Source organism: Sitophilus oryzae, unplaced genomic scaffold (genome assembly GCF_002938485.1).
Source record: "Sitophilus oryzae breed Bouriz unplaced genomic scaffold, Soryzae_2.0 scaffold_484_pilon_pilon, whole genome shotgun sequence".
Lineage (NCBI taxonomy): Eukaryota > Metazoa > Arthropoda > Insecta > Coleoptera > Curculionidae > Sitophilus > Sitophilus oryzae.
The window spans coordinates 543,873-688,051 of record NW_022147067.1 but is presented as its reverse complement, the minus strand read 5'-3'; the positions used below and the strand labels follow the sequence as shown (position 1 = coordinate 688,051).

Here is a 144,179-nt window from a genome sequence, read left to right as displayed (position 1 = left end):
TTATATGTAAATTTATATAGCAAATACCATCGATTTTCATTTCCAAGCCAACTGGACGCCGTTTTTATTTGATCATACGATGTGTATAATATTCATTTAATGGTGCCCTTCTTGCTTGTTGCTGTTGTTGCAATTCAGAATTTAAATTAACCTGAGGCAGTAGGTAGAGCTTCATCCTCCAATATTTTCCTATATAAATACTGAAGTGGACAGTATTTCTGATGACAATTTTATCACAAACTTTAACATCTTGTTCTTTAAAATGAAACTGCCATATCTTATCTGTAGATTTCAAAGCAATATCTAAATGCTTTTGACCATCACTGTAATCTAATTCTTGTCTGAAAATCAATACCTAATATTATCCTGATGATTTTGATTTTTGATAGATTATTAAAATACAGCACTTACAGTTAACTATATTTCTTGAAAGTACCTACAATTTTATGTACTTCCTACTTTTACTTGTTTAACAAAATGCCAACAATTTGTGCATGTCTGTCAAACTTTAAAATCATTAAAAATAAATTTTATTTAGGTTGTAACTTTATAAAAGGATTGTAAAATATACTTTGTAACATGTATGTCAATAATCTTACGAAAAATGTTTACTACACTTTTGATTGACTCTAATTTTTACATATAATACAAATAATACAATACTGAATTATATTATGTATTTTACATACCGTAGGCTTTGCCTTTGGTCTTTATTTTTCCATCAGCTATTCAATCAACTTCGTACCACACACACTTTAACCATTGTTAAATAATAAATAAAGCACAAAATATTGATGAACAATAATTATTTTATATTCAAAAACTCTGTCTGAAAAATAAAAACAAAATTTTTTTGGGTAATGTTTGGTTATATTTATTTTTATTCTCTTATCTATGGTTACTTATCATTTTTTAGAATCATGCGTTTTTAGCGCCACTGTGGTTATTTGGCGAACCCTTATTCTTCCCATTTTGTGACCACTTTTTCAATAAAAGTCCCGTAAGAGTTATTTCTCCTTACCTCTACACTCCATAGTAAAATGTTTCGAAACAAAAAGCGATTTATGTTACAAAACGTATGTATCGAATATTTCTCAGCAGCAGAGATTTTGTTTCGATTTTATGTCTAAAAATGCTACTTGGGTAAACTTTAGTACCTCAGATATCGGAGATGGAGAACTAACCTCTGTAAAACCGTCTCAGATGCTGGTTTTTGTCAAAGCCCAGGGACTGTATGATAGTTGAGTTATAACTCAAGAAAGTGGGACACAATAAGATCGCGGTGATGCCGGTGATTAAACTCACCCCTTCCATACAATCCACAATTTAGGTTAGAATTAAAAGATAGACAACAAAAATAAAACGATGATTGTGTGAATTATTCAAAGACATTCATTTAAGAAGAAACTATTCCGGAATAACTGTTCTACAACACCCTTAACGCTGAATTATTTCCTTTTCCTTATTCTCGTTTGTTTTAATTAGTTTAAACTCCGACTTAGTACACAAAGACGGCGCTAATTAGGAAAAATCCGATTTAATTAAAAAAAACACAAGAAAAATTAGCTCTGTGGGCGATTGTTATTTTTTTCTCGTCTTAGCTTTTATTTGACGGCAGAGTATAGTAGCTCTTCGGGTTTTTGGACACAATTAGGATATTTTATTTAATTAACGTTTTCTTAGATTTAATCCTAATTTATAATGGGTGGGAATCTTTTGAATACAAAAATTAAGAGTCCATTTCATTGGTCCAAAAAGGTAGCAAAGTTCGGCATGTAATGTTTTATGTAAAACTGGCTAGGTATTTTTACCTCAAATGAAGAAGGAAATTAAAGATAACGGATTATACCGTATGATCGAATAAAAACGGCGTCAGCGATGGCTATGAAATGAAGATCGCTGTCATTTTATATGTAAATTATATGGGAAATGTCATCGATCGTCATTTCCAAGCCAACTGGACGCCGTTTTTTTTCGATCATACGGTACTATATCCGTATTGTAGATATAGATATTTGAAGATATTTATATAAATATGCATTTTATAATAAAAAAGTTTGTCAACACCCTGTACTATATTTTTTAGAGTTAATTCTTGTGCTGACCTTGAGCCAGAGAAATAAAATTTACTAAAAAATTGTATTGCTTCATTAAATGTATAAAATGTATACAGGTGTGTCAAAAATTGATGGTCTATTTGAAATATTTTTTTTACATAAAAACTTCGTTATTTCAAATACAAGACTATATATTTTTTATAATAAGTCGAAGCAGATTTAAATGCTCTTTCAAACTATATTAGGGTTTCCTATACCTATCTGGCTCAGATTTTGAATAAAAAACGATTTTTCAATTAAATGGCGATCAAGATGGCTAGTGTCGCCATGGCAATTTGCTAGTGACAGTTAATAGCTATTTTCAAAATCGACATTAGTTTATGGACTTTATTTAAATTAATAACAATTTATTTTATTTTATTTATTATTTTATCAAGAAATATGAAGAAGTAGTTCTTTTTGATTTATATTATGATGACTTGTAGATATATTGGATTTTCTATAAAAGAACCAATTAAGGCAAATTCATTTTCTTCACTTCCAACAACAGGTTTCTGTCTAATAGGTTTTTCATATACCACACTATCAGCTCTGCGAAATAGGAAAGGTAGTTTTTCAAAGAAACGCTTGTCAAAAAAATTCCTATTTGGATATCTATGAGCATAAACCCTTCAGGCCAACAAGCCTGAAGCATATACTGCTTCATTTTTCTTGATAAAATAATAAATAACTTATTAACCTTATTGTAGGTAAACTGAATAAAAATAAATATTAGTTATAGTTATAAATTTAAATAAAGTCCGTAAACTAATGTCGATTTTGAAAATAGCTACAAAGGTCGGTACGTCACTAAAAAATTACCATCATTGTGACATCAGCCATATTGATTACAGTTTTATTGAAAAATCGCTTTTTATTTAAAATCTGAGCCAGATAGGTACTTGTATTCATTTAAAACTTCCCAATATGGCGGACTTCAGTATGGGAGGTTTAAAAAACGAAAATCTCTAGACTGGAATCGACTGTAGTTCAAATCGTTCAAATTGAATCTGTGGTAAATCCAATTGAACTCTGACACTTGGCTGACATTGACGTTTACGGTTCCTTTTTCTAAATATTTTCATTATTTTTTGTGTTTTTATTCACAAATTCTGCTATTATTTAACCTGCAGCCTGCAGTACTAATTATATACTTATAAATAATCTTTTCACCGATCAAGAACTGAGGAATAGGCTGGAAGCTATTAAAAAATGTGTAAAACGCTTAAAAACGTATTAGAAAACATTGACTCGTCCACAAATTCGTGAAAATAAATTAGTCCAGATGTTTGTAAAAAGGTCTCTAATTATTATGAAGTTTCCTCGTATCAGTAATTTTCAGGTTTGTAATATGTATATGATAATAAATAGATTAAAACTTATATTAATTTCAGAAAACAGCGCGGGCATCACAGATTGTTGTAAATTAGTTTTAAAATATAAAGAAGGTTTAAAACAGGTTTAAAAGTTAAGTTAGTAGAGACCTAAATAAGGTAATGTTGGTAATGGGACCAAAGATCAAATAACACTTGAAATATATATGTACAATTGTAAGTAGTTTTTATGAATCTGTTTGATATCTATTGCATTGTTTTTATATTTCTTGAAATATATATTTTTTTACTTTACAGGATACACAAACAATAATAAAAAAGACAGTTACTCACTAAAAGCACTTAAGGTTTGTAATAGATGTAGTTAGAATATCAAACACCAAACCAAACCAAAAATTATGTTTTATTTTACTGGTATTCCTCATATTTGAAAGGAAAGTCATTTCATAAATAAGCAGAAGGACATCGTATAGTATATTCTATATTAATAATTCTTTTTTATCCTATACTTGTTAGTTGACGCACCACTAGGTATAAAATTTAGTACTGATTTCAGACCTATAGTTGTGGTTGTGACATATTCTGAGGTGTTTCTGGCAATTTAAAATAAGTTAATATTTAAACAAACATTTCTGGCTTTCCTGACAGGAGTGTGAACACAAATTTAACAAAGGTATAATGTGGATAATGTTCTGATTATTACAGTTTACATGGATGACTGTTTTTGTATGTTGTTATTTTTAATAAAGTATATTTAATGAGTTCTTGAGTATTTATTTTTCCCTCAGAGGATTGTGTTCTAATCTTTATATATAAATTTTCATAAATTATATCTACAAAATTTATTACCGTATAACTTTTTGCTAAAGACTTTGTAGTTGATACAGTTTAACAGTATATAAAAGAACTATTTAAATAAGATGTTTGACAATATATAGCTGTTTTTGCACACATCAATTCAATTTGTGATTAACTGTACTGAAATAAAAACAAATTAAGAGAAATGGGGTGATCTATCAACTATAACATGAAACGCATCATCCTATTTCCAAGTCTTCTATTAATTTCACTTATTAAACAACTATTTTTATTCAATAATCTTGATAATTCTAGGAACTCTCAGATATCGTCAAAACATGAAAACAAAAATTCACTTCCTATAGTTCTTACGTCCGTTTAACTAAAATATAAGAAACAGGGGGGTTAATATTCTGACTGAGAAAGTTTATAAAATACCTTTAAGTAAAATCTCTTCGGGTCTGCGGTAAAATACCTTTATTCTTATTAAAGAATTTCAATAATCTATGTTTTTATTTATGATTTATGACAACCACCTAATAACCTAACTTTAACGTCAACTTGACAATCCTGAAAAATGTTATTGTTAACCAAAGAGTAAATCAATTTCTGAATTCGCTAACGCCAACTTATTTTTCATTAAAAAAAAAATACCAATTTTCGTAACTAGGTCGGCCATATTGAGGAACTTTTAAAAGAATTGTACTATATATGGCTTAAATCGAAACGATAAACAATTTTTAGTAATGCTTATAATAATAATAATAAAATACCTCTTTATTGTACAAAAAGCTTCAACGACAAAGCATTTACAATACAAACAAAAGCACAAAAAATATACAAATAATAAAAATATCATACAATACAAATCATACGTTTCAAAATTACACATAGATACATTACACATACATAGTCATTGCAGAACACAAAAAAGGGCAACTATCAATAAAATCTTACAATAGAAAAATTGTAAATGGATATAATAATTTAAGAGTTATAAAATATTATATACTAGACTTTTAACCAGTGTGTGAGATAATCAAAATTTTAAAATTCAAACTAGTTCATGATTAAACATCAACAAAAAAGTCATTTACCGCATATAGGGATCTCTCCAGTAAGCATGATTTTAGAGCTTTGCGAAATTCGGGAAAGAATGAAAGCGACTTGATATTAAAAGGCAGATGATTGTACATTTTTTTGGCATTTTACAGTATTGGCCTTTAATTAGTTCTGAGCTCGGTGTTGGCAGGTAAAGATACTGCTTCGCGTTCCTAAGTGGATAGTTGTGAGATGGCCTTTCGGGAATAGCAGATAGCTGCTTGCGGATTAAGCAATCGGATTCAAAAATGAATAAAGAAGAGTCAGTATTTTGAAATTTTTAAAGAAATTCTGGCAGTGCTGTTCAGTCCCAATAAATATCGAACTGCTCTCTTTTGAAGTTTGAAAATATGATCAAATTTTGTCGCGCAGCAAGTACCCCAGAATGGAAGGGCATAACGAAGATTCGACTCAAAAAGGGCATAATAGACTATTCTAGAGGTTGATAAGTTGAGTTCCTTAGAAACTGATCTTGAGCGCAAAACAGGCAACGCTTAGTTTCTTTGATAAGGCTTCGACGCGCAAATCCCATTAACAAGTTGTAGCTTTCAAAATGGTTGACATTTTACATTTAAAGTTATGATAATAATAATAAATTGTCTTTATTTATTAAATGGGCAAAGCCTAGTCAAAGTTTATTTACTAAATGAGCACTCAGCATAACCAATATACCGTGTGTTTTTCAGATATAAAACGATATTTCGTACGTTAGTATAGGACATAAATTAGGATTGAATTTACTACTTTTACTTTTATTATTACTTTTCAATTACTTTCGGACACTTTCTATTTCATCGAAAGTGACTACAATTTTTGATTTTTAAGTGTTACCGTTGGTATTTTTTTACTTTATGTGATAGAAAATGATATTTTAAATAGAATGACACATAACACGTCAACTTTTGACATGTTGTGTGCTTAAAAATCATATCAATTCAACCGTCCAAAAAACACACGAAAAAGATTAGACGATCAAATCTATTTTTCCAATGCTCTATCATTAAATATTAGTGCTTTTACCACATGGAATGTTTTTTAATCGAAGATGTCAAAACATATATATCATTCAGTAAAATAGTCAATAAATTCAATAAAATAGTCACAAATAAGTAATTTCCTTTAAAACAGAAATTGACCAATAAAGAAATTAAATTATATATCAAATCTCCTTTATTTTTATGTGGAAAAAACTAAAAGTTGTAGGGGTGAACTTTTGAGAATCACCTGGTATAAATTACAATTAATGATACAGTTATAATTATTGATACAATTAAAGAGTAATCTACAGTATGTCCCCGGATTGTTTTTACAAGAGAAAGAAAATATTATTGACATTTTGAGAAAAATACGTTCTTCATAAAAATGTTCCTCTTTCTAAAATGTTTAATCTCGTTTATGCTTTTCCAAGTTTCCATACCGTTTTCCAAGCCCTAATTTCGATTTCATTCTTTGATAGATGGTTATTATTAATTCTCCTTGACATTATAGGTATTTTTTGTTGTTAAATTATCGCATTTTCCGATAACTATATCATCCTCTTCATAGCACTGAACTGAATAAATTTTGTGCTTCTTTAACATTTCAAAACAGCAAAAAATATGATGTTAATTAAAATTCTATCAATTACAATGTATCGAAGAATGAAAACGAAATTATATTACCATAAAAACGCGTTTTGATATGTTTTCTAATTTCTTCTAAAACAATATGGAGATTTTGAAAGTATAAACAGTGTCAACCATTATACAACACGCCACCATTTTTATGAAGAATGCATTTTTCTCAAATTGTCAATGATATAAATGTTTTTCCTCTTGTAAACACAATCCGGGGACATAAGTAAATTACTTGAATATTTTGAAATATAATTAGCGGAAAAAGATAAAAGATTGTTAACTTTCTCTACTATTTGAAAATTACTATTGTGAATACTTACAACTGTATGTTAGAGCTAAGTGTGTTAGTTTTACCGACGAATGCATACTAGAAATAAAGCCAAAAAACAAATAATTTGTCAAATTATCCAATATCGATTTTAATTATTAGAAATGCTTATTAAAACTTAAATATGACAATTATGTCCTTGTAATAATGTAATGTTGTGCTTAATTTGAAATGTCGTAAATTAACTTAAACTTTTCTTCTAGTCTCTAAGATACATTTATCTCAATATTTTTTAAAACAGCTACATTTACAAATATTTATTGGGAGTTTTTATTTATTGCGCTACAGATCAAAAGAGATTGCTTACCTAGACAAGACGTCAGAAAAACATCTGAATATTTGCAGTTGGCTTTGCTTGCAGCGAAAACCGATTTCCATTACTACGCCGCCAATTCAATAGATGTTTGTTTCTTTTTCCTTTTTGGGTTCTTTGAAATATGCGTTTAGTTTGTCCCATTCCGAGTCAACACAAGTATTTAGAAATAAAATGCTTAAAGCAATTTAAATGCCTTTGGAGATTCTTTTTTAAAAATAATGAGAATATTAATTATAGTTACCGTTCTTTTTTATTAAGTCTATTTAAACTTGCAATGCTTCTAATTAAGATCAAAGAGCATAGTTATGTTATAAGCTTCCTTCGCATCCCCGAAATTATTGGAACAAATTAATGGTGTCAATTACACTTCATACTAAAAAGTTTGCGATTATTCACAATATCCAAAAAATACAATATTAAAATTAAGAGAATGTCCTAGCAACAGCTTGCGGTAGTCAGGTCCATCCATAAAGAAAGCCTAATAATTAGATTACAAAACAAGAAACTTCTTACTTCAAACCACAATTTTTCTTGACGGATAATACCCAAAGGGCAAAAGTAAATTACTTGAATATTTTTAGATATAATTAGTGGAAAAAGATAAAAGATTGTTAACTTTCTCTACTATTTGAAAATTACTATTGTGAATACTTACATTGAAATCAGAGGAACTAGCTACCACTCTATATAATAATAATAATAGCTCCCATATATAGCTACAGCTTTCCATGCTAGGCCCGTTCGGTATACAAGGAAGGTAATGTGGCTAGCACTACGCTTCAACCGCCTATTATTACCTTAGGACTGTGAATCCCAAGTACTCATTTGGCTGAGTCGACCTAGGCACTCAAACTATTTTTGTTTTAATAAAAATAGTTAGCTGATGAAATGCGGGTGTAGGATTCGAACCCACAACCTTGAGATTGGTAGACGAGAGCTGTACCTCTACGCCACCGGGCATCACTACTACTCTATATAAAACCACTAATTTCAAAGTTCTGAATGAAGCTGCTTTAATTTAACGAGATAATTTTGTATAGGCAACTTTTTTAATTTTTGATATAGGTAATGCATTTTATAAAAATTAACTTTTCTAAGCAAAAACAAGAAGAAAATACAAAAGATACTACAGTGTGGCTATGAAATAAAGATCGCTGTCATTTTATATGTAAAATTATATGGGGAATGTCGTTGATGCAATTTTTTTTCGATCATACGGCATTTAAAATGTAAGTTAAAATAATAACTTTTTATTTTTTATATTTCCATTTCAGTGGTGAAAATTCCAGATTTTTGATAAAGTATCGTTCTTTTGTTTTACGTTATAAACAATTAGCTTTTAAGGGGAAAGATAAAACTCTAAAATAGTTATTTGTGTACCAAGGCCGTAAAGTTGATATTTTTTGGCCGAATCTAAAATTTGCGGCCGAGGCCTAGCCGATGCTAAGCAAATTTCAGGTGAGGACAAAAAAGATCATTCGGCCGAGGTGCACACACATTTTTTTAAGCGAGTGTCTTTTGAAGTAGGTAACATTTTTTTTGCAAATTTGTTTCCAAATACAGACGAAACTAGAAGATTAGATTCAAATTTTGTAGCAGCCTAAAATAATTTCTTATTTTTGCGCTACATCTCTAGCAGAATTTAAGCAAATAATGCCCATCCCTAGTCGGTACCGCTGCAATTTTGGTAGTACCGTGAATGCCGTTCGATGTGGTGGCGCAGGGTTGCCATTTATATTATTATTTAATTTTTTCTTTAAATGTTATTCATAACTTTCCTGAAGTTTCCCTATTTCGAGCACAGTTTGGTGTTGATTTTTTTTCTTCAAAAAATAATCTCTGGCAGAATTTTAACATTTTATTCGGATTTTTCGACACATCCATTTCAACCACTGGTGAAGTCCCAAGGTGGTTCTCGTCTTCTTTGAAAAGTTTTTTTGGTATCATCGTATGTGGCGGAGAATAGCCCTGCGAGTAAGTTATAGTTTTTTCTTTTACTTTCTTTCATATACTTAGAGAAAAAATAATTTATTATAGGTATGTCCCTTACCAACTTAAGGGGAAGATTTGACATTTTGGGAGTTTTTTTGGAGTAATTTTTTGGACGAGTTTTTTAAGAAGATTGAGCAGTAGTTTTTTTTTTGAGCCGAAGATTTTGAGCAGTTATGGGTTTTTCTGAATGGTTCTGTGAAGGTTCCCTGTTGGAGGCTGGTGTGAAATTGACGAGTTTTCACCTTTTCCGCAAATTTACAAGTTTTCTGATGGTTTGAAGCAGTTACGTAATGGATATGGGCCCCAGTACGACACCAAATCAACACTGATTGACTACAGCTTCAGAGCAAAAGCTAAGTACTCATTTACGTTTTGCTTTAGAATCTTTTTGCCTTTTTCTTAACTTTCTACTGAAACTTACCTTATCTTGAAACCTCTTTTTTAATGAAACTTAAACAAACGATTACGTGTGATGATTTATATTTTGTAATATTTAATTTAAGTTTCGCTATATTAATATAATATTAATTTATTGTTTTTTTAATGACCTTTTAATTCACTTTCAAATTGGAGTTATTTAATTATTAATAAATGTACATAGTTTTTTATTAAATTTTGTCGTTTTAATTTGAGATATATCATTACTGACATCTTTAGCTTGTGGTAATTTTCTTAATTTTTTAAATATCACCTTAACTTGGCTTAAATTAAGTGGTGCCCAACAATATGCAAAAATAATTAAATGAACCTACACCTATTGTTCATCAGACGAAGAGCAGCCGTACGCTGCGGTTTTCTTTTTAATTTTTACCATCTTCTTTTATAATTTTTCTTAACCTTTTAAAAAGTCGCCGCAATTTTTATTAACCAAATGGAAGGTGTATTATTAAGTAAGAAAGATGTGTACAGAATTAATTACAGTATTATAAACAAAAGTTGGGTTATAAAGAAGTTAATAAATTAGGACATTATTTGCTAGTAATTATTATGTTAAATGTACATTTATTACATTTTGAAAAAGTAATACCACTTTTAGGCATGACATTGTCAACAAACATTTCATTTTCTTGATTTTCAGTAATAACAATGGTTCTTGTTGTAAATCTGTCTAGTAGGCTGCCCTCATAATGACTTTGTTTGCAAAAGCGGCCAAGAAAGATACGCTTGAGGGACGTTAATAGATCCGTAAAATTTGATTTTATGTGACACTTGCTTAAAAAAATATTATCCGAAGTCAGTTGCCTTTGGCAAGAACTTTAACGGCGTATTATAGTCTATCCATTCCATCAACAAATAGATAATACAATTATAAAAAATTATATAAATAAGGAAAATAAAAAAATATCAGCTGTCAGCTAAAAATAAGTAAAAAAGTTCGTATAAATTTATGTCCTAAAATGTTTCGTTTCGGAGATACAGAGTGTAGAAGTTTCATTTTTATTTTTATTTTTTCCAAATAATTTCTGAAGTAATGTAAATATTTGGATGAAAATTAGTGTCTAGGAATTTTCTGACATGTTAAATTTAATTTTGATGACTCCTAATTGTAGAGGGCACCATCTACATATTTTTAACTGGTTGAATATCTTTTCGTCCGTACCTGTATAAACTACTGTGTCAAACAATATACATTTCCGACGATTTTTACTTAGAAATAATCTCTTGTTAAAATCCCTACGACTAATGATTCTCGAGATATTAGAAGTCCAATTTATCAATACCTGTGTCGTCATTTACATTAATACCTCTGTTGTCATTGTCGTATTGTCATAAATTAAACATGTTCCAGTCACCAATTTACATCTAAATATTGACGTTACTTCAGAAATTATTTGAAAAAAATCGAAATAAATATGAAACTTCTACACACTGTATCTCCGAAACTAAGCATTTTAGGACATACATTTAAACAAACTTTTTTACTTATTTTTATCTGCAGAATATGCTGCCGAACGTTACGGAATACAGTTCGGACCAGCCTGTATATTTAATTATTAAGATTAGGAATAATATTTGCAACAAAATTTGTAATGTGTTCTTTTTTTATAAATTGGATTAGGATCGAAAGAAATCAACAGAAGTCCAAAATTTATTTGCATCTTCAGGACACTACAAAGTTAAGAGAGCAAATATTACAATCAAATAAAAGTTTTTTCAAAAATTTAACAAACAACTTAAAATACATATCAGTGGAATTCCACACATATACAATTGGTAAAACTACCCTAATGTTAACAATTAAATAAAATATATGTATATGTTACTCACATTTAAATCTGGACTTTCTTAGTCATATCCATTAATACACGGATGGTATAGAGGGAGTGGTATATATCCCTTTTTCCTTTTTTAAAACACATAACACACTTACATAAAAAAAAACATATAACACAATTATGTATAGAGAAATATCACGAAAATCTTTTCCTTTCACAGACAAGCAGTGCAGATGTACCTACGTTGACCGTATACAGAGAGCAACTAATTCTAGTTGATAAAATACTAATATAATTTTTACCTGGAGATAAAGAACAGTTGAAAAAAGAAACATATAAAAATATTATTTGGATTTAAACCATTATTTTGAAGTTATATTATTTAATTTTTGAAAGAATATTAAAATATGCTGTACTCAGGTTTTCTACGTCTGTTCTTTTATTAACGCAATTTTTGTTTTTTTGGATTTCTATCATCTCTGCAAATAATCTTTTCTTATAATTAGATTGTGTTTGTAAAATAGTGGTATTGTCAAAATCGAAGTTATGGCCTGTCTCTATTTTGTGTTCTACTAATGCGGTAGGATTAGATTTCAAAAGAAAGTTCCTTTGATCATTTTTATGTTCATTCAATCTTTGTTTTAAATATCTACCGGTCTGCCCAACATAGCTTTTAGGACATTGAGTACAAGGAATGTTATATATTATGCCGGTTTCAGTTCTTTTTTATTCTTTGATTTTGTTTTTGAAAAGAACCGTCTCTTTATGGTGTTATGACTCCTTGTTGTAATTTTTATTTTTTCCTGTTTTTTTGTAGTATGACCCTTAAATGTGTTTTTAATTTGTTCTGACAGACAGTCGATATAAGGTATTTTACAATAAACTTCTCTATCATTTTGGTTAGTAGATTTTACAACGGTTTTCTTGTTAAGAATTTTTTTAATCATAGATATTGGATAATTATTTTTAATCAGGAAAAGATTTTCGTGATATTTCTCTATACATAATTGTGTTATATGTTTTTTTTATGTAAGTGTGTTATGTGTTTTAAAAGGAAAAAAGGGATATATACCGCTCCCCTCTATACCATCCGTGTATTAATGGATATGACTAAGAAAGTCCAGATTTAAATGTGAGTAACATATACATATATTTTATTTAATTGTTAACATTAGGGTAGTTTTACCAATTGTATATGTGTGGAATTCCACTGATATGTATTTTAAGTTGTTTGTTAAATTTTTGAAAAAACTTTTATTTGATTGTAATTTTTGCTCTCTTAACTTTGTAGTGTCCTGAAGATGCAAATAAATTTTGCGAAACGTCGACAAATTTAAAACAAAGGACTTCTGTTGATTTCTTTCGATCCTAATCCAATTTATAAAAAAGAACACATTATATATTATTGGATCGACAACAATAAAAATTATATTTAAAATTTGTAATAACATCAAAATCAGTCAAAGTCGCAGTTTTCGAGATATTAACATATTTTAGTATGGGCGGCTATACGTGCCTCCCGGCGCCAATTTTTTATCATCTTTTCAAATTTTTCTTTATCTTTTTTCAAAATTTTTTCAGAGAAAGCAATTTTTAGTAGTACAAGTAGCAACAGAAAAAAAAGCAGAAAAAATTCCGAAAATAATTTAACCACATATAGGTACCATATGTGGTTAAATTATTTTCGGATTTTTTTTGAGCTCATGAATATTTTTATCCCTTTCACCTTCTCGATTAGTTAGTTATAAGATGCTAAACTAAGAGAGATAGGACAAGTCTGTGTGCAACATCTTTAGTTTCATGAAAAAGCAGCAAAGAAATATGAAAATCGAATCTTTATACGTCTACTCATAGAAGAGAAACCCTGTAAAATACACGAAAATTTAACAACCTGTTACTGAATTACTGAATTACTGAATTACTGAAAAACTGAAGCGAAACGGCGCGTATCGGCGTTACGACCTTGAATCAATTTCCAGCAATTCTATTGGCTGAAATTTTTGACAGATGAATTTTGAAAAAAATTCAGCCAGTAGGATTGCTGGAAATCGATTCAAGGTCGTTACACCCATACGCCGGCGCTGTTCCGCTTTTTTAGAATGGTATGAATGTACCCTGAGTTTTTCGGATTCAGTTCTTTTAGAAGATATTTCATCATTTATTGTATTATTAAACCAATAGCAAAATGTTTTAATTATTTTAGTTATTTTTTTAATTTCCGCTGCACATACACGGCGTTAATTAAATGTCGCATCACAGCCGAGGCATTAGGACCGGCAAACTGTTATTTCTAATGTCCGATGCGATTCTGCCCTTTAGCGTAGCCACCGCAGATTATTCCTGTTACGAGGATTAGCTGCTAGACGAACCTATGCGTATAAAGGTTAATAACGTACTTTACGTAGCTAGTACTAGATGGCGGCGCCCTCCTAGTATAGATAATTGGCATTACGGGCCAACGACTAACTCATAATCTTCTCAAATGGTTTATGTTTCCGGCAGTGGAGCTTTAATTCTGATGGTCACGATGAAGCTTTAATTTTTTTACGAGTGCACTAATTATTATTGAAGAGGTATTGTATGTATTTGTAGTACAAATGTAACTAAATTTAAAGAACATTTAGCTCAGATAAGATATGGTAGACCGGATAAATCTTGCGTTCCGAACATATTGTTGATAAAGAACATTGTATAGATCTTAATAATTTAAAATTAATTAAACCAGTCTCAAATTACAGGCAATTAGATGCTTATGAAAGCATCAGAATTAATAAATGTAAAGATAGTATGAACAGAGAGAACGGTCCAATTCCTTCAAATTCTTTGGTCCTACTACTCTAGTGGCGGAAATCTAACTGTTACGCTCAGTCTCTGACTCGGTTGGCTAGATTTTGCCACGCCCACTCGGTGCCCACTGAGCGAGTATATAAACGCTCAACTTGTAGATTGTACTTTAGTTTATAATCATCTGCTGATGATGCTAACATGGTTAGCGAAACGCGCGTCCAGTATAAAAGTAAAAGTGTTTTGATGTATTGTGGTGATTTAGTGTAATTTTATTTTGCTGTGTAACACCAAAGGTTCCAACCCTCAACTGTAATCTTTAAAGACTTAGAATTTTTAAAGTCGGTGGATGTCGTCTACTTTTATATATTTTTCTTAAATAACACGTTTTTATTTTTCTTCTTAAAGTTTTTATAATATATATTTGTGATATTTCTTGGGATAAAAAAGTATATTTTGTGCTAGTTTTTGTTGTCAGTTTTTGTGATTTTTTTAATAAATGTTTCAAATAAGTTTGGTAATTTTTTGATTATTAATAAAGGTATTTTCATTTAACATTTAATTAAAGGGGCTAGTAATAAAAGAACAAATTAATGAACTAAATACAGCCAGCAATCAAGTGGGCCTCAAAATGAATTTAGCAGAAACTAAAGTAATTACAACGAACCAGTGGAAAGAAAAGACACTCTAATAAATTAGACAACACTGGAAATAGTGGAAGAATATATATATTTGGGCCAACTAATATATAGCTCGGGCTCTCTTCTATCAGAATTCAACAGAAGAATTAAGTTAGCAGCATGTAGTACTTATGAAAGAAACTCAATCATATTCAAATCTAGAATGCCACTATATCTAAAGAAGAAGAGATTCGACCAATGCTGGATACTTAAAACGAACAATATAGAAAACTGCAGGTCGCACAACGCTCAATAGAACTAAATATGCTGGGAATAACCAAGAGAGACCGTACAGGTAAAATATGTCATCCACAGAGTCAAATCCCTTAAATGGTAATGGGTAGGACACCTGGCAAGAAGAACGGACAACACATGACCACGAAACTTACAATATGGTACCCACGAGTAATTAAGGGACCTAGGGGAAGACCGAACCTGAAATGGGACCATGATATTTGGAAATTAGCAAGGATAACTTGGGCCCGCATAGCCAATAATAGACAACAATGGGCCCAAATACAACAAGAGTATGTGAAAGAGGCTACACCATAATTGGAAATGGTTGAATAAGCTCAGAATGATGATGACGATTGCTAATAAATGAAAAAAATAATTTTTATGTTAAATTCTTCGCGCTGATTAAACCCCCTCCTAAACATTCTACATGATCAAATATTAATAGTTACCAGAAAAAAAAACAATAAGATATATTCAACAAGTCTTATTATTGAGAGCAAACCCATTCATACAAACAGAGTGCAGTTAGCAGAACTATTATAATCATTTTAGTTTAAATATAAAAAAACAATGGTAAACTGATTCCTCTAATTAATAGACTAAACAAAAAGGAAATGATCTAGCTAGGAAAGGAGCGAACACTCCACTAACTGGACCAGAATCGTTCTGTTTTCCAAACGGGAACCAACTGAAAGTGGAACTGAAGAATCTGGAAGACTCCATCCGTAACTTGGAATGGGTGTCCTCCAACGGTCCAAGACACTCGAAAAAGTTCCTCAGAACCATTCCCATTGAAACCCAATTAAAATTATTGCTAAATGATGTATGTTACGAGGAAACCGATATAAATTAATTTTTTTCTCTACTTTCGATTTTTCGAAATTAGAAAAAATACACAGCTAAAGGCAAGAAAATATTATTTATTAATATACACTAAAGCTGTAAGAATTTTGTTGATTTCATATATATTTGAGCGGGCCGAAAAACGCTCTTTACCATCTTTTGACGGGAGATCCATTAATATCTCACCGACACTTTACGACATCGTCTGTTGATATAGAAGAAGTTTTGCTTGCCGTATCGGTGAGAACCAGCCCCTGGACAGCCCACCTGATGAAGGGTAGGCTCAGAAATTGGTTGTGGGAGTGGAGCTTGGTTCCCCCCTTTACGACAAGCAAAACAATTTCCTTTTTTATTTTTTTTTCTCTACTTTCGATTTTTCGAAATTAGAAAAAATACACAGCTAAAGGCAAGAAAATATTATTTATTAATAAATCAATTCCTATAGTATGAAGAAGTGATAGGGCATATTCCGTAAGCAATAACATGATACATACTAATCAAACACTGTTATAGTCGAGGAATGGGAAAAGTAGTGTACCTTTGGCGTAATTATATTATCTTTGTAGATACGATAATATTTTCTCTATGTAGATACTTTAGTTTAAAATAAAGGCGTAATTTTAATACCGGTAGCTAAAACCTCTGTTATTTTAATAAAATATAATTTCTATTATAAAATTTCAGTACAGAAAAGTAAACAAGTGAATTTATTTTCATTTTCATAGAAGCGAATATTCGTTTTAAAAAGTGATGCAATATGTTGATTAATGCATTTTGCTTGATATTTATTGGCATCTATAATATAAAATTATTTATGATTTTCGACTCTTAACATTTATTTGTTTTATTTTCGAAACATTAGTAAATATTAATAATTCTTCTCGAAAAAACAATATATTCAAATCTGGAGCAAAAATAATTAATTGATTTATTAAAAATATGCATTCATAGTCACATACATCCATATATATTTAGACCAATCAAATTAGATGAGTTACTTTGAAATCGAAAAAAATTGTTGGAAAGCTAATTATTGATTTGAATGGTTCATTTAACGTGAACTAGAAGTTTCCTAGATTTGTTCGACCGCCGCTCGACTCAGGAGGCCCAAAAGATGGTAAAATTCGTGAACTTCTTTCAGATATAGTCCAATATAGAAAAAAACTCAAAATTTAAGTGAGGATGCAGTCAATAATCACCACATAGGCTAATAAAACTACTTTTTAAAATTTATCAAGCTTTCGAGAATTTTATTCCCATCATCGGGACAGTTTGACTGAGTCAATTAGCAAAAAAACATCCTCTGCACAAAAGAGCCTTACAACTAGCATCATATGACAATGGAATACAAGGAATACAATATCTTATGATGCTAGTTTTAAGGCCCTTTTGTGCAGAGGATGTTTTTTTGATAATTGACTCAGTCAAACTCTCCTGATGATGGGAATAAAATTCTCGAAAGCTTGACAAATTTGAAAAAGCAGTTTTATTAGTCTATGTGGTGATTATTGACTGCATCCTCATTTAAATTTTGAGTTTTTTTCTTAACGTCAGTCAGGACTAACCTACTATTTGTTGATAATATCATATAGTAGTACTAACTACATATAGTAGTATAGATATGGTATAGTTTTTTGAAAAGGGAATTTTTGTGCCATCCAAGTTTATAATAAAAAGTGTTTACGGACTATAAACCCAAGAAACAATCTTCAAAGATATATGTAGTATATGTCAAAGTCAAATTGTATTTACTATAAGCTAGGCTTCTGCCTATTTAGAACAAATTTTTAAATACAAAATGCTCTTTGTGGCAATTTTTTGAAAAAATTTTGGACAGTAAAAATATATACAGGGTGTCCCAGAAATAAGTGCAAATATTATAACTGGTAGTATAGTTCAACCCCAGAAACACGTCTATGAGGTTTTTTTCGCGAAAAAAAATTTTGAAAATTAGAAATTTTTAAAAAAAAAATTGGAATTGTTTTTAGTTTATAGTTAAAAATCATAATTTCTTGATAATATGGCAACATAGGTATTAGATTAAATTTACAAGAAAGAAAATCAAGAAAATATCCAGTGGTTCTCAAAATTTTAGCTAAAAATCATTTTTTTGGAAATTTTCAAAGTAAAATAACTCCGTTATTTTGGACTTATTTGAAAAACGATAAAATGTTTCTTTCATCGAGATCTACCGCCTCTTAAAATATTTGCACTTATTTCTGGGACATCCTGTATAACGTATACGTATTAGGGGCATAAACATAATAGATATTTTTATAAATTTCTTAGTTTAACTTAGAACAGCGATTATATTCACAAAAGCACTATTGAACATTTACAATAAATTCTGATAAATTGTAAATGGATGTGCAGTCACTGAATTATCCAATATTCTCGGAACAGTTACTGAAATACTGATAAAATCAACGGTGCATGTTCCTCAAATGTAGATAGTCGAATTGTATGGACAATAATAAAATCTATATAGCCGAAGTCTGTAACTGAAACACGAACTAAATACACAAAACAAAGTTATGACCGTCGACGATATGTTTACTGTATACATACATACCCATAGACAATTGTGGTAGGAACGAGAGTTGAGAGAAATGTTGTTGGTAAATACAGGGTGATCGAGTGTTCAAAAAAAATATATGCCGTTGCAAATTATGATATTTAAAATTTTTTGGAAAGAGAATTTGTGCTAAATCTATTGAGAAAAAACTACAACTATCCGTTTACCATAACTTTGGATCTACATCACAGGTGTCAAGAGAACATGCCCAACAATAACAATGGAGGTCATTCTAGACCTAAAACCACTGCATATTGTCTTGACAATGATTAGAATGATTATTGACGGAAACAATACTCAGGGACTTGGAACACCATCAAAAAGAAAATTCTAGACCTCCAACTCCCAGTGGATGACATACCAAGAATGTACAACTTTGAGACACACCTCACTGTAGTATTGAATAATAAAAAGGATTGGAAGAGGGAACCGTTTTCTCAGCATATAAAAGACCATACCATAACGTACTGATGCTTCTAAAACCAAAGTAGAGACACGGATAGGAGTATTTGGACGGAAAACTAAATACTCCAAACCAATGGACACCTACCCCAGCATCCTTCTGGCAAAAATCGACGCTACTTTGAAAGATGCGTACGATTTATCTTATATACAGGGTTGTTCACCACATACGACACGGAGTATTGTAGCTAAACGATTAGATTTTTACAAATTGTTTTGGGTTCGTTGAAGGACTATTAGAGCTACAATTTAAAAATATTTTTACAAGATACAGAGTGTCCCAAATAAATAAAAAATATCAAACTTTTATTTTTTTAAATGGAACACCCTGTATATTATTACATTTTTAGTTTCTACGATTAAAATAAAGGTAAATTTAATAAAGGTTTATTACACTTAAACCTTACCGTTTTTGAAATATTTTCAATTTTGTGAAATAGTAGTCAAAATTTTAAGGCTTCATTTCTCTAAGGATATCAAAGTTTTTAATACTAAATATTTACTGAAGTTTATTTATTGATCAGTTATTGTGTTGCAATAATAAAAATTATACTACCTTATACAGAGTGTCTAAAATTTTATTTTATATAATTACTAGCTTTAAACGGCAATAACTTGTTTAATTTAAATGGAACACCCTGTATATTTTATGAGAATCAGGTGCACAATTTAATTGTCTATCAAATTGTATTATACCATTTTTTACCGATAGCTTCAAATTTCAGTAGAAAATGCATTTTCTTTTAATTTTAAATTCATTTATCAATATATCCATGGAAGACTGACATTTTAGATTATTTTTAAAGATGTACCAAATTTTTAAAGAGTACAGATACTAATATTCTCGATATACTTTGTTTATTTCATGAAAAAATAAAAAAAAACTGTTTAAATATTTGTTAAAAAGGACCAATTAAAATGATTCCAGTATTCAAACTACATTAATTGACTGTTTGCGTTGATTAATAATAATTGCTCCAAAAACTAAAAAACTGAATTTTTTATGTGTATTAGACAGTGTGATAAAAAGTAACACCTTAAAAATGATATTTAATTTTTTGACAAATGCTTATTTGTAACAACAGAGACATTCATTTTTATAACTTATTATTATATTGATTTCTGATTCAAATCCACATTTATTTTGAATAATTTATTCACGAAAATAATTAAGTATGTAATTAATTAGTATTTGGGCGGAAATAATGGTGGTATATTTAATTAATGGTATACTCTTTTATGAAGATTTAAATAGTTTTCTTTTTGCATACAAATGGGCTAGTAATATTATCATTTTGTTAAAAACAATAATATTACTAGCCTGTACATTTTGTACATTTGTTGCTTTAAAAACAATCTAAAATGTCAATATTCCATGGGGATATTGATAAATGAGATCTAAATTATAAGAAAATGCATTTTCTACGAAAACTTGAAGGGATATGTAAAAAGTGGCATAATACAATTTGATAAACAATTAAATTATGCATCTGATTCTCCTAAAATATACAGGGCGTTCTATTTAAATTAAACAAGTTATTGCCGTTTAAAACTAGTAATTATTTAAAATAAAATTTTAGACACTCTGTATAAGGTAGTATAATTTTTATTATTGCAACACAATAACTGATCAATAAATAAACTTCAGTAAATATTTAGTATTAAAAACTTTAATACCCTTGGAGAAATGAAGCCTTAAAATTTTTACTGCAATTTCACAAAATTGAAAATATTTCAAAAACGGTAAGGTTTAAGTGTGATAAACCTTAATAAAATTTACCTTTATTTCAATCGTAGAATCTAAAAATGTAATAATATACAGGGTGTTCCATTTAAAAAAATACAACTGTAGCATTTTTTACTTATTTGGGACACTCTGTATCTTGTAAAATTATTTCTAAATTGTAGCTCTAATAGTCCTTCAACGAACCCAAAACTTAAAATTTGTAAAAATCTAATCGTTTAGCTATAATACTCCGTGTCGTATGTGGTGAACAACCCTGTATAAACTATCGAAAACAGGAAATAGCCATCTTATCCGATAGCCAAGCACCACCAAAAACGATCAACTCAATAACAATCAATTTGAAGTTGGTCAAATGTATTGTGGGTATAGCTTTAATTTTTGACAAGTTTTATGTCAATTTTTAGCAAATGACGTCTAGAGACTGATCTCGCCAAAATTATTATCGATTGTCATTCCACAGCCGCTTTGGACGCCATTTTTTTTATCATACAGTATTTAGGTTGTGTATTTAGTGTGTATATTGGGTATCCCGGATCCAAAATTAGAAAAAAATTTGGATTTTTTTTCGACCATCCAACTATTTATGGCAACAGACTAAAACTTAATATATAACACAATCTTTTGGCCTCATTTTAATTATTGCAGCTCTATTAATAGCTTAATGCTAGTGGTGAGCAAAACCGTTATTTCTAAATAACAGTTGAAACTGTTACTATCATTTATATATAACAGTTTAAAATAACAGGTTTCTGTTATTTTTGACTTCAATGTTAAACACCTAAAATATCATACGCATTGTTCAAATTGTAGTAAAATCATAAAAATCTTCATATTTATTTCTTAATAAAAAATAATGTACTTAAAATATAAAATTTATAAGCAAATTAAACTCTGTTTTAATTTTTAGAAAGAAATGTTTATTATATTATTAATAATTTAGGAAATAATTATTAAAAAAAATCAATATTACTAATTAAAAAAAAATGATGAGCTTAGACAGTCTTTATTTATTTAATAAGTAGTTGAAAAGCACTTAATATTTCTAATCACCAAAATTCTAATTCATTTAATAACTAAATTTCTAATCATCATTCACAATTTCTCGATATCATTATTGGTGACAGGCAAGTAAAATTGTCTTTGAAAAGTTTTTAAAACGTAGCAAAAACAATGAAAGTAGGTACATATTTAAAAATATTAATAAAAATAACTAAGTACATAGCTGAAATATAATAACTAAGTTCTGAAACCTCGACTGAAACTTACAAAACAAAAACTTTCAAATGTAAATAAATATATAAAAATAAATTTGCAGAAAGCAAAATAGTAAAATAAACTTGCTCAAAACGATTCTAATAACACAAGATTAATGAAGACAATTTTCTTTAATTCAGTTATAATTAATAATTATTTTTATTAATCATGCATTATTAATGCCAAAAAATACCCAGAAATCCGCCAAAATAAAACTACTTTCAACCTATTTTACGCTAAAAAATATGTATTAAAAATTAAATAATTCAATTCTAACGCCACCGTACACCACGGTCGACCCACATAGGCGAAAAAGATATTATTTTCCAACTCCGCTTATCTCGACCGCCGGCCGCGGCCGCCCGTTATGCTCGTAACAGGTTAAAAAACAATGTATCTAAAACAACTGCTTATTTTCTATACGTTATTCTCCAACCTGTTGCGGGCCCAGCATCGACAATCGACCGATGCAGCAGCGTTACTTTCCCACTCCGGTTATCTCGACCGCCAGGCGTTATGCCCGCAACAGTTGCAACTGTTTTAAAAAAGCTGCTTCTTTTATATACTGTTATTTTTAAGCTATTGCAAGCCCATCGTTGCAAGACCGATGCAGCAACGTTCGCCGTGGCGCATCGCCCGTTATCGATGGTTGGCGAAATAACATATTTTTCATACTAGTTGATTTTTAGAATTGCTTCGAGCCGCATAGAATTTCGAGCGCAAACTTCGTTTTACGAGCGGTCGATCTCTACGTTTCGTTATTTTATATCTGTTATTTTTTAGAAGTAGCAACCGTTCCGTTATGTTATTTCCAAATAAATGTTGTAAAAAAACAGATAGTTAAATAACAACCCATCTCTACTTAATGCCAAACTTATATAAGAAGATGTCTATAAATTTAGTAATGGAATGACTATACAAAGAGTCACTTCTCTGTGCGACAAAATGAATTATCACAACTCGAGAAGTTCGACTATACAGGACGAGTCTTAAATATGTGCAAATATTTTTAGGGGTAGTATATTTCGACCCCAAAAACACGTCTAGAAGACTTTTTTCGCCCAAAAAATCGAAATTCATGAATTTTTAATGAAGATTTTTTTTGAAAATATTAATATAAAAGAAATATAAATAAATATTAATTAATTTTAAGTTAAAAATCATAATATCTTGATGATACAGCGCCATAGGTAGTAGATTAAATTTATAAGAAAGAAAATCCAGAAAAGATCCAGTGGTTCTTAAAATTTAACAAAAAAAAATATTATATATAACTCCAAAATAACCGAGTAAAATAACTCGGTTATTTTGGAGTTATTAAAAAAACGGTAAACAGAGAAGAAGTTTCTTTTGTGGAGATCTACTAGCCCTGAAAATATTTGCACTTATTTAAGACTCACCCTGTATAATATCCTTCCCGATTATAAAAAATATTCGTAATGTAACAATATTTGGTATTTTTGGAATATTATTGTTTGCACTCAAATGGTAAAACAACTCTCAAATAGTAAATCTCATACTCTCTCTTCCAGAACATTTGGCCACCCTATTTTTTAATCTACAATAACGATCACACGAAAATTAGACTAAAAATATAAATAAAACAGTTAAAAAATACTTACTCAGGGAACTGCCAACAACCAATAAACTATCCACAACGTTCTATCTGAAAAAACATACAAAATAAAACAAATTATTTTGGGTATGAATCTTCTCGAAGCTTCAAACTAAATCAGATTAAAATATTATTCTATCGAATTTCCTTGACGATTATATTCCGTTGGCGCTCCCTTTATTGCAAACGATCTTGTCAAGCCAAATTAATTATTTCGCAAACTACTGCCTCTCCAGTTTTGTTGTTTTTACCAGAATTGACGGCCATTAATCTCGAATAAAATATAGATAGAGCCGGAGCAAGGAAGCAACTGGATCTGACGAAAAGTGTTCTAGGTTAGAATTTAATTTATTTCCCAACGAAAATTCAATTACAAGAAAAACAATGCTACGTCTCTTGTAGAAAAATAAATGCCTTCGACGTTTACTGCTAACGACATCAATGTTAAGCTATTTTTTTAATGATAAAAAATTAGGATTTAAAATATAGGACATATTATAACGTGCGGTCTATGAGAGCTCGGTAACTATATTTTATCTTACAGCGCATCGTGACCACGCAGGATAAATGCCTAGTGGGAAGCAAATTACCTCTGGGAGATGTGACGACAAAGATTCTTAAGGCGGCATCCCACGGCGTGTGTATCGGCGATCCCGGCTCGTGGCTTGAGTTCGTCTAGGCTCGCCTAGGCTTGGCTCGTTAATCTGGGCTTGGCAAGTGGATGCGATTCCACGACGCGTGAAAGGTTGTGAAGAAGGCTCGTGTTGGTTTAGCAAATTTAGTTTTTAGTCGTGCCAGTGGTGTTGCAACATGAACATGAATAAACGACGAGGACGAAATGCAGCTTGTGTTGTAGCCGCTTATTACATCATGTTGGGTAATTTTTTGAACCAGCAACAACGGCAAAAAAAGGCGTTGATGGAGAGTGTCTTTGTATAAAAGCCGCAATATTCCCCTTTAAATTCAATACCATTTGATATAGCATACTGGGGGAGGGGGGTGAAAACTAGTCCGATTTATTTTTTTGTATCTTCTGTATGTAAAAAAGTAAAGAATTTTTAGAATTTTACGGCTGCAAAATTTAAACAGTTCTTATTAACTTGTAGTTACAAATTACCTATTTGGATGGTATGTTTTCAAAAGTTAAACGGTTTTATTGAAAATACAGATAATATGGCTGTAGATTGTACGAAATCACTTTATATTGATATTATAGCGATTGACTTATTTATTGTCTATGTATCTTTTTAATATTTTTTATTATTTTAACTTGCAATGTATGTACAGCGTGTAGACGACACTGATACTGAACCGAACCTCCGTACTCGTTTCGAGGATCGTTGGATCGGGTTGAACACAACACGAACCGAGCTCGAAGAGGCTCGCCTTTTAGTATCTTCAAGTTTACCGACAGAAAGCGGGTACATCCAAGCCGCGCCAAAAATGACGAGCTGCCCCATAGCTGCCCGGTCCCATGGCTCGTGTATCTGCGAGTCTTGCTCGTGGCTTGCCGATAAACGCGCCGTGGGATGCCGCCTTTAGAGAGTTGACAACAGCACTTTGCAAAATGTAATGTGGTAGTAATGGCTTGGTGCATTCTCGGCTGGTGCTGCCACCATCGAAGAATATCGTAAACAACCGGCATATAAAAATACACGTGTTTAAATAGCGAATATACGAAAAATCTAGTATATAATTATTATTTATTATTCTAAAAGTAGCTCTCCACCGGACGATTCTACATAGAAAATAATCTAAAAATACGAACAATCTGCTATAAATATCCACCAAGGATATGAAGAGGGGCTCATTCTGGATATATGTTGTACAAAAGTGGTTACTCCATCGAGGAATAAAACATAACTTTTTACATACATACCGTATGGTGCATGGGTACAAGGGACAGAGGGAATTCCATGTTAATTTTGAGAAGGTCAAATATTAATAATTAATAATTATAAATTTCGCAACTTTTGAAAAAGTGGCTATGGTTAAACGGAATTTTCCTGGAAATAGTATGCCCGCTGTGTCAGATTTCACAGCTCAGTATCCAGAAAGCCAACACCGAATAAGTCAACAATTAAAGAATAAACCGGAGGTTTGAAACTAAAATCACTAAGGTATTAAGCACAGGAAGTGTGAAGACAAAAATAATTGAACAGGAACAAAATAACAATGACTTGAATATTCTTCATGATGCAGAAAAGAAAAACATTGACTCCAGTGTATTAGGGATACAGTAGGAAAAGACCACAGGATCTTTCGCCGAACGACTTCTTCCTGTGGAGCACACTCAAAAACTGTCTTTATGCATATTAGATACAAAAATTTAGATGAAATGAAAACGACACCTCTGTGGAATGCTAAAGATTATCCCCTTAATAGTTTTGTGTTATGAGGTGTGAATTTCACAATCATTTGGGATATTGTTTGGCTGTGAATTGGGAATTATGTAGACATTTTATTAATTAGTATAATTTAATAAAGTGCCTTTATTATAAATATTTCTTTTATTTGTTAAATTATATTATTGTGGATGTATGTGGTATAAGCAAGGCTTGCGAGTGATCGAGTAATGACCAACAAACATGTCATACACCGATAATACTATATTCTCAGTTCAACTAATTCCTTTGTAGATAATGATTCAAATTCAGAAAAAAAATTAACCACCATTTTCAAACCACAGAAATTCTTGTAAACAAAAAAATGTGTCATCGAATTTGACAATGACAAAATAATATTTTTGCTGGTATTTTAATTGTAGCTTTCTCTAAGCCGTATTATAAATTTTTAGTAATTGAAGGTAGATTTTTGCAAATAACTTCTATATGACTATTCCAAATAAAACAAAATTCTAGACGACAGTACAACTTTAACGGCTCTAATACAATTTTTGCATAAAATCATCAGGTGAGATAATATTTGGCCGTTTTAAAATTTACATGGGATTTCCTATGTCCGCGTTCCGATGCATCACACGGTATATATTTATTATTGAAAGGCAGTGCTTATAAGTAAAATAAAAATTCTGTTAGATTGTTGATTGCAGGGGAGGGGGGAAGTTAATCACCGCGATGTTATAGATCCATTGTGTCAACATTTCTTGAGTTATAACTCATCATACAGTCTCAAGACTTTGACAAATGAATGTATCTGATCTTCGATACCAGTCGTACCAAAGTGTATAGTACGAATGCTTGTCGCACGATCGGCGCACTCAGTAATGCAGTGTTCTGGTGTTTCGCCATTTTCCCATAAGAATCTGCATTTGCTCTTGATTTTTAGCTTCAATCTACTGAGATATTTATTGGGGAGAAAATAATGTCCTGTAAAAACTCCACGGTAATCCGAAGATTATTATTATCCTAGGAAATTCTGTTAACGCAACGAATTATTTTTTGGGCTTTTTAGTTTTGTTATTAGATTTCTTAATCTTTATGCATTTCATAATTTTATTTTTAATCCTATTATGTCTCATTAAATAAACGAAACTTTTGATGTCCCAATTTCCTTCTTCGTAAATATTACAGCTAGATGACATGTAACAAAACTATTTGAACGAATTTATAGTCGTACCTCGTTTAGTTATAATAAATTAGAATTTTACGGCTTCGGAATAATAATTAGGCAGCTGGTACGTGTTATCGAAGAGAAGTTTTAAAATTCCTCTAATTTCTTTTACACAAAACTAACTTTACTACCGTTCTATCGGGATATTTTTTATTCTTTTTTCTTGTCCTAGACCGGATTTACGACCTGATACATGTAGGAATAGTTAAAACCTAAATGTTCCCCAAGGACCGATGTTTTACAGAAAAGTTTGAAGCTTCTTCATAACTACATAGCTTTTAGACGAAGATTTGGCTAATAGAATTTAGATCCTGGTGTAATAAAAATGGATATAGAGTTTGTCCAGAAAAAAATTACTGTATATTAATAAAAATTAGTATAAATTATTAAGAAATTTATTTTTTCGTAGAAGTATAGAGCAAAAATACCAAATCGATTTTTTTTATAGTGCATGCATTCATTGGCGTAACTACAGGGGTGCCCGGGGATGCCGCCCCCCCCCCCAGGTACTGCTGGGCACCCCCCAGAGAAATACTGAATTATGACTCTTGGCTACATGCTAATTTTTATTAGCTTGTGATGCAGTAAAAATTACGTTTTCTAGTTTTGTTTAGTTAATATTATTTTGTGGTGTTCAAATAATGTGTTAAGTTATATTAAGTCTATGAAATTCATTGATAGAGAAATTCATGTGAACGTTTTATTCAAAAAATGTGTTTTTTAAAATTATTTTTCATTTAAAAAAAACAAAAGCCCTAGGCCCCCCGCTGGGCTCAAACCCAGGCCCACCCCAGAATAAATTGCTAGTTACGCTAATGCATGCATTGATAAAACAACAATATGGAAATTGAGTATTTTATTTACAACCACATATGTAATACTGACATTACTGACTTTTAAAAAATTTGAAAGTGTCAAATTATCTACATTTCTTCCCTCTTCCATTTCCCTCACCCATTTCCCTCACCCGGTTTTTCTTATTTCTCGCCTCATTTAATTAATCAAAATATTCTTGTAATATCTTTATTAAATACTTATCTAACATCAACAAAAATAAACAAGAAGATTAACAATAATAATTAAAGATTTAAATACATTTATTTGTTGAAGGTAAAAATGATAGACTTTGACTTAAAACCTACATTCTGGCGTTTTAAAAAAGCGACGAGTTTGTGATATTTTGATATTTATGTCAGTATTTTCCCTTAATTCTAGCATTGTCCGTATCATGCTGTTCGTAGCCCAAAGAGTAGATGGCTTCTGTCTGCCTTGCCATGTCGCTAAAATATGCCATCAAGACTGTCTCCGAAGCAATATTCTTAGCATTTCTTCCGGCACACCATTTTCCGTATACTTTCAATGCAATTTCATATCGCCCCCTACTTTTCTCTGGAAGTAAACTGGCTTCTGCTCTTTATGCAACTTCTGTAAGTTCTGGTGGTGTACCAATATTGACGTAGTCTTCATTATCAGAACTTTCCGACAACATTCTGGCTTTCTATGTTAATAAATTCGAAAAAGCGAACGAGAAATTCAAAACTATCACTTAGTTGTTTGTTTTTTACCTTGAATCCTTTACGTGGTATAGGAAATAAATCAGTTTAAGTGAACATTTTCAGTTCGTTCAGAACGAAAGAATACTATTATTATGTAGGTGTAATAGGGGGCCCGGTAAAATTTTTGCACACAGGCCCGTGAGTCTATTGTTACGCCACTGGCCAAAACATAAAACGACAAATTTTCACATATATATTTATTTTTTCAAAATAAAATAATGTCCCTATTTTTTGATATATATATATATATATATATATATATATATATATATATATATATATATATATATATATATATATATATATATATATATATATATATATATAAACGGGATTTGGTATAAGTATTTGATACTTTTTTTCCAACTACAGCCTATTGCTGCCTTCCCGTTACCCTACGCCATTAGTGCGTCATCAGCTTCTAGGTTACGAGCTTCCATTGCTTCCTTAACCGTTCCGTTCCAGGATTTTCTAGGTCTGCCTCTCTTTCTTCTACCCTGGGGAGTCCATTGAAAAACTTTTCTTGGCCACCTGTTCTCCGGCATACGTAGAACATGTCCAAACCACTTTAAGCTGGATTTTTCAATTCGATCTAGCACTGTCTCCTCCGATGCATTCATGATACGCCTGACCTCGATGTTAGTCTTTTTTTCCATCCTAGATATACCTGCGCTCCTTCTAAGATAGTCCATTTCAACAACTTGGATTTTGCGCTTCGTATCTGCACTCAAAGTCCATAGCTCTGAACCATAGCAAAGAACTGACTCCACCAATGTTCGTCCAAGTCTCTTTTTAGTTGTTGCAGACAAGTTTCGGTCCCACCAGAGGCTATTAAGACAACCAATATCTTGTTTGCTCTTCTGAATTCGGGTTTGTATTTCTTCTTTGCCCAAACCCTCGTTGTTGATAGTAGCACCCAGGTATTTAAATTTATCTACTTGTTGAATCTGAACGTTATCATCTATGAAGACTTCAAAACAAGCGTTGGAATTGACAGCTAAGTATCTGTCTTTTTTAGACTAACCTGAAGTCCCCATTTGTTATATTCTTGGTAAAGCCTCTTAGTCATGAACTCCAGATCGAAAGAGTCCTGCGCAATCACGACCTGATCGTCTGCAAAGCTCAGAGTAAACAGTGTATCTTCCCCAATGGGTATTCCCATGCCTTGGCATCTCCTCTTCCATTCCCTAAGGGCTACTTCAACGTAACGCTGCTGCTTCATATCTCAAAGTCCATTGGAAAGCTGACGCGTTGGTAATAATTGCACATCCAGCACCAGTTTGTGTTTTGGAGCCATCAGTATAAATAACAATTTTTTCGTTGTATTGCTCCAGTATTTTCTGAAACGTTCGTTGGTATATTTCAGGCGATGTGTCTTGACAGTGTTATTAGTAATAATTATAATATCTAAAATAAATAATATTGAACATGTACTCTTGAGTGAGATTCCGAGATTTTCCATCACTGCAATTTTTTATAAACTGAAATATAATTTATCCATTTCATTCAAATATACAGAATGAATTTGCATATTTATATATTTTATTATCTAAACTACAATTGCCATTTTTCAATTTTAAAATTTGACGTATTTTAAGCTAAATTTAAATGATCGAAACAGAACTGGTTTAAATTGGATATAATTTTATGTTTTTGCGTTGTTCACAATTCTATAAACCGTCAGATAATTAAACCAGACGAGTAAAGAGCCTGGGTTTATAATAAATAAATACGCACAATAAAATAAAATATTATCCATTTCAAATATAAAATGGCTGAACAAGTCAAATTGATAATTTTGGTATCAACATTGTCGAACGATGTTTATTATAGGCAGTTTAATTTTATCTACGATAAAATTACCATTATTGTTATTCGTTAATAATTCCAGTCTATTTAATTTATAAAATATGTTTCTATTTCCATATTGTAGAAAAATAATCATAAAATAATAATAAAAATATAGTATAGTGGACTAAGTAATCTCATTAATATAACGAAAAGTCGAAACATTTTGGAAACATATTTAAGGTTTCCATTTATTGGCGTTTCATTTTTGAAACATAAGTGTCTCTCTTTTTAGACAAAAATATGATATAATGCGATTAAAAAGAAGACAAAAATATGATATAATAACGATTTGTATCCAACTCCATGTCAAGTTTATAAAATAATGAATTAAAATTCCTCTATGTTGGCTAGTAATAGCGTTTTAACTAAAAATAGGTGTTTTTATCGTTTGTTGAGCTTTTAAACTCATAAGAACGCGTTCTACTTGCTTTAATTTATATAATTTTATTTTTAGAGCCATGATATAGAAATAAAAATAAAAATCTATATTTCAAACAAAAATATCGTATAGCAACAACATAAAAAAGGTCTCAAAAATAGGAAAGTGCCTTACTAAATTTAACGATGAATTTGCTTTTTCATTTCGATGATGTTTGTTTTCATTTTGAAATCTACGGACAGATATAGACAATCTTAGTTTGGTATTTTGATTCTTAACATTTAGAAACATTGGCTACTGTAAACGGGAACATTTTGGTCACCAATCACAGAAAATGTTTCGAAACAGTTTCTCTAGAAGTTTTGATTCCGCATCTTAAACATTTCACATTCTTGTTAGAAACACATGTAATAAAGCCATATAAAATATATAGATTTCGAAAATGTTTCCTATTTGTAGCATACCGTTTCCATTTTGTGTCAAGAAACAGAGACATGATTAATAAAAATATTTCTTAAAATAGAATAATAATCATAAAATAATAATAAAAATATAATAGACTAAGTAATCTCATTAATATAAAAAAATATTTCGTCATCGCGGAAGAAGAACTTCACATCTCAAAACATTACAATTTTCAGGAGAGCCAATTTAAACTAAATATACTGAAATGATAATGATCTTAATATCATAACTTAGCCACCGCTATGCCACCACCAAACTATAGTAAAAAGTACCATTTGGTTCTGCCTTGCTGTTAGCATAAAATAAAATTTGAGTGATTTTTAGTTGGCACAGCAATAAATCTCAAAAATGCAAATTTTTGATTCAGTGAACTAAATTCAGTGAACTAAATGAACTAGTATTCACTTTGCTGGACGAGATCGAAAGTTAGATGTCGGTTAAGTGAACTAAGCTTCCCAGCTCTATTCAGCGATACAGGGACACATGCAAAATATACAGGGTGTTTCAAAAAACATGTGGCATCTCTCGTGGGGAGATTCCTCACGTAAAAATTAGATTAATTTTTCATATCAACCTAGGCCCGATTGTGCTTTGTTTCGTAGCTACAGAGTGTTAAAGTCTTAATAATCTTTCGATTTATTATAATTTTCTTCCAAGTACTTTTAGTGATTCGAATGAAATTTTCGTGCTACATATTTTAATGCTAAAAAATTGTCGATAAAATCAACAGGGACGTGCATATGGATTATTATCAATGGAATATTTTTCAAGAAAAACATGTGCACTACTGACTTTTTTTCTTTTGATATCAAAATTGTATAGGTCGTTTAATCCTAAAAATTATCTCTTGATATTTTGTCGAATTCTGTCTCATTGATGAGATAAACGCAATTTTATTAATCACAGTAAAAAATAAAATAAAAGTAAAATTAATAAATTATATTTTTTACCTAATTTATTATTAGTTATTGTTACTATTAGTCTAACCTACAGCAATTTCAAATAAAAAATAATGGTATTTAAAATAATTACAAAAAAACTAATTTTAAAAAGTTTTAACATCCTGTAACTCTAAAACTATGCATTTCCATACCCATGTTTATAGGAACTTTTTTTCATATTTTTTTGATGAGGAATCAATGAGTGCTTATTTAAAATTTTCGCAGGGTAATAATATTGAAATTTTTTAAAGATCGCAGACTTGGATCAAATTTGCGTTTATCTCATCAAGGAGGTCGAAATCGACAAAATATCAAGAGACAACTTTTAATCAGCATTAAACTGCTTACTCTATTTTATCAACAAGAAAACAAAAAGTCAGTGACATATATGCTTTTTTTAAAAAAATATTCCAGTGACAACCCATATGCACGTCCCTGGTGAATATGTCGACAATTTTTTAGCTTTAAAATGTTTCGCATTTATAGTAACGTTAACCCTCAAAATTTCATTCGAAACGTTAAAAGTACTTGGAAGAAAATTATAATAAATCGAAAAAATGTTAAGACTTTAACACCCTGTAGCTACGAAACAAAGCAGAATCGGACCTATGTTGATATAAAAAATAAATCTTATTTTTACGTGAGGAATCTCCCCACGAGAGATGGCTTTGATGGAGATGTTTTTTGAAACACCCTGTATATGTATCATTCGGCATTGTATGTTATTTTCTATTTAAGATATTGGAAGAATTTAATGTTATAGATGTAAATCTATTTTTCATTCTAAACCAAACCCAGGGTTGTTCAACAAAGTTGAAGAGATAATATTGTGGCTAGCTGTATAACAAACCATTTAGATGGAATAAAGGAACCTACGTTGTGTTAAAAAAAATTTTTAATGTGACTTACTTCGGATGCGCTGAAACACCCTGTATAAAATATAAAAGGGCCCAAACACTGGAAAACTGAATTGCACGGTGACATCAGTCCAATGGTTTGCTTTACCGGATCGTTGCGAAGTAAAATTAACAAATTATTTTGCAACCAATTAAATCAGCGCCTTTTGTTCCGCAGATGTTGCCGGAAGTAGGTATTTTGTGCTCTGGATTGCGACATTATCTCTATGTAACAGGTTTCAAAGAGCATTTCGATTTATAATCAATTGCTACATGTTTAGCATTACAAAAGGCATCACTAATTCAGTTTAATTATGTCCGCTGCACGTTATTTAATTGAATGGGATTGATTCAATGGTATTTTATTGTAATAGAATTTTAATAATTGTAATGTATTTTACTGTAATCTAGTAGAATAGAGCTTAATTAGTATATTTATCTAAAATAAAAACCGCCAATTAATTTAACACAACTGATAAATTTTATCTGGATGTTCAACATCTTGTATCTTAATATTTACGCTTTTCGGACATACACGGATTAGTGTTAATGTAATGACTTGAGAAATGATCCTATAGAATGGTTAATTAACCTAACTTAAATACACGATGTCTAGGGAAAGTAAAATTAAAATAATATATATATATATATATATATATATATATATATATATATATATATATATATATATATATATATAATATATATATATATATATATATATATATATATATATATATATATATATATATATATATATATATATATATATATATATATATATATATATATATATATATATATATATATATATATATAAGCGGTTTAATAAGTTATATATATATAATATATATTAAATATAATATGTATATTTTAATATCATTAAAATGGCATCATTACTACTTATTTTTTATCATCATCATCATCAACCAACCTGAAGTGTCCATTGCTGAACGTAGGCCTCCCTCAAATCCTTCCACTCTTCTCGGTCCTGTGCCACTTGGATCCAGTTTCCCCTAAATCTCTTCAAGTCATCTGACCATCTTATCGGAGGTCTGCCTCTATTTCTGAGAGCATCTTGTCTTGGCCGCCATTCTAGTATTAGCTTGGTCCATCTATCATCCGTTCTTCTGGCAATATGCCCCGCCCAGTTCCATTTGAGTTTTTTAAGCAGATATATAGCATCTGTTATTCGTGTACGCTGTTTTATAACTGTACTGGGTATCTTGTCTCTTAGGGATACACCAAGCATTGCTCTTTCCATAGCTCGTTGGGCTACACGGATTTTTTCTATGGACTTTTTCGTCAGTGTAAGTGTCTCTGCGCCATATGAAAGTACTGGCATAACGCACTGATGGAACACCTTCCTCTTTAAGCACATTGGTAGATCTGATTTTAACACATATCTTAGTTTGCCGAATGCTGCCCATGTTAGTCCTACTCTTCTTTGTATCGCGTGCGTCTGGTTATCGCGGCCAATTGTTATTTCGTGCCCCAGATATTTATATGAATATACTTGTTCTATATTTGCTCCGTCTACCGAGACATTTCCACTAATAACAAGATTAGTCACTAGTTTGGTTTTTGAATAATTTATGCGTAGTCCAATTTGATCTGACGCCCGTTTAAGTGTTTTTAGCATATTTTGAGCTTCGAGTATTTTGTCTGTAATCAGCACCAAGTCATCAGCAAAACGCAGGTTATTGAGCATTTCCCCGTTAACATTAATGCCCATTTCCTCCCAGTTTAGTCTTTTGAACATATATTCTAATAGCTCGAAAAACAGCTTGAAGCAAGTTTTTTGGGGACTTTTGCGAAATATTTCTGCAAATATTTCGGGCATAGTGTAGATAGTGTTTTAGGATTCCTGACAATGAGATACAAAAACATATTTTGAGAATTTATGTTCCAATATCCATTACACACAACTTATGATATGTATAAATTTGACAAATAAATTCTACCTGATATTTCTTAGTTCGAAAACTTACCCAGGAATAATAGACTTAATTAATTGTATTCATCAAATTTAGCAGGTTCAAAATTTAACAGACTCATTTCGTAACTCACACACTAATTCGGACATTGAAAATTGACATAGAATAATATTATACTATAATTATTTTACTGAATAATATGTTTGAAGTGTATCCGAATATAAAATGATCTGAGCTGATACACAAAATTAAATCTAAACTTTGACATAAACATAACAAGACAACGTCTCGTAATATTAGAGAGCACAAATAAAAAAGAAAATAATATCACACAACACATTCCGCTTTATATTTTCTTCTTTTTTTTCATATCATGCACATTAATATTGATCTACGGCATGGAGCTTACTAAGCAGAACTTTTCTTTATTCGAAAATATTTCCTTGGCGAAAGGAAATGAAGCCGTACTTGCACATTATTTTTCCATTTAGTTTTTCACATAGTGGGCTGAATGAAACAAGCGCCTTTTGGAAAATTCAATAATAGTCTCGTGAATGAGTTCTAGCGTATTTTATTTTTCTTCATGTATTGTGCTGTTATATTTAAAAAGCAAAGTTATTATTTTTTTTCAAAAGATTATACAATTATTTATTTCATTACAGACTGTTTTGTGACTAACGTTTGACACATATTAGAAAAAAAATATTAGATAAAAAAGAGTTTAGATTGTAATCGGGAGATTAATATATTTAACAGAAATTGATATTTAAAATGTAATTCTAACTAGCTTGACAAAACAATGTCCTCTCCGGGCCGAAATCAACAAACCCTGACATTCAACTGTGTCCAAAGCCTACTACTCCGCTACTCGCCAACATCAGCGGACACGGGGTGCAGGCACGGCGTGAAAATGACTGCCTATCATAAGGATCATAGGCGTCGATAACATTCGGCCATTCCTGACTTTTGAGTGTCCTCACTCCTCTGAATCACACTAAAAGGACATAAATAATCAAAACCTTTTAAGTGGCATTTTTAAATGCTGAAATAAAAATATTCATTAGTTTTTTTACTGCTGAGCCATATCTTTATCAGCTAATTGCTACCATTGTTACATCACACTAAAAGGACAAAAATAATCAGAATCGTTTAAGGGACATTTTTAAATGCTGAAATAAAAATATATTATGATAGATTGTTTGCTGCTGATACTAGACAATTGCTACAAAACCAATTGACAAAACCTTATCAGCTAATTGTTACCATTATTACAACACACTAAAAGGAGAAACATAATCAGAATCATTTAAAGGATATTTTTAAAAGCTGAAATAAAAAATATATATTAGATTGTTTACTGCTCATACTAGAGCTACGTCTTATTTGCTACTTAAGTAAATAAAAATAAAATATCGTAACTCACTCACAAACAATACTCAAAAACTCATGATGGACAAATAAATTATTCAGGGACAAAATTTCATAAGGTAAAATAAACAAATTACTTATTATAAACTGGTGTTACACGCAATCTGCAGCTTGCGTGCAACAAAATAAAGTCAAATATCAACTCTAAAATCTTAAACCTAAATTCTAAAATATAAATCTAACTATGGGCCCACGCCTATTCCAGCCACTGGAAAAGAGAGCAATCCGGGTCGAACTAACCAGACCGAATACCGGGACTCATCCCTATTCGCAAGTCTTGTCCGCCCTACTCACAAAGCGCCCAGGTGGTAAACTCATACCTTAGCAACCACCACACGCCTTTTCCAGCTATCATACTAACGTATACCTTGAAAAAGAGTGTACCGGGTAGAACTAACCCTACTCCTTTTTTCCAATCCTAATCCACGTTTGAATCTACCATAACCAAATCCATAGCTTGCCAAACCTAGCTATTCCACAGTACTTTTGTTCTTTGACCGTGCATACCATCCTAGGATGTTTCGAACTTCATATCAACCAATCCTCAGCTGCTTAGAAATTCAAATGAATCTGTCTACCTTGGAGATTGATTGGATCCTATTAGCTGTGTCGAAGTGATCCTTAGCAGATCTAACGCTGAATATAGTTCGCTACGCATCCAATTTTTCTTTTATTCCGCTTGATATTTCGCATAATTCGCTACTAATTTACGCCGAAACTCGCTAACGTCGATAATTTACGCCCGGAGGGATAAACGCAACTTGTCCAGATACGCTCATTTTGCTCCTAGTGCTTAGATTCCACACAATCCAAACTGAATGTTTGAAACATTTTCAACCTAGATATCGTAATGCAACTTGTTACACATACTAGAGATTATGCCTCTCTACTTGTCCCATTCCACGTGGATGTCAAACAGTATTCAGGTAGTGAGATATGGCTTGTTTATATTGAGAATATTCGTTTTTTTAGGTAAAAGGGTATCCCTAAATGATTACTTTATTCGGGGTTGTAAAACTCATATATTTACGCATAAAGATTTAAGTACATACCTAGGTAGCTTAGTTTATGTATTTTAAATTAAAATGATATAGTACCGCTTTACTTATTTTTGTTTACGCATAATATGAAAAGTGTATGCATTTTATATAAGATTAAGATAATCGGATTTTCTAGTTGTATATAAACTATTAGACGTTTTTGTTAAAAACTATTTAAGCATGTTTTTACCGAAACAATATGTTATTTCCCAGAATATTTATTTTATGTCGTTCTTTAGTAGTTTGTTTTCAAGATATCTACAGCGTGTTGTGAAATCTACTACATAATAGTACTCTGGCGCCTAGAATTTGACCCATCTGGACATTTAATTTACATTTATTTCTAATTACAAGAAATTACGCTTTTATTAAAAAGTAGCCCTGTGTACTTAATAAACGCTTCGTTCTCATCTTCTACAAAATTTTACACAACTTTTTTAACATTCACTATGTGTTAATTTATTACAACACTACTCGAAGGGTTATTTGCTATTAAATATGGCGTATACGAAGAATAAAGTTCTTGAAATACTAGTGAAATACCTGAATTAAACTGAAAAACTCTGAAATATAATGAGCTGGTTAAAATTATATTATAATAATTGAAAAACTAATGTAATAGGTACTTTTAAATTATGTGAATTTTTGATATAATTCTCAAGTGAATTTTCAAAGCCTGAAGTTCGGAACCTATTTAACTTTTCTACAACCATGTATTTATTCAACTACATAAATAGGTAGAAAACAAAATAACTTTCTTAAAGACTACGTTAAAAACAGCATCTTAAAATGAATTTTCAAATATTAGATCGAAACTGCGTGTATATTAGAAGGATTATGAGGTGATTATAATAAATTAATATTCCTTAATAAACGTTTGATTTCATAAATGTTCAACTTTAAATTTTACATATCTACTATTTCTCTCTTGTATTTCTAATCACTAAAGATAATTACCAAGTACATTCATGTAACACCTAGTATATTTCTGATATAGCAATACTAGACTACCTAAAGTTGAAAGTTTCAGTAAATTAAAAATATAGCTTAAATATTAATAACATCTATAACTAAACTTAAAGTAATAAAATAAGTAATAAGTAAAATGGGGTATAATTAAAAATGTATATATGAAAAATATAAATTATAAATTTATGAAACAATCGATAGTAGGTACTTCTGAAAAACTGAAAAACTTTTGAAGACTTTTTTTTACCTTTCCACATAAAGTCTTGAATATACCTGTATATACTTGATATATTTTTATTTACCTAATAAACGATGAAATTATTAAATTACTGTTCGACTTTTGTTTAATATTTTTAATTAAAAAGCTCAACAAAATATTTCAACGCACAAAAAATAAAAATCATGTTTGAAAACCACCGTTCCACGTTTCGGCTTGATCAAGAAGTTTAATGAGAATAAAATAACACATACTCAACATAACTAATATAATAAATAACACATAACTCTAGAAATTTGATTCCTCAGGAGGACCATAGATAGATATTTATTTAACTTTTAATTTTAACAATAAAATTTTACTTTTTACGTGAAAAACTGTCTGTTTGTGCCTTGTGCCGAGGTTCGCATCCATCTTCTTTCGCAAGCGAAATCGACCCTTATCAACCGACTACGGTAGCGCCCTCTCTTCGAGACCTCTTGAACCACGAGGCGATTTATATCACCGAGATCCGAAATCCAAAAATCCGAACAATTACTTTAAACTCAAATCTGTCCCCATGGCAACAATTTTTACTGTATAAAAATACTACCTTAGAATTTTAATTACCTTAGAATTTATCTCGATTTTTTTTCTAGTCATTTTTAAAATACCTTTCAGAAGAGATTTGTTCAGATAATGTGTTGGCTCACTACCTTTTCCTGTTATTCCTGTTATTCTTCTGGAGTCTGTAACTTGTAGGGGTGATATGACGCTTCTTTTCAGCACTGCTTTTTTTTTCGTTATTACCTTCGAGCACTAGAGCTAGCAGAATGATCCCTCCGGTTTTCTTTTCGCGCTTCACCGATCCGACGACAGTATCCGAAATCCGACGGGTAACCGTATCTGAGACGACCGAAAAGATCCTCGAAACCGACGCATTTACGAAACGATATGGTCAAAGGTCAAAGTCAAGTCAATAGTCGTCAGTAAGTCAGAAATACGCCTGTACGGCCTAAGAACGCTGGATTAAACTCATCGCAACTTCTGATGTAATCGGGAGATTAATATATTTAACAGAAATTGATATTTAAAATGTAATTCTAACTAGCTTGACAAAACAATGTCCTCTCCGGGCCGAAATCAACAAACCCTGACATTCAACTGTATCCAAAGCCTACTACTCCGCTACTCGCCAACATCAGCGGACACGGGGTGCAGGCACGGCGTGAAAATGACTGCCTATCATAAGGATCATAGGCGTCGATAACAAGATTTACTTTCTAATTTCTAGATCTCTACATTTTTTAATTAAATTAAGAAATATGACCGCCGATTTTGTCTATTTAAAAGGATCAGTTCGAAACCGTCGGGGGCATCATCCTGTAGCCCGTACCCAATTATGACGAAATCGACCCACATTATTCTTTAATATCAAATCGTTAGTCCCACCCTGATGAAGATGTAAACGAAACGTCGCACTATGGTCTGAATACTTGAATTTTGCGCCAATAGTCCCATTTTAAAAATTCTTTTAAGAACAAAAATATGCATCCTATGAATTGCTAAATGTGCCCTTTATTGTACACACATATTTATTTTACGAATAATCAAGTAGGCTTTGATACATTATACTGTCAACTTGACGTTTGATTTTCCACCGGCTAAATGTCTCATAAGTAGTGTTTTTTTTCTATATTTGGGACGTGTTTTAACAGTTACATATCTTAACATTAAAATATCCTTAATATGGATGTTTCAGACGAAGGTAAGTAAAATAAATTTTTAAATAAGTACATCAGTTTTTCAATAATAAAACAGACTTTTTCAGTAATAAAACAAATAGGAAAATAATGCAAACTTTTCACTTTATTCGGTTTTTAAAAATTCGTATTGGACTACAAAAAATATATTAGCAACTATAGCGAAACTTTAGTGGTACCTACTTTAGTGGGAAATAAAGTTTTTTTTGCAGCAAACTTCAGGTGTGATAAATGATTTTGCTTGCGTTCCACGTAACTCACGAACCGCACCAAGGAACCGGGTTTTGCTGTAAATTGATTAATATTTATTCCATATTCCAAAAAATGATTTGAAGGTAGTCTAAGGGCTTAAGTTACATATCTCAGAGGTCAAAGTTGATATTTTTTAAAATCCAAGATGGCGGATACATTTAGAAGTAGCTATTTTTTTACTTCTCAATAAAAATAACTTATTTGCACTTATGTAGTAGTGAAAAGGCATTATATTATAAAGAAATATGTCACTTGTTAAAACTGCACAAGAAATACTATTTTTTTTTTCTGCTCATTAACATCACCAAAACATTTTAACAGCGCAGCCTTACAATTTTTAAAGTTTTTTTTAAATAATTTTATTAGATACTATTGAGTTTGTGGAAACTTAGGACTTTTCTGCTCTAAATTCATGCTTACTCCATATTGTGAGGATTATTTAAAAAAAATTATTACCTTCTCTGTAAAAAGGAATTTTGCTACTTTGTCCAGGAAAAATTCGTTAGAAGTTGAAATTATTATTAGATGTAGAGATCTTGTTAAAATGGCAGAACGCAACTTATTGAGAATTCTTAAGTTTCTATAAATTTATTGTTATATTGAAGCTTCATTAAAATCTCAATTATTGTTAAAACCGATATTTTCTTAAATAATTAAAGAATTTGTTGCTTTTAAAAAAATAAATAAAATCTCTGGCAAGTTAAAAAATCATATTATTTAATATTTCCTGGTCAAGTGCGTCGTATCCAACTCTGGATGTGGGACATTGTGCACCGTCGCTCACATAGTCTACCGACCAAATTTGGTCGCGATCGGACGACATCAACTTTTGACGTCAGCCTTCATTTAAATCGGACGATTATTTGATCCCATCTACATTCCGAGTTTCAGCCTTCTAGCTCCTCATAGTGTCGGAGTTACGACGCCTCAAGGTTACCAATTTTTCTCTCACGTCTCGTGTGTCATGGCCGTATCATGACCTTCAATTTTTACTCCCATCGCGCGTAAAGAAGTTTCACTTCAAAAAGAGAAGCCACGAAAAATATGGTCCAAATTTTTTTTTGTCGGAATATTCCTTGCTCCCATGATACAAAGAAAACATGGTATGATATTGCGCAGGTTGGTCACTACGTCACAGGTGATAAACGGCACCATTGGTCGGCAAGCTCCGCGCGCCAGTTTCAAATTGTGAAACAGATGACACATAAATGTGAAAATATTGTCAAGCTCGATGATTTGACATAACTTAGGGTTATATGTCCTAAATCTTCCATATTTTAGGTCTTTTTTTATTAGTAGCAATTGAACAAAATGGTTATTTTTGTATGGCGTATGACGTCACAGGTGATATGGGCAAACTGAACGAAACTGGGGCCGCTATCGATCATACCTTGTTTTCTTTGTACCATGCCTTGCTCCTACTTTTTCACAAACATTCAGTTTTTTTTATATAAATCAATAAAATCTGAGAGAATCTCTCGCGACATTAGTACCAGGTCAGCCCTATTGTTAAAACAAAACGCACAGATAACATACAAAAAAGCGCAATGCAAGACTGAACACCAACCGGACTCAACGTCTTCTACGCAAGCAAGTTGGAACACGAGCGAAAATTCAAACAGCGATTAATTAATGAGGTAATTACTCCACATTTTAATTAGATCTAAACTAGATTACCATTCATCTAAAATATTGATTACTAATTAAAAATTGAAAAACTCAGACAAAAACTTGAAAATTAGTAAAGTTTTAATCAACCCTTTTTCAACAAGGTCTCTCCTCTACGTCAATATTTCAACTGCTCTTAATGATGTCGCTAAATTCGGATGATTTAGAGTGCACTTAATCATAATTTTCGAGTCGTCTAATTATATTTCGAGTTGTTATGGTAATGTTACACGTTAATGCTTTTAACGTTGCTTAGTAGAACGGTGTTTGTTTCGATATTATAGTTTATGCGATCTTTTATTTATCACTTTAAGTTTAAATTGAAGGCTCTTTAAGGGGCGCCTGCCGGCAGAAAAGTTTGTTTAACTTGGCATTGATTTTGTAATCAATCAATATATTTTTTGATTTTAAGTCTAAAGAAAAAATAAATCTAACCCAAATTGAAGTGAAACTTTATGCGCGCTGGGAGTAAAAATGCAAGGCCGCGACATTCCGCAGATAGCGTCACGATACGCGTCACGAAAAGTGGTAATGAGAGAAAAAGTGGTAAGCCAATGGTGATCTTTTGAGAAAATTCAAGTTTATTTTTTTTAAATTAATAATTTAAGATTTATCACCAGAAAAATTGATTTTTTATTTGGGACACGCTGTATACTTTTAATTATCTGAAAAGAACTTAAAATTACCTTTCCAAAAATACGGCACACTTGATATTTTGTTATAATCCCCTTCAAAATACAGAATTTTTAAAAGTTCGCCACTTTTAACTAGTAGGCTTTGGATCTCTGATTGAAGATCTGCCCTTAATGGAACTCGAAAACATACTTTTCCAGCAAGACGAGGCGCCGTCTCAGAACGTTGAAGTTATCAGCAAATTTTTGCAGCCAATTTCAAGAATAATTGAATAGCTAACCAAGATCCCAGCCGCCGGACTTAGTGCCTATATGGATCTAATCCTATGGATATAAAGGTTCTTATTTTTAAATTGTCCGTATAATCTCGTCAAGAATTACAAATACATAGCAGTTATGAGACGGTATCTTTTACCCCCCCCCTAAGCTAATAAATTCCGCGACAAATGTTCAAGAACGGCCCCGTCTGTCCATAACTGTAGCAAAATCTCATTTCTTGATTTGCAATTTATATTTATTGTTATTAGATTTAGTTTAAATGTGCTGATGTTGGTTAAATTGTTATAAAATTCTGCATCTCTCATTGCAAATATTATTTTTGTTTTAATTGATGCTCACAACAGAGCTAGAATTTTTTTGCATTACAGCCGGCGCCGTTCAAAGCCTACTTATTTAAAGTGGGCGAATTTTTATAAACTCTATATCTCGAAGAGGAATCGAGCAAAATATCAAGTGTGCTATATTTTTGGAAAGAAAATTTTATTCTTTTCAATAAGTTAAAAATATACAGGGTGTCCCATATAAAAAATCAAATTTTCTGTTGATAATTCTTACATTATTAATTTAAAAAAATTGTATTTAAACCATAATTCTACGTAAAAAGGTGCTTTGGAAATGTTTTCATAAAAATACAAAATTTTCTGTAGCATAAAAGTTACAGCGATTTGTTAAAAATGCACATTTTTGAAAAACACCCCGTAACTCCGAAACAGGAACAGTTATTGATATCCGGTTTTTACCATCATATTTTTGACAAAAATTGAGCTCCAGACACCGACATTAGTCACCGTTACCGTTAATCTCCTATAGAAAAGGGTGTTTCCCTTTAAAAGCGTCCAATTTGGCCCACCCTGTACACTAAATGTGACCTGCTGCTGTAAGCAATGGTATGTTACATGCCGTTCAACTGAAAATTGGATTGTATTTTCAATTGAACCCCAAGAAGATATTGAGAGAATCCCAAGCTAATCGACGCCGATAAAACTTTAAGAATGTATACAATACAGAGTAACATCAATACATTAATTCTGATTAGTAGGCCGTGATAAATAACAAAAAATCAAAATGGTATTTACTAAAATAGTCATACACATATTAAAATTTATTTGGGATTGATATATTTTACTTTTGAAATAACCGTTACCACTGAAACTGTGAATATATTTTTCTTTTTTTATAACGGGATGGGTTTGCAAATATCTAAATCTTGAATTATTAAAGCATTTTTCAGGTGTTCGACATTGTTGTAGTGCCTACGATATATTTCGTATTTCAAAAATTCCCAAAATCAGAAATCGTGAACGGCGAAATCCGGGAATCGAGGAGGCTATCAATATGCGTTCATTGGTTCCAATTCATTGATTTGAAAAATAATAATTTAACAGTATTCTAATATTTCCATAGTTATGAGGGGGAATGTTCCCCATCTTGCTGAAAGTATATTTCACGTAAATTAGCTAAAGGAATATCTAAAATTTCCGATACGATAGATTATTCTTATGTATACACGTATTCCAAGATTTACAAATAGCGGTAGAGAGTGAAGTTTCCCTATAATATATAGAATTTATTAGCGGCTCCCAAAATAAAACAAGAGACAGATAGCAGTATACTTTTAATAAATCTTTAGTTTCTTTTATTATCAATCATGACCTACTAATAAATATGATGTTTTAATAAAAACTTTTAAATATTGCAGTAAATAGTGAAAATAAATATAGAGTGATATATATTTTTGAGAAGCTTATGGCAAGACAGATCATATGATTTATAAATATACAGGGTGTTCCATTTAAAAAAACATAACTTCAGTTCATATTTTCAAAAATATTTTTTTGGTAGAAAAACAGACTACGCCACTGTATTCTACGTAAAAAGTTCTACAATAAACAATTTTCACCTTCTCGATAGCTTTAACAATAACAGAGATACAGGAGGTGTCCCAAATTGCAAAACTCTCAAAAAGACCCTGTAGTTCGGAAACGAAGAGGGCTATGAAAATTTTGTTTACGGCATCTTCCGTTTGACAAAAAAGTGAGACAGGTTTGTGCAAACCGCACCCTTCTATCTTCACTAATAACGGAGATACCGTATGATTTCAACCAAAATGGGACATCCTGTACAGTCAACACGCTTAGCAAAATAAGATATACTGAATAAAGACAGAAGGCAAGAATTTTCCCAAGCGCATGGAATCTAGCGTCAGATTAAGTGGTTATGTAATAAATACTTCGTATTTTTGCTCTCTCCGACTTACTAGATCGCCATAGCGATTCACTCAGAGATAAACGCCGACCCAAGGTTTCGCTTGCCAGCAGGGTATAAAGCAGTAAGCGTTACATACTGCTTACATAAACTTCTAAACAAAGGAGTTAATGGAGTTCTTATGTGCCTTAAAGACAAGATACCCTAACGGAAATTCCATCCGACAGAATAATCCAATAATAATCGAAAAGGTTGACAAACTTTAAACTTAGTTTAAGCCGCCTTATTAGGAGAAAACGTCAACTTGAGGCATTATGTTTGAGTGGTAGCGCCAGAGGAACTAATTTGATTATTTTAATTGGATTTATTTTCCGTTAATCCAGCTTGGAGTGGAAAATACTCCAGTCGAATTATTCTTTTGTCACATCGTCTTAAGGTCGATGTTTCTGAGGCAAATTTTGTTATTTGTATAAAAACAACAAATGAAAAGCTTAATGTATGAATTAATAAACAGGGTGTTTCAAAAAACATGTACCATCTCTCCTAGTGAAGTTCCTCTTGTAAAAATAAGATTTTTTTTCGTATCAACAACAGAGGTTCGATTCTGCTTCGTATCGTAGCTACAGGGGATTAAAGTCTTAATTTTTTTTTTCGGTTGATTATAATTTTCTTCCAAATGATTTTAGCAATTCGAATGAAATTTTGAAGCCAAAAGTTACTATAAATGCAACATATTTTGCTAAAAAGTGTCAACATATTCACCAGGGACGTGCATATGTGTTATCAGTGGAATATTTTTCTAACAAAAAAAATGTACGCCACTGACTTTCTGTTCTCTTGTTCTTGTTATTCAATTAATCTAATTTATTACTAAATTTTATGATGATGTATAATAATAAATATTAATGTTAGACCAAATGAACCAAACCAATCCAAACCTTGTACCTGAATGTTTTATAGTTTCAAAACTGCGAAATACCAAGTGTGTGGTATCAAATTATTCGTAAAAAATGCTTTTTCCTAATATACTATTGAGCCACCCTTGTTCCATTTGAAAAAATTGAGATATGATTCAAAATACGATTTGGGCATCTTTTAACCGGCCAGAACAAGACCCGAAAAACATTAGGGAATCAAGTTTATTTTTCCAAGGCTCCTTGATTAAAAATTAGTGTTTTTAACACAGCCGTGGTACTCTAGATTGAAATTTAAAAAACATTTTTTTTAAAACGATGTCATTCTATTCAGAAAGAAGTAAAAATATATCCAGAGTGCCATTTAAAAATCATAAGTTTTAGTCATTTCAGGTGAAACAATAAGTGACCAGAAACATTTGAATACGCCAATCAATCCTAATTTATGTCATATAGTAACATAACCAAATCTCGTTTTTTTATCTGAAAAAGCCTCATCTGTGAGCCACTTTTGAGACGCACCCGGTGTACTATGAATGCATGGTGAATATTGACATTCACGTGGCATCTTAGCATTCATGGAATTACGAATTTTCACAGTAACATATACCGGGTGGTGCATCGTCGACAGCGAAGTCGTAAATATATTTTTTAAAGGTTTATGTAAGGTAAATACATAAACACAAACAAATTTAAACAATTTTGGACCAGCCGATTTTGAGTAATTTAAAAAAGATTTTTTTAAATTAAAATCGTAACAGGTAACAATCAAACACCAGTCAATGGTCGGTATACAAACTATGATTTTGTCATTGTCAAAAGTACATAATTTAATTTTAATATTCAGGAGAAATTAACCTAAACATGTCTAAGACACACTGTCTAAGCTACCCAAGTAGCATTTTCACGACTTGCGACCACATGTTTACTAAACACAACGTTGGATTAGTTACAAAAAATAGTTAGCTCCGTACCTTGGGTAATAAAATAAATGTAAACGTTGTTGTAACGTCGTGCCGACGTTGAACTAGTACTACAACAAAGTAAACGCTTCTGCGACGTGGAATAAACGTTGTCTTGTAACCTTTTTTGCTTAAGTGATCTTTAGGTGATTCGGACAACGTAGTTACAATGTTGGGCAATAAAGAGTTTTCCGACGTCACTTTCAGGACCTTTTCTAACGTTATGCCAACGTTGTCTGCTTTACTAATTCCAACGTTGTTTAGATTTCCTTATTCTTACGTTGGTAGGACGTCGAGCCACTACCTTTTTGCAACTGTATTGAACCATAACCTTAAATCTTAAATTTTCACTTCATTGTTCTGTTCAGTCAGACAGTTCAGTGCTTTTTTTGTTTTTATAAAAAAACTTAAGACATGGACGTAAGAAAGGCACATATAAAACTAAATTTAAATATACATCGACATATTACCGATACTTTATCCAATCCCTCGTTTATTTAGAATACCTATAGGGGCGGCGCAAGCTAGACTCTAGGATGACTAAATTAGGCAATCTTGCGACTAGTATACTACCAATTAAGGCTGAACTCCGACTTTATTAGTCCAGTATGCGTCTACTCGAACTACTCCATCTTAATCTCCAAAACAACAAAGTGAAAGCCGCCATGTTGTTGAATAAGAATATGTTTCGTTCCTAAAATAGCAATTCCTACTTTTTGAATACACTAACTTGAAATATTTGACCCTAAACAACACGCGGAAACAATTTTTTTTCGACTGCAAATAAATTATTCTCATTTTACTAAAAAAAATAAAAAATTCAAGAATTTTTTTAAAACATCTTTAATTTTAAGGCCCATTAGTATTTTTCAAAGTAGAAACAATACATTTATCAATAAAGTTGTTTGCGTTTAACTTTTTTGCCTTGGGTAACGAGTTACAGAGTTGGTTAAAATGTTTCAATAATTATGATCTTCAAACATCCTCCACACTTAAATACTTTTGTTTTGTTTTCCTTTACTGCCATCTGGCATATGTCTCTAACTAAATCATAAAAATAATATTTTTACTATAATTATCCCAATTTAGGATAAAACGCGACTTAGACGCCATATTATTATAGTTTTGTATTTCTGTGAATTAGAATTTTAAACAACGTTGCAGTTCGTACTAAATTAAGCTGCTAGCCAACGTAGGTATCCAACGTCGCGTCGTTTCGACCTAAAAATTATTCTCCAAGCTAGTGCCGACTAGGGTTGGCACGAGGTTGTGCCGACGTTGCGCCCCGACGTTTGGTCGCGTGACACAACGTTGTCTCGACGTCCAAATGCTGCTTGGGCAATAAATGGAAAAAAATCCGAAAAAAAAATAGAAACTACCCGTTTTAAATTTATGTTTTATTTCGTTACTAGACCTACGAGATGGCGCCACCGCTCGGTCCGAACAAATTGTATTGAGTTTCCTATCTATTTTATTTTATATAGTATCTTATCTATGGTTTTTGACTGGTGTTTGATTGTTACCTATTCAGTTTTAATTAAAAAATCGATTCAGTTTTTCTCAAATTACTCAAAATTGGCTTGACTAAAATTGTTCAAATTTGGCACGTATGTTTACCAAACATAGAGCTTAAAAAATATATTTACGACTTCGCTATAAAATCAATAGGGGAGCCAATATATGGATAGTTAAAAATTTGCATGGGGCTTCCTATGTTTCCAACGACTACCACCCGGTATATTGCGTACCTATGCTTTCTCGAGTAATTTTTGTCTATTTATATTATTTGTCCTACCCACTTCCTTTTCTGCTTATACTAAGGGCCGGCAAAGGTTAGTCTTGGGTCGATATTTCCGTGTGTAAGAAGAGTACAATGCGTTTATAATGTACTGAACAAAGAGCTGTAGAAACAGTGAGCTGGGAACAGTAAAAACGTTGCCAAACGTATGAGATAAACCGAGAAACTGTGCACATTGCTAAGAGACGTGAAAGGGGATACAGCAGATTTGTCGCAGTCGACCGGTTGACCCAATCAGCCAATCAGTACCTCTCTCAGTACTTAAAGTTCTCGGAAAAGGTGTACATCATGCGTTCAGATTCACGATTTAATTACGTCTCGAGATACTTCATTTGTTTATTTATTAACATTATGCATTTTTGGTAAAAATAAGTGGAATTGAGTTGGTGTTCGACAGTTGTCGCGCTATTAAAACTCTGAATTCAAAAATTGTATTTCGAAATATATTAGAAATAATTGATTGTAGATTTTCAAAAACTTTCTTTGCAGACAGTATGCAAAAATCTTTATAAATAAATAAGTTACACGATTACTGAAAACTGCTATGCACTAAAAGTAAATGGATGGGTTGTTTAAATTTTAGAATGGAAAAAACAACCCTATCGAATTTTTCTTATGTAAACATATTGTAAATGATCCGACCTTCAACATAAAAGAAGCTTCAATATCTAAAGTGGTTCTTAAGTTATGGCGTGTTATGTGTAAAAAAGTTGAGTTTTTAAATTATCGCGATTCTGACGTTTTCTCGTGAAAAAAATGGACACCCTAACGATATCCTTATAATTCCATTTCAGATGCTCAGAAACATATCTAATGATTTTATCTAGTTACCTTTTCGAAAAAAGTCTTAAAAATAAGCGGCTTGCGATCGTGATTTTACTTTACTTGATAGGGAAAGGCCTATACCGGCAACAACGTAACAGCACACAGTTGCATTTCTTTCACTCCGACTTAATAAGATCCCTATGCGATTTACTTCCACACATGTAAATACCGACCCAAAAGTAACAGTTGCCAGCACGGTGTACCAGCTTATACACATTTTAATAAATGCATGTTTCGAAGGCTTTCCGTTTATAAGCGTATCAGTGAGCAAATATAAAACTTGAGTCGGGCCTATCCGGATAAAGCTTTCATCTTCAATATGAATGAAAATATCTAGCAAGGACATTATACATAGAGGCATATAAATGTAGACGCAGTATAGAAATTGAGAAAACCTGGATGTTTTGTTAATTCCGCCATCTATTTCTATTGTTATAGCTGAAAGGGTCTAAGCGGATATAAATATGCAGAGCGTATAACTCTGTTTCGTTCCACAATCTGATATCATTCGGTCTAAATTCCAGACCTAGTAATAATTTTATTGTTCTGAATTTGCCATTATTCGGAGCTGCTTTTGTGCTACCTAACTTTTCGGTAGGCTCTACACAAATATTAATTAAAGCAAGCGTGTTGTTGCGTACGTTTTAAAATGGAGAGAGTATGTTTAGAATATTAACAATTTATACAGTGTAATTAAAATTTGACCCCCACCACTGGGGCTCGAAAATTTGAAATTCAGAGTAATTTTTGAGATATTCGAGAAAAAAAACTAAAATTGAGGATTTGAATTTTATTTTTTCTGGCGTTACTTGGCAGGGTATCCCAAAACTAAAAGTACACTTTAAATTTTACTTTTTTCTGCATGCAATCTGAGGACGCTACACAATAGCGTCTTCAGATTTGTCATCCGACGTTTCGTTTTTACTGTCATTATCAAATTTAGTTTTTCGTGCGTCATATTAGACTTTTACACATCAAAATAGATAAATTCATTGTAATTTTAATGATGTTCAACAAGTTATACATAGTGGCTATGAAACGTTTATAATTTGTAAAAGTATTTTTTTCATTAAGCGGCTTTGGTAGAAAGGGAAACACGACGTGATAAAACTTTATTTATAAAATTGACAGAATCAGGGCAAAAATACTATAAATATATTGATAAACGTATCCAGAAAGATAACAACAAGACAGAATATTAATTGAAAAGCTGGAAGAACACTTAGTGAAGTTTTTGAAAACCAAAGAGCATACATGGAAACTAGAATACGTATAATAGTAGATAATTAATGCTATAATAAATATATAATTATTATAGTAACAGTTCAAACTGCTGGCTCTCTTCCTGGATTATATCCCTTCTGCTAATTGCTCTAAACTGAGGTAGAATATTTTTCGTCAGATCTTGAACTGTTTGATAATCTTGCTGCCAGTCCAAAAAATACGTCTCCAAAACGCTATAAGGTCAGAAGATTGCGCTGCCAATTTGACAGGTCTTTAATCTCCATCCACCTATGGAATTTTTAGTTTAACCAGGCAGTAAGTGCTTCAGTGTTGCGTCGAAGTGCCCCGTCAGCGTCGTGCTGGAGCCAGTACCTGTTAAATTGTACCAGACAGAGATCCCGACTGCGTGAGTGCTCGAGTGTTCCAGTACCCATGATAATACTTATCAAAACTAATCAGTTTAACAACTTTAAGCGACACTTATCTCATTCACCGCAAGAGAAGACTGGAACTGAAAAAATATAGAAAGTCTTTTCATACATGCATAAGGCGCTGTTTTTCTAGATTTTCTTTATTCTACCAGCAAGCAAAATGCAAGACAGAACTGTATCTCGCCATTTTCACTTAGAAAAATGTGCTGAAGTGAGTGTGGACTCAGTTCATTGTAGATAAAACTGTACTATAAGATAGAGGGTGTGTGCGACAGGCTTTGGCGACAGGCTGTAGTACAGGGTAAACTGTGCAAATTGGCTTGCTGTGTTAAATAACTAAGCATCTGTCGGGGATCTAAAAGTGCGGACAGTGTTTATATATTTACATAATAAATATAATTATTCTAAATTGGAAGCGAATTTTAAAATTATTTGGCGTTCCAAACGAATCCGTGAATAATTATAACAATACTACCTTACTTTGGGTTATTTTTATTACCGATCCTGATCCGTACTAGAACTCTATACCGCATGCATAGATAAAAAATTGAAGCAAATTTCCTCCTGCGCATGAGTATTAAATTTATAGGACCGCTCAGAATCGGTAATAAGAAAAACCTGAAGTGAGCTACCTTGATCATATCTACGACGCATGCGCATGTGTTTCTGACTGTCAAACAACTTAGCTGGCTAATGGCTAAGTTATGAAATGTGTTATGTGATTTGAAAACTGGTTGTCTATGTTTATATTGTGTGATATCAACTCGAGGGAGGAGGGTCATGGTCAGGTCTTTACAATAGGAATTGACTTCAAATCCAAGGAGGCAATAGAGAAAGAGGGACATATCCTCTATTATAGATACGGGACAACACCGGTATTAGGTCTAAGGAGAGATCAAGTTAAAGAGGTGGAGAAAATGGAGACAGATCATCCAGCCTCCACCTCACGGATTCCTCAGCCGGAGGCAAACTCCTCGACTGTGAAGGACGATACGGAGGGCCAAACTCCAACCGTGGAAGGGTGTGTACCCTCGGAGGAAGAACTGTTGTCAGAGGAGGATGGGAAATACCCTGTCCCCTCTATAACAGGGGTATGATGGGTTGCAGACTGTGTGATGACTCAAGGGAGGGGGACATAATAGCACAATAGATCTTTAAGGTCGCAGTGATTAACCCCCCCCCTCTTACTCATTTTACATTCTCTACATTATATTGTGGTTATTTTCGAGAATTTTTAATTATGATGGATAAATTGTCGATGGAAACCTGAAGCTACCCCCCAATGCCGAATATCCCTCCACTAATAGCTCTTCTCAGCAATTTTAGCTTTATTCATGTTGTTTATCAATAAATATCATTATCAGTATCTATCTCTTTACAGCCTGCCGTTACGCGATGGCAATGGGTATAATTAATATTTTCACAAATTGGTATCTATACTAAAAGTCTTTATTTCTGCGTAACTCAAATTATACTCAATAAAGCACTACGAGGTTTTATAAAAGTAGGTATCAGGAGGTAAATCGTCAGGGTATTGTTCGCAAATTGTGACAAGAACTTGTCAAAGAACTACAGATATCTTGCTCCATTTAGAAGCCTATTATTGAAGAAATGAGATCCTAGTAACCGATGACCATAAATAACTGCTCACGCATTTAAGCTGAAACAAACTTGAGGTCTAACTTTACTCTAGGTCTAACTCTTAAAATTACATTGTCTATTTCATTGCATAAAAAAAAGATATCAATCTCTGTTTTTTTTTATTTTTCCTCTACTTAATGTATCGAAAACAACCTTTATAATTCATGTTCTTAATTATATTTATAGACCAACTACTCTTTGTTATAAAGAGAACAAATTATTATTAAATGACGTGAAATTCAAAAGAATAAGTAAAAATAAAAAAAAATGATCATCTACAGAAAATATCATTAATCTAGTTTTTAACTGAAAATTACCCCACTAAAACGGCAATAGGATAGAAATAAAACTACTTTGACCTATGTTTTTACGTATATACCCCGATAAAATGTTTACAATAGTATTTTTGAATTGCTTTTTAATAGCATTGGAACAAGTATTAATATGACTTTTCAATAACGGTGGTATTACAAAAACAATAAACACTTCTCATTTTTGCACACCATTTAAAGCATAGCCTGGTCGATTACATTAAAAAAGATACTAATCTTCGCTTTTTTAATTTTCTCATTTTTCCTCTGCCGATTTTATCGAAAATTTATAATTAGTGTTTTTAATTACATTTAACCGTTAGATCTTCTACTCTTTAATATTACAAAAAAAATATGTTTACTAAATGGCGAGAAACGCAAAGAGGAAAATTAAAATTAATTTTAACAAATTTCAACATAAGGCAGTTTTCTCACTTTTAAAGGGTATTTGATATAGAACTTATATATAAGGCCGAATTTCATTATTTAAATTTAACGGGGGTGTTATTTTACCTTGGCCCTCTTTATCGTACAATTACTGAGAGTTTTTGTTGCTTTTGGCATACTCAAAATTTTCATTTCAATATTCGGTGAAGTGTAAATGATTGAAAATTAATTAAAAAAGGTCGTCAAGGAACTCTAAATTTTCAATGTATATTTAATAACGACGGGTAAAATTTTGTTTATAAGTTACACACAGTTATTTTTTAATTAAAAATGACACGTGCCAAAAAACAAAAAATATAAAAAAGAATATTAAAAAATAATTAAAAAAATAAAGTTTTTTGTTTGATTTTGAAGTAAATACTATAATTTTTATTATTTTTGAGGTAACTCGCGATGGGAGTAAAACTGCAAGGCCATGACACGACACGGGCTTGGCATACGAGCTAGCGAGAAAAAAAAGAAGTAAGTCAATGAGAAATATGACACGGGTCGTTTGGAGCGTCGTAACTCGGACTCTATGTGAGCTAGTGCCGCGTCCTTTTCTAATTTGATGTTCTATAAAACACAAGTTTACTTAATCGGGATGAGTTGCATAGAGGCCACTAGCTTTTTAATTTTAACAGCCGGGTGGTCGGGGTTCAAAGATCTTAATAAAAGGGCACCACAAGATTATACTCTATGAACTCGGCATAAAAGATGTTACTATTAAGTAGAATTCAACACTAACCTCGAACTGTTGAGTACAACTACCATGAATTCAATAATGCTATAACTACTATAAATACTATAACTCATTGAACTTAAGTGACTCTAACTTAACTATGAGACTAGACTGCAAATAATACTACTAAAAATATTTAAGCAAATTATTAAACTATCAAAAAGTTAAATAGGATATATAAAGAACGAATGAAATGTAAAATGTAATGTTAAGAAACTTAAATCGAAAGGTTGTATTTGGGGTCGCACCACTCTGGCACTTTGTGCCATTGTATCGGTTTTTTAATCGTGGTGCGATCCCTTTAGACACACATTTATTAATACTAATATTATTCTATAAAAGTTAATGGGGTCTAATAAAGAAATTTGAAATTTGAAATTTGAAATTTGAAGTTTGAAGTTTGAAGTTTGAAGTTTGAAGTTTGAAGTTTGAAGTTTGAAGTTTGAAGTTTGAAGTTTGAAGTTTGAAGTTTGAAGTTTGAAGTTTGAAGTTTGAAGTTTGAAGTTTGAAGTTTGAAGTTTGAAGTTTGAAGTTTGAAGTTTGAAGTTTGAAGTTTGAAGTTTGAAGTTTGAAGTTTGAAGTTTGAAGTTTGAAGTTTGAAGTTTGAAGTTTGAAGTTTGAAGTTTGAAGTTTGAAGTTTGAAGTTTGAAGTTTGAAGTTTGAAGTTTGAAGTTTGAAGTTTGAAGTTTGAAGTTTGAAGTTTGAAGTTTGAAGTTTGAAGTTTGAAGTTTGAAGTTTGAAGTTTGAAGTTTGAAGTTTGAAGTTTGAAGTTTGAAGTTTGAAGTTTGAAGTTTGAAGTTTGAAGTTTGAAGTTTGAAGTTTGAAGTTTGAAGTTTGAAGTTTGAAGTTTGAAGTTTGAAGTTTGAAGTTTGAAGTTTGAAGTTTGAAGTTTGAAGTTTTTGAAGTTTGAAGTTTGAAGTTTGAAGTTTGAAGTTTGAAGTTTGAAGTTTGAAGTTTGAAGTTTGAAGTTTGAAGTTTGAAGTTTGAAGTTTGAAGTTTGAAGTTTGAAGTTTGAAGTTTGAAGTTTGAAGTTTGAAGTTTGAAGTTTGAAGTTTGAAGTTTGAAGTTTGAAGTTTGAAAAGAAAATATAATTTTTAAATTAAATGGAATAACTAATAACTATAACGTCAAAAACCCCCTTATCTAACTTAACACTAGATACAGTCAGGGTGGTTTATATAAATCAAATCTAAACTAAACTAAAATTATAGTCTTACTCTATTCCATGTATGTACTTGAAAACTTCCTCCGGATTAGCTATAGTTAATAGCTACAGAGTGGCTACAGCTCGGTGTACTGTCACTGGAGCCCACGGATGTCAGCAGACGTACAGATGAAAGGCAAGTTGTTGAGGTTTTAAATGGTGAACATTAAAAACCCTAAATAATATTGGTTGTCTTAGAAAAGAGCCTCAATTATAGAACAAGGACTAGCACAACGTGTAGGAGTTAATAAAGGTAATAGAGATGGACTAATTAAATCTGAACTTTACCTCAACGAGGGTTTATGATGTCCAATGGGTACCTCTACATGGGCAACAGGAACGGATGGAATTCTGGACTGTTCTGTGGTCTACGGTTTACGGTCTGTATCGGTCTTCTTGCTCTACAATTACGAACAACCAAATATTATTTAAGAAAAATAACACTCAACTAATCTTTCTACACCACGTGGGCGTGGAAAAGTCGAAAACCAGTCAACGATGTGAACAAAAATCAGTTGAACGTTGACTTAGAATAGGCAGAAGAATTATAGCATACCTTGGAACTCTACTCGGGGACTTCTTGGGCACGTAGAATCGGAATATCGGTCGGAAAATTTGGCTATTTTAGTCCCATTGCAAAATCAACACAATCCAACCTAGTCTCTGACCAAATATGCTTCGGAAAACTCTAGAAAGACCTGCTAAATACCAACAGAGAATGCTTCACGAAACAAGTAGCCAGCTCTTCACGATAATACCCGGTCGGTGGATACACAAGAAGTCACGCAGGGATTGCATTTCCTTCACAAAATCAGATTTCAACCGGAAATCTTCCTCCAGGATATAGATAGAGAACCATATATCTACTCTAGTCCAACTCACAAAAAGGCATAAATAAGAACGATGTTCTAGAATATTTTCCACTGCCATATTTCCATATCCGGTCAATGAACGAACTTAACTCAGTAATTCCACAATTAAATGAACGAATTACACACTGCGATCCACATCAAAATTAAGCGATTTAACTACGAAATTTTATCTAATAATTATAAAATTTCAATAACCAAAACAAAGGATAAATAAATCTAAAAAATCTGATTTGATCTGATAGTGACAAGTGACGGACAGGTGATGATCAAAGATCGAGAGAGCTCGACAAAAAGCCTACTGCTGGGCGGCATCCAGTGACAATATTGTGTAGCTGTAGCTGTATAATGTCGCGGTGTATATCGGGTTGCATAATCGTAAAATTTAAATAAATTAATATTTAACAATAAAATTATAGTGAACATGATGCAAAAATAATAGTTATTTGAGATATTTATGAGCCAGCACACAGAGGTCGTAGCGAGGAAATTTGACTATTACACTAGGGGGCTAAAACTTGGAATGTAGATAGAGCCCCACTTTTCATGATATTTTGACGAACGTTTCGTACGTTTCGAACGTTTTTCGGACGTTTCGAACCGATGCACATGGATAGAGGTACCCGAATGGGGTCCTCAGACGGACAACCGGGCAGACGGAAAGATGGAAGTTAGGAGAAGTTTTACTTCAAAGATACGCACATAGTGCATACACAATTTTCTTTCATATGATCGACTTTTAATGGAAAATAATTTTGGTCTTATGAACTTAGTATATACACAAGAATACTAATAATAATAGCTCCCACATATAGCGTTTAACGCCTTGGGAGTAGCAAGGTACAGCTTGTCATACTAAAGCCGTTCGGTATACAAGGAAGGTAATGTGGCTAGCACTACGCTTCTACCGCCTATTATTTTCTCAGGATTGTGAATCCCAAGTACTCATTTAAGGCTGAGTCGACCTAGGTACCCAAACTATTTTTATTTTAATAAAAATAGTCGGCTGATGAAATGCCGGGTGTGGGATTCGAACCCACTACCTTGAGATTGGTAAACCAGAGCCTGTACCTCTACGCCACCGGGCACCTAATAGAATACTAATAAAAAATTAAATAGTTGTTATTTATAAAATGGACATATTTTTCTATTTTTCTTTATTTTTTCAACTGTTCAATAACATAATGGTGGAATATCTCTTAAGCACCATAGAATCGCCATTTTGAGCATCTTTAAGTATTTGTTAAATATCAGAAACGTATAATAGTTAGGCGATTTCAAAACATCGATAACTTTTCTAACTTACTAATGTAAAAGGCTCCTTACTAATCTAAAAGGTATTGTATATTGAAAAGCTTCTAAATATTCTAGAATAAAATTAGTTTATGATATTTTAATATACGTTTGATTATCAAAATTTATTACTAGGACATAACCTAACCTATATTTATAATAAATCGTTCAATAACTGAATTAGAAAACCTTTCTAGTAAATTTATTTATTTCTCATCTTATTTTGATTAGTGTCGCATTATTGTGAAAAAAAATTTTTAATATCGTCAACAAATTGATTGATTATTTAATTTTTTTTGTTTGTTTTGTAGTGATAACAGCCGATGTATATTCAAAATTTATATATTTATTTCAGATGATGTCAGGAAATGCCATTCTGATATCAGAATTAAATCCCTCAAATGGCAATGGGCAGGACACCTGATAAGAAGAATGGACAACAAATGGACCACAAAAAATTACAGCATGGTACCGACGAGGAATTAAGAGGCCTAGAAGACCGGGTAATGAGATGGGACCATGATATTAGGAAATTATCAGGGATAACATTAGGCCCGCATAGCCAACAATAAATAACAATAGGCCCAATTATAAAGAGAATACGTAAGGGAGGCTACACTATAACTGGAAATGGTCGAACAAATGGTAATAATAATATAATGATGATATATTTATTGTTACCTAAACCAGCACCAGAATTTCCAACTACTTCAATTATTGTTGATAGCTCATTATATTCCTAAAATTTCATATATTTCGAATCCTGTTTTATCTTGCGTAAAATTTATTCTGGGACATCAATAAACGTGACTTTATCTAAAACACATACATATATTAGCGCAATAGAAATTATTATTTCTAAAATATGAATTTGAATCGGATTAAACTCGCAGGATATTAATAACAGGGGCAAATTGATTCCAAATACATATCAGCTTTATTACTGGCAGCGATGCGATTAGTTTAGAACTGACATGACATTATAGACATAATGGCTCTAACTAATCTATTGACTAATTTTGCATTTCGTTATTGTTTCCGGGTCTAATTTAGGTGCGATATACTGAGTGATTCGGGAATTCCGTAAAATGGATTACCGTGAAATATGCTTCCTAAATGTATATGGCAAAATATATGCAAAAAAATAGTTATATTTAATAGATCTAAAATAATTTTGAGCGACTCAGTGGCATGGAAAACGGGCAAAATGTGGATGTAATTTAATGTTTTATATATTGTGTTTTAGTAGATGGATTTTGATAATTTTTTATGCAAATTTGTAGCTAAATTTTTTGACTTTTTAGTATGTCCCAATAAATTAAAAATTGAAGTTTCCATGTGGCAATTATACGAGGGAAAACAAAATGTTGTTATTTTCGTGAAAGTTTGAAACACCCTTTGGAATATGTTAACAAAGCAAGGAATTTAAAAATAATTTTATCATCTAGATGCATCTGTTCTCGATAGTTAATTTTTTGTTTATCTCAATAGCTTTATTTGAAAAAGACACATTCTTTCGCAATTTTTAATTTAAAACCATACCTTTGCTTTTGGTCCTAGTCAACAGATCTATGAAATTGTGTTTATGATTTATGTAATGTCACTGTCTTTGAAAATTAATATTATTACTGTCTGTTGAGCAGTTACTCTACTTAACTACCATCTCTACTAGAGTAAACGCCAATAAACAGTAATAATATAACTTTTCCCCCCAATAACAAACATGTTACAAAAACTATAAACACTAATTTTAAGTTTGTTGACCACGGCGCAAAAGCAAGGGCATGCTTTTAATACTAAAATTGCTGTAAATCATTACTGCCTTAATTAAAGGCGGATATATCCCATGAAAATAAAGCTATTGGGATGAATCCCAATAGCTATACTTCTGTGCCGGATTCATCTCGCCAAAAAAGTCCTATGGGTATTTCGCCACTGTACAAAAATCTACAAAATAAAATATTTATTTTTTGTAAACACTGCAGCGTTAGTCCAACGGAGACTAATTGTCATTAGTGGCTTACTAATAAAAAAATTTTCCTAATGGACAAGAAAATTTCCGAAAATATATGTCTTTCCGTCTTCGGAAACAAAAAAAATAAAAAGAAGAGAAAAAAAAAATACATAGAAAATATACTATAAAAAATACAAAGAACAAAAAAAACTATTTAAAATATCTATATGCAACTATACGAGAACACACCCATGAAAGATTTTACACTCTTGCTATAATCTATCGCAGCTTAACTTCGGTAATCATTTTTCAGAAAAATTTCGCTCTTATTTTTATAATAATAATAATAATGTCGTAATTACATAATGTATATAATTTAGTTCCTATCCGTTTGCCTATTTCGTAAACATTATTTTCTTGGTATTTTGACTGAACTTTCGTATTGTAAATAGTCTCCTTACCTTTCCATGTTATCGTCGATGTAGTTCAATACGTTCTGTGTACATATTGTCTGTTTGGCTTCAATTAAGGAATCGATAGGCACACCTTACTTACATGTGCAAAACTAATCGGATCCAAGTCCTTCTGTTTATTCGATTCAGTCAAATTTGATTGATAATTTAGGAGATAATACAGGGTGAGGCACCTAATTCGCCTCAGATAATTATAGAAAAACGGAAAGATATAGGTTTGATATAGACTGGTATATTAAACTCTATTGCTTTTTCTTTAATTTGTTTCATGATAAATACGGCGTCTGTAGTTGATCTTTTTCGTCTAAAACCTTGTTGTTCGTCCCTCTTCGTAATTTTTTCCTCGAGTTTTCCTTTCAAAATATTAGTGAAAAGTTTTATGGTTGTATTGAGGAGAGTTACGCCTCTGTAGTCTTCTGGTGTAGTTTTTATTCTTTCTTAAATATAGGAATTGTGACGCGCATAGTTTCTGATGTTTTGAGAATCTTGTTAAATAACAATCTTTTATATTTTTATGATTTTGATATTTTACTAGCTCGGGACCACCGTGCTTCAGAAGTTCATTTAATATTGTTTGTTCCAGGCGCTTTTTGGTTCTTCAGTTTCTTCATTGTTCTAAGCATCTATTTCTATATTTTTTCGTAGTTCAAAGTATTTTTTCCAGGTCTTAATTTCAACTCTCATTGTTTGTACATATTCGTTCACTGGTTTCTTTCTGTTTTTCAGAACTTGCCACGTAACAAGTAAAATGTTAAAGGTCAAGTAAATGTCACGGTTTCAATAGATTATAAGAAATACTTGTGCTATATGTGTTACGTCCGGTCCCTGTTACTTTTATTAAGTTAAACGTTTCTATAATTCAAGATAAAGTTTAAAATTAATACGTTTATATTTCTTTCTTTCATACCCTTTCCTAATATTATACAGGGTGTGTTTTCTACGATGTTCTCTATGAGTATCTCGGAAACTTATCAGAGATAGAGAGTCGGTTAAATGGAGAAAGGGTTTTGTAGGGTCACAAATAATGCGCCTGTCAGATTTTTGAAAAAACAAATTTCAGCTTTTTTAAAAACTCTCCTTAATTCCATTATAATCTATTTTAAACAAAAAGTTTTCAGATAAAAGTTGTAAATAATCGCATCCTTAATGAGACTGTGTTCTCCGTTCTTTTCTAAAGCCTATAATTTTTGACATATTATGACACAAACATATGTTTTTTTTAATGGAAACCATAGTTAACCATGATTTCATAAAAACCGATATTTTTTAAGCTTTTCAGCGATATAAGCTATAATATTTTTTTTTTCGATAAATTAATAAGTTATAACAATTCTTATCATTTTTAAACCATTTCACTTAGTTAGCCATGGAAACAAGTTTAATCGTCGTTGCTTTCAGAAATGTGAAACTGTAACATCCAAACTTCGTAAATTATAATAAATAAAAATTGTAAATATGAATTTTTCAAATGAAGAAAAGCGTGTAGGATTATTGGTTCAAATTTTCTTGGCTATACATTTTCTAGAATACGTCGACCAGTGAACGTTACTTACGTTTTTTAAAAACAGTTTTCAATATGTTAGAAAAGTAAAATTTAGATACTCGCGCATTAATAGAGTGGTTCCAACATGACTCACATTATGAACCGCTCAGAATTTTTTCGAAAAAAACATACTATAGCTTATATCGCTGAAAAATTTAAAATGGCGCTTTTTATGAAGTCATGAACAACTATGGTTTCCGTTTAAAAAAAAAACATATGTTTGTGTCATATGTCAAAAATGACAGGCTTTAGAAAAATCAGAGAACACAAACCCATTAGGGATGTGATTATCTACAACTTTTATCTAAAAACTTTTTGACTAAAATAGGTTATAATGGAATTAGGGACAATTTTTAAAATGGCCCGTAAAATTTGTTTTTTTTTTCGAAATATCCAGTAAGCCACGATCTTTTTCAAAAATCTGAAAGGCGCATATTTATGACCCCATAAAACTGCAATCTTTCTCCATTTAACTGACTTCCTATCTCCAGTAGTTTCCGAAATACCCATAGAGAACATCGTAGAAAACTCACCCTGTATGGGCATCCTATAAAACGCCTAGGTAAGAACATTTAAATTTTATAAATTGAAAGTCGTTAGTCATTTAATGGAATACCTAGGTTTTTTAAGGAATGCCTTAATTTTATACATTGCCGGTAACACATATAATGTAATTAAATTTTATCAAAATAGAACACACTGAGTTATAAACGTCAACTATCTAGAAATAGCTCTGCCGTAGACCTTTCGCGGTGTCGGTCAGTCGGACAAACGTTTTGAAAATGTTGCCGAAAGTTCATCGAGTTCATATCTCGCACTTCCAGTCAACCCGCTTCCGTCCGTCTAATAACTTCGCCCGAGATGTATGGCTCAATCTAGCCATCCATGCAAATGACTTTTCCACTTTCCTGTCTATTCGTAAATTTAATCAAGGAAGAGGACGACGTGCGCGGCAAAAAGCGCTTTTCACGTCCGAAGATAATTTATTTGTTTCGAGATGTGCAAAATGTTTTGCCACCGAAATCTCGAAGAGAAAAATGACAGGAATTTATAACTGATATATGTGTAGATATAGATACGGGACTGGCAGTGGAATAATAAAAGGATATTATGGACGGTCTATTTGCATAACGTATTTTGGATTTTATCAAGGGGCCATTATTCAAGATGAAATCACGTTCGGTATTGAATGAACCGACAAAATAGCATGTATGAATTGATAAAAATAGTATATTTGGACATGAATTGCTCTTTTTACAAAAATGATTGAAGACGTATATTTCTTCCAATATCTAAACTGGAACAAATATAGCTACTAAAGTATCAGCATGTTAAAAATTTTACGTTTTTTTTCGAATTGAGAAGTAATTTTGTATAAAATATGGCATAGTAAAACTACTAACAATAGTAATATAAATGAGTATACCAATTAATCTCTTTTTATGGTGTTTATTGGAAGTTCTCTATCCTATTTCAGATTTTGTATTTTTCTGCATTATACGATACAAAAGGATTGGTTTGGAAAAGAAAGTCACTGTTGTTATACCGGATGCATCTCAAAAATCACTCCTATATTTTTTTATTTTTTTCAGATAAAAAAAAGGGGTGGTAGATCTCGATAAAAGAAACATATTTTCTCTCTATCGTTTTTCACATAAGTCCAAAATAACGGAGTTATTTTACTTTGAAAATTTCCAATAAAAATATTTTTTTGCAAAAATTTTGAGAACCACTTGATTTTCTAGATTTTCTTTCTTGTAAATTTAATCTACTACCTATGTTGCCACATTATCAAGAAATTATGTTTTTTAACTAAAAACTAAAGAAAAATCCAAAAAATACCGAATTTTCAAAAAAAAATTTCGCGAAAAAAAAATCATAGGCGTGTTTCTGGGGTTGAACTATACTACCAGTTAAAATATCTGCACTTATTTCTGGGACACCCTGTATATTACATTAATTAGGATTGATTGACGTATAGAATGCTTCTTGTTCACTTGCTGTTGCACATGAAATGACTACAACTTTTGATTTTTAAATGACACGACCCGTATTTTCTTTTTACTTTATTCGATAGTAAATGACACTCTGAATAGAATGACATATCATATGTCAACTCTTAACATTTTCGCATATGGTTTATTCGAAATTGTAACATGCAGTTTACAACCACAAGTTGACTCGAAATACCGAGTGTGTGGTACCAAATTGTTCGTAAAAAATGCTTTTTCCAAATATGCTAATGAGCCCCCCTCGTTCCATTTAAAAAAAAATAGATATGGTTAAAAATACGATTTAGGTGTCTTTTACTTTAGTGTTTAATTTCAGTAAGTTTGATTGTGATGATTTCAAATAAGGTTTGATTGCTGGTTCATAATTATTTTTATTATGTGTATATATTTATAACTGACTCATATGTAAACTCATAAAAACATAGAGAGATAAAAACATTTTATTTTTTCTCCAATTTTCTCCTCTATTTAAATGTCCAAACCAAACCACTCTGTAGGGATTAAAGAAAAATTATTCAGTGTAGCAGTTGAAGATTATCGATATAGAAAATAGGAAAATAAATTTTAGATATACGTTAACCGCGCATTTCAATTGACGCCAATTTCGAACAGGAAACGATTTGGATTAAATGATTCGTAAAGGATTTCAAGAGGAAATCCTTGAACGTTTTGACGTATTGAAAATAAATATCTCGTAGAAATTCATCCAAGAGATCTGAAAAAAAAATACTATGTATTTAATCGTATGTTTAATATTTATAATATTTATTCTTATATACAAATTAATTCCTAGGAAATATATACATCAGCCATCTATGGAGAAAACATATGTTACAAGAGTGGAATAATGCTAACATAATTCTTATTCACAAAAAAGGTAGGAAAGAAGACATCAGAAACTGTAGACCAATAAGCTTACTACCAGTAATAAAGCGGATATTCACAAAAATAATAAACAACAGAATAAAAATCACGCTAGAGGCTGCACAACAACGAGAACAAGCAGGCTTTAGAACCGGCTTCAGCATTATTGATCACATACGTACACTAAGAAAAACTACCAGCCGAATAAGAGAATACAAACTTCCACTAGCCATAGCCTTTTCGACTCAATATATCCTAAGGCAATAATATAAGCCCTAGGGAAACAAGGTATCGAAAATCCAAAGCAAGAGTAATGATATATAAAACAAACCCAGAGTTCCCAACTGGCAAAGAAGTACGACAGGGAGACGCGATATACCCAAAGATGTTTAGAGCAACACTAGAAGAAAACTTCCGTCAACTGGACTGGTATTAAAAATAGTTAGAGAATATCTTTTTTGATTGAAACTAATACACATTAGGGATCTCTACTACCAGAACTATCAAGAATAACCAAGGGAGGAAACCACTCTATTCTTGAGTGGATACGACAAAAGACCCAGGTAACAGATGTCATCCACAGAGTCAAATCCCTGAAGTGGCAATGGGCAGCATATCTGGCAAAAAGAACGGACAACAGATGGACCACAAAAATTACAGTATAGTACTCACGAGGAATTAAGAGACCTAGAAGAAGACCGGACCTGAGATGGGACCATGATATCAGAAAATCAGCAAGGATGACTTGGCATAGCCCAATGGGCCCAACTACAAAGAAAGTACCTAAATATGTGAGGGAGTACAATAATTGGAAATGATTGATTAAGCTGAAAATGATTAAATATACTCATCTTTTTAAGTTTGTATCCTACTGCTTCATTATTTTAATAACCCTATAGGCTTTGTGCATTTTCCGTCGGTGCTGCCACTATCGGAGAATTATGTAAAGAACCGAGTTATAAAGTTCTCAGGAACTTAAAAAGGCAGTAATACAAAAAAATTGATTAATATAATTTGAAAATTATTAATAAGTGCATTTGGGAAAAATTCTAAAAAAAATAAAATGAAAATCCATAAACTTTTCATATTTCCAGAAGGCCTAACGTGTATTATAATTTATTATTCAAGCTAATAAAACTTTTTAGACGAGTAATTGCCGGCTACGGTAGCCAGTATAGTATTGTATATTTTTACGCACCGGTCTTGCTAGTTCATTTGTTTCGACGAACTGACTGAATTTTGTATTATCTTGATCAAGTCGGTTAAATGGGTATGTTATAGCTGAAAAGCTGTAAAATGTTTTTCCGGAGGAGTTATTTAGTATTATTGCACACAGCAGCTACGCAATTACGCTCCCATTTTCGTGTTGGTATTATTCGGCAACTTTATTATCATTCAAAATTATCACAACACAACACGACGCTCATGTTCGTTTTTTTTTCATTTAATTGTTACTACCTAAACCAGCGTTACATCACTCAAACTCCGTTCCTGAGAAGTTTATACTTTCAATAACTGCACTAGTAAAAACCAAAATACCTAAATATTATGACAAAGCCATGATTTCAATATTATTTCAGAAGTGTAACCGGGACCCCATGAAATAAAGTAACCGGACAGTTCTGATTTATGCCGTGTCGAGCGCTGCTCTAGGAATCTTTAAAAATCGGTTAAAATGCATTAAACCTGTACCAAATTAAATAAGGAATGTAAAATAGAAATTTAAGTATTTTTTATAAACACTTCAAAACAATTTACTATAATTTAATTTTAACTTTTATTGTTGATTTTCTACTATGTATATTTTTAGTTGTATTAGTTTGTAAAGATATAAAGTTAAAAAAGATACTTATGACAGATCGATGTAACTGCGACAGTTCTCTTTTTCGATGCACACTTAACTAAAATACACTTCATTATGCTGCTTTACTTGTACATGCTATTATAAAAACTGCTAAAATAACAGTCCCCATTTTTAACTTAACACATTATTTTCATATAGGCTTCAGCACAATTTGAACCACTGATTTACAAAACACATTGAAAAGCACACATTACACATTACTTTGAATACCTTTCTGAATGAACAAATATTGAGAATTATTGTCTCTTACCGCCAATTTACGAACTACTTTCAATCTAAGAAAATACATGTTTCACTCAACAATTTTAAATACGTATTTTGTTTTTTCGCTATTTTTTCGATGTATTTCGACAATTCCGTCGACAGCACAACCATCGGCCAAGACAGCCGCGCATCACTGGTTGGTAACTGCTCACTGCTCCTTTGTCGCGCCGGCGCGGCGTGTCGAGCTTGCGTCATGCGAGGTTGCCATAGTTTCAACAATTTCAAATTCAAGACACTCGAAGCAATCAAATTCTTATTAAATTTTAAAAATAAAACAGAAAAACATGAAAGGAAACAAACAAAACACAAATGAATTGATTATTGATAACCGTGCCTTTAGTTTCAAACGTTAAATTTTTGACTTATTCCGTATAAGGCTGTTCGGATACAGACCTGCAAACATATCTAATACAGCGGGGATGCTATTTCCAGTAAAATGCCGTTTAACCATCTTAACTTTTTCAGAAGTTGTGAAAACAATAATTATTTAATACAAAATTACTCTGTTTGGTACCTTGTATTCTTGAAAACAAAATGTGATATCGAATGTGACAATGGCAAAATCAGATTTTTGTTGGTATTTTAATTATAGCCATCTCGAGGCCGCATTACAAATTTTACTAATCTGAAGGTAGATTTCTGCAAATAAATTTTAAATTCCGATTCTAAACGAAACGAAATTCTAAACAAAAGTAGAACTTTAATGCCTTTTCAAAAAAGTCTAATACAACGTTTGCATAAAGTTATCTGGAGAGATATTATTTTACCTTTCTAAAATTTACAAGGGATTTCCTATGCACGGTATGTAAATGCCCAGCGAGGTGATCTAAATTTAACTTTATTCACACTCATCCCTCTAAGCCATGCTGGGCATTTACAGTTTATTGAAATAGAAAATAGGAAAATAAATTTTAGATATATGTTAACCGCGCGTTTCAATTGCCGCCAATTCGATACTGGAATTACGATTTGGATTAAACGGTTCGTGGCGGTTTTAAGAGCGAATACGGAATCCTTAAACATGTTCAGACGTTTCAAATAAATTTCTCGTAGAAATTCCCTTAAGTAAATTCAGCGAGAGAAACCATTAGTACGATGTTTAACATTGTAACACTTATTTACAAAAGGAAAATGTACAATACATGGCATTAGTACTTAAGAGCAGAACAATTTAATTAATGTTTAGAAAAAAATTAATCATTTATTATTAATTTTGAAATTTCACACGTTTCGGTCATAGTACAAAAAGTTACAAAAATTATGTGTGCACTGTATGCGCATATTGCTGCTTTCCGACAAAAGTGGCACAACTCAAAATTAATAAACTTTACAGTAGAGGCAATTGAAAATTTTTGAAATATGTTAAGTTTTCTTACACAGCCAGTTTTTAACTAATATTTAAAATTGGGTTGGACACTAAATAATTATAGTTTTAAATACATTTTTTATACCTATTGCCTTTAAAAAATTAAGTATTTAATATTCAAATAAATAGAAGTGACCTTTTTCTTCGAAAATAAAGCCGCCAATCACCGAAAAATACGATGCTCGAATATATTATAAAACAATTCGGTCACTTTTTATTTTACGAACATTTTCTATGTAAAGTAGATCTCAAATGTATTACCATTGTATCACGAAACTGGCCTTTTTTGGATTGAGACTTTTTTTCACAAAAAAAAATATGATCCAACGCGCACAAATGTCACGACGCGCCACGCAACCATGACACAACTAAATTGGTACGGTCCATAGATAAAAGAAAATAATCTACTATTAAGATAGATATGAAACTTAATAGTAAAATTTTGGGTCAAAGCGCCCTTCCGTGTCTTTAGTGAAGACTACGTTAAATCCAGCGCCTTCGCCTTTTCTGTTGTAAATGTTTTTTTATGTTTATATTTGAATTCAAAGGATTTATTTTTAAAGTTACACTGATATATTAGTATATCAGAGTAACTTTAATAAAACATAAGAATATATATATTTTACAGTTTATTTTTTTATTTATTTTACAGAGTTTCATGTAAATGATCGTAAGTCGACTGGCTGTCTAATGAATAGACCGAGATATAGATTTTAAAGCGAACGAAAAAAAAATCAAACAACGAATACATACCATATATTTTTCTTTTATCTAAGATACATACCTTATCGTCTTTTGGAAACACGTGCATTTTTGCAGTTTTGTTAGTTTCTTTGCAAGATGCAACACAATAAAACTATTTCTCACTATGATGTTTAAAATTTAAATAGATAGAAAATTAAAAAACAAACCGGTATTTGCATTCGCAGACGCAGGCCCAAATTCAATAAAAATAAAAAAAATTTCCTGCGAAAATTGGGCTTTTTTCACTGAAAAGGTATTTTTTGATTTATCAGCAATCATTGTCAAGTTGACAATATACAGGGTATTTTCTACTTAGTTTAAAAAAATTGTGGTATGATTCCTGATGTGTTCTTAAAACAATTTTTATATAACCATTAGGTCTAAAGTACTTCCTTTCTGATCTACAGGGTGTTAAAAATTAAAAAAAATCGATTTTTTTGCTTAACATAAATGGTACACCACTGCTTTCTTAAAGAAAATTTATTTTTTTCTTGACTGGCCATCCTTTTTCAACAAAATTGATCTTTTGAGTTTTTCTTGATCATCAAACGGTTGTCGAGAAAAAAAATAAATATACTTATTGTGAACCCGCCTTAATCCGTTTTCTAACGATTTTTTATTTTTTACATTAATTAGGAAACACCCTGTATATGCATATCACAGGCAACCAAATAAACTAGTAACCTCTAAAAATTATTTTTGCTACCACTAGCGACATACCGTGTTTTTAGGATGCACTAAATTATTTTATCAAAATTTCACCATATAAATTTCCAGGCAATGGTACGGTCTTCCACGTTAATCATACTCCAATAATCAAAAAGTGACAATTATTCCGGATGACCCCTAGCGGTGAATTATTTAATTTTAAATTGGGATGGTTTTGCTCCAAAATAACCGCTTTTTTATTACTATGGATTAGAAAAATCCAAAATCACAACATTTTGAGTTGTGCCACTTTTGTCGGAAAAAGCGATATTTGAAGTAAAACTTCTTCTTAGTTCCGCCGGTCTGTCTGTCCGTCTGCCCGTCTGTCAGTCTGTCCGTCTCTATAATTAGAGGTAGAATATCGGAGAAGTGCCCGGAGGCGCGGCGTAGAGGTACACAGCTCTCGTCTACCAATTCAAAGGTTGTGGGTTCGAATCCTACAGCCGGCATTTCATCAGCCGACTATTTTTAATAAAATAAAAACAGTTTGGGTACCTACCCTGCTACTCCCAAGGCGTTAAACGCTATATACGGGAGCTATTATTATTATAACATCGGAGATATCAATCATTATCTCTTAAGTTCAGGTGGCTTTATCGATTATGCTATTGGAATGTTGTTATTTCTTATGTTTGTTGATATAATTTTTCCATTTCTCTGGTGTATCCTAAAATAAATCTTTTAACAAAAAATAATCTAAACCACATGAAAAAATAAATAAACGAGATTTGGTACGTTAGTATATGACATAAATTGGGATTGATTCACAAATTCAATTGTTTTCGGTCATTTCCTGTTTCACCGGAAATGACTACAACTTTTGATTTATAAATGGCACCCTTGATATTTTTTCACTTTATTCGATTGAAAATGACACTCTGAATCGAATGACATATAATATGTCAACTTTTGACATATTCACTCAAAAACAAATTGTATTTTAAATTTCAATCTAGAGTGCAATGACTGTGTTAAAAACACTAAGTTTAAATCAAGGAGCCTTAGAAAAATAGATTTGTTTTTTTTTTCAAATGGAATGAGGGTGGCTCATTGGCATATTTTGAAAAAGTATTTTTACGAATATTTTGATACCACACACTTGGTATTTCGAGTCAAATTGTCGTTATGAACCGCATGTTACAATTTCAAATAAACCATATGTGAAAATGTCAAAAGTTGACATATGATAAGTCATTCTATTCAGAGTGTCATTTTCTATCGAATAAAGTAAGAAAACACCGAGGGTGTCATTTCAAAATCAAAAGTTGTAGTCATTTCCGGTGAAACCGGAAGTGACAAAAAACAATTGAATATGTCAATCAATCCCAATTTATGTCATATTCTAACATACCAAATCTCGTTGTTTTATCTGAAAAAAAATAAAAGAGTTATAGGGGTGAGCCACTTTTGAGACGCACCCGGTATATAATTATTACCAAACGATACTATTTTCACAGTTAACTTTCAGTATTTAGAAATAAAATTTAAAAGGTAAATACAATTTTCCAGTAAAATTCTATAATTTATTCTTTTGAATTTCAGCGATAATATACAGGATGGTCCGAATTGTATTAGGTAAACTTCGGCAGCAGATTCTGCAGATAAAAATAAAAAATTCGTATAAATTTTGTCCTAAAATGCTCTTTTCATAAAAAGATTTGCTTGTTTTAAAATAGTTAATCCCGTTTACACTTTAAAATTTCCATACCGTTTTAGAGAAAATAAAAGAACATAAAAAATTTTGTCTTAAAAATAAAAAAGCGTTTCTATTGTGATGTACCTATATAATTTCGTTTTAATTTTTTCATAGTATTATTAATAGAATTTTAATTAACGTAATATCATTTGCTGTTTTAAAATGTTACAGAGGCACAAAATTTATTTGGTTCAATGCTACGGAAATAGTGATAACAGTTATCGGAAAATGTGATACTTTAGCAACAGGAAAAAATATGATGTTCATCAAAACCATAAAAAACATGTATCATAGAATTAAACCGAAATTATATTACCATAGAAACCGCCTTTTGGTTTTTAGGGCTTTAGGCTTTTTTTTTCACCTAAATTTTCCTATTTTAATTCTCTCAAAAACGGTATGGAAATTTGAAAAAAGTATAAACGGGATAAAACTTTTAGAACAAGCAAATATTTTTTATGAAGAATGCATTTTTCTTCCTCTTGTAAAGACAATCCGAGGACATACTGTACAGGGTCGCTCGAATCCGCCGCTCATCATTGGGATTTCGGAAACCGTACGAGATACAAGATCGGTTAAATGGAGGCAAAGTTGCGCAATTTGATGCTCAATAAAATGCTGTATTGCATTTTGAAAAATTTCGAATACTTCCGAATATATTCGAAAAAAAACGGAATTTTCAATTTTGTCTTCTATTGTATCCTGACTTTATTTGTTAATTATAACTTAACATGAGGAACACATTTTCATGGCCACTTTTTCAGCTCTATAACTCTGTGTGATTAAATATTGACTCTGAAGTTTTGGCTTCTGGCGACCATCATCAACTTAATTCTGTTAAATTAAATCCTTTCATGACTCTTAAAACACTATATATAGTCACTTTGATATTTGCCGACGTTTCGTACAGAAAATTTCATCACCAGAATATTTTATGCAAAAAAAAATAAAAAGGCAATACGGCATTCTATTGAGTACCACATTGCGCAACTTTGCCTCCATTTAACCGATCCTGTATCTCTTACGGTTTCCGAAATCCCAATGATGAGCGTCGAAATCGAGCCACCCTGTACACGTAGTTATAAACTTTTGACTATTTCCGTTGTAGATGCTTAAGAATGGTTTGATTGAAAACTTAAATTCTGTTCACTATGTAATAAATTTTGTTTCTATATAAAAACTAAATAAATAATCCAAAAGCGCATAGCAGAAAAATAAATAATAGAACATATACGTACGTCTGTCCGTTCTGTAGCTACGGGGTATCCGTGAGAGAGGAAACGATATTCTCTCCATGTTTTTCGTTAAAAATTAGACGACGCGTCCCATCAATAAAAATTCGACAAATTTGCAAGTAGCCAATAAAATGAGTGGGCGGAGCGATTAGCGGTGACGTACTCGTCAAGTCGACGTATAAAATATATTGTTGTTTATTTAAATGTTTTTTGTCCGCATTCCTTTCATAGACACAGATCCAGCAGACGAACTGTAAATACAAAAGGGGAAACTGTTTTTATGATAAATCTTCATGCATACATTTAGCGAACCGGTCCGGCTTTACATGCATTTAAATAAATATAAATATAAATGTAATGAACATTAATGTCTAACGGGATAGCTACACAGCGGGCTGTTGCTTTCTCGACCGATCTTCGCTGAATGGATTTAATCAACGATAATTGCATCAGAGGAGAGGAAAGTAAATATTCGATTTAAGCTACAAGTCGGTCACGTATTAACGTAAACTAAAATCAATAAGGTTCTTTGTTAAGATAAAATGTTCCTCTGCCTCTGAATAGCACAATATTAAGAATTAACAACAAATTTAAAATAGAGTCCGCCTCGCTACTCTATTTGTTATTCTTGCTTGTGACATGATCGAATAAGGTTGCCTTTACTGGAATAAATAATTCAAGAATATACAGAGTGGTCTGAACTGTATTCCGGAAACTTCTGCAGCATATTGTGTAGATAAAAATAAGTAAAGAAGTTCGTATAAATGTATGTTCTAAAATGCTTACTTTCGGAGACACAGGGTGTAGAATTTTTAGTAACGTCAATATTTGAATGAAAATTGGTGTCTGGGAGTTTTTTGGCATGAGAAATTTGATTTTAATGTCAATATGACTCCTATTTGTAGAGGTCCACTTACATGTGTTTTAACTGTTTTGAAGAGTAATAACTTTTCTCTCGCCCGTACGTGTATAAAACTACTGAGTTAAAAAATATACATTTCCGTAATTTTTTACGTAAAAAATGTCTCTTGATAAAAATCGCTACAAGCAACCATTGGCAAGATATTTAGAATAGAAATAGTCAATATACGTCATTATTGACAAAAAATAAACAGGTTGAGTAGATAGTTATTTGACTAAAATGATAAATTTCGGAACTTTTTATTTTTTTAAATTAATCATAACTTTTTCTTCGAGAAAATGATGATAAAACAGTTTCTGTTGAACTCTTGAAACAAAAATATTTCATATTTATGATTTCAGCCTAATAACTATGTAGTCAACATGTTTAATTTATGTCAATGATGATAGGTATTGATAATTTCGATTCCAGATATCTCGAGAACAATTACTCGTAGTGATTTTTATCAAAAAAACCTTTTTTAAGCAAAAAACGTCAAGATAAACGTATACGAAAATATATATTTTTCTACTCAGTCGTTTTATACAGGTACGGACAAAAAATTATTACTTTTCAAACCTGTTAAAACTATGTAGGTGGCGCCCTATACAAGTAGGAGCCATATTGACATCAAAATAAAATTTCTCATGTCAAAAAACTCCTAGACCTTCGAAAAATTATTTCATCCAAATATTGACGTTACTTCAGAAATTATCTGAAAAAAATCGAGATAAAAATTAAACTTCGACACCCTGTATCTCCGAAACTAATCATTTTAGGACATACATTTATACGAACTTTTTTACTTAGTTTTGTTTGCAGAATATGCCGCCGGAGTTTCCGAAATACAGTTCGGACCACCCTGTATACGTATAATGAAATTTACTGTTCACGAATTATACAGGGTGTGTCAAAAACATGTGCCATCTCCCGTGGGGAGATTCCTCACGTAAAAATAAAGTTTATTTTTCATATCAATATAGGTCCTATTCTGCTTTGTTTCGTACAGGGTGTTAAAGTCTTAATATTTTTTCAATCTATTATGGTTTTCTTCCAAGTACTTTTAGCGTTTCGAATAAAATTTTGAGGGTAAACGTTACTGTAAATGGGACATATTTTAAAACTAAAAAAGTGTCGACATATTCATGCACCAGGGACGCTCATATGGCTTATCACTGGAATATTTTTCTAAAAAAAGGATGTACGCTACTGATGATTTCGGCCTCCTTGATTAGATAAACGCCATTTTATTAATTTGCCTTGATCCAAGTCTAATAGCAACCTTTAAAAAAAATAATATCATTAACGTGCGGAAGTTTTAAATAAGTACTGATTGATTCCGCATCAGAAAATATGAAAAAAAAATCCTATAAACATGAGTATGGAAATGCATAGTTTTAGAGTGACAGGATGTTAAAACTTTCTAAAAATTAGGTCTTTTGTAATTATCTTAAATACCACAATTTTTTTATTTGAAATTGCTGTAGGTTGGACTAATAGTAATAATAACTAATAGTAATAATATTTAATAATAAATTAGGTAAAATATATAATTTATTTATTTTATTTTTATTTTATTTTAATATTATTTTAATTTTAATTGTGTTTATTTCATCAAGGAGGCCGAATTCGACAAAATTCCAAGAGATAATTTTTAATTGACATTAAAAAAATTGTTTTGATATCAAAAGGAAAAAGTGGCGCACAGGCTTTTTTGGAAAATATTTCATTGATAACCCATATGCACATCACTGATGAATTTATTTACACTTTTTTAACATTAAAATATGTGGTACTTATAGTAACTTTTACCCCCAAAATTTCATTTGAATCACTAAAAGTACTTGGAAGAAAATTATAATAAATCGAAAGATTATTAAGGCTTTGACACCCTGTAGCTACAAAACAAAGCAGAATCGGACCTATGTTGATATGAAAAATAAATCTTATTTTTACGTGAAGAATCTCCCCACGAGAGATGGCACATGTTTTTTGAAACACCCTGTATACAGGGTCCGACAATGTTGTGTCGGCCATCTCTAGCTCCTAGAATAAAAAACTCGGGAATTTTGTTTAAGTGCAAACCTAGAGTATGTACTAGGATGTATTTTAGGCAAAATATTTTAACTTCTACAGGGTGGCTCAAAAAACTGTTAGTGGACTGATTTTTTTAAATGGAACTTTTACCCACAAAATTTTATTTGAATCGCTAAAAGCACTTGAAATAAAATTTACCCGGACTTAAAAAAGGACTTTAACCCACGGTAGCTACAAAACAAAGCAGAATCGGACCTATGTTGATATAAAAAATAAATATAATTTTTACGGGAGGAAACTCCACACTAGAGATAGGACATGTTTTTTGAAACACTCTGTAGAGACAAAGTTCCTATATGTTATTGACAATAATGATATGTATATTTTCAGTTAAAATAGGCTTATATAAAAATTTCTAAAAGTAACAACATTTCATTGATATATAGAAATTCGTTGATTAAATTATAATGCCAGAAATTTGGATGTCAGCTGTTAAGTATTAACACAAAACTCATTAAGTCCAACAAAACACCGAAAAGACTGAAATCTTATGATGGCTTACAACAAATCAGAACAACAGATTAAATTAGATTTATTCTAATAAAAAAAATGTTATATAAAAAGTTGAAACAATTCTAGGCTACAAGTCGGTCACGTATTAAGGTAAACTCTAGAGAAAATCAATAAGGTTCTTTGTTGAGATAAAATTTTCATCTACCTCTGAATAGCACCATATTAAGTATTAACAATGGGTTTAAAATAGAATCCTCCTCGCTACACTGTTTCTAATTCTCGTTTATGAGATGATCGAATAGAGTCGCCATTACTGGTATAAATAATTTAAGAATATACATTAAAATTCAATCATTTAAAAATTATATTGTATAATATTTTAGCTGTTGAATATCGATTAAGCGATTGCCCGTCCAAGCTTTTCCGTTAATTAAATTATTCAACAAATTTACATAATTTGTCTAGCTATGATGAACCGTTATTTTTTATCTCGAAAATAAGACATGATTTCTAAAAACAAATTTCTTATAGATTATTGACAATAATAAAATGTATATTTTCAATAAGGTAAACTTATTTAAAGAATTCTAAAACTCTTGCATCAAATCATAATATAAGATGTAGAATACACTCGACTTTAAATAAAACACTGCTTACTTGCCGATTATCGTATAGTATTCGCAAAACAATTTCCGATGAACGTTATCAACTTTGAGTGACAAGCGATGGCGACAGTTCTGCCAAATTGTGATGGATTTATGGGATGAATCTTAATTTAAGAGTGACAAACAATATATTTATTATATCATTTTTTAAAGATTTTTACGTTTTATTTTTAATTTCATAACTAATATTTTAGTAATTAATTAATTTATTTTTTTTATAGATTATTTTATTTATTACATATTGGCAAAAACTAGTCCATTATGAAGATTATTCTAAGCGTTATTATGGGTTATATGTACATCTTACAACGCCATAAGTGGCAATAACAAGTAAGAGGGTGCTATTAATGCACAAACTAATAATCACAGAATTTAATAAAAACTAACGTAGAAATAACTTTGAAAGTGGTGTAATGTGCTTATCAATCAAACTTACTTCTCTGACTGCAGTCAAGGGTAATAAAGGACCTTTATTGTCACGTTCTCGTTCAAAATAGTTTATCAGGGAAGCTACAAGCTCTTTGCTTCTACTGTTTAAATGCTTCGGCATATTTTCAATACGCATTTTCAAGAAATGCAATTCAAAAACTTGAAAATTTAGTTCTTAAAAGCACTGTTTGTGCTTAAAAGTACAATTTTAAAAAAAGACTATGAAAATAGGCAAAAAAAGAGAATTACTCACAAAGATTCAACAACAACACGACATTATACAAAATAATGATTAAGATTAGGATAATTGTCAAATAATAAACGACAACCTTGCTAAAAACGGCGCAATGTGACCAACATAGCCATAATAAAATTCGGTTTAAACTAATTTTTGCAGCTTTAATCTAAATAAAATATCAGTTACAATCATTTTGCTCTATAAAGTAAAATGAAGAGCTGCTCGGTATATTAAATGATACAACAAATTTAAACATTTTTACCAAAATTTCATTATACAGGTTTATAGAATTTAGTGTCAATGTCGATATGATTGATGACGTGCATCGGAAAATGTTTTGCGATTCATCATCATCATCATCATTTAGCTTATACCGTCCACTACTGAACAAAAACTTCCCTTAACTCTAGCCATTTCCTTCTATGTTGTGCCACTTGAATCCAGTTTTCAGCCACCCTCTTAATGTCATCTGTCCATCGACTAGGAGGTCGTCCTCTGCTTCTATAGGCCTCGTGTCTCGGTCTCCATTCCACAAGTCTCTTTGTCCACCGTCCACAGTCTCTCACACCATCTGTCATCCTAGCCACATGTCCTGCCCAATTCCATTTAAGATGTAAGACAGATATCACCGCATCTCTTACTCCTGTTCGATTTCGTATTGTATGATTGGGTATTTTATCTCTGAGTGTAACTCCCAACATGGACCTTTCCTTGTCTCTCTCTCTGTCTTTATTCCTACAAGAGGAATGTAGTGGTCAGGTGATGTGTGAGGTTTGTCTCCATAATTCCCTTGTCTTGTGCTTCATGTACAAGCGTGTGCAATGGCTTGTGGGTGATCTTTGATAGCTGGTCTATCCATCGGGAGGGCGAGCGGCCTCTTGGTCTTCTTCCCGGAACCTTGCCCTGTATAATGAGCTTTTCCATACAGTCAGTATCCCTCCTCATAACGTGACCGAAATATTTAAGCATACGTGACTGTATAGAAGTTGAGAGGCGTTCTGTGATGTTCAGTTCTTGGATTATGGATTCATTGGTTCGCCGGGCAGTCCAGGGAATTCTGAGCATTCGTCGCCAACAGTACATCTCAGTTGCGTCAATTTTTTTCATTTCTGACTCTCTCATCGTCCAGGACTCGGAGCCATACATTAATATAGGAAATATTAGGCAGTGAACAAGCCTTTTTTTAAGTGTTTAGATATGTTTTTGTCTCGCCATATCTTTGAGAGTTTTCGCACTGCCACTCTTGTCATTTCACATCTTCTTCTTATTTCGCCCTCTAACGATCCCGTGTTGTTTATAAGTGACCCAAGATATATATACTGACTTACAACCTCAAAACGACCAATGCTCACTACATCAGGTTTGTTGTTGTTTTGCCTGTCGATAATCATTCACCTTTCCTTGTACACAACATAAAATATTAATACAAACAAACAAGCAACAATAGTTTCCATAAAATAATATTGTTAGGATAAGAGTAACTTCTTTTTTAAGTTAAGAGATATCTTTTGATTTTTGTGTAACTAATACGTAAATCTCAATCTGTCGCATCGTCAGAAGCAAAAAAAACAAGGAACTAAGAGCAACCATTTAAAATATCTAAATACAACTATTAAAAAAAACTTTAGTGCACTCTTTAGGAAAAACTTAAAAAATTATAAGAAGTCAAACTTCAAATTAACAAATAATATCGTATAACAATTTAACGAGGTAAAACCAAAAAGGTTTTAACAATCTGTATAAATATCATTATTTTTGTTTGTTTTCAATTTTTACTTATGTTATGTGTATTTATGTTATGTTTATTAAAATGAAAAAAAAAATACAGTTCGATGGTAGCAGCACCGTCGGAGAATACATATGTAAAAGAAGCCTATATCTAAAATTATATGCGTAATACTTTATTTCCAAGCAATCTTCACCACGGTTTTTTAGATCATGCGGTATTATACAAAATAAGGTACTAAAAATCTAGTTAAAACTACTTGTCACATTTCAAACAAAGTCCAGGAGAATATTATTTGTAATTCATGAGGCATTGAAATAGTTTCAACAAAAATTTAGAAGATTTCTGTTGTTGGAAGGTCTACAAATATGACTTCTACAGAAAACCGAAAAAAAAGAAATTTTTTAATGGTATATAATAAATCAGAACAAAATGTTGTTAGATTTATTCTCATTGAAAAAATTATTAAAATTATTAGCTTTCATTTTGAGAAAAATACGGATGGAAAAGTTGAATTTTAAAATTCAACAAAATTGAATTATAAAATAATTCAAAAAATTTTATAAATGGCAGTTATACCTTAACTAGTAATAAAATAGTATATCAGTTAATTTTATCTCGGTACTCTAGTATTAAACAGGCAACTTAATTTATAAAAAGTATTTTTATCTCTGTATATTGTATTTTTATCTAAACATATTCAGTCCCCCCTATTATTCATGTATTGCATTGTTAATAATCGCAAGTTCTTTAAATCTATACTAATATATAAAATCCTTAAGTGACTGACATACAGATTAATCACGATTCTGCTCAAACCACTCAACGTAAGAAGCTCAATTTTGGCATACAGGTTGGTTCTAGGATGTAGAGGTTCGATAAGAAGGGATTTTTCGAAATTCCAGTTCCAAGAGGGTGAAACCACCCCTCAAATATTACAATATTTTTTATTTAAGAAACGGTCAATTTTCCGAAAAAACGCTTAAACACGTATATTTTATTTTGTTTTTTTACATATTTTAAGATTTTTTAAAAATGTATACAGGGTGTTTCGAAAATTCTGGTCATTGATTAATCGGGATCCTGCTTAAAGCGCTTGACGTAAAAAGCTGATTTTTGGAGAACAGATTGACTTTAGGGTGTAGAGGTTCGATAAGGAGGGGTTTCTCGAATCTCAAGTTCCAAGAGGGTGAAAACGCCCCACAAATATTACAATATTTGTTATTTAAAAAAAGGTTAGTCTTTCGGGAAAACGCTTGGACAAGCATAATTTATTTGGTTTTACATATTTTGAAATTTTTTAAAAAATCATACAGGGTGTTCCAAAAAGTTGGGTAATTTCTTAACCACGATTCTCCTTAAACTGCTTGACGTAAAAAGCTTATTTTTGGCAAACGGATTTTTCGAAAGTCAAATTCCAACGAGATGAAACTACCCCTCAAATATTACCAAGTTATATAATAATATCGCCATATTGTTTTTTCTCATGCTGACATAAATGTGAGAAAATTTTATCCAGTTTGTATGTTAATGGAAATTCTTGCTTTGCTTTATCATCACCGTCACAAATGATTAATTCGACGCGAACGAAGTCGCTGGTACACGCTAGTTTTAAATAAAGTATTATACTAATTTTTCCAAAGGCCAGAAAAAAAGAATAAATGTGATTTTTGTGTATCACAAGGTAGATTTATTTCATTCTACTCATGCTTACAGATCAAATAAAATTACCAAAGAAATGCAAAAGTTTTTGGTGTGTTTCTTAAGACTTACGCACCAGCTAGTCGTACGTGTCTCAGCAATTTAAAAAAACTTTTTTACCAGAACACAACTCTCTTATTTCCTTTCCAATTCCCTGGCGAAAAATAAAAATAAAGTTTTCCCTCTTCGGGGCTGTTCCATATAAACAATGATTCACCTACTTTGTAGATGATCCTTTACATTTTGCACATTGCCTTAGGAATGCTTAGTCCCTTTTTTGTTATTTTTTATGTTTTACTAATCGATACTCAAAAAAAGTCTTGAATTTTATTCTTTTTTAAAGTTAGTCCTGGAAAAAAGCGAAGATAAAGCAAATTCTTTTCGAATTTAGACATTGACAAATTATGCGGCGAGAATAGGGCTTTGGTAATGAGAACATTTTATGATTCTTATAAATAAAAACCTTATTAAGATAATTAATAAGGTTTTTATTTATTTGTAATTCATTGTAATAAATTATTCATCATGTGGTTCGCCTCGTTTGTGTGACTCGGGTTGTCTACAGGGAACCTCATTGGAAAAGCGTGAACATTCTTAAATATAAAATAATTTAAAAAAAATATATATTTCTTTTTAATTTTAAGACACATGTTATATTTTTAATAATTTTTTAGAAAAGTCTGACTATATTTTTTTTATTTATTTACATCTCTGAATATACTAGCCCTGGTCACTTCATCTGCGTTGTCTGCATTTTAATGCATGCCACAGAGATAAATATAAATGACTAGTTGACACACAGAGAGACAAAATAAAAAGCACTATACAGTGTTGCCAATTTTTACATGTGTAAGCAGGAACATCTGTGGATAGATAAAAACCTTCGTATTTTTCTTTCTTCGACTTACAAGATTACCATAGCGATTCACTTCTAGCTATGAATTTTAGAATTAGAATTTAGAATGAGTGGGAGGGGGGTTAATCACTTCGACCTTACAGATCCATTGTGTCCCCCTTTCTTGAATCATAACTCATCATACAGTCCCAGGGCTTTGACAAAAGCCAGTATCTGGGACGGTTCTATAGAGGGTAGTTCTCCATCTCCAATATCAATCGTTCCAAAATTCATGGCACGAATGGTTGTCGTCTCGGCGCACTCAGTGATGAGGTGTACTGGTGTTTCACCATCTTCCCCACAGAATCTGCATTCGCCGTTTCTTCTTAGTTTCAATCTACTGAGGTGTTCATTGAGGAGACAGTGTCCTGTTAAAAACCCCGTGACAATCCGAAGATTGTTCTTACTCAGACCCAGGAAGATCTGTGATTTTTCTTGATCATAAGCCCTCAGAAACTTCTTCGAGTGTCTTAGACCATTGCAAGATTTCCATTCCAGGTTGCGGATGGAATCTTCCAAATTCTTGAGTTCCGCCTTGAGTTGGTTACCACTTGGTTCTAGCTATGAAAGTAAACGCCGACCCAAGACCCTTCTCTTGTCAACCTGGCATTAGTTATATTAGCTTTAAATAAATTAGAAAAAAATATATTTTAGAAACTTTTATGTATACTATTTAAATGAAGGTAATATATCAAAGCTAAATATAAACTATTACAGCTGTAGTAAAATAAGTAACCTAATTGGGAAAAATAAAGTTCCAACACTAGATGCAACATTTTTCGTAAACGCTTACTTGTGCGGTTTGAAACTTTGATGCAAAATTACGCATAGCAGAAATGTATTAACCCCTCTTTTATCTCTTTTTAATATATTTGATTTTTCATTATGCTGTCTACATCACTGTCTTACACGTTAAAATCCAGACCACGCTTTCGACATGACTGACAATTTTCGATGTCCCGATCAGTATATCGAAAATTTATGTCGTTTATTTAATATACCTAATATTCCTAGTAACAAGATCCAAGAGTTGTCTTTTACCTGCCTTGAGAGTCTGTAATAGGCACACTAAGGCTTCTACTTCGTAAATTAGACGTTGCCTTTACAAAGGCAAGCAATCCCACTTTGTCTTTATGTCTCAACTAACTCAGAAGCTCTCCGATATTATTAGAACGACTTAATATTAAGGGCTTCTTTATAAACTTCCGACTGATGATGATATACTTTATGCTTGTTAGTAAAAATCAAAAAAAGTATCATGTTCCTTATAAAAAAAAAATATGAAATTAGAAGTCATTGTTGCTTATTTAAAAAAAAAGGAAGGATGGTTTTATTCCAGGTACTGTTATTTTTTGGTAAGAAGAAAAATGATTAATTAAATAAAAAACAGATTTATAAAATAAATAAATTATAAACAAATAGATTTTAATGAAAGAAGTGCCAATTAAATAACAATATTGATTAGAGCAAAGAATAAATCTTTTGAAAATAATGAAAATAATTTGAAGTTTCAAATTATTACTTCAAAATCGTTGGTTTTAAAGAAAAATAAAATAAAAAATATAAATATTTTTCGCAAATATCTGCATCTGCAATGTATACTTCTAACAGTGCCATACTCTATACAGAGCGTCGGCTACTTCATACATGTACTTGTGATGTGCGTCATCAGTGTTTCACAAGTTTCACACGGGACCTGTAGTTTCCTACGATGTTCTCTATGGGCATCTCGGAAACTACTGGAGATAGAGAGTCGGTTAAACGGGGAAAGAATTGCAGTTTTGTGAGGTCATAAATATGCGCCTTTCAGATTTTTGAAAAAGTTCATGGCTTACTAGAAAAAAACAAATTTTGGCTATTTTAAAAATTGTCCCTAATTCCATTATAATCTATTTTAGACAAAAAGTGTTCAGATAAAAGTTGTAGTTAATCACATTCCTAATGAGATTTTGCTCTCCGATTTTTTCTAAAGCCTGTCATTTTTGACATATGACACAAACATAGGTTTTTTTAAATGGAAACCATAGTAGGCCATGATTTCATAAAAAGCGCCATTTTTTAAGCTTTTCAGCGATATAAGCTATAATATGTTTCTTTTACAAAATTACTTAGTTATAGCCAATTCTTATCTTACTTGACTAATTTCACTTAGTTAGCCATGGAAACAAGTTCAATCGTCGTTGCTCTCAGAAATGTGAAATTGTCACATCCAATCTTTGTAAATTAAAATAAACAAAAATTGCAATTACGAGTATTTCAAATGAATAAAAGCGTGTAGGATTATTGGTTCAACTTTTCTTGGCCATACAGTTTCGAGGATACGTTGACCGGTAAACGTTAGGTTTTTTAGAGAACGGTTTTCAAGACATGTTAGAAAAGTTAAACTTAGATACTCGCGCATTAATAGAGTGGTTAATACATGACTTTCATTAGGACACACCAACCCTCCCACAATGTAAGAAATGTTAAAAATTATTTCATTATCATAATTATGTAGACTCAGGGATAGAAAGAGGTGGACCAATTGCATGGGTCTCCTCGGTCACCTGACCTATCCATTTTAGATTTTTTTATGCGGTATGGTTAACAACAAGGTTTACAAAAGAACTTATGAACTTATGAGAGGCACTCGAAGAGGCGGAACAGGAGAAGTTTAATTAAGTCGACCGGTCGTTCTGTGACAATAGCTAGAAAAAAAGATGCATTTATGTACTCAAAACAATTGCGGCTTTTTTTAACATTTTCTAAAATAACTTAAAGTGTGTAGTGTAACAACCCAAATTCGTCAACAAAGTTGAAGAGGTAATATTATTGGCCAACTGTATAACAAACAGTTTAAATGAAAGAAAGGAACCTACGTTGTGTTAAATCTTTTTTTATTATGATTACCTCGGATGCGCCTCGACAGAAGCAATATTTTGGAAAATTTGAGGAGAATAGGTTATGTAAATAAAACGCTAAATTTGTAAAAAGCCCTACTTATTTTATTAAATGAAATGAAAGAAGTGCCGTACTCTGCCTGGAATTCACATGTAAAAGAGCACGGCAGAGAAAACCATGATCACTATTCCAGAGAATCTAACTATGCTGTCCTGAACTTTTAATAAAAGATAAATAATAATATAGAAACTGTCCTCATACCTAGGTTTATAGTTTAATACATTCAAAACATGCCATATTTATATCGCTCAAAACTGAAGAGATTTTTGTTAGTTTAACGGGTCCGCACCCGTAGGTACGAAGTCCCTTGTGGCGGAATCGACGCTAAAGTTGAAGGTTTGGTGCCAATATCTTATAATTTAATAAATTGTAAGTTATTCTATTTATTGTTTATGTTTGCCCTTTTGCGAGCTAAGATATTCGCCCATGGACGGTCGAAAATTGTTAGTACACTCAACAAGGCCCTTATTCTCACAAACCACAAACATCGGCACGAAGGAACAGTAAACGATTTTATTTAGATTACTTTTAAACTGAAATTATTTACAGCATAAATAGATTCCATTAAATGCATACACATGTTATATATTGTCTTTGTCAGATCAAATGAATAATGAAAAAGCTTTAGAACAGAATTATAACAAGAAAACAAAATAATATGATTTAGTTAATATTAGTTAAATAATGAGAAAACATTTACTTTACCTTTAATAAGATTCTTTGTCACAGAACTCAAGAACCAAAAATAATATCAATGCGTCTCGAATGGTAGTCTAGAAGCTATTATCTAACAACTATCACCTCTGTTCGTCGCCTGATTTCCCTCTCCCTAGTTTGTGAATAATATTTTAAAAATCAATAATTTTGTTTATGTATACAGAGTGTCTTAAAAATGAATGTTTTGAATTTAAATAAATATGTCTATTTTTAAATAGGCGGTTCATCTCAAGTGTATGTATTGATTTTTTTTAGGTTTTAGTTTGTGTAATGTAAATTGTAAAGAGCCGTTTAATAATATATTTTGTCTTTTTATAAAAAAATTAGAACACCATTGGAAACCGTTCTCTAAAAAACGTAAGTAACTTTCACTGGTTCAACGTAGCTTGTATGGTCAAGAAAAGTTGAACCAATAATCCTACACGCTTTTCTTCATTAAAAAAAATGATTTACAATTTTTGTTTATTTTAATTTACAAAGATTGGATGTGACAATTTCACATTTCTGAGAGCAACGACGATTGAACTTATGTCCATGGCTAACTAAGTGAAATTAGTCAAGAAAGATAAGAATTGGCTATAACGGAATTATAGACTTATATAACGGTTATATAACATAAAAATTATTAATTTTTTTAGTAGTCATGTTTATAAAAAATAACATTTTTTCCTGCAGCATTCATTAGAAAAAATCCCTTTTGTTTAAATTAATTGGCGTCTAAAAATCGTATGAAATTTCATAATTATAAATTAATTTTCCAGACTGAATGGTGGTATGCAAATGCGAGCACGACATATTTGCATGGACCGAAATCCTTTAATTAAAGAGTCTTTTTCAACCGCATCCTCTATAAAGTTCTGAAGTGGAATTTAAAACAAGTTCCGTCTCTAGCCCGATGCTTATTTTGAAGCTTTTCTGTTAGGTATCAGTTTCGTTATTTCTTGGTCTAACGGTAGACGTATAAATGATGCAATTTGAAGAGAACCGAATAATGCATAAATGTATGAGTCATTGTCGCATCAGAATATTTTCTTACTAATGATGTTGACTCGAATAGTAAAGCATGAAAATCAAATATTTGATATATTTCTCAGACAATTTGGTCTAAAATAACCAGAAAACAAGTAGTATTACGTTATGATTGATGGTTATTATACGTTTGTTGCAGGGAATTGTAAATCATAAAGATGTAATAAAGTCAACGCTAACTACAAAATTTAAATACAGACCTTTAAAAGAACGCCGCTTAAGGAAAACAAATTAATTTACATTAGGAAACATACTGCAAAAAAAATATACAGAGATTAAGATATTTTTGAGTACAAGGTGTCTCATTTGCGTGTGTTTTACGGTGTTACTTGTTTTTGAGTAGACATACAAAGATCAGATTTTCACCTCACTGAACTACTTTCTTGGGAAACTAAAGATATGGTGATACATATTATATGCCAGATACGATGATGCAGATATGCGCTATCTTCTTAGTTCCTGAAATAAAAGGTGTATTTGAAAATATTGCATTTTGCGACACTCTTCATATAGAGAGTTTTTCACCTATACCTAGAATACAGTGGCGTAACTAGTTTTTCGTTGTTGTTTTTTCTACCCTTTATATTATTTTTTTTTAATATATATGCTTATTTATGAAATAGAAAACAAATTTCTTGCAGTATAGGTATATAATAAAATTATATACGGATTCTTGCCACTTAACTGGTGATATAGAAATTTAATTCTACGCTGTGTTTGTCATAATGTGGATCAACCTGCTCTCACTACCGGTTTTGGAGCCCTACTCCATCATAAGGTGAGCTTGGGCAGATCAACAAAATGACAACTACAGCGCAGAGAAAGTTAATTCCGACTTGTCGGAAAGTGTCGGTTAGATATTAAGACCCGAACGGGAGATAGCGGCCTGCGTGCAATGGTAGTACTTTCGTACCATCGAGGCAAAACTATCGATAGTAAAAAGACGGTAAAAGGCCTTTTTTCAGGCAAGCCAAATTCAGGGCCAAATTCCAAAGAGCAGGTTGATCCACATTATGACAAACACAGCGTAGAATTAAATTTCTATATCAGCAGTTAAGTGGCAAGAATCCTTATATAATAATAATAATAATAATATAATCCTTTATATAATTTTATTACTTATTTATGAGGTTTCATATAATATTATATTCTATAGTTATTTTCATAAATAAGAGTAAAACATGAATTACTTAACTTTTTAATATAGGAAATCGGCTTCCTATAATTAATTAGGTAATCAAAACAATTGCTAGTCTACTTCACGCTAGTCGCGGTGTATAAAATTATTGCACAAGTGCATCAAATAGAATATGAATAAATTCATTTTCAGTACAGTTTATTAATATAATACGACGGGGAACATAATTATCTGGTTAAATTAAATTAAATAAAATAATAGTCTTTTAAACTTTTATTCGTGTTAAAAAGTTAGACATCCCATTACCTCATTTATGAAAATAAATGTAGTATATTATATTTTTTGAAATCTCATTAAAAGTCAAATAAAATAAAAATATAATATACAAGGTGTCCCATTTACAGAACATAAATTTAAGTCATATTTTGAAAATGGCGGCTTCGATTGAAAACATAGTTACGCCACTGGATTCTACGTGAAAAACTCTACTAAACATAGGTTTCAACATTTTCGAATTCTGTATTTCTGGAACAAAGAAAACTTCATGGAACAATTAATTTTTAAAACACAAAATTGTTACTCGTATTTTTATTTTAAAGAGATTATATACCGGGTGCGTCTCAAAAGTGGCTCACCCCTATAACTTTTTTTAATTTTTCAGATAAAACAACGAAATTTGGTATGTTAGTATATGACATAAATTGGGATTGATTGACGTATTCAATTGTTTTCGGTCACTTCCGATTTCACCGGAAATGACTACAAATTTTAATTTTTTAATGGCACCCTCGGTATTTTTTTACTTTATTCGATACGAAATGACACTCTGAATGGAATGACATATCATATGTCAACTTTTGACATTTTGGCATATGGTTTTTTGAAATTGTAACATGCGATTCATAACGACAATTTGACTCAAAATACCAACTGTGTGGTATCAAATTATTCGCAAAAAAATGTTTTTTCAAAATATGCTAATGAGCTACCCTCATTCCATTTGAAAAAATTGAGATATGATAAAAAATACGATTTGGGCATCTTTTAACCTGTCAGAACAAGACACTAAAAACATTAGACGATCAAATTTATTTTGCCAAGGCTCCTTGATTAAAAATTACTGTTTTTAACACAGCCATGGCACTCTAGATTGAAATTTGAAATATAATTTGTTTTTGGGTGACTATGTCCAAAATTGACATATGATATGTCATTCGAGTCAGAGTGTCATTTTCTATCGAATAAAGTAAAAAATACCGAGGGTGCCATTTAAAAATCAAAAGTTGTAATCATTTCCGGTGAAACCGGAAGTGACCGACAACAATTGAATACGTCAATCAATCCCAATTTATGTCATATACTAATATACCAAATCTCGTTATTTTATATGAAAAAATAGAAAAGTTATAGGGGTGAGCCACTTTTGAGACGCACTCGGTATACATAAATATATATTGCTCACTCCATCAGTTTTTAAAAACTACAAGAATAAAAAAGGAAAAAATCAACTATAAAAAAGTATATAAGTTATATTAATATAAAATCGCGATTCGTATATTTATATATAAATTATATTTTAATAAGATAAATATTTTTAATTGTTTATTATCCTTGTATTCAAATCATATCACAATGCATAAATATCAAAACATCCTTCTTTCTTTCAAAGACCTGTACGAATGCATAGAACAAGTTAATTGTACAGTAGATAAGCTTTAATTAAGTTGACCAAATTAATTGCTTTGACTTATCTTGATAAAACATTATGGATTACTATGCTTTTATCAGATGAATTCGAACCAGTAGAAATTAATCATAGGTAAATAGTTTTTTTTTCAAAATAAAACTAAGTTTATAAAAAATGTCTATTATAGTATGATAAAATTGAATTTTTCATTGATATCTCTGAAGTTGACAGCTGGTGATTTATTTTAAAACTTGTTTTATATCTTTTACATATCATATAAAGGATATAAAAATCAAAATATTTTAGGAAACAAAAATATATTATTCATTACTACCACTTTGCCGTTCTAAATATTCTAATAAGGTTGCAATAAGTTTTTTGCAACAGCTATTAAGCTATCTTGTACACTTAGCACTAAAAGAGGTCTTAAAAAGAACAATGTTCGACTGCAAGGTCTGCTAGTAAACATGTTTAAGCTTAAATTATCACAACACAATTCATTTGAACCAAGAACTCGTAAAACAAAACTAAAGTATCAAAACGAATGACAATGTCAGGCAATAAATAAATAAATGTGGCTACTTGACATTTTTTACAGCAGAGCTACCACCTAAATCCCCAGAAGGAATTTGAAATTCCAGTTAGTCAGCCCGGTGCCGAATATGTCCATGATTGGCAACAATGAATTTGAAAATCATGCCTAAAAAGTTACGCAAAACCAAAACCCAACATTAAAACCTAAACCCAACAAAGATTATTGCGGTCCTGCAATCTTTTCGCGTTGTTTATTTATATATATTTAAAAAAAATAATTTTTATTTAACTTAAATTATCGCTTAAAATTTATAAAATAAAAAAAAATATTAAAAAATGCGAAAACTATCGCAAGCGAATTAGAGGTTGGAATTTTAGTTCTTTGTGAGGAACTAGTTCTTGCTCCAAACTTCATAAAATGTTCTAAGTGTTTTTCTATAACAAACGAAAATATATACTAGGTAAAGCTAGAAAATATAGAACAAAACTTACAATGCCTGACAAACTATCCATTTTCTACTTAAATTCGTAACCAATTTTATGTACTAAAGAAACAGCAACTAAGTTTATATTCTCGGTCTGAAACATGAAGACATTGTATTTGGTTCTGATAAGAGCGAACGAAATTTTGCTTCTATTTATACGGCTTGTTTGTTCTTGAGGGTATTGCGTTAAACGTAAGTTCGCGATTCTATTCCGAAAGTAAATTAAAGACAACACGGTCTCTAAATCTAAGTGCAAATGCGATTGTGGCTTACCGAACATTGTTATCTTTATGCTAGGCAAGTAAATTTAATGTCAAAAATAACGAGTAACCGCTTTACTGGTTTAGAATAATATTATTTGAATCGTTTGATGAGACAAAAAGATAAAAGAGGGCTGCTAGTTAGAATTATGTTTTGCGTTTAAAATGTAACAATGTAGAAACCCTTTATGCAAACCAAACCTTTAACTTAAAATATAAGGCAACAGTTTTTTGAAGTATTTGTCTATACTGTGTCTTATCTTCTTAATAATTTGTATTAAAAGTATTATAATATACTTAATAATATAATATAGTTATAATAAAGTATTATAAGTATATTATATTATTAAGTATTCACAGATCTACAATGATTTTGGTGCCGCCAAAACTAAAACTAATTTTAAGTATATCAGATACCCTGATTCTACCAGTGTACTTGCTTTTTTAATGATATGTGTAGTTTTCGAGAAATTGCAGATATAAAAAAGGAAAATAATTAATTTTAAAATAATTAATGCTACTTTAATTAAAATTTTCTACGATGGTGGTCCTAAAAAGGCAGGATGACACAATCAAACTTACTTGGATTTACTTACTTATTTTTTTATAACTAGCTAATATTTTTCTTTTCACAACTATTAATTAAAAAACTTATTTGTCACTTTGTCACTTAAAAAACAAAAAGAAGCAATGTTTAGTTAATTATTGCAACATAGTTTGTAATTCATTGTTATTTCAAAAAAGCCACTGAGATCTCCTATAATAAATTAAGAAAATTTATCGGAATAATTAAATTCATTTCAATTATTTAATGTGTGTATTGGTCGAGCTTTATAGATATACGCTAAACGCTGAAAATAAAAATATCTCGACAGCGCGATGATGCGACTGTCCTCGTTACATCTTGAACGCCGCCAAATGCAAGCCGGGATCAGCGACCTGTTCGGCCGCGATTACGTCTCCCGTTCGCTGTTTTAATCGGTAGGTAATGCGGTTTTTTAAACACATCCCGTTCGCGGAATAAAATTAAAAAAAACTGCCGCGCGCGTCGCGATGAGCGATTCTGAGTCAGGCTGTAAAATATTGAAAAAGGACAGCCCAAGCATATTTTGAATATTAATACTAAATTAAAATCGAGTATTCGTCATTTTAGTATTTTTTTTATAACAGTGAGCACTGGTTATGTAGCTGCAAAGCACTCAATAAACTTTTTGTTGGCCTTTTTGTTTACTATTTTATCTAACAGATACGTTCACAGCTTTGTATTTTTTACCTTAATTTAGTTCTTTTTTAAATTGGACTGAATCTTTTTTTAACCTGTTACATTTTTTGTATAATTTATTTTTGTAGCTCCAAAAATAAAGACTTTAATAAGCCACGCTACGCCGCTGTAACTAATCCTTTTCTTTTTTTTTGTTTTATTTTGCTGTGTAACACCAAAAGTTCCAACCCCCAACTGTAATAATCTTTTACTTTAGCGATTAAAACATTTGTCTATATTTTCTATATTTATTATAGCTGATGTTATATTTCTTTTCTGAAAATTTAACAATGTACGGTACTAAAAATATATTTTATTTTTAAATTAAATTACTTCTTCGCAGCTTGCTACAAAGGGTACGAGTTAAAGATCTGTAAAATATTATTTTAATTTTTTGCATATTTGCTTCTCTCGATGAAAGGACCAGAACGTATTCATATTGCCCCGTTAAGCCTTTCGCGTCTCTGCGTAGGCAACCTTTTATAAAACAGAAATCTATTTTAGGCCACTAAACCTGGTCTAATTGATCGAGATGCATAGGTTCAAATGATATTTTCAAAATATTTATTTTTATTATTTTAAAATATAAATCGCCGCCCACACCACAAAATACTGCAAATAGGGCCTATTTTTATCACATTGTGAAAGCGCTTGTGGCTTATAAACTGTTTATGGTTTATTAAAATTAACTTGGATGTTATCTATTGAGTTAAAATTAATTATTAACACTAGCATGTGTAGTGATGATTTGTTATTTCAAAAATCGTCGGTGAAATGTGAACTCCATTGATTCCTAATTTTACAGGAGAAAAAAAAATGGTACAAAAAAATGTAGACATGTAGCAAGTATATTCGTGCGTTAATATGATAAAGAGATAGCATTAATATTTGTTGGGGACCAATCATACTCAATATTTCGCTATAAATTTATCGTTATTAATTTGAAATAAATTATGGCTATATATTAAACGTATTATTATTAAAGTCAGAAATGGAGTTAAGTTAATGGAGCACTGAGCACTTAATGAGCACTGACACAATGCTCTAAACCTAACGCTAGAATACGTTCGAGGACTAGTAGTGTCATTACACAGAATTTAACTGAACTACTGGTAACACAAACAGTTGAAGGTGTACATACGTTAGGAGTAAGTTCGATATATTCTTGTTTCTCACCAATTTTCTTAAACGGGTATAAATTTCTAGTAGTTATAAATATTATATATTTATAAGAGTCCGTCTTATCCGATAGTCAAGGAGACTTAAGAGTGATGAACTCACTAACCACCAATTCAAAGTTGGCCAAAAATGCTTAGAGAAGTTAAACAAATTAGCCAAAGAAATTAAAGTCCTACTCTGCGTCCCAGCCCACCAAAGAATAGAAGATAATGAAAAAGCACACCATCTAGCTAGAAAAGGAGCAAACGCTCCACTAACTGGATCAGAACGATTCTGTTTCCCAAGTGGAATCAAACTTAAAGCAGAACTAAAGAACCTGGAAGTCTCCATCCGTAACCTAGAACCTCCAACGGTCTAAGGCACTCGAAGAATTTTGTCATGACTTAAGACCGACAAAAATCAAAATTTTCTTTATATTTAAGTAAGAACTATTTTCGGATTGTTGTGGGGTTTTTAACAGGACACTCTCCCCTCAATGAACATCTCGATAAAGTCGCGTTTAAAAAACTATTTATGTCTCAATGACGGTTTAACCGGTTTTAATGATATTTGATTTGATGGAGAATATCTATCAGATTAGGGGAAAAATTTACCGAAAAAATTATATTGAATATTAAATTTTAAATAAATTATGGCTGTAAGTCTGCCATCTTTAGCAATTATTGGCAACTCACTTTGCGAAAGTTTATAGATGATTTGCAATAATTGGTGTCCTGTTCTCCCTAATTGATTGCTATATCCCACGTCAAATAAGTGAAAAAAACTAGATATCATAGAATCGAAATTCACAACGAAAAATAGTAGGAAAATACCATACTCAGATCTAGAAAGATACTGGAATATATAGAATATGCTTGAATCTAAATGTAACTAAAATATATAGCACAAATGACAACAAAACTGTCAAATCGATTGGACTCATCCAGGCCATCCAAATCATTAGGTCAACTCAGGATTCAGTTACCCGTACTACCAGGATTGACAAAAAACTCTCACCTCACTTCACCGTTAGGCAATAGTCTTGTATATGAGAATATACAGGGTGTTTCAAAAAACATGTACCATCTCTCGTGGGGAGATCCCTCACGTAAAAATAAGATTGATTTTTCATATCAACATAGGTCCGATTCTGCTTTGTTTCGTAGCTAAAGGGTGTTCAAATCTTAATATTTTTTCGATTTATTATAATTTTCTTCCAAGTACCTTTAGCGTTTCAAATAAAACTTTGAGGGTAAATGTTACTTTAAATGCGACATATTTTAAACCTAAAAAAGTGTTGACATATTCACCAGGGACGTGCATATGGGTGATCACTGGAATATTTAAAAAAAATGCATGTACGCCACTGATTTTTTTTCTCTTGTTAGCGAAATAGTGTAAAAAAAATATCCAAGATGATTTTTTATTGGCTTTAAACGGCCTACACAATTTTCATATCAAAAGAAAAAAGTCAGTGGCGCACATGATTATTTTCTTAGAAATTTTCCCGTGATAACCCATATGCACGTCCCTGATAAATTTATCGACACTTTTTTAGCATTAAAATATGTAACACTTATAGTAACTTTTGCCCTAAAAATTTCATTCGAATCACTAAAAGTACTTGGAAGAAAATTACATTGAATCGAAAGATTATTAAGATTTTAACACCCTGTAGCTACGAAACAAAGCAGAAAGTGAATCTTAAATAAGTGCAAATATTTTCAGGAGTGGTATATTTCGACCCCGGAAACACGTCTATAAGGTTTTTTTCGCTAAAAAAAGATGTTGAAAATCGTGCATTTTCTTTTAAATTTCCCTGTATATTTTTAGAAAACTTTTTAGAACTGCCTGTTCACAGCAAATTTTTCCACGGTATTCCTTAATCTGATATTACCATAGTTACGGCTTTACTCTATGGATACGACAATAAAAGGGATGCATATACAGAGAAATCCGGTTGCTCTCAAAGTTTTTTCAAAAAAAATCATTTTTTTTTTAATTTTCAAACTTAAATAACTCGGTTATTTTGGACTTATCTGAAAAATAGTAAAGAAAAAATATGTTTCTTTTAACGAGATCTACCAGCCCTGAAAATATTTGCACTTATTTAAGACTCACCCTGTATATCTATAATTAATTTATTTTTATTTCCTGAAATATGTACTTTCATTAAAAGGACACATGAAAAGTCGACAACGATGTGCCAGTCAAGCTTAATCACGTGACTAAGTTTAACTGATACGAGAAGTAAAATCTGGAGCCAAACTGCATTGACGCATTATAAAATTTAATACGCTTTCTTTTCTCTTTTAGACGGTTCTCTTTTAAACAAGGAAGAAACATTTTTTTAACAATAAAATATTTAAAAGTATTATGATTCCGTTCAAGTATATGATATATCCTACTTTAAATCTTAAAAAAGAATCATACATTGTACACGTATCCATTTTGTCGAGAAGGTCTCTCATATCTTTTATATAGATATAAATCCGAAGTAAATTTTATTGATAGCCGTATAAAAGGTAAAAGCCATCGTCTGCCGATCTTTTCCACGGATATTCCCGGTAAAATTTCTCAGACTTATTCCCCGAAGAGTGTATAAAATATTATCCCTTTTTATATGGTAAAACAAGATTTGAGGCAGCGAGAGCCTTAATGTTTAAAAGAATGTGGTACGGATGACCATCCAGAGGCCTAATGCACTATTCAATAGAACTCCATCTAGCCGGCCATTTTGGCAAGGGATTCTATTTCGTATACCCTTAGGCTCGCTTTCTAACATCGTAAAATATTTTTCTTCTCTTTTTCCGGCTCTGGCAGGCAATTTTATGATTTGTGTGGAAAATAAAGAGAATGAGTCGATAAATAAACGTTTGTGTGGATAACGATTCGGCAATTCAATATTTATTTCATGAATGGGAATGCTGTATTAGTCGCTTAATATCATACTAATACAATTATATTAGTTTTAAATGGCATTAATGATTCTGTCATAAACAGAAATATACTATGAAATTATATATATCACAAAGTAAACTATGATATAAAAGTATTTAGCAAAATAAAACGATATAAAATAATTCACCACAACACACCAAAACATTTTACTTTTGCACGGGACGCGAGTTTCGTTAACCATGTTAGCGTCATCAGGGAATGATTAAAACTAAACTAATATCTACAAATTGAGCGATTATGTAGGCGCTCCGTTGGTACTGATCAAGCGTGGCAAAACTAACCAAGTGAGTCAAAACCAATCCAGCGGGTCAATAGGATCAAAGAACTAGAAGGAATTGGACCATTATCTCTATTAATATTACATTTACATTAATTTATTAGTTTGCTAGAATGTGTCCGATATACAGTATATCCTCGGATTGTCTTTAGAAGAGAAAAAACTTTTTTATTATTGACATTTTGAGAAAAATACATTGTTCATAAAAATTTTGCTTGTTCAAAAATAGTTAATCCCATTTATACTTTTCCAAATTTCTATACCGTTTTAAAAAAAAATTAAGAAATACGAAAATATTAAATTTTTATTTTTAAGTTAAAAGTCCTAATATGATGATATTATAAGACAAATGATATTACCATAGAAAGGAACTTAGTCCTTTCTATGGTAATATCATTTCGATTTCATTCTTTGATAGATGGTTATCATTAATTTTAATTAACGTCATATTTTTGCTGTTATTAAAGTATCACATTTTCCGATAACTATTATCACCCTTTCCGTAGCATTGAACTTAATAAATTTTGCTGCTTCTTTAACATTTTTAAACCAACAAAAATATGACTTTAATTAAAATTCTATCAATAACGATCTATCAAAGATTACCGTAGAAACGTCTTTTGATTTTTAAGACTTCGAACGAAAGAATTCATCAATATTTTCATGTCTGTTTTTAAATTTTCTCTAAAATGGATATTTGGAAAAGTATAAACGGGATTAGGGCATTTTAGAACAAGCAAAGATTTTTATGAAGAGTGCATTTTTCTCAAAATGCCAATAATAAAAAAGTTTTTCCTCCTGTAAGGACAATCCGGAGACATCCTGTATATAAGTTTTAAATATTTTCTGAAATTGAAAATGAAAAATGTACCTACTTTTATATAGGCTTGTCATACTGTTACATATTCGTATTACTTCCTAGTTAACACAATTTTGACGATAATAATAAACTAATGCACGTATTATAATACCACAGATTATACAGATTATAAACTTATCGTCAAAAGCATTGTTTTTCGTGGTTCCAATTTTCGAAGTCGCGCGCATTAGTCAGGTTACTAGTTTGGGCACATAGCACGCCCACTTATAAACTCTAAAATTGTGCACAGCACCTGACTGGCCCAGTTGTTACGCTGTTTAAACGCGAGTTTATTTTGCGCACAGGAAATTGTACTCGTTTGCTCATCGTCATAAAAAAACAATTTTCTTACCACAAATTAGGGACAAGATTTTTATCTGTATACATATGGTATACCTAATCTGTGATAATACATTCCTGATATTAAATAAATAATTAAATTTTCCTCAAAATTGAAATTCTGTATGGAATAAATGTTACTTTGGCGATTACAATCAATTTTTAATCTTGTTTTGATTCATTTTTTGTGTAGAACACAAACTTGTAATATTGATTGTATTGTAAAAAATAACCCCTATAGAAAAAACTAAGTCAAAATGTGCGTGTTTTTTTTTAAGATAAAAATTATTTCTTCAAAAATTTAAAAATAAATGCAGTTTTTCTTAAATTAATTAAAATCGGCTGGTCCAAAATTGTGTTCAACTTTAGCAGGTGTATTCAACATACGTAGACCTTTAAAAACCTTATACAAACTTCGCTGTAAAATTAACAGGGGAGCCAATATATGAACAGTTCAAAATTTGCTTGCGATTTCCTATGTTTTCAATGACGATGCACCACCCGGTATATTTATTTTAGGTATAAATAAACTTACTGACTTTTTCGATATACGTGAACATATGACTGAATATTGAAAAGATCTTTCTATGAAGAATAATAATAAAGGTGGTTGTCACTTTAACCATTTACTTAATGTGTATTTTATACCTATGTGGCGAGTTAGTATCTTGAAACTTCCCCTAGGAGATGCAAGACCTTGTCGTTGGTGGGGAAGCTCCTGGTCAGGTGCTGGGTGGAATCCCCTCTAGCACTTGGCTTGGTCTAAGAAGCATCTCACTCATCGTCTTATCCCTGACTGTAGTGTCGTGGCCAGGGAATTGCACCAAGACATATAACGATACCGGGCGGGGCTATGGACAGCCTCAACCTTGGGGCACCGGGGGGCACCGGGGGGCACCGGGGGCACCCCATTGTATTTTACCCATTACTTCTACATGCGGGGCTCTGTAGAAGTGGACCGACTGTCCCTAGCGACTCATAGGAACACTATGAGATCTGGTAATAATAGTAATAAAACATCACCGGTGAAGCTGTGGGGAAACCCCCTAGCGACACTGGGAACAGTAACAATGAAAGTTCCAAGGGGCCAAGCCCAAAGAGAACTACAGGAGAGGTGGCTGACACTTGCGTGAGACCATCCTCCGCAAGTGACATACAAGCTACCACCTCCTCCATGGGTCGGGAGCCTACCTCCTACCTCTAAACCCAACAAGCGACACAAGCTACCGTTTCGTCCACCCGGCCTGGGTCGTAGCTCCTCGACTGTGAGGGACACGGGTCTCCGTAGGAAGTCCTGGGACTGTATGATGAGTTATAACTCAAGAAAGGGGGACACAATAGATCTCTAAGGTCGCAGAGATTAACCCCCCTCCCACTTATTCTAATTCTAATTCTAGTGTCTTGAAAAGATTTCTGGGTTTTTCACTACCGTAAGAAAACCTACAAAATAAAATAGTTATTTTTTTAAACACAGTAGTTCTTTACTAGCAAAACAAATTTGCCTAACCGACAAAAAATCTTAAGATTTCAGGAAGTATATTGCTCGCAAAATGAATAAAAAAATGATCTTTAAGGTCGCGGTGATTCCCCCCCCCCCTTTTATTCTACAACAGAACGTGACCGGTTTTTAATAAAGGAGCCTGCTAGAAACTAAAGTTTTTTGAAATTTTTAGATATTTTAAATAGTTTTTCTTTATTCTTTTTTTTTACTTTGGACAATGGGAGGAGATATACCTTTCGAACCTACAATGCCGGGACCCCATTAGCCAATACGCCACGCCACGCCACGCCAAGCCAAGCCAAGCCATCCCGCGTCATGAAGATCTGCGCATATTTTTTTCCACTTTAATAATTACATGTATTGCGTACACAATAGGCAACAAACCACCCCACGTTATCACACGTATGTCGTCTGTCCCAGATCTCATATGTACACTCTTTCCTACGTCGCAACACGTGGGCCCACGTGGGTTAGCGTGGCGTGTGGCCTAATGAGGTCCCGGCTTAAGCATTGCATTTTGCCGGTTATGTAAATATGTTTTACTAGTAAACAAACACTGACAAGCTGGATTTAGTTTAGATTCAACGTGGTGAAATTTATACCAAATAGACCGTTTTTATTTTGTAGATTTTTTTCGAATAGCAAAAAAACAGGATTCTATTCAAGTAACAATTTAAAGTTACGAACCATTTACCCACCGACATACGCTGATTTTATGCCGTGAAATATATTCATATTTTAATATTAAATATTCCGTAACAATCGTTCTTCAAAACTTGGTTAAATTGTACAGCAATTTGACTACGAGATTCGCTAAAAAATAATTGCTATCGCAATTACGGAAGCCGTTTCCAAGGTAACTCTTAAAAAGCGGCAGCCACGGCGGGCGCCAATCTAAAATGTAACTCAAAATTTAATTTTGTGCCTTTCGTAATATAATGTGACAAATTAATTAAAACTGAAAGTTAAATACATAGAAGCCGCACTTCTAAGGCCGCCCAAGCCGGAAGGTCGCAATGAAATTTATTCGAAATACGCGATAAAAGTTAAAAAGAGTTAATTCCAAGATATTTATAATTCGATAAGAGCTAGTTAACTGAAATTGAAATGTACTGATAATAAAAATTTAAGATAGTCTATATAGAATGTACTAAATACAAGAAGGACCATTCTACGAAAAAGACATATCAGTCCTCGGTGGGATTGTATTATATTTCTACTAAATATTATGAAGCTGTGGTGGTTGTTTTCACCAATTCCGTAGTTTTTCTTGCATTTTTTTGTGTAAATCAAATGTTAACGCTCTTAGTAAAATATAGGCAGCCCAAATCTTGTTCAAATCGGAATATATGTTCTTAAAACATAAACCTTAAAACGTAAAATCTTAATAATCTGTTTATTTTCTTAAATTTTGATGCCCCCTAACGGAGAAACGAAGCAGTTTTGTTTATAGGTAAATTGCGTCTAATAAACTTATTTTTATTTCAAAAATATGTAATTTGTCTATGTCGACAGAATATTGGGACATTCATAATGAACATTTTTTATTCTTATATTGTTTTGTCAAATATACAGGGTGTCCTAATATTCTGTGTCCATAGAATTAATACGCATTTTTGGAATCAAAATATGTCCTCAAATTTTAAAAAAATAAACACATTTTTAAGATATTTTAAGAACACTTATTCTGATTAAAATGAAATTTGGGGTGCCAGTGTTCTGCTAAGTGCTTTAGCATTTGACTTCAAAAAATCAAGAAAAAGTTCGAGAAGGATGAAAACTACCCCATCCCTATATAAATTTTAGTATAAATATTCTCCAACTCAATCGACTACCGATTTTTTTGTAAAATGGTCCCTCTAGTATTTACTATTTTTTTTGTCTATTGTAAAAAAAACACCACATCGCATAGTTTTTGAGAAAAAACATTTTTGGAGATTTTACTTTCCCAAAGCAGACCTACAAAATATACAAGGAGTTCCAATATTCTGTGGACATAGAACAAGTACATATTTTTTTAATCAAAATAAGTTAATTGCACCTAATTTACCATTATACAAAAGTGTTTCGTTTGTCCGTTAGAGGGCATCAATAAAAAATAAACCCGAGAATTAATTAATTTAAAACTTATCGAATTTTTAAGCTATTTATGAAGCTTATTGTTAAATATAATTTGTGGTACTAACATAAAATTCCATTTTCACCAACTAAATTATTAGAGCATAATAGATTTTATCCGCCTCTATAGAATTTTTTTTTTTGAAAGTATATACAGGGTGGTCCGAACTGTATTCCGGAAACTTCAGCAGGATATTCTGCAGATAAAAATAAGTAAAAAAGTTCGTATAAATGTTTGTCCTAAAATGCTTAGTTTTAGAGATACAAATTTCATTTTTATTTCGATTTTTTACAAATAATTTCTGAAACAACATCAATATTTGAATGAAAATTGGTGTCTGGGAGTTTTTTGACATAAAATATTTGATTTTGATATCAATATCAAAATGTAGACTTCTACTTGTAGAGGGCCCCTACTTGTAGAGGGCGCCACCTACATATTTTTTAACTGATTTGAAGAGTAATAACTTTTCCTCCGTACCTGTATAACACTACCGAGTAAAAAAATATACATTTACCACGTTACCACGAGATATTTGGAATCGAAATTATCAATACTCGTCATCATAAACATAAATTAAACATGTTGACTAAATAGTTATTAGCTTGAAATCATTGGCCCGGTGCCCAAAAGTGCAAAAGTGGAGCCCGGGGATGCCGCCCCCCCCCTCCCCCGAGGTACTGCTGGGCACCCCCCAGAGAAATCTTGAATTACGACTCTTGACTACGTATTAATTTTTATTTGCTTGTGATGTAGTAAAAATTACATTTTCTAGTTTTGTTTAGTTAAAATTATTTTATTGTGTTTAAGAAATGTGTTAATTTTTATTTTTTTTAGAAAATTTGTGGGTTAGGTAATCTACAGGAACACGGTTTGATAACCAAGTCTATGAAATTTATTGGTAGAGAAATTTATGTAAACGTTTTATTCAAAAAATGTGTTTTTTAATATTATTCTTCATTTTTTAAAGAACAAAAGACCTAGGCCTCCCCTGCGCTCTACCCCAGCCCCCCCAGGATGAATTGCTAGTTACGCTAATGCCTGAAATCATAAATTTAAAATGTTTTTGTGTCAAAAGTTCAACAGAAACGGTTTGATTATCATTTTTTCACAGATAATTTTTAAAAAAATAAAAATATCCCAAATTTATTATTTCAGTTAAATAACTATCTATTCAACGCGTGTTTATTTTTTGTCAATAATAACATGTATTGACTATTTCCATTCTAAATATCGTGAGAAAGGTTGCTCGTAACGATTTTTACCAAGAGACATTTTTTACGTAAAAAGTCACAAAAATGTATATTTTTTCACTCAGCAGTGGAGGTAGTTTTCACCCTTCCCGTACTTTTTCTTGATTTTTGTGAAAGTCAAATGTTAAAGCATTTAGAAAAACATAAACACCAAAAACTCATTCAAATAACGGTTCTTAAATATCTGAAAAATGTGTTTATTTTTTAAATGCTCTCAGACGATGCTCTCAGACGGACAAACGAAGTACTTTTATATAGAGGTGAATTGGAATGAACTTATTTTGATTCCAAAAATACAGTAGTTCCATGACCACGGAAAATTGGGACACCCTGTACAGATTGCAACCCAGGCAAAAAAAATGTATTTTTTTCTCAAATCTATTACTTTTTAAAATCTTTACGAAACTGAATTGGAATTTGTGAAACTAAATCTTGTAAGACCAAGTTAGAGATAGCTTTCAAGAAAATTTTCAACGAAATAAAAGACAGAGTCACCTGAAACTCCCCCTTTGAAACCTTGTCAGGGAAATATCGCGTGCTTTTTATTGTCTCAAATTCTCTTGTGAAACGTCTAATGTGATTGTATCTTTAGTATAGCACGCAATACATCTTCTTTTAGGAACATGTCTAAGAGAGTTAATATATAAAGAGAATAAAACATTTAGACGGGATAAAATATTAGAAACCATATATTATTTTATTAAAAATATGTTGAAGTATAATAAAAAAAAGAATAGCATTACGTTGGTGTAAGGAAATATTTGAATTACAATAAGATTGAAAAAGATTATTACTTTGCACGTCATAATTAAGTCATAATAGTGTTGTAAATAATTAACATTTAAGTCATAATAGTGTTGTTTATGATGCACTTTTCTTCTTCAATTAATTTTAAATAGATGTGTATTATTTTATATAATTAACAAATAAAATGTTATTTATCTCGTAATTACTAATTACACTTGAGCAAATTCAATTTATTCTACGTTATATAATTTCCAAGTTGCAAGATCTTTAAAGAAGAAAGTCTATTCCAAACTTGTAATTTGAAACTGACATTTAGTTAATATTCAATTTACTATGCTTATATGTGGGCTTTCCATATAGAGTTACTAACAGTGCTGTAACGACATACGTGTATAGGACCGATGTATAAATATCCTGTTACAGAAATTTGCCCTAAAGTTCGAGTCTTAAGTTTGTCGCCGAGTAATTAGATTAGAAATTAACAAGTTTAGTTAGTTTTTTTATTGAATGAGTTTAATTTGCCCTTATGCTTGTGAGAGGTTTATTAATAACTAAATTTGATACGTATCAGGTTCTAATTAGGTTATGGTATAATTTAATTTGCATATAAATTTAAATTTGTTTTCACAAGTTTATTTGATATTGTTTTATGTCATATTTTTGTAAATTTATGTATATTGAAGTTTTTGATTTTTACTAACTATAAAATTACTAAGAAATACGTTTACTAAATAACTTAGTAAACTGTTTAATACAGATTAAGCACTGTCTAGCCTAACAAGAACATGGTAAGGTTAAAAAATATTTTTTCTCGTAAAAACAAGCCATTTAAATCCTCAGAAGTCGACATTATCTAAATCTAAATAAAATTTCCCATTAATGCTGATTTTTTTAAAACTTTATCACTATGCTTACTATTTTTCTCATATCTTTGAAAATGTGTGATTTTTTTTTCTTATTTTCATACATATCTAATATAGACATGAACATTGGCAACTTTCGTCATATCGCGATTTTTATTTAAACTGCTATTATTTACTAATTAAAAGGTATAGAATAAGAAAATATAGACAAAATAAATAAATTTCTATATAATTAACTATAAGTGTTGACATTTTTGTAATTTTATGACTATGTTTGCTATCTTTCTAAGGCTTTTGATAATGTGTAAATTGCTAAAAATTGTTTTTTCAACTTTATTCTAGACATGAAAATTGGCGATGGTCGTCATGACATCGATTTTGTTAAAACTGGTTTTATTTACCAATTAGAGGGCATAGAATAAGAAGGCCTACCACCATTTTGAAAAAAAAACAATATTATTTTGGTTTACACCGAAGAAATAACACAGGACTGAAAAAAACGACGTCAAGGATGGCTACGGAACAAAAATCGATTATAATTTTGGCGAGATCAAGATCTAGATAAATCATTACTTAGTCCGCACTCTTAATAATTTTTTAATAGCGCTTACTGCCAGTTGGTCTTAAGAAGGTTGTAATTTATTTTTTTTATCGAGTAAAAATTATTTTTAAACGTAATTTAAAATTCGAGATAATATTTTTTTTTTGGGAATAGAATTGTGCGTCTGGAAACGTCCTGTCATTTTTTAATATCTATATTAAATATAATATATTTCTATAATTGGTGTTAATGTTGACAAGTTCTATGTCAATTTTTATAAAAAATATAGGTAGATAAATGGCGTATAGAGACTGACCTCGCAAAAACTATCATAAGTAACTTTGAAGCGAAATGACAAATGTAAACATTTTATATTAAAACAACCTCTTATTGAAATGACAGCTTTTATTCGCGCTGGGAGCGCTGGGAGTAAAAATTCAAAACCGTGACACGACACGCGGCACAACATGCGAGAGGAAAGGTGACAAGGACACCCTACGGCTAGAACAAATCGTCCGATTTAAATGGAATTTGATATGTCGATAGATTGAACTAAAGCCAACTTAACCATGTACCACAGGTGTCACTGTGACAGTTACACTGTTACATCTTCATCAGGGTGGGACTAATAATTTTCTATTAAAGAAAAATGTGGTGGCGGTTACGGTATGATTGGGTTGGGTACAAAATAACGGTCTACAGGAGGAGGACCTCGACGCGACGTTTCAAATCGATGCTTCTAAATGGACGAAATCATCAGGATTTTTCTTAATTATGGGTCGATTGGAACCAAACTCGGCACGTGGATAGAGGTACCCGAATGGAGTCCTCAGACGGACAGACGGTTATTTTAATACAAATTTTGTGAAAGCGAATCTATTTATTAATTTTTAATTCATTACTTTTTCAGCATTTCAAACTACACTTTTCGAAACGTGTCCTTCAAATCCTCCAATTTACAAGCTGTTGGTAATTTACAAAATGTTAGTAAGAAGTTCCACTTCAAATATGCGCATATAGTGCACACACATTTTTTTAAAACAGAAACGCAGCGAATTTTTTTTTCGTGCTAATTCAAATACACCCTGTACATAAAAGTTAACCCTCTCGTGTCATTAATATCATTAATATTATCACAATTTATAGTCTCTATTTCTATAATATTTCATAAAACCTATATTTATCTGAATATCTCGAAAAATATCTAAAACTTAACAAGTTTTCCTCTCTGAGCCGACACGTATTTATTCCTTAGTCCTACCCTATATTTAGCAGCGAACACGAAAACCGAATAATACGAAAAAGGGGATGGAGACCATAAATTTCCTTGAGACATCTATATAAACTTGACATCATTGTTTAGGAACTTAATTAATCTCGCCGGCTCCATTTAAAGAAGGAATTACAAGCTAATATATTTCGGTAAATTATGCAGCCTTTGAAAAGTCCGTCTTTGCGGACCCCGCTGCACAACCCTTTGTCACTAGCAGCGAACTGATGAAGGATGGCGAAACGTTTTCTTAAGGTGCATTAAATTCAATATTATTAAACAAAGCATATTAATTCTAAACAAATATTAGTTGCTCTATTAAATAAATACAATTTACCAAACCAAATTATTCGTAAAAAATGCTTTTACTAAATATGACAATGAGCCACCCTCGTTCCATTTGAAGAAATTGAGATATGATTAAAAACACGATTTGGGTCTCTTTTAACTGGCCAGGACAAGACGCCAACAACAATAGACGATCAAATCTATTTTTCCAAGGCTTCTTGATTAAAATGAGTGTTTTTAAAACAGTAATGACATTCTAGATTGGAATTTAAAATACGATTTTTTAAGCGAAAACCTCAAAAGTTGCCATATATGATATGCCATTCTATTCTAAAATGATTTTCCATTTTTTATCGAATAAAGTAAAAAAATAACGAGGGTGTCGTTTAAAAATCAAAAGTTGTAGTCATTTCTGGTAAAATAAGATGTGACTAAAAACAATTGAATAAGTCAATCAATCCTAATTTATGTCGTATACGAGTGTGAGTAAGGTAACGTGAGTGAGGTAGGTGTCGTATAATAAGGTAATACCAAATCTCGTTTTTTTTATTACGAAAAATAAAAAAGTGATAGGGGTGAACCACTCTTGAGAAACACCCGGTATATTATGATCGTGGCCCTAGAAAAATAATACTCCTCTATAAATAAATAATATCAGAGAAAGAAAATGCAATCGCAGTTTACTGTAAAATGCTTCAATAGACCACAAAATTACATTCGCAATATTATCGCGCAAATCGCAACTTCAAAAAACTCAAACTCGCAAATAGAAATCACGGTCCCAGTTTACAAAATCACAATCGCAGCAAAATATCGTCGCAAATAAAAAATCGTCGCAAATTAATATCAGCTATAGTAATACTGGTTGCCTAAACTGAAACTCGCAAATAGAAGAAATCGCAATCGCAGTTTCCTATGAGAGCCAATCGCAGGTTGCGATTGCAACTTTAAAATCGCTGCGATTGAATCGCAGACTGTGATTTCTTGCTCACCTCTACTGATGATAAAACAAATTACCGACCGAAAAAGTTTAGTAAATTATGTCATTTCATTAACAGCAATCTTTTTAGATCTTTTATCTTCTTGTAAATTTACAAGTTTTTATTTTGTTATTTGTAAAATAGACATATTTTTGAATGATAATAATTACTATTTTTCGATACAACTATAGGCTTGGTTTATTTCAACCGATTTTTAAAATTCCGATAGCAGCGCTCGGTACGGCAGCAATTATAACTATCCCGGTAATTTTATTTCACGTTTTTACGGCTACCGATAAGTCATAATCCATAATCAATTAATGTCATAATCCTAGATCATATACGTGGATGATTATAATATACCCAAAGAAGATAAATGTAAGTTGATTTGTTTGCGACAGTTTTCATAGTGATTTACGTATCCGCGTAAGTAATATATGATATAGGGGCCATAATATTTCATCAATATTGTACTTGAAACTATAAAATTCTCAGGTACGATTTGATCAAATTCACAATTTGGATTATGGGAGTTCGACAAAACAAGTGAGGAAACAAAGTGCTCAATTCATAATAAAAAATTAAATAAGCATATACTATGAAGATTAAATATAATTTGATCAATATTAATTATTGTCTACTCATTTTTAACAACTAGTGCATACCTTTCCATGAAAGTCTTTTTGATTGCAGATAAGTAAAAAAATTCCACTTATCCCCAATCGGTAATATATGAAAATTTATATATATAATTTAAGTCATAAAAACGACTTAAATAACGTTATATTGATTTAAGTATTTACAAAAATTACTTGGCTTGAAACAAAATAATTTAAGCCAAAGACTTAAGACTTAAATCATTGGAACTGTTGTTGAATTTGACTTAAGATTTAAATCATTTTTTTATTTTAGAAATTACTTAAGACTTGAGTCTTTTTAAAACTGACTTATTGCAGCTCTGATCTAAGCTAGGTTATGCTATTATTTTGGCGGTATTTGATAATTAAAATAGAGTATGTGGCCGTTAAATGGCTTTATCTGTCGGGTTAAGTGCATCTCGCTGTCAACAACAAATTAATTTAATTTTCCACCGGCATTTACAAATATAGGAATATCATACCGCCGAATGACAGTATTGTTTTTTATACGCTAACAATACCGCCAGCCTTTGTTTAATCAGTACATATTTCTCTCATGCACCTATTTCTAGCAAAATATTTTATTTCCACTAATAAATAAATAAATCTCAAAAAGCACTTTTATATCTCTCCAACGCCTGGAATGGCAAAAATGAAGCGTTACTAAACGGTAATTCGTTTAAGTGCTCCTTTCCCTCGCCTGGCATCACATCAATTCACATATATCTTCGATGGCGACGCCTCTATCCTCGTAATCACTACTAAACAAATTTCATTAAGCGACTCATCCATCACGTGATTGGTTTATATCATGTCACACGTTTCTTCCGGCCGCCGTAGGTGTCGCCTTACCGAAAGACCGGCTGTCTGGCTGTCTCTTCCCCCAGATCTTATTTTCCCTTACGCCTAGGAGTAATTGAATGTTAAACGAATTTATTCGTTGTCGTAAATAAACACTTCTCGACGTAATTAAATAAGACCCACGCCGCGAAACATTTTGGAATTTTTGATTTGATGTTGCAGGAAAAATAGAAAAATTAATCTTTAGGCTAGTAAGCGAGGGTTTTAGGGTCCGAATTCTGAACACCTGAACCAATTGACCTGAAAATTTAACAGTGAATAGAGATATACAAGGTGGTCCAAACTTTATTCCGGAAACTTCGCCAGCATATTCTGTAGATAAAAATAAGTAAAAAACTTCGTATAAATGTATGTCCTATAATGCTTAGTTTCGGAGATACAGGGTGTAGAAGTTTCATTTTTATTTCGATTTTTTCCAATTAATTTCTGAAGTAACGTTAATATTTGGATGAAAATTGGTGTCTAGGAGTTTTGTGACACGAGAAATTTGATTTTGATGTCAAAATGACTCCTATCTGTAGGGGGCGCCACCTACATGTGTTTTAACTGTTTTGAAGAGTAATAACTTTTCGTCCGTACCGGTATAAAACTACTCACTGAAAAAATATACATTTTCATTACTGTCTACGTAAAAAATGTCTCTTGGTAAAAATCGCTACGAGCAACCGTTCTCAAGATATTTAGAATGGAAATAGTCAAAACATGTCATTATTGACAAAAAATAAGCACACGCTGAGTATAGCTATTTGGCTGAAATAATAATTTTTTATTTTTTTTTAAATTAATCATAAATTTTTCTGCGAAAAAATGATGATTAAACAATTTCTGTTGAACTTTTGGCACAAAAAGATTTCAAATTTATGATTTCAGTTTAATAACTATTTAGTCAACATGTTTAATTATGTCAATGATGACAGGTATTGGTAATTTCGATTCCAAATATCTCAAGAACCATTACTCGTAGCGATGTTTACCAAGAGACGTTTTTTATGTAAAAAAAAGTCGTAAATGTATATTTTTTTACTCAGTAGTTTTATACAGGTATGGACGAAAAGTTATTACTCTTCAAACCAGTTAAAAAATATTAAGGCGGCGCCCTCTACAAGTAGGAGTCATATTGACATGAAAATCAAATTTCTCATGTCAAAAAACTCCCAGACACCAATTTTCATCCAAATATTGACGTTACTTCATAAATTATTTGGAAAAAATCGAAATAAAAATGAAACTTCTACACCCTGTATCTCCGAAATTAAGCATTTTAGGACATACATTTATACGAACTTTTTTACTTATTTTAATCTACGGAATATGCTGCCGAAGTTTCCGGAATGCAGTTCGGACCACCTTGTATTTTAGAAACAAAAGTTACATAATATCGATGTGTGCTTTCATCCTGGGGGTGAGTTCAATCCCTTCTCGGGGGTGAAGAATAAATCACCAATTTTAATTGCAGAAATCAATAAAGGGGTGAATTCTAAGCAAAAAATACTCTGTAACATTTTTTCAGAAAATTAATATTTTCCTAGTTATTTAGGATTGAAAATTGTAGATTTTTCATCTTAAAAGTGTATATTTTTCTGTCATTTTCTATAAATAACTCGAAAACTTTGCGATTTATCGCAAAACTCATATAAAGCAAAAATGAAGCTTTTGGAACAACGAATCGAATTAATAAATAATTTGATTACCGTAGGTGTAATAATAGCCGAGTTATCACTCTGTAAAAGTGATTTTTTTATTTTTCGAAAACTAAATTGCAACTTTTTACCGTAAAATAATGGCGAAAGAATACATTTTTCGAAGAAAATGAATATGACCCTTTTTAAAGTGCTTGAAAAAGCACTTTTCTGTTGTTAACTTCTTCCTTTCGGAAAAAAATGAACAACAAAATGTACATGACTATAATCATAAAAATAAAAACTAAGCGTAATACATTAACACTTTGGGAGTAGAAAGATGCAGCTTGCAATGCTAGATCGGTTCGGTATACAAGGAAGATATTGTGGTCTAGCACTACACTTCAACCGCCTATTTTTAGCTCAAGATTGTGGATCTCAAAGTTCAGTCAATCTCAGAGTCTCAAGGCTAAGTCGACCTAAGTACAAAATCTTATTTTATTAGAAATAGTCTGCTGATGAACTGCCGGTCGAAGGACTCGAATCCACAACCTTTATGTTCAAAGGCGAGAGCTGAACTTCTACGCCACCGGACACCACATAGTAGCCCTGGTTACTTTGTTTCCGTGGTCTGTACTTTAATTCATACAACAGAGAGATAAATATAATATACGACAAATTGATAGACCATAATTTAGGCAAATTACAAAGCGGTACACAGTGTTGCCAGTTCGTACAAGAAATAAGATAAGAATAAACGTAGAAAATATATCTAAGCTATTCAATAATGTTCATTTCTGTTAGACAGTTGTTTAAGAATCTATTACAGATGTAGTAAACTGAGTAACTAAGTGTGAAAGATAAAGTTCCAACACTTTTCGTAAATATCGACTTGTGCGGTTTGAAATTTTGATGCAATACTGCACAGAAGAAATGTATCAACCTAACTTTTATCTCTTTTTAATACATTTGTTTTTTCATTTAAGCTGCTTTACACATTAAAATTCGGTTTCCAGATGTTTCGATGACTAGTTCGGATCGGTTTGGTTTGGGAAATAACAGCTAAATATATCAAGACTTTGCGCTAGAATAGCGCTACTAAAATTGATTTTCCTTTAAATATCTTAAAATTAATTAGGTTCTGATCTTACTAGAACGTCGGAGTTTGAAAATGGCGTTATTGGCCTTTGTTGTACTACGGAGCCAATAACAATGACTGAAATAGTTGGTTATTCTGATTTTGCTCATTTTTAGTGAGCAATAAATTTTAAAAAATATAATATTTATAGGCTGTTATTAATAACTTTTTGATATAATGAATAATCTTCAATCAATATCAATAACATATTGAGTTCATTTTCCATAATAATGTGAAATTAATCAGGAATGTTTAATCTGAAGGTTCTGTCATTTAATTATCGAAGAAGTGTCGTAAAAAAATTAGGATAAGTTTACGTAGTCGTATTAAATGTTGACAACAAAACGCATATTAAAGTAACATAAACTAGGTTTATCAAAAAAATGTATGTTAGAATGTTACAATATACAGAAAAAAACTTGTAAAATTAGTAGTAAGAAATTCTACATGCTACATACTATATTATAAATTTAAAAGGCAAAATGTACCTTTATATGAGATTATTATTGTTCCATTTTTGTTTATAACTTCCTAGTTAACAGTATTTTAAAATAGTCAGATTATGTTTTTGCCATATTTAATTATTAATTAAACTGTAACTCAATTTCTGAATTTATTTTGAATGCCGGGCCCAAATAAGCCATTATTATATAAGTGTTTCTTTTCCATGTTGAACGCTATACTTTTTTTGGAGAATAGTAAGTTTCACATTAAAAATTACGTCTATTTCACAAATAACAAAGTCAAAACTTGTTAATTATCATGGAGATAAAGAAAATTCAAAAAAATTACTTCTTCAACGCATTAGAATTAAGTTGCTAAAATGTTTGTATCGATAACTTGTTTTGGCTTCAGTACCACTTTTTTAGTAATCACTAATCCTAAAATCCTCTAACACAATATTGCCAACCATTTCAATTATTGTTAGTCGCTCCGTACTTCTACTAATCCGATTCTTTTTTGACAATACGACAGTGTAAACTAAAATTCCAGTTTAGATATGCTTTGAAGTTATAAATCTCATCTCATATTTAGATATGGGTGCTACAATAATATGTTTTTTAGTTCAACCTGTCATAAATATGGCCTATAGATTTTTCTTATTGTTGAATATATCGGGATCTGGTCAACATCATCGGTTTTAGAACTTACTATCAAGAGGCAAAATGGGTCGATTCAAAGTAACTTTCATTTTGAAACTTTTTGTTAATACTTTTATTATCAAAAATATCAAAGGACGTCTAACAAATATAACATTTTTAAAATATATATTACAGAAATATTTCCTCAAAGTTTATTTGTAGTAAGTCAATCGCTTATACTACGAGGTTCTTTTATGTTCAGAAATAAGAACGAAATAATGATCGAAAAATATCAATTGATAGCGAAACATGCCACAAATAAAACATCGCAGTGTAGTTTTTTGTAAATTAGTAATATCAATTACTGTATAAGCTTTGTAGAGAGAGTAACAGAAGATGTTTGATATATTCCTAATGGTGCAAGTACACACTCGCCGAGACGACCCGAGGCCGAGACGAAGCGAGTGTGTACTTGGGGCTGTCGCCTACTCTCGGGCTCTCTCGCCTCGCAATCTGAACGTTTTGAACCAAGTACACACTCGCCGAGAGGACCCGAGGCAAGACAAGACGAGTGTGTACTTGGGGCTGTCGTCCTGCCTCGGTGGCTCTCGCCTCGTCTTGGGAGAGCTCGGTCTAGAGGCGGTCTCCAGCACGAGTCAAAGGAGTCGAGAGCCACAAAGAAACTAAATAAAAGAGAGACACAATAGATTCTATATTTCTCTATGGCGATAGCGTTAAGTAGGAGGTCACGCGAAAATATACACGGTGCTCTCGGGAGATCGGCATTCCTTATTTCGTCTTCTCAACTGCCTTTGAGTTGACTCCTATTTTCGGTATTTAAATTATTAAAATATAAATATATAATTAATACAGTGGATAAACGATTTTAGTCAAAGTACCGAAAAATCTGTTAAGAAAATACAACTATTTAATATTCACTTACGAATTTCGACACTGATATACAATTTAAAACGTCTCTATTAAAAATCTACTAAAAACAATAATACTGTTATAGAAGTCTCTAATTTAAATCAATTCTTAGTGGATTGAAACAGACTAAACATTATTGGAAAACATCAGGTTTCTGAAATTGAATTTACTGCTTCCTGGAATAAGCGAGAACCTCTTAGAGTAACCGTAATAAAATGGATTGCCGGTAACTCTATTTCATTCGTTTAAACGATAACAATTCTCATTAGTTTTATTTATTTTTGCTTCTTTATTATACTCTTTATTTAAACGATACCAAGAAATTAACAAATACTACTTTAGTTTAAAATAAAATATCTAAAATTAATTAATTATTAATTTATAAAAATAAATAAACATGAGAAAAAATTATTAACATGTATTAATTATGGTAAGATTTAATACTGCACAATAACAAAATATGTAACAAATATAATTTGTTTAACTAAATTGCTTTGAGTAATATAACATCTGTTTAGTTATAGGCTTTATATACAAAATTCCATCACAATTCAAAATAGAATATTTTACAAAGTAAAATAAAATTGTTTTTGAACATTTTAATGAAAAATAAATACTGTCACTCAAACCGTGTTAGTTTAGTATTTGTTTAAGTATATGAAAAATTATTTATTTCAGAACTAATTTAAATTTCAATTATCTCTTGAAAATTTTTAATTACTTTTAATAATTATTTTCCGTATTAGTGCAAATATTGAATATATGTTATATCTAAATTAGTTTTCAATTTTATGCGCAAAATATGTATAAAATATAGCGAAATAAAACACTAATTCACCACAATACACCTAAAAACTTTTAACACTGGGCCCGCCTTTCTTTAACCATATTAGCATCATCCAGCAGTTGTTTAAAACTGAATTTTAATCATTTGCTGATGAAACTCCAGTTTTAAAATCTGTTAATGATGCTAACATGGTTAGCAAAACGCCCGCGCCCGCCCAATATTAAGCGTTTTGGAGGATTGGGGTGAATTTGTGATATATTTTGGTTATCCAATATGTTTAGTATCTTTCATTGGTGCAAATTAAATACAGAGTGAGTCTTAAATAAATGTAAATATTTTCAGGGCTGGTAGATCTCGATAAGGCACATATTTTCTCTTTGCCGGTTTTCGTATAAGTTAAAATTAATTGAAATATTTTAGTTTGGAAATTTAAAGAAAAATTATTTTTGCTTAAATTTTGAGAGCCACTGGATCATACTATTTTTTTCGTAGATTTACTCTACTACCTATGTTGCCATATTAGCTATTTGAAGATATTATGTTCTTTAACTAAAAGGTAAAAGAATCCAAAAATTTTTCAAAAAATTCAAAATTTTCAAAAAAAATGTTTCTCGAAAAAAACCTAATAGACGCATTTCTGGGGTCAAAATATACTACCTCTAAAAAGATTTGCACTTATATAAGACTAACCTTGTATAAATTTCAGTTAAATTAATACCCAATATTAAGAGAGAATAGAGTTTTATATAGAATAAGTATCCATTTATGTTAATACAGATCTTAAAAGCTTATACATTTATAGGAATTATAATTTTAGCAATGAGAAAAAATTAATATACAATATATGTCCAGGTTTATTTTTTGAAAAAATCGTAATCTTATGCATGATTCAGTGTATATCTAATTAAAATAATTAATCGAATATGAGTAGAGTATAATTTAGAGTATGCATAAAGACTCATAGCCAGGACAAAGCCATAATATGATTATATGGAGCGTAAAAATGTGGGGCTAAAATTCCCCACCGTAACGAATTAAAACGACATAACGGTTATATCGCCAAAAACTATAAAACCCCGACCGCAATTTTAATGAAACAAAAACATTTATCTTGTTACCGTCCTTATCCCCCCTCCATTTTTACGTCTCGCGTTGCTGCCATTTTATTTACAGAGAAAAAAGAAATTTGCTTTATTAAATTTTAAAGCAATTCCCAAACGAGTTCCAATGTCACAGACAAAAAAACGAAAGAAATTAAATTCGGAATCGTAAACTTTTCCGTCTCCGAAATCTTAACCCTGTTTCTTGTTTCGAGCACGTTGAAAAGGGTGAGATTCTAAAAACAAACATGGAGAAGTGAGAGATTATAAGTTTTGATTCTTAAATCAATAAATTAATACAATAATACAAGTCCAACAGTTATAAGAACCACTTGAAGAAAATATGCAAAATAAAAAAGTTATTTTTCGTAAACATAACTGCGTTGATCCAACCAGAAACCAATTTGTCAGTAGTATTTTACTAGTAAAAGAAATTTACCTGAAGAGATTAGTATTGTATGGCTATCGTTTCTTAATCTCTGATTTTAAGAAACATGAATAAAAAAGATAATAAAAAAACAGAGAAAAATAATCATAAACCGAAAACTAAACCTTTCTGGTTTTACTTCATTAAGTAATTGTTGGAAGGATTTGACAGAAACGTTTGCTCAGCATGTAAAAGACAATACCATAACGTGGTATACTGATGCTTCCAAAACCAAAGCATGGACAGGGATAGGAGTATTTGGGTCAAAAACTAAATACTCCGAATCAATGGACTCCAGCATCCGTCAGGCAAAAATCTACGCTATCGAAAGGTGCGTACAATTTGTCTTAGATAGCAATTGTCGGAAACAGGAAGTAGCCATCTTATCCGATAGTCAAGCAGCACTAAAAGCGATCAACATCAATTTGGAGTCGGTAAAAGGATGCCTAGAGATGCTGAACAAATTAGGCCAAGAAAACAAAGTCCTCCTACTCTGGGTGCCCGCTCACCAAGAGATAGAATAATAGCTAGAAAGAATATAGCTAGAAAAGGAACGAGCACTCCACTAACTGAACCCGAACCGTTCTGCTTTCCAAGCGGAAACCAGCTAAAAGCGGAACTCAAGAACCTGGAAAACTCCATCCGTAATATGGAATGGTTGCAGATCAAACCAACGATCTAAGACACTTGAAAAAGGGAGGAAACATACCTCCTGAAACTTTAAGCATTTTTTGTTGGTCGGACAAATTTCTTTTACTAAGAAAATACCACTGACAAATTAGTTTCCGCTTGGATCAAGGCAAGGATGCTTACAAAATACAGGCTGTTTCAAAAAAATATATGCCATCTCTCGTGGGGAGATTCCCCATGTAAAAATAAAATTTATTTTTCATTTAAACAGGTCCGATTCTGCTTTGTTTCGTAGCTACAAGGTGTTAGTCTTAGTATTTTTTCGATTTATTATAATTTTCTTCCAAGTACTTTTAGCGTTTCGAATGAAATTTTGAGGGTAAAAGTTACTATAAATGCGACATATTTTGAAGCTAAAAAAGTATCTCCATATTCACCAGGGACGTGCATATGGGTTACCATTGAAATATTTTTCTAAAAAAAGCATGTAAACTTTTTTTGCCTTTTTTTCTCTTGTTAGCGAAATAGTGTAAGCAGTTTAATGCCAATTAAAAGTTGTCTCTTGATATTTTGTCTATTTCGCCCTCTTTGATGAGGTAAACGCAATTTTATTAATTTACCTTGATCCAAGTCTAATAGCAACCTTCAAAAATGTTTAATATCATTAGTTGCTAAAGTTTTAAATAAGTACTTATTGATTCTTCATCTAAAAACATGAAAAAAAAATCCTATAAACATGGGTATGGAAATGTTTTGGGAATAGTTTTAGAGTTACAGGATGGTTAAAACTTTTTAAAATTAGGGTTTATGTAATTATCTTGAATACCATTAGTTTTTTATTTAAAATTGCTGTAGTTTGGACTAATAGCAATTTTAACTTATAGTAATAATGTTTAATAATAAATTAGGTAAAATATAAAATGTATTAATTTTATTTTTATTTTAATTGCTTTTATCTCATCAAGGAGGTCGAATTCGAGAAAATGTCAAGAGATAACTTTTAATTTGCATTAGACAGTCTACATAATTTTAATATCAAAGGAAAAAAGTCAGTGGCGCGCATGTTTTTTTTTGAAAAATATTTCAGTGATAACCCATATGTACATCCCTGATGAACTTCTTCTCGTAGCGAAAATAACAGAATTCTTCTCAAGTAATATACTGAATGTCACTTTTAAAATGACCAAGGTGATACTACTATGTAACGCGACCCGCAACACCCTTCCGCTGACACATATACATATGCTTCAAAAAATCACTCACTTCTTCGTAAACCTCTACTATACACCGTAAATCAGCATATAATATAGGTTCATTATTTCTTTGTTCATTCCAATGACTATATTTCCACGAAATAACTAAACATAATATCTATCCTAATTATAATATAATATTTTCTTTAAAGTTTGGAAAAGCAAGAATTGGATTTTAAGCGAGAATTGTCTTACTCTAAAACTAATAAATTTCGCGAATGACTTTGCCGTCAGAAGCTGCGAATTATTAAATAGCTCTAAGGAATAAAAGTCGTGAACTTTGAACAGTCGTCGGACTGGAGTGTTCCAGGACATTTCCAGTTAGTTTCACGTCATAAATGCGATAAGTCCAATAAAAACTACGTAGAACCTTCGTTTTAGTGCACTTTTTAGAGTTTCATAGAGATATTTTTGAACACTAGTTCTAGGCAGCACGGACATCTTACGACGTGATGCCGTTTCGTTTAATAAATAACGATTCAATTTAACTTACATTTTTATCGTTTTAAATAAAAATTTATTTCAATTTGACATCTTTGATACTTTCTAATAATAAATTGCTTCATTCAGAACTTCGTAATTAGTGAAATAAATTAGTGGTTTCAATTACACTTAAGCTTCATGTAGAACCTCGCAATTAGTAGAATACATTAGTGGTTTCAATTAACTTTATACTTTTAGTTTACGATCATTCACAATGTCTAAAACACACAACTAAAATTAATAGAATATCCTAGCAACAGCTTGCGCTAGTCAGTTTGTATTCATAGAGAGAGCCTAATAATAATTAGCTTATATAAAATAATAAACTTTTCATTTCTAATCACAGTTTATCTTGACGGATGATAATCAAAGACCAAAATAAAATTTCTCCACTTTTTCCACTAATTGAAAATTCCTACCATAACAAGCGAATATACAGGGTATACCAGAAATAAGTGCAAATATATTAAGGGTTGGTAGATCTGGTAAAAGGAAACATATTTTCTCTCTACCGTTTTTTAAATAAATTGAAAATAACCTTTTCAAATTTTAAAAAAATAATAGCAACATTTTGAGAACCGCTGGCAGATATCGCCAACTACGTCCACAAGCCCGCAGCTCAGGCAATTCGACGCCCTGTGTTGCCATATGGACCAGAAAGTATATGCTTAAAAAAAGTCATAAAATCACACCATCTGAGGAGTTTGGCAGAGATTGCAAAGATGCATTACATTTTTATGATTGTGATATTATTACAGAAAATAAATTAAAAAAAACTTACCCAACATTAAAAAAAAGATACTTATGACAGATCGATGTAACTGTGACAATTATCTTTTTTGATACACACTTAACTAAAATACACTTCACTGTGCTGCTTTACTTGTACATGCTATTATAATAACTGCTAAAATAACAGCCCTCATAGTCCCCATTTCTAACACATTCTTTTCATATAGGCTTCATCATAATTTGAACCACTGATTTACAAAACCCCTTGAAAAGCGCACATTACTTTGAATACCTTTCTGAATAAATAAATGTTGAGAATTATTGTCCCTTATTGCCACTTTACGATATACTTTCAATGTAAGAAAATACATGTTTCACTCAACAATTTTAAATACGTATTTTCTTTTTTCGCTATTTTTTCGATGTATTTCGACAATGCCATCAACAGCCCAACTGTCCGCCAAGAGTGCCGCCTGTCAACTGGTTCATTGAGGCGCCGCTCTGCCGTGGCGGGCTTGCGTCCTTCGATGATATTAAGCGACGTTGTCGTAGTTACAACAATTTCAAATTCAACATATTCGAAGCAATCAATTTCGTATTAAATTTTAAAAACAAAACAGGGAAACATGAAAGGAAACAAACAAAACAAAAATGAATTGATTATTCGTCGGGCTGTTTTCAATATATTGAATTCTGAATTACGATAAACATTTTAGAATTTTTTTTTGTGACCTTATCAATAATCAATTTATTTTTGTTTTGTTTGTTTCCTTCCATGTTTCTCTGTTTTATTTTTAAAATTTAATACAAATTTGATTGCTTCGAATGTCTTGAAATTGTTGAAACTACGGCAACCTCGCTTAATATCGTTGCATGACGCAAGCTCGACACGGCGGCGCGGCTCGGCGTTTCAAAGAACAAAGAACCGGTTGACACGCGGCACTTTTGGCGAACGGTTGGCTGTCGATGGCATTGTCGAAATACATCGAAAAAATAGCGAAAAAACAAAATACGTATTTAAAGTTGTTGAGTGAAACATGTATTATGGTGAATCATTTTATTAAATTTATTCCAAAATAAAGTTATTTTGCAGCATAACAAAGATTTTCCTAAATGTCATAAAGATAATATTTAAGTTAATATTCGGTAGTTTTTGTTAAGTTTTCATTGAAAGGCTAAGTACTAAAAATAATTAATGTATTTTTTTTTCTTGAATTATTATTAGTAATGAGCACTGATAAAAGATTAAATTTAAGATTCCTAATTTTTTGTGTAGAAATTTGTCTGCCAATTTATAAATACAGAACTATGGAGAATGTGGATAACATAGGAGGTTGCAACACTGCAAGGTTTAGATACACCGTAGAGAAATATCACGTGAATAAACAAGTGGCACTAAAAAGTTTTTTAAAATTTTCCGGAAAATGTCAAGAAAAACTTTAAATTTTCTACAATTTTTTTTCGCAAAAAAAACTCGTAGACGTGTTTCTAGGGTTGAAATATACTACCAGTTAAAATACTTACACTTATTTCTGAGACACCCTGTATATATTATAAAAGCTTTATTCAGAACCTCGCAATTATGGAACAAATTAGTGGTTTCAATAATTAGCGTAGAAGTTTGTTCCTCTAGTTTGAAAAAAAAATAGAGGAGCATTCAGAACGTCAAAATTAGTGGTAAAATATGATGACACTGTGTGTGCTTGTAATAAAACTTTTGTGTGAGGTAGCCTACTCTCTGTGAAAAATATGGCACAGTTCCAGTTATTTTTAATAAAAATGATCACTTAATTAGCCTCAAGTCTAGAAATAAGAAAAGGAACTATATTTTCGAAAATTTAGGGTGATGCAAAACGATTGAAGTTATCTGTAGGAAAAGAGCATGGTAAATGAAGGAAGCCTTGAATAGATTTATTAACAACATATTAGAGATATTGCGAATTTGTTGATATTGATTAGGTATATTGCCGTAAATCTTTCCTTGGAGGTTAAGTCTCAAAAGTTTTTGTGTTTTCGAAACTAAACATCAAATTTGATGTTGCTGTAATGCAAAGATGCTGTTAAAAATAATCTATAACCTTCGTTTTATCTCTGGCACCCTTAAAACTTATCATAAACATATTTTTACGCAAACAGTAAAATGCAAACGACACATTTATATGAAAGACTAAGGATCGTAAAAAATGAACGACGAGATGGTGTGTACTTCATGTTCATGGGTCTTAATAACCGGCCAAAAATATCAACTAATGAATGTCAATGCCTAATGCTATTTTCTTTCACACTTTTTTAGCTATTTATAAGCTAGACCCTAAAAAACATTTTTAAAGGAAAATATTTACATGTATACAAAAGAGCATATTTTATGTTAGGAGATTTAAGCATGCTCATCTTTAGATATATTATGTACATGCTACACCGAAATTTGCTACTATACTACTAACGAATAGCGTTATTAAAATTATTGTTGTACCTATTTATTTTTCACAATTTAATATTAAATATAAATCAAAAATAAAATAATAATATAAATATAAATCAATTTGATCACTAAAACCTAATATTTTTATTAACGTCATTCTTAAAATTAAGTGTATAAATGTTGTCATAATTAATAATGAAATCGGAATTTTTCATTTTTTCCTTCTTTTATATTTAACGCTAACAAAATTTCAAAATTTGAAGTTTGTGTGGCTTCTAGAAGAACCTAAGAACTTTGATGATTGATGAGTGTGACTAGCGATAATTCATAAAGTATAAGGTATAATTATTATATGTATTGGCAATATTAACCAGTTATAATATGCTCTTTTGCAAAAAAAATCCTATATGGGTTTTCCGCCACTGCAAGATAATCTACAAAATAAAATAGTTTTTAGTAGCTATTTAAGTTACACTTCCGCGTTAATCCCAAACGGAAACTACTTGTCAGAAGTTAAGCTACGTCCACACCGAAAGCAACACCTAGCAACATTATGTTTATGTTGCTTGTTCCTGGAACTTGTTTGTGAATGTTGCCTAAAGTTTATTTAAGTTCCTCATTGTTTATGGTTGCTGCAACAAAAGTTTCTATAAGTTGCCTGATTGTTTCCATATTTAGCGGCAAAGATCAAAGGAAATATAGAAACATTGGTAAACATTTTATGTTCCTCGATGTTATTTTTATAGTGTGGACAGGTTGTTGCTTGTTTCCAAAACCCGAAACTTGTATCTAAAACTATATCATTTTTTTAATGAACTCAGAAGACGTATGATACCATGTGACTTTCTTTCTAAAAGAGTTGGTCTCGTCCAACATTTACAGACTCGTTTTTTCTTTTTTTGTAAAATAATTACAATTACAGCTGCACCTGCCTGTAAATCTTCATCGGACCACATTGTAAACTAGAAACAGTAACACACTCTGCACTGGTGTGGAGACATGTTTCCTGTTCCAGCAACACAACGAAGCATTCACAAGAATGAGTTCCCTTGGTGTGGAAAGAATGATTACGGAACTTTTGCTGTTGTTTCAGTTTCCATAAGCAAGTTGCGGCAATCTGCAACAAAATGTTCCTCTGTGTTTCTTTGGTGTGGAGGTAGCTTTAGGTTTAAAGATATACAAATTTGTCTAACGAACAAAAAATACTTAACGTTTCTGAAAGTTTATCTCTTTCCGTCGTCGGAAGCAAAAAAAATACAAAGAATAAAGAAAAAAACTATTTAAAATATTTAAATTCAACTATTCGAGAACACTTTAGTTTTTTTAAAACAGATACGTCTACAAAAACCGTTGACGTTCGGGAATAACGCCAGAAGTATTTACATAAAATAACTATTTTATTTTGTAGATTTTCTTGCAGTGGCGAAAAACTCATATAGGATTTTTTTTTGGAGAGATGAATCCGCCACATAGGTATAGACATTTTTTACAATTCAGGTATGCTCTTTTAATCACCGAGAATTAAGATTCTTGCTTTATCAAAATTACAGAGGGGTTCAAAATGCCGTGAAATGCTGCTTCAAAATGCACTTGTGCAAGACTTGAGACTTGGCGAGTGCACATTACCCCTAGATTACTTAATTTAACATCTCTGTACTAATATATCTAAAGTACTTAATTTCAAAATTCAATTAATTTTTTTCAAAATCTACTGGTCCCGTTTAAAACTGCTTTTAAATGACTCAATAATATGTTTACCATTGACTAATTTCCGGAGAACTTTTTGACACAAGCTTTATTCATAATTAAGTTTTTCTGTTAGTTTCTTGATCCTATTTATCATTTATTTAATGATTTGTTATCTGTCGATACATAAAAGGCACGAAAATCGATAAAATGAAAATAAAAAAAACAACTTATAGCATATATCTCGAACAGAAAATACGTTTTATAAATCCTTAATATTAAAAAATCCAGAAAAAATATCCCGAATGGTATACTATAAGAATGACGGAGGAAACAACACATAGTGGCGGAAACAGATGGTTCATATAAGGCCGTTCCTAAATAAAAGTTCTTAAAAACACTTGCGATATATATCCGCAGCGTAGAATTTTTAGGTTCTAGACATGCTACTGTTCACATAAATTGCATCCCGGGAGTATGGCAGACCATCTCCGGTAAATTCGATAGCTTCCATCTTGCATTACTTTCATCTGTTGTATCTGAGTCAAACGCAAAATGTAAATCGTATTATTTATTTCAAGACAGTTCCTGGAATAAAATTGGTTATCTTGTTTTTTTTTGCAGTAACCTTTTGAAAATCAGAATTTTATAGGGTGAGCTACTATTCCAGAAAATATATTTAAATATCTCTTAAACAGTGGCGCAGTATTTTCGATTAAATAGAGTAGTCATTTGATTTGGGGTTATAATTTTATTAACGGAGATCGATCAATGTCCGTTAGGCAAATTTGTTTATTAGTAAATCACTGTTAACAAGTTTGTCTCCGTTGGATTAATACAGCAGTTTACAAAAAATAACTCTTTTATTTTTTACATTTTCATAGAGTGCAAGTGGCGAAGTATCCATATGACTTTTTGAAAGCATTTAATAAAATCTACATTTAGTAGCATATTAACATTAACAATACGTTGAACAATACTTTTATTTTTTTTAAATTTTACAAATGTTTCAGTAATACATTTATTTCAAATTCAAATTCAAATTCAATTTTTTTTATTAGACCCCATTAAGTTTTACAGATTAATAATTATTCTTTATAAATGTGTGTCTAAATGGATCGCACCGCGATTAATAGTTATTTTTTATACAAGATGATAAAATGTTATTTTATCCTCGACCGAAAAGATTAATTCACGAGCGATGAAATCGCATGTGAATTAATTTCAGGAGACTATAACAATGCAATTTTATCGTCGTGTATAAAATAATATTTTTTCCCATAGCGAGTTACGTTTTAAAAAACATTCAAAAATAATTATTTCAAGGAATTTATTACGAATAGAAAAAAATATTGTGCTGGGTTGGCGTTGGTTTCTATGTAAATTGACAAATAAATAAAGCTGTCTCTTTAGTTGTCAGTTTTGAGTCAATCTTTTTTAATTCTCTTTCGTGTCGATTGCTGATTGAATTGGAACCAGAAATGGCTCAAAACGAAATAATTAAATTACTAACAGATATTCAGGCTGACGCGACAAACGCTATATCCAAACTACATCTTTTTAAATCTCGAATATCTTATGAAAAGGAATACAAAAATTTTCAAAAATGGAAGCAATCAAAAAACCTGCGAGAAGAAATAAAGTTTTTAACCGACCCTCGCTGTTAAAGTATCATTTAATCTATCCTTGCGGTTAAAGTACTATTTTATCTACTACTTTTGATAGACATAAGGCAATTTTAACAGTTGCTATGGAAAAAAACTAAAATCATTGGGTTAGTATTTATACTAAACCAATGAACACTGATCAACAAAAAGAAAAAAGTAAAAAGTGTTTTAAGTCAACGTCTCCGGTTCGCTGCTAAAGATAATCTGGACGGGGTCTACTTTCATACGCGGAATCCGAACTGCGATCCTCGTTGTCAATTGTCTACTGACTTGGCGAGTGTCTAAATCGACTCTTAAGAGATATCCGATCCCACCCGGTCTCGAATTTGCTTGAATTAGCAGTCTGTGTCAATAAATTTTACACTCTTGCCATAGAACAACAGCTGGACATAATATTTGTCAGCATTCATGGGCCACAGAGAACAGAGCAGATTTAAAAGTTCAAAAAGTATAATTAAAGAACCAATCGCCACTAAACGAAAAATTGAAGAGTCTCTTATAATACAACTTAGTATAAAGAAATGTATTGTTCAGGCATCTGTAGAGATAGGTAATGTATGGCTAAAAAAAACAAACCAAACATAATATAAATAAAATTAATAGGAAACAAAACATCATACACTGAAATTTTAAACTTATTTTGTATTGTTAATTTGAAATTTTATTTCATGTATATCATTTTAACAGATCCCCGTCAACGATTTATAGCCCCGTACGTAGCTGCTAAAAACTAAAGTATCCTTGAACAAATGTATTTAAATATTTTAAATAGTTTTATCTTCTTTCTTTTGTTGTTGCTTTCTGTGTTTTGTTTTTGTTTTTAACGACGGGAGGAGATATACCTCCTGAAACTGAGTTTTGGTGAAATGTTTTACTATGAACTCTGCCAGCTGTCTCTGCTTTGGTAAATTTCTCCACAATTCTAGATTTTTCGTTTTGTATCCATTCTCGCGACTGCTTTCGGAACGCAGCAGAAGGGTTCTGCTGTATTTAATCTGCTTTTTGATTACCCTTGCGATATTTGTGCCCTAGGCTAACGTAACATTGCTACGCTCACCCAAACAGAGCTATATTATATACAATAATGGTTTCAATTAGCGTAGAAATTTGTCCCTTTAATTTCAATGTAAGCATTCGAAACGTTAAACTTAGTGGTAGACATTTACAATTAGTAGAAAAAGTTATCAAACTTTTAACTTTTCTACTAATTATACCTCAAAATTTGCGAGAAATGTCATTTTGGCCTTTGATTATCTTCCTTCAAGAGAAATTGTGGTTAGAAATCAAAAATTGATTGATTTATAAGGTATATATTATACTTTCTCTATGGATACAACTGAGTAACGCAAGCTATTGCTAGGATGTTATTATATTAATTTTAATTGTGTTTTTTAAATATTGTTAATGATCGTAAAGTAAAAAGTATAAAGTGTAATTGAAACCACTAATTTATTGAACTAATTGCGAGGTTGTAACGTTTTTAGTTCGTTACATGTCTTTTTTTAAATATAATATATGATGTCTGGCCTATCATCACCGGATTCCCTCTCATTCAGGCCGGATAGTTTATTTGACGCGTAATTTTTACGTTCCCTAGTCGCCAACACTGTTATCGTTCGACACAACCCTGTTACTATTCTGTGGAGGCGCGCGCTGTCAACATCGCTTCTGTCAACTCTCCGTGCTTAACCTCACTTTGTTTTGACTCTCTGTTGTATCCCAGCTTTTGGAAATGGTGATTATTCAAGTCTTGCTGTATAATTTGAATCAGCTGCTATTTCGAGGCTACAGGTAAAGATGAGTTATTACCTTTTATAGATTCGATATTATTATTGAATATTTTTAGGGTAGAGTTACAGATGTCCCAACTTGTATTTGTGTTTTGCTGGCACGTTGGCGTCCCTTTTCTTTTGTCCTCCAGAATGTCACATGGAAGAAAGGACATGTTGTTTATTATTTATTGAGCCCTCGGAAGTATTTCGAGGTAGGTTTATTTTGTTTATTAGACCTTGTTTGGTTTTAAACAAGAGTTTCATATTTTTAGGGCCCAAGGTACGGACTGTATCCAAGGCACGGACTATTTCCAAGGTACGGACTGTGTCTAAGGTACGGACTCTGTCCAAGGTACGGACTGTGTCCAAGGTACAGACTGTGTCCAAGGTACGGACTGCGTCCAAGGTACGGACTATTTCCAAGTTACGGACTGTGTCCAAGGTACGGACTATTTCCAAGGTACGGGTAGTGCCTTATGTACAGACATTCTCTTATGTACAGATGTCCTGTGGACGAGTGTCCCCAGTAAGAACGATTTTTTCTTACATCTAAGTGCCACAGCGTGGATGTAGCTTGAGTCCCATGCTGCTTCACTCCCATTTCTAAGCCTAGTCAGTAGCTACGGCTGTAAGGATTCATGGTGTCCTCAACCTGGCCCCTTTTGTTGTTTTGACCAACAGGATCGCCGACAGACAGTACAGAGATGCTAGACCACCTCACGCTGCTACTGTTTGAAGCAAGGTTACATAAAAGAACAGCTAAGTGTATATTTAAGTTCTAGTTTTACATTTAACATCTAAAATATTTTCAGTCTTAAACAGTAACGTACATTTTAAATAATATCGTACAGACTATATTTAGTGGTTAGATTATTAAGAACATTTATGTCTATGCAGTAGTTGCAATGTGATTTAGATTTTAGGTTTCATTATATTACGCCTTGTAATAGTATTACTTTCTATAGATATTATTATTGCGCTATATTAACAGATGAATAACGAGACATAGATTCTAGAATCTACAGGTTGCAACACATCAGATTTAACACCGCATAAAATTTAACAATTTAAATAAAGTAATGCTACTTTTCTTATATTTTCTATAACGTTACACGCATTGTATTTTTTCATAGTCTTTTCATAGAACATATTTAAAATTATTTACATACATAGTTTTACTCAACAAATAACCACTATAATAATTATTAAAATTGTATAATGCTATTTACCATCAGAATTCATCATGAATAAATATAGTCATTAGTTTTAAGTATTATACAACTGTGTTTTCTTTCTCTGTTCATGACTGGCGCCCAATATCTATATATCTTTTGTTAATTATTACTGATTAATTTTCTCTCTAGTGAAATACCTTATCCACGACTGCTCTCCGATGAAAAGCTGCCGTTCGCAGTGGTAGTGGTTTAAAAAAACGCTACAAGGTTCTGAATGAAGGTTATCATAATGGTCTTTGATTCATCCGTCAAAAGAAAATGTGGTTAGAAATCAAAAGTTTATTGTTTTATAAGCAAAATATTATGCTTTCTCCGTGGATACAACTGATTTTTTATTTAACTGAATTTTAATTGTGTTTTTTAGACATTGTGAATGGTCGTAAACTAAAAAGTATAAAGTGTAATTGAAACCGCTAATTTATTCAAATAGTTGAGAGGTTCTGAATGAAGCTTAAGTGAATTATTACTAAATTAAAGAAAATAAAATTATTTATTTCATTTGATTGATTTATCAAAATATTTGTTTAGCCTTTTCGTTATTTTAAATAACCATTTTGATTCAGAACTTTTCTTTATGCCAAACTTTATATAAGCGAATAACAATTTTTCAAGGAACGTCAACAAAGTCGATTCTAGTCAAGAATTATGCGGTCAAAGTATTTTAAAGGGTATTTGCTCAGCGATCTAGTAAAATTTCGAGGTTCGAATATCGCATTACGAAGTCGATGGAGTGACCCAAATCGCATATATATCAGTTTCTCCCTCGATGATGCATACTTACCGGCCGCTCAAAGTAAAATAGGTAATCAATTGAGCTGGAGCCTAGCCAACGACTCGTGTAATTTTAATTCAGAAATACTTGAGCCACTGAAATCCCTTTTAAGGGTCATCGTAAGAGCTTCAAATAGATGTTTGTAAAAGGTTACTGTACCTGGACCATTACTTAGAGGTCAATAATCATCAAAAAAATTGCGATATAAAGGAAAATTTGCAACATACTAATTTTTTCTTCTTTTGCTTATTTGAGATCTATCGATCTTTTAATTTTAAGGTTGCCTCTGTAGGAGTTCTTGGGAGATGGACTGCCAACACTCTTTCCATCTTTTTGGAGGTCTTCCCGGCTGTCTCTTACCCATGGGTTTCCCTTCAAGGGCTATACGTGGCCTGTTTTCTTCCATGCGTTTTACGTGTGCGAACTATTGTCTTTATCTACCTACCCCATCTCACTACGTCCTGTATTCCATCCACATTGTTGTCTGATATTTGTGTTTCTAATTCTGTCTCTTCTAGTCTTCCCCATTATGGTCCTTAAGTTCTTCATTTCAGTGACTCTTAACATGCTTTGCATCTTACCGGCACAGTTTGCATCTTACAGGCTCTTTAGAGAAAGTTAAGCATTTAGTTTTTTTTCTGTGGAGATAATCATATTTAATTCTCGGCTTACCCGATAGAATTTATGAAGCTGACTCTGCATATCGTCCTCTGTCTCCGCGATAATGGCTGCATCAGCAGCGTAACACACCACGCTAACTCTGTTGTGTCCCATTCGATAACCGATATTCATCGAGGTCACCTTTTCTATGATGATGTCCATTAAAAGATTGAATAAGAAGGGACTAAGGCTGTCTCCTTGTCTAATGCCTCCTGGCGTTGGAATACAGATAGGTGTATAATGTCAGATAGGCGTACTTTATCGAATGCTTTAGTCAAGCCGATGAAACAGATATATGCTGGTGTATTAAACTCTATTGATTTTTCTTTAATTTGTTTAATGATAAATACGGCGTCTCTAGTTGATCGATTTCGTGTAAAACCTTGTTGTTCGTCCCTATTCATAATTTGTTCCTCGAGTTTTCCTTTCAAAATATTAGTGAAGAGTTTCATTCACACAATTATGACGCTTTTGTGCCATTCTCGAGGAGTTTCTAATGTTTCTAGAATCTTGTTAAATAACAATCTTAGACATTTTACTAGCTCGGGACCACCATTCTTCAAAAGTTCATTTTTAATATTGTCTGTTCCTGGCGTTTTCCGGTTCTTCAGTTTCTTCATTGTTCTAAGTATCTCTTCCTCTTCGATTGTTGCGTGATAGTTTGTTTCGTAGTTTTCGATATCTATTGTATCTTGTGTAATTCTGTGAAGTATTTTTCCAGGTCCTAATTTCAACTCCCTTTGTTTGTACATATTCATTCACTGGTTTCTTTCTGTTTTTTAGCATCTTCCATACCTTTCTTTGTGTTCCGTACATCTTATGGTCCACATCGCTTGTGAATTTACTCCAGTGTAAAATAATGGACACATCAAAATATGAAGTCGAGTGTTTTTCGAAAAACATCAAACAATGCATATTAATGGCAGCCTAAGAGGCCATCGGCACGAGGAAAATAAACATAAATGCTACAAACAACACAAAGCCCTGGTTTTCAGAAGAAATCAAAGATCTTTCACCACAAAAAAAGCGAAGCTACATTAAATACAAAAGCACACCATCGGAGAAAACCCATCAAGAATATTTTGCACTAAGAAATAGGGTGAATTCTAGAATTAAAGCAATAAAACGAAAACACTGGAGTAAACATACTAATCAAGACTGGAATATTCTATTAAAGTAAAATTTCTTAACGCGCGCTGGGTGTTAAAAATCAAGGCTGTGACACGACACACGACACACGAGACACGAGGAAAAGTGATAAGGACAGCCAACAGCCAAAATCGTCCGAATTGAATTAAATTTGGTATGTCGATAGATTAGACAAGGCCAACTTAACTGTGTACCACACGTGTCACTGTGACACTTAGTTTTGACGTAAGAAATGTCAAAAATTTAACGTCGTCCGATTGTTACCAAATCTGGTGGGTAGGCTATGTGAGTGACGGTGTGTAAGTGAGAAACGGTCCCACCCTGCAAAGTTGGATACGAAGTTTTATTTACATCTTCATCAGGCTGGGATTAAGGATTTGATATTGAAGAAAAATGTGGGTCGCTTTCGACATGGGGACGGGTACAGTATGACGCCCTCGATGTTTCGAACCGATGCCTCTAAATGAACGAAATCATCAGGATTTTTCTTAATTATGGGTCGATTGGAACCAAACTCGCCACGTGGATAGAGAAGGAATAGTGAATAGGAATCCACAGACGGACAGCCGAACAGACGGTCATTTTAATACAAATTTTGTCAAAGTAAGCAAATTATTTATTAATATTTAATTTATTACTTTTTCAACATTTCAAACTACACTTTTTCAAACATGACTTTCAAATCCCTCAACTTAATAGATGTTAGTAAGAAGTTTCATTTCAAATATGCGCATTTTTTAAAATGTATCACACCTAAATAACTTTTTAAAATATTCCTGTAACAATTTTACTAGCAAAATAAAACATTAATTCACCACAATACCACAAATTACCTATAGTAACCGGCTCGGCAAACCCGACACGCCTATTGAGTGGTGTAAATACACCAGTCGTTTAGTCCGGAAACCTATGCTGTGTCGTATTCGCTTGCTGGAATGACATAGTGCGTGGTTATATGTTTCTTTTTAAAAACGCGTGTAGGATTTTTGTTGAACTTTTCAACTGTTATTTCTAAGTTTTGGTAATTTGTATATCTTATTTAAAATGGGATGCAAATGTGTTTATTTATAAGGAAAAAAAAAAGATATTTATAGTATAAAAAATTAATTTATTTAACAAAATTTAATTAAAAATGTGACAAAATAGTTACCTTTCTATTGGTTCTATCGGACTTTTTTCGACTATATAAATCTTTATTTGTAAACTTTAATACATCAAATATTTTCAATCTAATAAATCATTTAATGATGTAAATAAGAAGAAATTTCTCACATGGGTGGTCAAATTTTATAGTTTTCATTATATCAAACAGCCTCTGAGAAATATTTTCAACTCAAAATGCCTTTAATTATGTTTGACTACATCATTAAAAAGGGTCTTCAAATACATCAATGTGATATTTGTCTAAAATTTGCAAAAGAATCCGAATCTCTGGATAACTCGAAATTATTTACCCATTTAAAAGCCTTTGATCATGAAAGTGGAAAAATTTGTTCATTTTATTTACAGGCTGGAAAAATTATTTATATTAAATTTTGATGAGTTTTGCACTGAAGAAAACATTCAGAGGCTGTTTGACATAATGAAAACTATAGAATTTGACCACCCATGTGAGAAATTTCCTCTTATTTACATCATTAAATTATTTATTAAATTGAAAATATTTTATGCATTAAGTTTACAAAAAATAAAGATTTATATAGTCGAAAAAAATCCGATAGAACCAATAGAAATGTAACTATTTTGTCACATCTTTAATTAAATTTTGTTAAATAAATTAATTTTTTTACTATAAATATCTTTTTTTTTCCTAATCTCCTACAAGCTGATATAATATGACGAGCAATCTATTAAATTACTGTAAGATTATACAGAAAAGTCCACAGACTTCGAGACATAGGAAAATCAAGTCCATTTAGCGTGTGTCCAAATTTTGACAAGTTTTCAAAAATGACAGTTTTGTTTAGACTGACGTTTAATTTCACCTGACTTCTCGGTGAATGATTTCTTTTTATGGGGGTATATAAAATCTAAAATTTACGGCCATGAAGAAATTCAAAACTTGGAGCAGTTAAGGCAGAAAATATTTAATGCTTTTGACACTGTCACCCCTGATATGTTATCCAATGTGAGGAGGGGATTTTATGATCGTTTGGATTATTGTTTAATGCAAGAGGGAGGCACTTTTGAACAATTTTTGTAATTTTTTAAATTTCATTATCCTGTTTTTTTACCGTTTACCCATTACCTACCTTGACGAACATGGGAAAACGAAGGTCCTTTCAGGACCACAAATATTTTGATTGAGAAAATTGGTAACTTTTTTGGATTAAAAACAAAAGTTGTTAATATAATACCAATTTAAAATTGTTTTTGGTAGTTTTAATACACACTATGATATAAAATTTATTATTATTATAATGTACATTATTAATACTATTGTTCATTCGAAATCGCATTAAGGCCCAATTGCAACAATGATTTAAATTTTTCTTAAAGATAAGTAGAGCTTAGAATGAGCTGTATTTATATTTACTTTAATATTCACCTTAAATGAGGGAATTTGACTGATACAATTTTTGAATTTGAATTGTTTTTAACGATACTAACAATTTTATTTCAATTTTTAATAAAATTTATTTAATATTAATAGAAATCCAAGAGATTTGAAACCTCTTTCAGCGATTTATAACATTCTCAAATTAATTACAGGTGCCCTTATTTTCTATGAAAATCACACAGCTTTTTTCATAGTCGCTGCAGTTGCTATAGCTATAAAAAAAACTAATTTTTTAAGGTGTGAAAATTGCGACACAAGCTAAATGGACTTGATTTTTCGTATGTCTCGAAGTCTGTGGACCTTTTTGTATGCCTCGATAACATATTGTTGCAGATTATTTTCACCCAAACAAATAATAACCCAAACTATACATTGATGTGGATTGTCTATAAACTCTTTCTGAAGGTCACAGAAACCTGAACGCGTAATTCTGTGTTCTTTCGCATCTGTTATAGGTAATTTGTGACAATACACCAAAACATTTTACTTTTATACTGGACGCACGTTTCGCTAACCATTTTGGCATCATCGGCAGATGATTAGAAAAGTGTTTAATCATCTGGTGAGAATAAAGCATTTTAGTGTATTGTGGTAATTTAGTGTTTTATTTTGCTTTTGTAATGCCAAATTTGATGCGATTTTAGAACTACAGAATGATATTTTAGTATATATATATGTATTCTGATAAAACGTGATAGATTTGAAATATCGCTATTGAAGCAAATTTTCGTTAACTTTATTTTACTGAATTGTATTCACTGCGTTTCGGACAGTTAAACCACTCTCTATTGTCAAGTAGAAATTAAAATTCAATAGCCTAAAGCTACTCTAATTACGAGTATACGGAACGATTAACAATGACTGAAATACTGGGAAATTCTGATTTCGCGATTTTGGCTGGCATATAAATTTAAGAATTTCGAATATTTATAAGCTGTTATTAGGTACTAGCCTCAAAACACACTAAAAATTAAATATGATTATTTTCTTTACCATATTTAAAGTCGTAAAGGCAACTATGTGAGACTAACCAAAACGAGATGAGAAATAAGTGTATTTAATTTGAAGGTTCTCTAATTTTAGTTATTGAATAATTGTATTAATAAAAAAGTTACGTGAAAACTCATATTAAGTTTTCACAGACTACTTTCATTCCATAAAAATATTTATGAGATGATTATTCCAATATGCAACAAAATATGTATTTTGTGTATACAGTGTGTTTCAAAAAACATGTGCCATCTCTCGAAGGGAGATGCCTCACGTAAAATAAAATTTATTTTTCATATCAACATAAGTCCGATTGTCGGTACTTTGTTTCGTAGCTACCGGGTGTTAAAGTCTTAATAATATTTCCATTTATTATGATTTTCTTCCAAGAACTTTTAATGATTTGAATGAAAATTTGAGGGTAAAAGTTACTATAAGTGCTGCATATTTTAATACTAAAAAAGTGTCGATAAATTCATCAGGACAGCATATGGGTTATCACTAGAATATTTTTCAAAAAAAAGCATGTGTGCTACTGACTTTATTACTATTTTTCTTTTGATATCAAAATTGTGTAGGTCGTTAAATGCCAGTTAAAAGTTACCTCTTGATATTTTGTCGAATTCGGCCTCCTTGATAATATAAACGCAATTTTATTAATCACAATTAATAAAATTAATATAACAATAACATTAATAAATTAGTGATTTTATCTGATTTACTATTAAATGTTATTACTATTAGATAATATTACTAATAGTCCAACCTAAAGCAAATTCAAATAAAAATATAATGGTATTTAACATAATTACAAAAGGCCTAGTTTTAAAAAGTTTCAACATCCTGTTACTTTTTAAAACTGTGCATTTCCATGCCCATGTTTATAAAAACTTATCTTCATATTTTTCAATGAAGAATCAATGAGTACTTATTCAAAACCTTCGCAGCTATAAAAAATATATTTTTTAATATCTCTATATAACAAATATATAGAAAGGGTATTATTTTTCAAAGAAATATATTTTTTAAAATATTTTTATTCAAATCAAATTAATATATTTGAGCCGGAAGAATGGAATGTTTCAGACAACAAAGCTTATAAAATATCAATTTTTATGAGTCAGTTTAAATTATAGTTCTGGCGACAGATGCACAGGACAGTGCGCAATATTAAATTAATTAAAAAGTAAATAAATATACACAAAGCCCAGATCATTTAAATAACTGAAAAATATTTTTATAAATTACATTTATAAACGGTTAAAACATATAAAAAAATTATTTTATATCAAATATTGTATTACATACATATATAAACAAATATTGTATTACATTGGAATACAAAAACGTTATTAACTCGCAATTTAATTAATCATTGATCCTAAATACTGAGTTAGAAAAAATGCAATAATTTTCTGTTTTAATGTACCCAAAGATGCTTAGGACTAAAAAAAAAAGTTTGAAACATTTCTTTGTCGATAGAAACTCAAATTTGAATAAATATTTCCGAAACTAAGGGTACGTTTTCAAGAAAAATCACAGATCTTCCTGGGTCTGAGTAAGAACAATCTTCGGATTGTCACGGGGTTTTTAACAGGACACTGTCTCCTCAATGAACACCTCAGTAGATTGAAACTAAGAAGAAACGGCGAATGCAGATTCTGTGGGGAAGATGGTGAAACACCAGTACACCTCATCACTGAGTGCGCCGAGACGACAACCATTCGTGCCATGAATTTTGGTACGACTGATATTGGAGATGGAGAACTACCCTCTATAAAACCGTCCCAGATACTGGCTTTTGTCAAAGCCCTGGGACTGTATGATGAGTTATAATTCAAGAAAGGGGGACACAATGGATCTGTAAGGTCGAAGTGATTAACCCCCCTCCCACTCATTCTAAATTCTAAAAAATTCTAAATTCTAAGGGTACGTTTTTGTTGGAGCTGCGATAAACGATAAAAGCAGTGAATTAGCGCTGCTCTTATCGTTGCTCAACTGCCGTGTCTCGACGTTTGTCGAACTGCTTGAATCAATTTTTGATTTTGATCAAGTCGGTATGAGAAACTATGAAGCTATAAAATGTTGTTTCGGGAGAGTTGAATAACCTGGAAAGTTGAATTATTGAATTTTATTGCACCCAACAATTGCCCTAATTACGCTCTCCTTTACTCATTAACTTTTTTTCGGCAATTTTATTAACATTTAAAATTGTCACATCATAACACGACGCCTAGTTCGAATTCTTTTTCTCTTTTTTTTACTACCCGAAACAGCGTTACATCACACAACCCTCGTACCTGAGTATTTTATACTCTCAATAGGAAAAAACTAGAATACTTAAATATTATGACAAAATTACGATTTCAATATTATCTTAATGCGATCAACATCACGAAGTGAAATATATACTGATAATTTCTGATTTCTACCGTTGAAGCGCTGCGGTCGGAATTTGTTGAAATCAACTGAAATACACCAAGCCTATAGTGACTATGGAGGTATGAAACGAACTGACGATTCGCATCGACGAACCGCATGAACGCTACCCACTGTGAGTTTAAATTGTATACATAATTTAGTTACAAAAATTCACGTATATTCTAGAGAAATGTTATTTGATGTCGCTGCGCGGCTGGTAGAGATATAAACACATTGTCGTAATAAAGCACGCCTCTCCGATTTATTACGAAAGTCAACAACGGAATATTTGCTATCGCTTCTATAGCGTACACGCTGACAAATATATAATTTTCCAAAAATTGCCTAAACTTCGTCCCCGTCTGCATTAGTTTTTGTTTACCAGCCGGAAAAACGGGAGCACTTTCTAAATATTGATTTTCGTTTTCATCCGAAAGCCTCCTCCTCTCCTTCTTACTACGGCCGCTCTTTTGTTGATTTACCTTAAAAACGACGAGAAAGCAAAATTTGTCCTCTCGTAAAACAAAGAAAGCAAAAGCACATTATTTGCAAAAAAGATTTCGTTAAAAGTTGTTTTCTCTTGATCTTTACTCCGTTCTCTTCTTGAAATTTAGAACTGCATTGAAATCGTAAAATATGTGCAATAAGAGAGAAAATTTTGTTTATACAGGATATCGTTTGCATAAAAACTTATAACTATAAATTTTTTAGTATGAATTTATTTCTTAGTATCAAAAAAGTATTTTCTGTTCTTCTTGGTGAAAAAAATGCAGGAAACCCGCCTACCGAAATATCTTCTTTATGGTGAGCTTGTAGACGGTAAGAGAAAATTGGGTGAACTCAAAAGATACCCAACGATATTTTCTACGAAAACTTGAAGGGGAGAAGTATGCAGCATCAGTGGGAGAAAGCAGCGCACAATAAAACGCAATGGAGGAGAATTGTAAATTCAGTTAATAACGACAACCAAAAAGTAAAGAGGCAACAAAGTAATGAGATTTTTGAATGTCCGGAGAGCTGAAGAAAGATAACATCACGTATCCGGCTTTTCAGTCACAGAAAAGCTCATGAAAGAAAATGACTTGAATAACCATTTTCTAATGCGTGTCAAATACTCGTCAACGAGTAATGGCAGTAAGTAATGAACAAGGTTAAAAAAACTGGTAGCACTGTAACAAAAAAAAGGAAATAGTTATTTTTTGTAATCATCGCTGCATTAATCCAACGAAGATCAATTTGTCAGCGGTAGTTTACTAATAAAACAAATTTGCCTAAGGTAAAAAAATGCTTAAGGTTTCAGGAGGTATATCTCCTCCCGTTTTCGGAAGCAAAAAATACATAAAACAAAGAAAGACTACTTAAAACATCTAAATACAACTATTCAAGAACACTTTTATTTTTACAACAAATGCTTCTATTCAAAATCATTGATTTTCTGTTAAAATGACAATGAAAAATATTTAAAAATGTACAGGTTGGCGCACCTCATTCACCTGGGTTGATTATACGAAAACGGAAAGATGTAGAAACAATATTTTTTATGGGTATATATAGATATATAGGGAAATTAAAATAACTTTGGTTGCACATCATAATACGACCACCAGCAAACTCCATAAGACGACGCATGGTGTCATTGATGACGTGCAACGAAAGTTGGTTTAATTTCCCTTTAGGTATATGTCCCCACATATTACCTCCCCAGGCAATGGACATAATAAAAATATTTTTTTTGAAATGTACAGGGTATTTTAGAACTAAGGTCCATACCAAAGTTATACTTTTTTATAGAACACCTGGCATGGCCTTAAAAACGGCAATTCCGATTCCGCTTTGTTTCGTAGCTACAGGGTGTAAAAATCTTACTTTTAGTGTTTTGAATTAAATTTTGAGGGTAAAAGTTACTATAAATGCGAAATATTCACCAGACCCACCAGGGACGTGCATATGGGTTATCACTGGAATATTTTTCTAAAAAAAGCCACTGACTTTTTTTCTCTTGTTAGCGAAATAGTATAAGCAGTTTAATGCTGATTAAAAACTCTTCATATTTTGTCGATTTCGTCCTCCTTGATGAGATAAACGCAATTATATTCATTTGTCTTGATCCAAGCCTACTACCAACTTTTAAAAAAAATTAATATCATTAACTTGTGAAAGTTTTAAAAAGTACTCATTGATTCCTCATGAAAAAGTATGAAAAAAAGTTCCTATAAACATGGGTATCGAAATGCATAGTTTTGGACTTACAAGATGTTAAAAATTTTTAAAATTAGGTTTTTTGTAAATATTTTAAATACCATTAGTTTTTATTTGAAACTGCTGTAGGCTGGACTAATAGTAATAATAACTAATAGTAATAATATTTAACAATAAATTAGGTAAAATATATAATTTATTAATTTTATTTTTATTTTAATTTTATTAATTGTGATTAATAAAATTGTATCTGGTTGAGATACTAAATAAAAAGCGATTTTTTAATAAAATGACAATCAAGATGGCTGGTGTCGCCATAGCAGTTTTATAGTTTGATGTATTTTCAAACTCGACATTAGTTAATGGACTTTAATTCTTAATTCTATAGAAACATTTTTAACATCCTAATTTGATAATTTCAAGAGCGTGTATTTAAGATATAGCCACCTTATCAAAAGTTAATATAAAATATTTTACTATCTTAATCAAACCGCTATAATTTGAAGAAATTTTATATTATTTGTGGTCTATTTTTTATTCCTGGCAAAATTTAAATTTAAATATAGAAAATTTTAATTAACTAACATCAGTTTAACTAAGACAAAACTAGCAAACCAATTATTTTGTTTGGTAACTCGCCTAAGTTGTCGAACATGTCATAAGTTAGTAAACAGATAGTTCCTAACTACCTATACCTATCTATAAAGAGGGTCGTAATTGGTTGTCAAACAATTAATAGATAAACAGAAACGCAGAGTATTAAGTATTTCGGTAAGAAATAAACTTTGAATCGAACTAATATTGCATCTGTTTTATATCTGTATCATTTTAATAACTACCTTAATACTATATTCTATATTTTATACTTTTTCGGTAGATTTATCACCAAAAAAAATATTGATTAAGTTATTGGAAAAAATATTATAATTTCCTTAATTCAGGATTAGTCTTAAATAAGTGCAAATATTTTAGCTAGTATATTTCGACCCCAGTAGCACGTCTATGAGGTTTTCTTGGCAAAAAATAATTGTCGAAAATTTGGAATTTTTTGAAAAAAAATTTGGATATTTTTTAAATTTTTAGTTAAAAATATAGTATATGGCAACATGGGTAGTAGATTAAATTTACAAAAAACAAAACCCAGAAAAAATCCAGCGATTGTCAAGATTTAAGCAAGAAATCTTTTTTTTAATTTTCAAAGTGAAATAACTCGGTTATTTTGGACTTATTTGAAAAACGGTAAAGGGAAAATATGTTTCTCTTATCGAGATCTACCAGCCCTGAAAATATATGCATTTATTTAAGACTGACCCTGTATAAATCTAAGCAAAGTGTAAGTTTAGTATAGTAGGTACTTTGAATCATTTCATCTCTTTTTGCTGCTACAGCAAATCTGAGTTCAATAAATTCAATCCAACTTTGTTTAGGCAAAATCTAAACCGCGGTCTTTAGCAATATAAAATGCCTACCGACTTAGTGACTGCGAAAATCGACTCAATTTTACGAGGTTTTCTCAGGCCTCTAACCGGCGTAAATGAGTGTGAATAAATTTTACACACCTTTCATGGACCAACACAGTTTTATTTAAATATATAAACTCTATTGCTGATATCTGATACCGTGTGATCGAAAAAACGGTGTCCAATTGGCTGGGAAATGACGATCCATGATATTTCCTATATAAATTTACATATAAAATGACAGCGACCTTCATTTCATAACCAGTTTTTTTTCGATCATACGGTATTTTCAGTCTTTCGATTAGAATCAGCAGGTTGATGATATTATTGTCAATATTATTGTTAAATAAATCAAACAAAATCACGATTTAATTTTTATTACTAAAATTATGAAACAATGTTACAAAATTGTATTAAAAAAATCATTTTTAGGGGCCCTATTTTCGGAACTGTAAATTATTCCGACTATAAAAGAAATTACAATATTTATGAAATTTAAGTTCCACAATACATAAGTATCTGATTACCGTTTTCTGTTAAATTGTTATAATATAGAGAGAATCTAAGAAATTCGTATATATCTGATATTTTAGGGATATAATTAACCGTAAATACTTCAAATACTAAATAAATATAATTGAAATTCAAGTTTCTAAATGATATCTGTCATTTGTTACTAACTTTATTTACATTTTAACCAAATACCGTACGAGCGAAAAAAAGTCGTCAAAAACGACTGGGTAATAACAATCGATAATAATTTTAGCGAAGCGAAGTCTTATCCATCGTTTTCTTGGCTATACTCTTCTCAATTTTTTTTAATGACGCTTACTGCCAGCTGGCCTCAAAGTGGTTGTAATTTTTTTTATATTAAGTAAAAATTATTTTTAAATGGTGTAGTTTTAAATTTGACAAACATTTTTTTGGAAATAGTTCTACCCTTTTTTAGTCTTTAGTATTTTTTTAGCCTTTTTTAAAATTTTCAGTAGTCAATTTTTAGTAAATGACGTTTAAAGATTGACCTCGCTAAAATTATCATCCATTGCTATTCCCCAGGCGTCTTTGCTGCCATTCTTGTACGTACTAATCTACTTGTTTTTCCAGTCAGCAAACACCGATAGAATTATTCGGTGTATTATTATAAGCAGGGGGTAATGGGGGATGGGTAATACGCTGGCAGGTGGAAAATTGTATAGAAATTATTGAAACCATTACCCTTATTTTCGCAGACCTAAAAATTTGTTATATACTAGTTTATATTATAATCACAGCTGCAAATATTGTCTGGCTAATGTGGAATATCCCAGAAGCCTTGCCAGACTCGTTCAACGCTCGTTAGGCGCGCAAATTCATACGCACGTGCCCATTCCTCTTCTTATTTAACTACCTGACTTGTAAGTCTGGCGGGGCTTCCGTGATTGTAAATGACAGCCAGACGTGTATTTTCTATAAAATTATAGTATTATTTACCATGTGACAAAGTTTCAAATCCGGGAAAGTAAGAGTACAAATCTTGTAATGTTTGCAATTTTCATTTTGCCGCCAGTACAGACTCATTTTCCAATTTCGTAAATCAGCCAGACTTGCTTTTTATTATAATGTGTGATAGTATTAAATGATGTTAAATTTCAAGAACGCGAATATAAGGGTTACCGATTCCAAAAATCTGTCAAATTTTTGCATCCGCAAATTTTCGACCAGACTGACTTTCCTCCACTGGGATGTGCCAGACTGTTATTTCCATTAATAAAATGATTCACTTTAATAACTGTCAAATATTTATAACGGAAAATAAGTGGGCTTTTTATTTATTTTATCTAGTGAATCCAAGTTTGATTCAGTTTTACAAAATTTGTATTAAAATATCAATATTTTTGATAAACACGTGGACTGCTCACAAATATACGTCGCGTCATTAAGTATTTCTAAGCCGTTACCACTGTTCGTTACCACTAGTTCGTGTGTCAGGGCCGCGTTTTATTAATTCATACTACGCCGTAATACTCCAACGTGTTAACTTGCAGGAGGAATTACATAGAATTTATTTATCATAATAGTTGAAAAATACTACCGCGCGTCAGCACAGAACTCACGTAGGGATTCACAAAATTAGCAAGACTCACAAATTATCATTTAATGTCACCATCCGAACAAACTATTATACAGGGTGGTCAGAACTGTATTCCGGAAACATCGGCAGCATATTCAAGGTACAGATAAAAATAAGTAAAAATGTTCCTATAAATGTATGTCCTAACTTGCTTTTAAATTAGTTTCTGAGATACAGATACAGGATTGATGTCAATATGACTCCTATCTGCAGAGGGCCATCTACATGTATTTTAACTGTTTTAAAGAGTAATAAATTTTTGTCCGTATCTGTATAAAACTGCTGAGTGAAAAAATATACATTTCCGTGATTTTCTACTTAAAAAATGTCTCTTGGTAAAAATCGCTTCGAGCAACCGTTTTCAAGATATTTAGAATGGAAGTAGTCAATACATATCACTATTGACAAAAAACAAACATGTTGAGTAGATAGTTATTTGACTGAAATGATAAATTTGAGAACTTTATATTTTTTTAAATTAATCATAAATTTTTTGTCGAAAAAATGATGATAAAAACAGTTTCTGTTGAACTTTTGACACAAAATCATTTCAATTTTTTGATTTCAGTCTAATAACTATTTAGTCAACATGTTTAATTTATGCCAATTATGACAAGAATTAATAATTTTGATTCCAAATATCTCGAGAACTATTACTCGTAGCGATTTTAACAAAAACACCTTTTTACGTAAAAACCGTCGTAAATGTATATTATTTTACTCTGTAGTTTTATAGGTACGGCCGAAAAGTTATTACATTTCAAACCAGTTAAAAATATGTAGATGGCCCACCTGCAAGTAGGACTCATATTGACATCAAAATCAAATTTTTCATGTCAAAAAACTCCCATGTAGTAATTTTCATCCAGATATTGACTATACTTCAGAAATGATTTGGAAAAAACCGAAATAAAAATAAAACTTCTTTGCCCTATATCTCCGAAACAAAGCGTTCTAGGACATACATTTATACAAACTTGTTTACTTAAAAATAAGTAAAAAAGTCCGCAGAATATGCTGCCAAAGTTTCCGGAACACAGTGCGGACCACCCTATATAGGGTGAGTCTTAAATAAGTGCAAATATTTTCAGGGGTGGTATATTTCGACCTCAGGAACACGTCAATGAGGTTTTTTCCGCAAAAAAGATGTTGATTTGCAATCGTGCATTTTCTTTTAAATTTCCCTGTATATTTTTCGAAAACTTTTTAGAACTGTCTGTTCACCGCAACCCCCCCGCCGTTTAAATTCTTATTCTCTGATATTACCATAGTTACAGCTTTATTCTACGGTTGCGGTACTCAGGGTTCGGAAAACTACATGTTACTTTGAAAAACTACATAAACTACATGACATGTAGTTAATGTAGTTTATGTAGAGGGTGTAGTTTATGTAACTTATGTATGTAACTTTCAAATGTCAAAGGTTTTAGGTGAGGTTATAATAAGTTGAAGCTTTAAAAACACATAATGTATTTAAGAAAACAGGAGAAATATGGTTTTAAATATAATATTTACATCATATTATCTCTATTACACCTCATACAAAGGAAAATTATTCATAATATCAATACATAGTTTACTAACGTAGTTTTCATGTAGTTAATGAACGGAAAAAGACGTAGTTTTTGAAAAAAAACTACACGTAGTTAATCAGGTAAATTACGTCTTAATTAACTACTTCCGAACCCTGGCGGTAC

At 31.5% G+C, this 144,179-nt stretch overlaps 1 long non-coding RNA gene across 1 annotated transcript; it reads right to left on the bottom strand.

Moving 5' to 3' along the window:
* Window positions 1–79: 79 nt before the first annotated feature.
* On the bottom strand, window positions 80–549 carry LOC115886353. The gene is made up of 2 exons (XR_004050882.1): window positions 412–549; window positions 80–341 (listed from the first exon to the last, which is right to left on the bottom strand). It is a non-coding gene; the product is annotated as an uncharacterized LOC115886353 (long non-coding RNA).
* Window positions 550–144,179: the final 143,630 nt, after the last annotated feature.